Source organism: Callospermophilus lateralis, chromosome 6 (genome assembly GCF_048772815.1).
Source record: "Callospermophilus lateralis isolate mCalLat2 chromosome 6, mCalLat2.hap1, whole genome shotgun sequence".
Lineage (NCBI taxonomy): Eukaryota > Metazoa > Chordata > Mammalia > Rodentia > Sciuridae > Callospermophilus > Callospermophilus lateralis.
This window is the reverse complement of record NC_135310.1, coordinates 122,608,488-122,730,620: the sequence shown is the minus strand read 5'-3', so window position 1 is coordinate 122,730,620 and position 122,133 is coordinate 122,608,488. Positions and strand designations below refer to the sequence as shown.

General features: G+C 45.9%; 9 protein-coding genes and 1 non-coding gene across 20 annotated transcripts; 5 read left to right on the top strand and 5 right to left on the bottom strand.

Annotated features, from left to right (window-relative positions):
- The first annotated feature begins 634 nt into the window (after positions 1-634).
- Positions 635-9,925, top strand: Ppt2 (palmitoyl-protein thioesterase 2). 5 transcript variants are annotated; one of them, XM_076858894.1, is made up of 10 exons: positions 636-724; positions 1,252-1,301; positions 1,630-1,820; positions 2,072-2,225; positions 2,673-2,768; positions 2,858-2,965; positions 4,017-4,100; positions 4,218-4,302; positions 8,839-8,893; positions 9,085-9,925. In XM_076858894.1, the coding sequence occupies exons 3-10, from the start codon at positions 1,638-1,640 to the stop codon at positions 9,226-9,228; spliced, it is 909 nt and encodes a 302-aa protein (XP_076715009.1). In that variant the 5' UTR covers positions 636-724; positions 1,252-1,301; positions 1,630-1,637; the 3' UTR covers positions 9,229-9,925. The 5 variants fall into 5 exon arrangements, with proteins under 5 accessions (XP_076715008.1, XP_076715009.1, XP_076715006.1 ...); XM_076858895.1 differs by having other exon boundaries at positions 655-695; XM_076858893.1 differs by having other exon boundaries at positions 635-1,301.
- Positions 9,926-10,002: 77 nt separating this feature from the next.
- Positions 10,003-13,692, top strand: Egfl8 (EGF like domain multiple 8). 3 transcript variants are annotated; one of them, XM_076858889.1, is made up of 8 exons: positions 10,003-10,928; positions 11,526-11,654; positions 11,886-12,008; positions 12,107-12,216; positions 12,328-12,423; positions 12,529-12,699; positions 12,781-12,860; positions 12,942-13,692. In XM_076858889.1, the coding sequence occupies exons 2-8, from the start codon at positions 11,554-11,556 to the stop codon at positions 13,344-13,346; spliced, it is 1,086 nt and encodes a 361-aa protein (XP_076715004.1). In that variant the 5' UTR covers positions 10,003-10,928; positions 11,526-11,553; the 3' UTR covers positions 13,347-13,692. The 3 variants fall into 3 exon arrangements, with proteins under 3 accessions (XP_076715004.1, XP_076715003.1, XP_076715005.1); XM_076858890.1 differs by lacking the exon at positions 10,003-10,928 and having other exon boundaries at positions 10,997-11,654; positions 12,942-13,095; positions 13,351-13,692; XM_076858888.1 differs by lacking the exon at positions 10,003-10,928 and having other exon boundaries at positions 10,995-11,654.
- On the bottom strand, positions 13,641-23,232 carry Agpat1 (1-acylglycerol-3-phosphate O-acyltransferase 1). Of its 3 annotated transcripts, none has more exons than XM_076858898.1 (7): positions 23,022-23,232; positions 16,686-16,894; positions 16,324-16,457; positions 15,828-16,003; positions 15,577-15,672; positions 15,390-15,462; positions 13,641-14,879 (listed from the first exon to the last, which is right to left on the bottom strand). In XM_076858898.1, exons 2-7 carry the CDS (start codon positions 16,883-16,885, stop codon positions 14,695-14,697), a joined length of 864 nt encoding a protein of 287 aa, XP_076715013.1. In that variant the 5' UTR covers positions 16,886-16,894; positions 23,022-23,232; the 3' UTR covers positions 13,641-14,694. The 3 variants fall into 3 exon arrangements, with proteins under 3 accessions (XP_076715013.1, XP_076715011.1, XP_076715012.1); XM_076858896.1 differs by lacking the exon at positions 23,022-23,232 and adding an exon at positions 21,037-21,304 and having other exon boundaries at positions 16,686-16,930; XM_076858897.1 differs by lacking the exon at positions 23,022-23,232 and adding an exon at positions 21,037-21,304.
- Positions 23,233-23,939: 707 nt separating this feature from the next.
- Positions 23,940-26,415, top strand: Rnf5 (ring finger protein 5). Its single transcript, XM_076857745.2, has 6 exons — positions 23,940-24,125; positions 25,138-25,156; positions 25,251-25,363; positions 25,480-25,534; positions 25,611-25,728; positions 25,844-26,415. The coding sequence occupies exons 1-6, from the start codon at positions 23,986-23,988 to the stop codon at positions 25,939-25,941; spliced, it is 543 nt and encodes a 180-aa protein (XP_076713860.1). The 5' UTR covers positions 23,940-23,985; the 3' UTR covers positions 25,942-26,415.
- A 296-nt stretch (positions 26,416-26,711) lies between these two features.
- Positions 26,712-30,408, bottom strand: Ager (advanced glycosylation end-product specific receptor). The gene is made up of 11 exons (XM_076857744.1): positions 29,788-30,408; positions 29,509-29,615; positions 29,200-29,392; positions 28,954-29,018; positions 28,758-28,845; positions 28,477-28,659; positions 28,206-28,336; positions 27,876-28,017; positions 27,571-27,597; positions 26,998-27,124; positions 26,712-26,877 (listed from the first exon to the last, which is right to left on the bottom strand). The coding sequence occupies exons 1-11, from the start codon at positions 29,837-29,839 to the stop codon at positions 26,781-26,783; spliced, it is 1,212 nt and encodes a 403-aa protein (XP_076713859.1). The 5' UTR covers positions 29,840-30,408; the 3' UTR covers positions 26,712-26,780.
- A 961-nt stretch (positions 30,409-31,369) lies between these two features.
- Pbx2 (PBX homeobox 2) lies at positions 31,370-35,315 on the bottom strand. Its single transcript, XM_076858887.1, has 9 exons — positions 35,086-35,315; positions 34,133-34,206; positions 33,668-33,915; positions 33,379-33,569; positions 33,068-33,203; positions 32,815-32,968; positions 32,355-32,443; positions 32,151-32,237; positions 31,370-32,013 (listed from the first exon to the last, which is right to left on the bottom strand). The coding sequence occupies exons 1-9, from the start codon at positions 35,304-35,306 to the stop codon at positions 31,921-31,923; spliced, it is 1,293 nt and encodes a 430-aa protein (XP_076715002.1). The 5' UTR covers positions 35,307-35,315; the 3' UTR covers positions 31,370-31,920.
- Positions 35,316-36,166: 851 nt separating this feature from the next.
- Positions 36,167-37,982, bottom strand: Gpsm3 (G protein signaling modulator 3). Its single transcript, XM_076857743.1, has 4 exons — positions 37,805-37,982; positions 37,488-37,587; positions 37,093-37,292; positions 36,167-36,874 (listed from the first exon to the last, which is right to left on the bottom strand). Exons 1-4 carry the CDS (start codon positions 37,841-37,843, stop codon positions 36,737-36,739), a joined length of 477 nt encoding a protein of 158 aa, XP_076713858.1. The 5' UTR covers positions 37,844-37,982; the 3' UTR covers positions 36,167-36,736.
- A 1,701-nt stretch (positions 37,983-39,683) lies between these two features.
- Positions 39,684-61,771, bottom strand: Notch4 (notch receptor 4). Of its 3 annotated transcripts, none has more exons than XM_076858884.1 (30): positions 61,546-61,771; positions 60,681-60,762; positions 60,206-60,501; positions 58,338-58,685; positions 58,114-58,236; positions 57,767-58,003; positions 57,504-57,659; positions 56,871-57,065; positions 55,274-55,387; positions 54,336-54,449; positions 54,130-54,252; positions 53,060-53,219; positions 52,319-52,464; positions 51,894-52,046; positions 51,577-51,694; positions 51,265-51,352; positions 50,759-50,912; positions 49,449-49,633; positions 46,959-47,211; positions 46,620-46,732; positions 45,239-45,762; positions 44,344-44,727; positions 44,062-44,237; positions 43,369-43,588; positions 43,104-43,176; positions 42,869-43,007; positions 42,093-42,388; positions 41,728-41,875; positions 41,139-41,236; positions 39,684-40,952 (listed from the first exon to the last, which is right to left on the bottom strand). In XM_076858884.1, the coding sequence occupies exons 1-30, from the start codon at positions 61,616-61,618 to the stop codon at positions 40,239-40,241; spliced, it is 6,003 nt and encodes a 2,000-aa protein (XP_076714999.1). In that variant the 5' UTR covers positions 61,619-61,771; the 3' UTR covers positions 39,684-40,238. The 3 variants fall into 3 exon arrangements, with proteins under 3 accessions (XP_076714999.1, XP_076714998.1, XP_076715001.1); XM_076858883.1 differs by having other exon boundaries at positions 39,686-40,952; positions 43,095-43,176; XM_076858886.1 differs by lacking the exons at positions 60,681-60,762; positions 61,546-61,771 and having other exon boundaries at positions 39,687-40,952; positions 43,095-43,176; positions 60,312-60,398.
- Trnaa-ugc (transfer RNA alanine (anticodon UGC)) lies at positions 46,181-46,253 on the top strand. Its single transcript has one exon. It is a non-coding gene; the product is annotated as a tRNA-Ala (tRNA).
- A 32,855-nt stretch (positions 61,772-94,626) lies between the features above and the next one.
- LOC143402017 (butyrophilin-like protein 1) lies at positions 94,627-103,519 on the top strand. Its single transcript, XM_076859537.1, has 5 exons — positions 94,627-94,990; positions 101,846-102,127; positions 102,235-102,355; positions 102,809-102,835; positions 103,456-103,519. Exons 1-5 carry the CDS (start codon positions 94,627-94,629, stop codon positions 103,517-103,519), a joined length of 858 nt encoding a protein of 285 aa, XP_076715652.1.
- Positions 103,520-122,133: the final 18,614 nt, after the last annotated feature.

Sequence of the window (122,133 nt, the reverse complement as noted above, 5' to 3'; positions counted from 1 at the left end):
TAATTAAATTCCCAGCCTCCGTCTGAGGCAGTCATTTTCTGGCTGTGTACCTCCCAGTCCCTGTCCAAGAGGAGATCAGTAAAGAAGGCCTCGCCCCAGTCCCATGCCCCAGATTTAGATCTTAGCCTTACCTGGTACTTCTGGTTTTTCAGGTGTTTGCGGGAGCCCCTAATGCCTTACTCCTGAATACCTTTCTCCCACTTCGTCCTTCACTCTACACACTTCTGAGCGTACATTGGTTTTATTGGGAGAAACAAATTTAGACCCAGTAGAGACCTTGTGAAATAGGGAGAAGCTCAGACACGCTGACGAACCTTTTCTCAAGGGAAACGCTTTAATTAAGTAAACGCTCAGACAAATAAGGGGCCTAACCCAGGCTTTAGGGCATCGGGTTGGGGTCACTAATAGGTTGAGAGGTGCAGGCGCCTGGAGCTCGGAAGTCTGGATTGGGTGGTAGGGTCTGCGTCGGGAACTGCCTACAGAGTTCGGAGGGCCGGATTGTGGGGTCGCTCAAGTTCAACGACCAGGCAGCAGCATCTTCCAGGCATGAGTCAGCGCAGCCCCAGGGGCCCTCCGCCCCTTAAGGGTGGGTTGTTCCTTGGGAGGGAAGTAGATAGAGTAGGGCGGGAGAAACTGGGCCAGGCTGCACTTAGCTCGAGGGGCCTTGAGGACTCTCCGCGTCTCTGGAGACAAGGGTACTACATGCACTTCAGGATGAAGAGTTGTAAGACGCTGACCTCGGGCGGCGGGGGCGGGCGGGCATCTAGGGACGCGCATCGGCAGCCGGTCACTCCATCTGGCCATTCACCCAGCGTACCGCAAAATACTTTTTCCCAGTCCGTCCCCCACTGCCCCATGGGGACCAAGAACTTCGTGTTCGGCTGCGAAGCCAAACGCGTGGGTTGGGAAGCCGAGCGAATCAAGACAGGGGAAGTCGAACCCTTGGGTCGCTGGGAGCAGCCGGGCCTGGAGTGGCCTTCTTTCGATTCCCAGGATACATTTGCTGCTGCTGCTTCTCCCCACTGGTCTAAATGGGTTGCTCCGCCTATTTCCTCCCCACCTTCCAGAGTGCATTGGAACGTTCCATTGCCTCTCCGGTCCCCTGCCTCTGTTGCAGGGGACGCTCGCACGGTTGCCAGGGAAAGCCCGGACGTGACGGCTTTGCGCGACCCCGAGCAGCCCTCCCCCCTCCCACCCGTCATCCCCCTGGCGCTTTCTTCTCTCACGCTTTCCCTCCCCCTTGGGTTCCAGACTAGGGAGAAGTAAACATCTGGCTGAGTGAGACCTACAGACCAGGCCAGGTGGGAGTTTGCATTCTTCAGGGGGCCTACGCTGCTGTTCAGGGTCCTGTGGAACGCCGGGTTGTGCCTGGTGGTGGGGTTGCATAAAGAAGATCCTGGGCCTAGGGACCAAGTCCCTGAGCGCGGAGTTGGGGGCGGGACTTCTGGTGAGCGTTGGTGCGTCAACGCGGTGGGGGTGTGTGTTTGTCGGGGGAGATCTGGAGTAAGTTCAAAGTAGGCTAAAGGACCTGGTGTGGGAGCAGGAGGGGGAGGCTTGATGGCTGGGCATCTGTTCCGAAGGTAATGGGTGTTGTCATCTACCTCATGGGCCCTCATTCTACCTTCTTAGGCGGGAGCATGCTGGGGCTCTGGGGGCAAAGGTTCCCCTCGGTGTGGGTCCTGCTCCTGTTGCCATTCCTGCAGCTGCTGCTGCCTGCAGTCCCGGCGTCCCACAGCGCTTCCTACAAGCCGGTCATCGTGGTGCACGGGCTCTTTGACAGCTCATACAGCTTCCGCCACCTGCTGGAATACATCAATGAGGTCTGTCCGGGGACACCCAGTGGAGGACATTGGCTGAGTTTGCCTTGACTGGGGAGGAAGTGGGTAGCTGAAAGCCACCCCCGCACCCCCACGTCTCCTGCCTGCCAGTTCCTGCCCTCCTGGCATGGGGATAATTGGGGGACGGGAATCCCTGGTTCTAGCAAGCACAATAGACATGTAGATGTGGCCAGGGATAGGTATGTGGGGGCTTCATAGTCCATCCCCAGTGGTTGTATTGTCCCTTCCCACAGACACATCCTGGGACTGTGGTGACAGTGCTCGATCTCTTCGATGGCAGAGAGAGTTTACGGCCTTTGTGGGAACAGGTACAAGGGTTCCGAGAAGCTGTGATTCCCATCATGGCAAAGGCCCCTGAAGGGGTACATCTCATCTGCTACTCCCAGGGTAGGCAATTACCCATTCCCAACTCCTGATCAGTGTCTGAGGGATACTTCCTAGTTTCCTCAGCACTACATTGCTGAACCACATTGCCCTAGCCTGAGCCCTTCTTTTCTGACTTAACTCAGCACCTGGGTCTTCTCTCTCTGTGTCCTGGATGGGAGGGAGGCTCCCTGCACTGCTGCCCTTACTTTGTCCATTACCCATGATTCTTGGATTTCATGATTAATAGGGGCAGTTGAAAGTATCCTGGAGTTAAGAGTCGGGAAGCCTTGATTATAATTCTGTCACTTACATGACACATGACCTTTTGGCCCAGGGTGTGTCTGTTCTCTGAGTCTCAATCTCCTTTATGTTCAGCATGGTGGTGATGGTGGGGTGTGGGGCAAAAGACAAGAGCTGTTGACTTTGTTGTCCTTCATTTCCTGCCCAATATTGGTGTTCTGCCTATAGGGGGTCTGGTGTGCCGGGCACTGCTCTCTGTCATGGATGACCACAATGTGGATTCTTTCATCTCACTCTCATCTCCACAGATGGGACAGTATGGAGGTGAGTGGGCACTGTGGGCTGCGTAGAAGGCCCCAAGTTTTGGAGGCACAGAGGTTTGTGGTCACTTGGCACTGCCATTCTTTTGCCAGACACAGACTATTTGAAGTGGCTATTTCCTACCTCCATGCGGTCTAACCTCTACCGGATCTGCTATAGCCCTTGGGGTCAGGAATTCTCCATTTGCAACTACTGGCATGGTGAGTGGGGATACTGAATAGGGATACCAATATGGTTATTACCATAACCAATAGCAATGACAAAAATAGTGGTAACTTCTGTTCACTGAGCACTTATTATCTGAAGAGGCACTATTCAAAAATGTTTGATGTGGCTGGGTATGTGGCAGCACATACCTATAATCCCAGCAACTTGCAAGAGTGAAGTAGGAGGACTGTAAAATTTGAGGCCAACCTGGAAAACTAGCATGACCCTGTCTCAAAATAAAAAAATAAATGGGATGAGGATGTAGCTCAGTGATAGAGTGCCCTGGGGTTAAATCCCCAGAACTGGGGGGCGGGGGGGGGGACCACCACCAAAATATTTCATGTGTGTCACCTTGCCTCAGAGAGTACAAGATACAAAGATCAGCCAGACTTTTCTGTGATGTACGTTGAACAGTACCTGGTTCATAGTAGTGGCTAGATATAAGTGCTTTCTATTGTGTATACAATTATTATATTGCCATCCACCTTGAATATGAACGCAGTCACCTGACTCCACCATGCGGCCAGCGCAATGGTTTCATTAATGAGGTTCTTGGCATAAAAGTTAGCTAGCAGAGATCGAAATAAAACACACAGACTCAGTTACCTTTTTCTATGACCAGGTCCGAGACGGCTCCCCTCTCTGGTTTCCACCTCTAACCGCCTGGTAGGGCACCAAGGATTACTCAGGGCTAGCAGGAGAGAGAGAGAGCGAGCACGCCAGGGAGTAGCCTTTTATTGGGGAGCAAGAAATTCAGGGGAGAATTCCATCCAATGAAGGTTGAAGGGGGGGCCACATTCCAAGGTCAGGGTCAGTGATTGGGCCCCTGGGGTCAGTGGTCAGTCACACCCCCACACGGACGGGTTCTCTCATCAGGAGAGGGCCGGGAAAGTTCCGACACAGCCAGAAAGCCTCAGACCCAAACCCAGTCTGAGTCGCCCAGTCACGTGTGAGAATGGCACCCCACACCTGACTGGTTTTCCAGTCTTTGGTCTTGTCTCCCTTCTTTGCTTCTCTGTCTTCCTAACTGTTGTTTACTCCCAGACCCCCACCATGATGACTTGTACCTCAATGCCAGCAGCTTCTTGGCCTTGATCAATGGAGAAAGAGACCATCCCAACGCCACTGGTAAGATCCCATGTTCCTACCTATCTCTTTAGCTTCTTTGATCCCCTATATCCCTCTATCCAACCTGGCCTGACTCAGGTTGTGGCTAACTCACTCTCTCTTCTTCCCACCCTGCAGCATGGAGGAAAAACTTTCTTCGTGTGGGTCGCCTGGTGCTCATTGGGGGTCCTGATGATGGTGTCATTACTCCCTGGCAGTCCAGGTAATAAGGAATGTGTGAGCTGAACATTGGCTAAAGACACATCCAACCTTCACCAATCTCTATCTCCTGCCTAGAACTGGCTTTTCTTCTCACTGTTCAGTTAGTGCCACCCCCTATACCAATCATTCTGTTACCCAAATGTAAAACCTGGGAGTCCTATTCTAACCCCTATGTCTAGTCAGTCACTAAGTCTTGCTGAATTTACTTCCTCTACCACTCACCTCCCTTTGTAGATTTTTTCCCCCAGTGGTGAGGATTGAACCCGGACCTTTTTCCTTGCTAAGCAAGTGCTCTACCACTGAGCTATACCCCCAGTTTTTTTATTTATTTTTATTTTTTTAGTTGTAGTTGGACACAATTGGACACAGTACCTTTATTTATTTATTTATTTTTATGTGGTGCTGAAGATCGAACCCAGCATCTCATACATGATAGGCAAGCGCTCTACTGCTAAGCCACAACCCCAGCCACCCCCAGTTCTTGTAAAAAAAACTTTTAATTTTGAAATAATTATGGATTCACAGCAAGTCCCAAAGATGGTATAGAGAGGTCCTATGTACACTTGACCCAGTTTCCCAATGGTTATATCTTAGGTAAACTAAAGCACAATATCAAAACCAGGAAATAAGCTGGGCATGGTGGTACGCGCCTGTAGTTCCAGCACTCGGGAAGCTGAGGCAGGAGGATCAGCTGAGCCCAGGAGTATGAGACCAGTCTGGGCAACACAGCGAGACCCCATCTCAAACCAACCAACCAACCAACCAGGAAGTTAACATTGGTACAATGTATGTTTGTGGTTCTGTGCCATTTTATTATTTTCTACCAGCACTTTATTTACCAAGACTATTGTAACACCTCCAGCCTCATCTCTCTATGGCATTATGTGATTGTCTCTGTTGTAGGTCATCATGAGTGATCTGAAATGTCATCTGAGTTACCTTACTTAACAAATATTTATTGAATTCTATGTGCCCAGCTGCTATTCTGGGTTCTGGGAATGCAGCAGTAAATAAAAAAGAAATCACTGCTATTATGTAGCTTACATTCTAGTGGGTAGAGGAAGTAAATTAGACTAGACTTATTTAGATAATAAATGTAAATATATGTCAGGTGGCAATAAAGGAAGGCAGGGGAGGCATCAGAGGATGCTTAGGGCCTGTTTTAATGCTCAAAGAAGGCATAATGGAAGAGCTGCAACTTGAGCAGAGGCAGAAGGAAGTGAGAGAGGGAGTTGTATAACAGAGGAGGAAGAAGACCCAAGCAGCACCTGCAGAGGGCCTGGGGCAGGTGTGAGTAATGAGGCTGATATAGCACAATATCAAAACCATGAAGAGCTCATGAGAGGAAGAAAAAGAGGTAGTGAGGACCAGTTGTGTTGAGTTTTTGCAGGTTAAAGTAAGGCCTTACTTCTTTATTCTCTTTTTCTTTTTTTGTATGTGATAAAATATAGATAACAATAGGTTGGGGATACAGTTCAGGGATATAGCACTTGTCTACCATGTGTCAGGACCTGGGTTTGATCACAAGCACCAGAAAAAAAAAAAAAAATAGGTAGTAAAAATTACCATTTTAGTCCAGGCAGTACATATCTGTAATCCCAGTGACTCAGGAGGCTAAGGTAGGAGGATCACAAGTTTGAAGCCAACCTTGACAATTTAGTCTCAAAATAAAAAGGGCTGAGGGGCTGGGGATGTGGCTCAAGCGGTAGCGCGCTCGCCTGGCATGCGTTCGGCCTGGGTTCGATCCTCAACACCACATACAAACAAAGATGTTGTGTCCGCCGAAAACTAAAAAATAATATTAAAATTCTCTCTCTCTCTCTCTCTCTCTCTCAAAATAAATAAATAAATAAATAAATAAAAAGGGCGGAGAGTATGCCTCAGTGATAGAAGGCCTCTGGTACAATCTCCAGTACCACACACACAAATAAACAAACAGATGTGGTGGTGCATACCTATAATCTGAGCTACTTGAGAGACTGAGGCAGAAGGAGTGCTAGTTTGAGACCAGCTTCAGTAACTTAGCAAGACCCTGTCTCAAAATAAAAAATAAAAATGGGCTGAGAATGAAGCTCAGTGGTGAAGTGCCCCTGGGTTCAATTCTCAGTACTTTGAAAAAAAAATCCTATTATTATTATCTTCTTTTGACATTTAAGGAAACACAGGGCAAAGAGATTAAATAACTTGTCTACACTTATAGTGTTAGTAAGTGGTGAGGTCAGGCTGACTTTTTTTTTTAAATTTTTTTTGTTTAGTTGTTGATAGTCCTTTATATATTTTTTGTGGTGCTGAGAATCGAATCCAGTGCCTCACACATGCCAGGCAAGTGCGCTACCACTGAGCCCCAGCCCCAGCCCAGGCTATCTGACTTTTAATCACAATGTTTTACTTCCTCTTGATAAAGGAGGTATTCTTTATAGGACAATGAGGACAAGTAACATACTGAGACATACATATGGGGAGAGTGTGGCAGAACTGGGGTTCAAATTCAGGCCTGTGTGTGTGTCCCTACCACTTTCTCACACCTTCTACAATATAACGCCAGACCCCCAGACCTCCAGCCCAGCTTTCCCATGTGCCCAGCTGTGTCTCTGTGGCTTTGCTCTTGCTGTTTCCTTTATCTGGATACCTGTCCAGGAGCACCACAGGGAAGTTTTGTTGATGCTGTAAAAACTAAAGTAATGGTCTCTTCTCTGATCCCACAGTCCACCGAACTGAACATCATTAGCATTCGTGAAGTTATTCACAGTGAGGTTCCACTCAGTGCCCATGACAGTTAAATATTCTTTAATTTAAAAATGTGTAATTAATCCTGAGAATCACACAAAAAAACTGTTTTAAAAGACATTTTATTTTGAAATAATTTTACACCTAAGAAAAATAAAGACAGGCATGGTATCCCACATACCAAGGACATTAAGTCAGGAGGATTGCAAGTTTGAGGCCAATCTGGGCAACTTATTGAGACCTATCTCAAAATTTAAAAAAAGAAAAAAAAAAAAAAGGGTGGGCAGGATGTAGCTCAGTGGTAGAGTGGTTGCTTAGCATGTGGAAGGCCCCAAGTTTAATTCCCAGCATGGAAGAAAGGAAGCCAAGTTAGTACAAAGCATTTCTTTCTTTTTTTTTTTTTTTTAATTCTTTTGAGACAGGGTCTTTCTAAATTGCTGAGGCTAGCCTCAGACTTGTGATCCTCCTACTTTAATCTCTTTAGTCACTGGAATTATAGACCTGTGCCATTGTACCTGGCTTGTATACTCTTCACCTAAATTTCCCAAATGTTAACATTTACCATGTTTACATTAACATATTTTCTCTGTCCCCTTAAATATATCTATATTTATGCATATATGTTAATATTTAAATATATTCAACATTTACATATATATCAATTTTTTGTGTGAACCCTTTGAGAGTATTCTGTAGACATGATGTCTCTTTACATCTGTATATTTTAGTGTGTCAGGCTGTATTTCCTATAAGCAGGATGTTCTTTTATGTAACCACAGTAGTTTTCAAAAGTGGAAAATTAATAGAGACAGTAATGTAATTTTGGGGGGGGGAGGGGGATGGTTATTGGGGATTGAACTCAGAGGTACTTAACCACTGATCCATATTCCCAGCCCTTTTATATTTTATTTAGAGACAAGGTCTTGCTGAGTTGCTTAGGGCATACTAAGGTTGGCCTCAAACTTACAATCCTCCTTCCTCAGCTTCCTGAGTGGCTGAGATTACAGGCATTCACCACCATGCCTGGCTGTCCTCAGACCTTTAAAAAAAAATTAAAAATTTTTATTTTTACATATATAGATGGACACATATCTTTATTTTATTTATTTAGTTTTATGTAGTGGTGAGGATTGAATCTAGTGCCTCACATGTGCTAGGTAAGCACTCTACCACTGAGCCACAACCCCAGTCTCATCCTCAAACCTTTTTAAATTTCACTTTTGTTTTACTTTTTGTGGTGCTGTGGATTGACTCCAGGGCTTTGCACATGTTGAACAAGCACTCTACCACTGAATTATACCCCTGGCCCTCAAATTTTGAGACAGGATCTTGATAAGTTGCTCAAGCTTAACTCAAATTTGCAGTCCTCCTGTCTCAGCCTCCCACGTAGCTGAGATTGCAGGTATGCGCCACCACACCTGGCTCTAATTGTCCTTATAGGGAAAAAAAAATCAATACAAGTTCAAACTCAGGCCTGGGGGTTACATTTAGTTGTCATGTCTCTTTAGTCTCTTTTAATCTGGAATTGTTCCTCAGTCTTTGTCCATGACATTGACAGTTTTGAAGTGTATTGACCAGTTGTTTTGTGGAATGTCCTTCAGTTTGGGTTTGTTGGATATTTCCTCATGATGAGATTTAGGTTATACATTTCTAGTGAGAATTCTATAGAAATGATGCAGTACCCTCAGGGCAGAGTTTTTTGAGTGTCCTTCCTGCTGATTGTCTCCCCAACAGGCTGTAGGTTCCTAAAGGACCCTAGACCACCTTGATTATTTCCAGTTTTTGATATCCACCCTCAATCTCTTTGTAGCTTCTTTGGTTTCTATGATGCCAATGAGACAGTCTTGGAGATGGAGGAACAACTGGTGAGCCCCTTGGGATTACTCCCCCTCTCTTCATCCACTGTCCCACTCATTCTGGAGTCCTTCCTGCCACTGACTCCTGAGCTGAAGGGTTCACCCTATGGGGAGGGGGCCTAGGACACCAACAGTAACTCAATTTTGTCTCTTTTTGTGTCTTTCTTCCATGTTTCCACGCCCTTTGGCCTACCTGGAAGGTATATCTGCGGGATTCTTTTGGGTTGAAGACTCTCTTGGCTCGGGGGGCCATAGTGAGGTGTCCAATGGCTGGGATCGTCCACACGGCCTGGCATTCCAACCGCACTCTTTATGAGACTTGCATTGAACCTTGGCTCTCCTGAGGACGTCCTCAGATGTCGCCAGAACTCCCCAGCCCAGAGACCAAGTGGTGGCCTTGGAAAGCAGATGTCAGGCTCTGGCATTGGCAATGACCACCTCATTGCTCTCACACTGCCCCCACATCAACCAGGGCTCCCAGAACCCCCATCCTTTGCTCCTCCATGAATGACAAGTCCTGGTCCCCCTACCTCATGTTTTCTAGTTTGGGGGTGGCTCCATTCTCTCCCTTTCTCCCAAGACCGAGGTTGGGAAATGAGAACCAGGTTTTTAACTTGTGGCTGCTCCTGCTGCTGCTGCTGCTGCTCCTCTGTATCTGGCTGTACAGGAGGAGAACCCAGCCCCTGCCCACCACAGGGGTCTCTTTCCAGGCCACTCAGGACATTTTTAGCTTATGTTCTCCCCATGTTCCCTTTTCCTCTGAACTTCCCTGTTGTCAACCCTCCCCACCCACAAGAGGGACACTTATGAGTGGGGTTCTGAGGCTCCCCTATGGGGACAGTTCCGTTCTTGAAATGTCAGTGTTGGGGACTATCTGTGGCCTGCGAGGCCCATCTCAGGTTTTGGGATCCCCCAGTCCCTAGGATCAGTGTTGGGGTATCCCTGGGAGCCTAATTTCTTTGAGGCCCCAGCCCCTCTTTTAACTACCCTTGTATGGGTATGTCCCCTGTATTTATGGAAATAAAGTTCCATTTCCTCAGAGTGGCTTGGCTTATTTCCAGGTGAAGGGGACCTAGGCTCCTCAAGGAGGGTGGGAATGGAAACCCTGGGGCCTGGGTGCCCGGATGCTTGGGCTGGGGTGGGGACCCCCTTGGTGTTTCCGTCTTCTCAATGCCCATTCTGTATGGGTTCCTGATTCTCTGCGGGTTCTTTCCTGCTGAAGACAATTCTCTTCCTGTCCCAGCCTAGGATTAGGGGGCTGAACCCTAGGCTCCAGTGGTTTGGGCCTCAGTTTTAGGGGTGGAATGCGCCTGCCACCCCCAGGCTAGACGAGGAGGCTGAGGGTCAGGGTGGGCATTTGTTGTGCCCCTTTTTGACCTTTGTAGGCCAGAGCTGGGTGAGGGGCTATACAATGAGCCTCCTTTTCCTTGAAAGAAGGAATTTTGGCTGACACAATAGGGCCCTGTCTGCTCTGGCATGGAGGGTGGTGGCTGACTCAACTCTGTGCCCCCCAAGCCCTAACAAATGTCATCAAGAGATGGGGGCACTTTTCCCATTAGTTCCTTGGGCTGCCCCCCTGCCCTTTTGACAACTTACTTTTCTTTCTTTTCTCAGCTGATCTTGCCTCTTCTCTCGTGACTTGATCTGCTGTTTCTTGCCAGCCTGCCCTTTTCCCTGCCCCCAATTCTCCAGCAGTCTGTCTTGGGTTGAAGTAGGGCTAGGGAAAGGTCATAGGGTATTGGTGGTGTTAGAGCTAGGAGTCTCTGTTAATTTAGGAATCCAGAATTTGGGGCCCTCATAGGGTTAGGAAAATTCTTCTAGGGAGCCCTATGCTAGAGTGGGGGTGAGAGTTATAGGACTTGACCCCAGTGAGCTGATCAGGCTAGAACTAAGGAGGAGGCTTGTGGGAGGGGGTAGGAATGGGAGGCCTCTGTCTGGCCTAGCCCCTCCTCTCTTTCCCTGCCCAGAGGGCCCACCCACCAGTCTGAGCTGCTGCTGCTGAGGCTGGTCTGCCTGAAGTCTCCCTGGAGAGAGAGGAAGCCAGGTTGGAATGGAGGGAGGGGGAGGCAGATGGGGAGGGAATGTCAATGAGTAAGGAAGGGGGGGGGTTACTCAGAGCCTTAAGAGTGGATATGAATTGGGGGGCATTGTCTCATTTTCTGAGTGAAAGGTGTGTGTCCAGGATGTATTTGATGCTGTGGGTGCGTAAGGGTAGAAATATGTTTTCGGTATGGTGGTTCCAGGAGCTTGGATTTGTATGTAAGGTGTGAGGGTGTATAATTGGGGTTTTGAAAATATGAAGATTAAGTTATAAGAGAGCATGTTAAGGAGGACCATGAGGGGAGGGTTAACCATGTGTTTGTCCCTCCAGGTTGAGCAGAGTATCAGGAGAGGATGTGTCAGAGGGGTAGTGGAGGGAGTGTGCTGGGGGGAGACTGTATGATGCTGAATGGAACCGGATATGCTAAAGATGGTATCAGTTATATGTACACACAATTGTATACAGTCCTGATGGTTAGTGTGTAAAAGTGAATGTCTTAAATTCCTTAGAAGGCATCCACAGATTGTTCTTGGAAGGGCTAGGGCTGGAGAAGTTAATAGGAGAGAGGAAGGTCATCCATTAACCTCTTCTTGTCTGTAGCCCACAGAGTCTGGACTCAAAGAGAATCATGGGGTCCAAGGCTGAGCTGTGCACACTCTTTGGTGGACTTTCATTCCTCCTGCTATTGATATCAGGCGAGGGAGCCAAGGGTGTATCCCTCAAAGAGAGGTGACAACAGAAGGGGTGGGGCCTGGGTAAAGTCTGCATGTGAGCCTTCTGCTGGGAGTGGGGTTTCCTAGAAGGCAAAACAAAAGTTGAAAATTCAGAAAGGGGGTTAGAGGCTGTCACCTCAGGGGTGCAGGATCTCAGTGGCTCCTTGAGGGAGATGGTTCTCCTGGCGGCCTAGGATGAACCTGACCCGCTCAATGTCTCCCACCTCCTCCTTTGGCACGGATGCAGTCAGGGGGTCTGCTCCCAGCAGACGCTGGTGGTCCCACTACGCTACAATGAGTCCTACAGTCAACCCGTATACATGCCCTACTTGACCCTGTGCGCTGGAAGGCGCATCTGCAGCACTTACAGGTGAGGGATGGGGAGCTTGGACTCTGGGATCTCTCAGTGACCCCAAAGAATCTCTACCAGATCCCTATCTGAGGTTTGAGTCTGGTGCTGTGTTTCAGGACCACATACCGCGTGGCGTGGCGGGAGGTGAGACGGGAAGTGCAGCAGACCCATGCCATATGTTGCCAGGGCTGGAAGAAGAGACATCCAGGAGCACTCACCTGTGAAGGTGAGGTCCTGTCTTCCAGCCTTGCAGGAGGTCTGCCGACGGGAGGCAGAATATTGGGGAGCTGAGCTATAGGTTTGGACCTGAAGACCCACTCCCCCACCCCCCCTGCAGCCATTTGCGCCAAGCCTTGCTTGAACCGAGGCGTCTGTGTTGGGCCGGACAAGTGCGAGTGCGCCCCCGGCTGGGGAGGGAAGCACTGTCACGTGGGTGAGTCAGCTCCCCGCAGCGAGTGGGAGGGGCACTGGTGGCCTTCCCACCCACTCAGACGCCCGGCCCTGCCCCCACCTCAGCACTCTTCTTTCCTATAACTAGACGTGGATGAGTGTAGGACCAGTGTCACCCTCTGTTCGCACCGTTGTTTCAATACCGCCGGCAGCTTTACTTGCGGTTGCCCGCAGGGCCTGGTGCTGGGCCCCGATGGGCGTGCCTGCGCAGAGGGGTCCCCAGAGCCCCCAACCAGTGCCAGCATTCTGAGCGTGGCGGGTAAGTATGGGCCAAGTGCAGGAGAGCGCCAGGCAGCTGCTGGGGCCAAGGTAGCAGTCAAGTTCTCACTCTTTGTCCTAGTTCGGGAAGCGGAACAGGACGAGCGCGCCCTAAGGCGGGAGATTCATGAACTGCGAGGGCGCTTGGAGGGGCTGGAGCAGGTGAGTGAAGGCATCTAGCGCCAAGCCCTCGGGGCAGGAGTGACCAGTTGCCTACATCCTCAGGTATTTCTTCCTTTGCAGTGGGCTGCGCAGGCTGGAGCTTGGGTACGGGCAGTGCTGCCCATGCCACCCGAAGAGCTACAGCCAGAACAAGTGGCTGAGCTATGGGGCCGGGGTGACAGGATCGAATCTCTCAGCGACCAAGTGCTGCTGCTGGAGGAGAGGCTGGGCACCTGTGAGTCTTCTTGCCCCTCCCCATGCAGACCCCTATCCCAACTGTCCGCAGAGACCTTCCGGGTTCCGAATTCCCTCATTCCAGAAACCTCTTCTCAAAGTTCACTCTTTACTACCTTCCAGGATATCTCCATTTTTCTCCTAATCTGGGACCCTGCCTCAGTCTGGGTGAGAGAAGCAGTATGGACCCCTCAGACTGGGACAGTCCCCAGAGACTTCAGCCATGGTATCACACTATCCCCTTGTCATTAACCAGGCTCCTGTGAGGACAACAGCCTGGGCCCAGGATTGAATCCATAAGGAACTTCTAGAGCACCCAACCCCCTAATTTATAGAAACTGGACCCCACTAATCCTCTGGGATTGGCCAACTGGGAGCTGCAAATAAGACTGCCACAGAGGAGCTATGAGCCTGGAAACTTTGAAGTGCTGAAGAATGGGCAAAGGCAGGCTGTGTTAGCCTGCCCATTTCTTCTGGCTGGGGGCAGGTTGTCTGGACAAAGCCTGTGTCTTCAAATCCTTAACAAACATGGCAAGAAAGCACCCAGATCTCTCTCTCTCTTTATTTTCAGTTGCTTGCTGTTATCCAGATAATAAAAACCAACCATGAAAAACTGGGTGCCACCCTCTCCTTTTGCTCCCAGCCCACCTCCTGGGCTGAGGAAACAGGACTGGAGTAGGAGGCAGGGAGTGGCCGATGCCACCAGGAGGAAATGAAAACTGGCTCAGAGAGGGGGAAGCCTCAAAAGAAAGAAATAAATTAAACAACCTCCTCTCCCCTCTGGCCAGGGTCCAGTTCCTTTCCCCAACTCCCCAGGGTTCAGTAAGTGCAGTATCTGATATCTGCCTCTTTCCCCTGTGTCTGGTTGGGATGGTACAGGGGACAATAGGGGACTGGGTTGGGTCAGGACTACTGAAGGACTGTACCATGGGGACAGGGGGAAGCAGAAATGTGAGACCAAATTGGCATCCAGGAGTGTATGCTCAACCCTGGGCATCTTGGCAAGGGAGGGATGAGACCTCTGAGTTAGAAGAGTCCAGCCCCTACAGATAGGGGCTCCACCGGGAGGGAAGATGAAGGTGCTGAGGAAGATTCCCAGGATGAGCCTGGGAGGAGTGTTCCAGGTATCAGCTTCCAGCCAGAGTGAGGAGTTGTCCCCACAAATGGATCAGTCCACTGAACCCATGAACTTAGGCATGGGGGGATGAATTGTTCCACAGACAGGATGAGTCCACTGGCCAATATGGGATGGAGAGGGAGAGAAGACAGCAAAGGAAGAGTCCACTGGGGATGGGATGGGATGGAATATTCCCCACCCTTGTGTACAATGAGCCACTCAAGTTGAAGGGGAGGCAACTATCCCACAGACAAGATGGCAGGAGGTGAGGATCAGAATGAAGACTGCACCTAGGCAGGAGAGTCCCTGGATGGGGCCAGGAAGGGATAGGGAGTGACAACTGTATGTACTTTCACATCAGAATTTGAAGATTCTGAAGAGGAGAATGAATGGGGAGAAAGGAAATGAGGAAGAGTGCCCCTGCTTTAGGGCCAATGGGTTGGTAGGTGTGGGGCAGAAGATGGGGACAAATGGGAGAGAAGCTCACAGCCGGGCTTCGCCCACTCCCCCAGGCTTCTTCAGATAGTCACCACCACCCCGGCCATCAGTGGAGATTTCCCGGAAAATGGTGAGCATGGAGTGCCGGACTCTGTCAGCCAGAGCAGGGACATCATCTGGTGTCAGCCCTTCTGTGGGCACTGGTGGCAGCACCCGTACCTGACATCGCCCTGGTGAGATGAGGAGCACCATTATGGCTTGTTCTCCCAGGATTTTGCCCACAGGTAGTGCCCAGCTTCTGAGCAATGCTGCTACTCCCTTCCTCAATCTTGTGGGTTTCTTCCCCTAACCCTGGGCAACCGCCTCCTGATTGCCAGCTGCCACCTGTTTTTTGAGGCCCTCCTGTACAAAGCCTTCCCTGAACCTCAGTCCAGATATCTCCTATCACCCGGGTTTAGCCTTCACCGTGGAGGTTTATTGACTGCAGTTTTGCATATATAGACTATCTTTCCTGACAGATCAAAACAGCCCCTCTTAGAGACCAAGTACTGCCCACCCAACAGAGTATGGTGGGTGCTTAATAGACACTTTTGCCTGATGAGGGATCATACATGGGATATTCATGTGGGTATGTCTCATGGCTCTGTCACTGAATGATCCCCTGCTCACAGGGACATACCCTAGTCTCTCCAATGGCTGTTCTGGCCACACACTATCCCAGACCTGCTCAGAGCCCTCACCCGAGGTGAAGCGGCGCTCCTTCTTGCAGTAGAAGTCTTGATAGGAGGACATGACTATGGGGACAATGGGAACCTGGAAAATGGATAAAGTGGATCAGTCCATGGCTCCCTGAGACCAACCATTGCCCAGAAAGGAAGGAAGGATGGGGGCTAGGGACTGAGCAGAGGAAGGCGAAGTAGTAGTCACCTGGGCCTGTACTGCAAGATGGAAGGCGCCACGTTTGAAGGGCAGCATGGAGCCGTTGTGATTTCTTGTTCCCTCAGGAAAAACCCAGACTCTTACCTGGTAGAGGAAGAGGGTCAAGGAAGATATGCACATATGGAGGCATCAGAGTGGGTGCAATGCTATAATGAGGCCTGCCTGCCCTGTCTATCCATTAGTTTATAACTGTTCCATTCCCTAGTTCCCCAAGCCCCCATTTCCCCAAGATGACTCACGTCCTGGGTAAGCAGGGTCTGGGCGACCTCAGACATGACACTGATAGCATCCCCTGTGCGCTTCCGGTCAATGAAGATGACTCCTGCCAGCCAGCAGGCCAGTCCAGCAGAGCCAGCCCATAGTAGTTCACGCTTGGCAATGGGAACACAGCGGCCTGGCAGTACCTCCATCATTCCTTAAGCAGGCATGGGGATGGAGTAAGGATCAGGGCAGAGGCAGAGTGCCACAGCAGGCATCCCACTCCACCCAGGTCATCACCCACACTAGCAGGGACTGGAGATAAAGGTAGCAGACTACATTTTACCCATGTAAAAGCAAGGGTGACTAAAGGCATATGTACCCTGCTAATGAGGGCAGACGTATTCTGGAGAAAGAAAACCTGAGGAGGGAGCAAGGGAGCAACATCCTAGAAGAGAGGAGTTGAGGACCTTTAAAGGAGCAGGTTTGTGGCAAAGTGCCAGGAGGGAGGGCATGTGCCTAGGAACGGGGTCTCACCAAGCAGGTCGAGGGAGCTCTGGTGGTTGGAGACTACAACGTAGGGCTGTGAGGGAGGGAAGTGATGGGCCCCTCGCACCTCCACTCGGATCCCATACAGGTATTTGACGTGGAGCAGCATTAGACGCAAGATCCTGTGGGGTCACGGCAAAGGGGCCCAATGGGATTCACTGATGTCCACCTGCCTGTCTCAGTTCTCCCCACCCTACTGTCTTTCTGGCCATTTTTGCAATTTTCTCCCCCTTCTGTGTCCCTGGGCTTATTCAGTCTATGCTACACGTACCATGCTGCTCTCTGAATTTACCATTCACTTCTCACCCTTGGGTTCCCTCATCACCCATCCATCACCCCTCGCCCCTCACTTCATGTTCTCAACGTTGCGTCCTCGCACGGCACACACAGGGATGGCAAGCACAGCCAGGAAGAGGATCCAACCGTTGTAGAAGGCCATCTTAAAGAAATACTTGGCACTGGGGCTGCAGAACCACAGGGTGGGCAGCAGGAAGAGTAGCAGCAAGAGCAGCAGCAGCAGCACCGTCCATGCCCCGGGCCACAGCTCCATTCTGGCCACCTGCAGAGAATGGGGCAAAGGACAGTGGCCTGGTTTCTGGAGGGGAGGAGAGTGGAATGAGTAAGGCACAGAAGGAAAGGTTAGGGGGTATTATCAGGATAAGGACCAGAGATACAGAATGAGTCCTGAGCTCCTATCAAAACCTTCCTAGGAAGCCTCTCTAGGATGGGGAGCTCAAGATAGTTGTCCCCACCACCTCCAAGAGGGCTCTAGATACACTGAGACAAGAAGATCTGAGACATGGATATCCACAACTCACAGATAAATGAGAACAAAACAACAAATCTAGTGTGGTGGTGCATGCCTGTAATCCCAGTGACTCAGGAAGCTGAGGCAGGAGGATCTCAAGTTCAAGGCCAGCCTCAGCAACTTTGTGAGACCCTTAGTAACTTAGCGAGACCCAGTCTCAAAATAAAAAATAAAATAAATGGGGATGTGGCTCAGTTGTAAAGCACCCCCAGATCCAACCCTCAGCACCAAAATAAATAAATAAACTAACAAACAGAATCAACAAAAACAATGATAGCTAACACTTGTACTGAAAAGATAACAGTCTACACCTGCTTAGCCACCAGCCACATGTGGATACTGAGCACCTAAATGTGGCTAGTACAGATTCAGATATTCTAGAAATGTAAAGTATACATCAGATTTTAAAAACTTTGGGTGAAAAACGAAAGTGTAAAATACTGCCTGATAATCTTCTAATTTCTTTTGGATATATTGGGCTAATGACGTACCCCATTAAAATCAATTTCACTTTGTGTATGGTACTGGGGATGAAACCCAGGGTGCACTGCCACTGAGTTACATCTCCAGCCCTTTATTTTTTGAGACAGGGTCTCACTAAGTTGCTGAGGCTGGCCTCAAACTTGTGATTCTCCTACTTCAGCCTCCCTAGTGGCTGGGATTAAGGCCATGCACCACCATGCCTGGCTCACTGTTACCTTTAATGAGGTTATAAGAAAATTAAAAGTTACATGCGGCTCACATTATATTTCTATTGAACTGTGCTGGTCTATACGTTATATTAAACAATTACATACTATATACACTATAAAGTACTATTATTATTTACATTTTATAGAAAATAAACCCAGAGATTAAAGATCTTACCCGAGATCATATAGCTCCTAAACAACATTAGGTCATATAGCTCCTAAACAAAATTAGGCAGCCTGTGTCCTAAGCACTTTGTTATGCTGTCATCTGTATCTGTGTGGTGTATGTGTATATACCACACACACAGTACACAGCAGATACAGTGACTGTGAACAAACATCCAAAAACACTAAGTGATGAGAGATGGAAATGAACATACACATAATCATACAGAGAGACACATTTGCATACATGCACAAATTTACCACCATACCCAGTGACAGGTAAAGGAATATAAATGCATACCTAAAAAAAATCTCTCTCCCCACAGGGAGCCTCCTCTATTTTCAATAAATCCAACATACCAATCCTGTTTCCACAGATAGGTAAACAAATTTCACCACCCTTTCCCCTTCTTTCTAGCCATATGCAGGCAATATGGCTGGCCTCATCAAGTAAAACATGGAAGGTAGAGAATAAAAGGTCCAGATATCATACCACCTGCTCTGGACAGGACAGGACTCAAGTGGAAGAGGTATAGACATGCAGAGATTCTTCCTACTTCCTCCACTTTGTCTCACTGCTAAAGGGAGAGTCACAATTGACAAAAGGGGTGTTCAAGCAAATTATCTGTTATTCCCATCTAGGCCAAAGGCACTCCCTTTCTGGAACAGGAAGGGCTATACTCAAAGGTCAGAGGCAATGGAGGAAACAGGGGATCTTGCCAGCTAGGAAGGATTTCTCGCTGCTCCATCCCACTGCCTCTTCAAGTTCAGACCTTCATGGTTTCTCTCCTGACCTATATGCTGTAGACTCCTAACCCTTCCCCTCCAATCATCTTCCACGTGACAACCAGAAATGTTTCTGTACTGGATATTTCTGTCTTGCCCATAGGCCCTTCTTCACAAGTTGACTTCTGCTTATATTTTCCACCACATCCTCAAAAGCAGCTTTGTTTTTGCTCCAAACTGATTTACTTCAGTTTCTCAGATGCACCATGATCCTTCATGCTTCTGTGCCTTGAACATGAAGTTCCCTTTGGCTGGAATGCCCTTTCTGACTCTTCTCCAGCCTCACACAGTTCAGTTCCACCTTCCGGATGACTTCCCCTCAAGGCCTGTGTTTTCATTAGATATTTTCTTATCAGTGGTTCTCAAAGTATAGAATGCAAATTCTCAGAACTCAACCCAGAAATACCAGATATATTGAATCAGAAATCCTGGGCACTGGGACAAGCAATCTGTATTTTAACAAGCTCTCCAGGTGAGTCTGATATGCACTTGGGTTCTCAAAGCACTGACACTGCACCACACTAAGTTTAACAGCTCACTGGCATCCACCTCTTCCCCAAGGTTGTAAAAAACTTGAAGACGGGGATTCTGTCCTATCCCCAATGCCAGGACAGTAGGAGGTAGAGTAGGCATTCAATATTAACATTTGCTCAACAGATTATAAGGCTGTATACACACCCACACAGCTATAATTAATGTTGAGAGATGGTTTTGTTTTTGTTTTGCAGTACTGGGGGTTGAACCCAGGGTCTCATATATGCTAGGCAAGCACTCTGCCACTAAGCTAAACAACCAGTTCCAAGATGGTGGTCCAGATCACAAATCAGATAGCTACCTTTTTAAGGAATATTAACTATAAAAAGTCACCAGTAAAATATGGAACATGTCAAGCTTCACAGTAACTTATTCTGAAAATAAACGATACATGGTCACAGTGAAGGCAGAGTAAATACCATGACAATATCGTCTCATACATAAGAAAGAATGGGATCAATGTGCCACTGGGGAAGGATGCTGGTATCACCAAATATGTGCCAACAGTATGAAGAGTGGGGCATAAATAATGTCCTTAAATAAATATGGATGGGGTTTCACAACAGGGCTAAACCCTGACACACATTAAGCCCACAGACAAACTATACACAGCCAATGGAGAAATAATGTGTGAAGACACAGGCCAAGGAAGTCAGCAAGATAAGGCATGGTCCTTTGCGGATCTGGATAGTTTATAATACATGATATTAAGTAACACTCTGGTCAGAAATGTCCAAGGATTTATTAACACAATGGAGTGTCAAATGGGTTAATGAGCATACAGCTCACAAAACATATTGACAATAAGTTTATTAAATAAATGGTAGGTGTAACCAGAAGCACACACACTATGGATGTATCACATCCATGCATCATTTGAAGGGGAATGCACATTTGGTAAGAATCATAACAGTGGTAACAGGCTGATCCCATCACAGTATAAGAGTGTGTGTTATTCCATGGATCCCACAAAGGAAAACTCCTGCATATGTCGTGACCATGGACATTTGAGACCAAACAAAATAAGGTATATAAGCTTTGCATGCTAAATATGCAAAAGCATAAAACTTGTAAGTAACATGAAATCGCCTATTAATAGGTGCAACATAAAAAACAAGGCAGGACTTGAACATGTCAAAATTGGATGTGGCACAAGGACACAAGATATGAGAATGGGCAATTCTGATGGAAAATAAAAAACATTATTTCTCTATAATGTATGGACAACAGGGACAACCTAGCTGCACACAAGCTATCAAACACATTAAAGACACACAGCCAATATAGAAAACATGTCCCGCCCCCCGCCCCCCCCCCCCCCCCGCAAGGAATTTATAGTGTCAGTGTGGAAGGCCACTGAGAAATAAGGTTCTGTGCCTAGAGGGAGAGGTGCCTGAGGACATTCCTAGGAATCAAATTTTGCTGGCCTTCTTTCCTCTCCCCCCACCCCGCAAGAGTCATGTGGGGCCAAAGGGCAGGAAAAGGAATTGGGGAATGTGTAGGGAATTCCCTCTCCAGGATTCCCTGTCCACACCCCCAGTTCCAAATTCAGTTTCCATCTCTCTTCCCACCCATGTCTTTTTCATTCTTCCTCTCAGGCCCCCTCTCCTTTCCCCAGCAACCCTCTTCCCTGTCGGCCTTCCCAGCCCCATCCCCTCATCTCCGTCCCTTTCAGCACCCTCCTCCCTCTTCCTCCCATCCCTTTCCCGCCCACACCTCAGTGGGGTGGGGGGCCTGGGGGGCCGGCCCCCTCCCCAGCCAGGCTGCGGCAGCGGTGGTGGCGGCTGGCTGTGTCTCTGCCTCTGTCGGGGTGTCGGTGCCAAGGGGGCGACAGGATATGGGGGTGTCCTAGCCCCGGCCGATGGAGGGGAGGTGGGAGTGGGAGGTTGGGCCCATAGCGGTAGGAATGGTGGGGGGTTGTCCCCCCAGCACCCTCCCTCCCTCCCTCCCTTTCTGCTGTCTCTGAGGGCTGGGGCTGCTGCTGCCGCTATCCCCCCCCACCCCTCCCCAACGCCTGCTGGTTTCCGGGGCTGGCCAGGAAGTGGGGGGCGGTGATGGGCGGCCTGTTTTACCAATCTCCTCTTAGAGACCCGGCATCTCCTCTCCACCTCTACCACAGTTCTCTGGCTAACTCCGCCTCGGGAGAGCCCAGCAGGGCTCTGCTCGTCTCCAGCTGTATCTTTTTTCCTCCAACCCCCTTTCAGCACTCTCGGGCCAAGAGCCCTTGATGTATTCCTCCATCGGCACATTCCTTTCCCTCATTCTTCATAAGCTCACCCTCTTACTGCCAGTTTTCTTTTTCTTTTTTTTGTGATACTGGGGATTGAACCCAGGACCTCTTACTTGCCAGACAAGCACTGGGTTACATCCCTAACATTTAAAAAGCGTGTGTGTGTGTATTTTTAAAAAATATGCTTTAATATATATATTTTAATTTTTAAAATTCTGTGACATGGTCTCTCGCTAGGTTGCTCAGGCTGGCCTCCAACTTGCGATCCTCCAGAGTGGCTGGGGTGACAGGTGTGTGCCACTTTTACTTACTCTGATTTTTTTTTTTCTCCTTAACTCCTTTATCTGTGCTTCGTCCCTGTCCCCTCATCTCTTCTCAAAGACCGCTTCTCCTGTCCCCCATTCAATCCCAAACATTTATCATATCAAGCACCTAATATATTCCAAGCAATAAGTTCACCTCTTTTCGTTTTCTCTTCAGGACTCCATCTCTCCCCACCTCGCCCTCCAGCTCTCTGGACTGGTCTTTTTAACCTTTGTCCCTCCCTCCCCCCAACCCCATCTCTCAGCAATCAGACTCCCTCCTCCACTCTCACCCTATCTAGCCTTCTCCCGGTCCATCACTTCCATGCACATTTACCTCAGCACATCTTTCCAAGTTCCTATCAGTCTCTTTACTCAATAAGCTGAGACAATTCCCTCCCCCAACAAAGAATCTGGATGCATTTTTTTTCTTCCAATGGAATTTGGGTATTAAGATACTGCTTCCTGGCGGGGTGGGAGGGAGAGTAAGGAAGAATGGTGATTCTTCTGGGATAAGTATTCCTCTTTAAATTTTGTATCTAGCTTTCAGTCCCTGCACCTCTCTTCCTCATACTCTCATTATCAGGATCATCCATCCCATCACTCCTCCCTCCTGGGTCTCCATCTCTCCATTTCAATATCTTATTTCCTAAACTTCTTCATGTCTCCTAAATCCTCACCTCCCTAGTTCTTCCAGCTTCTCATCTTTTCTTATTGAATCACATGGAACCTTTTTTCAGGGTGTTGCTTAACTGCCCTCAGCCTCTGTCTGCCTCCCGCCCCCAGGAACACCTATGCCCTGCATGCGTTTACATGCCCTGGTGAAGAGGTTGTATAGAACACTGATAAGAGAACTGTTACCTAGTTCTGCTCCTTGGGCCACACAGTGAGGGCCACTGTAGGAAAGGCCCAAGCTCCCAGGGGTCCAGCCCAGGAAGAAGACCCCAGTTCTGCTGGGCAAACTACCAGAAGGAAGGGGCGGGCCTAACCCCATTCTGCCGCAAGTCACCTAAAATGGGGCGGGCCTTGCCCTTTCTGCACCCACTCATAAAGGGGTGGAACCAGACCTTTTCAGTTAAGGTTTAGGACAGAGCTGTGGTCGACTGTTCCGCTCCGAGTCACATGAACAAGGGGGTGGGCCTTTAACTCTATTCTGTTCTGTAGATCACCTAAAGAGGGGCGGGCTGAATCGTCCAGCTGAAGGAGTTAGGTTAACACCAGCGCCGAAGGTCGAAGTTCGCACCATCCAAACGTCGGGCTAATCCCAATTCTGTTCCCTTCTTCACGAAGAGGGAGGGGTGGACCCAAGTTCTGTCCTCTACGTCACCCAAAGAGGCCGGAGCCATTTTGAACCCCGCGATCCTAGTATTCTTGCCCTCTTTTCCGACATCTGCGCCGGCTTTTCCGGCTTCAGCCAATCACAGGCAAAGAAAACAGCCCAATCAGCCCCAAAAGGCCACAGCCGAAGGACCCGGATGAGGCCGAGCCAAAGCCTTTGAACTGCAAGACCCGCCAATTGTAGAGCAGTCACCATGGCGACAAGATAGAGATGAAGGGGTGGGACCAGAGAAGGCTCAACCCTCATAGAGTCGGTCCATCCCATCCCGCCGCGTGCTGCGCAGGCGCATTTTGCTTAACCACCATTTTCCGTGGAGTTCCAGCCAATCGCTTATACGCTCCAAAGTCCAATAGGAATCCGGACATTCTTTGAAAGAGGAAATGAAGGAAAAAAAGGGGCTTAATATAGTGGGTGAGTTCAAGTAGTCTCGAACCAATTGCTTCTGGCCTTTAGTTATGAGTGGCATCTGCTCAGACAAATAAAACCCTCCTTGGCCGGGGACAGGACCGAGTTTAGCGACTTGTTACCAATCCCTTGGTGTTGCATACTGACAGTGACTATATCAACCAATAATCATTGTTGAAGGGCAGGGCCGCCTAAACCTTTTGCCGCCCCCACTCTTTGGGCCAATCCTTTCTCTTGAATCTTAAGTGATTGGCAAGCATTCAGACCAATAGTGATTAGAAAACCTTGAAGCCTGCCCAACGATCGTGGGCAGGAGGCGGCTTCTTGTTTTTTGGGGCGTGTGAGTTTAGGGGGACTGAGGGGTACGCGGGGGCGAAACAGAACCGGCCATGGCAGCAGCAGAAGAGGAGGACGGGGGCCCCGAAGGGCCAAACCGCGAGCGGGGCGGGGCGGGCGCGACCTTCGAATGTAATATATGTTTGGAGACCGCTCGGGAAGCTGTGGTCAGTGTGTGTGGCCACCTGTACTGGTGAGAGTCTAGGATCGGGGCTGAAGGTGGTGGGGCTTACCTCTATACTGGAGAACCCGGGAGCGGGGAACCCTACAATCACATTGATAATCGGAGGGTCTGTTTCTGTGGGTGAGGCCTGAGGAGGGGAACATACGTCTTTTCTGCTATGTGTGGGAGGAGGGATCGTCTGTAGATGAGATCTGTGGAAAGGACAGTCTCAGGAACTAGGATAGGAGCTGGTGCGTATGTGGTGTGTTATAAGAAGGAGGTTGGACCGAAATGGGGACAACTACACATCTGTGCAGGTGGGACCTGAGGGCACCTTATCCCAAGGAAGTTAAGAATTTTTTAACTAAATTGGCCCAATTCTTATATTGTGTGCATGTATGAATGTGTAACCGCAGATCCCATCATTATGTACAACTATAATGCACCAATAAAAAAGGTAGAAGAAAAAAATAGTTTTTTTTAACTGAACAGGTAGAAACGGATGAGACTCAAAGGTTAGGACAGGTATGCATCAGTTGAATAGAGGAGACCCAAGGAATATGGACTCACATTCAGATGAGATCTGGAAGTGGGTAGTAGACAAACCTGGAGACATGGACTGTGGAGGGGCAGGACTGAGAAAACGTTGTGGAAAAAGGAACTTGAATAAGCTTAAACGTGAGAGTAATGGGGGGGGATGTGCTAGCAAAGGGGGTTTGGTCTGGAGGAATGGGGGCTAAAAGGGGTTGGGTCTGGAAAGGGGTGGGTTGAAAAGAATTGAAAATTAAGTTGAAAGAAAAGGGGGGGGGTAGAGGAGAGGAGAAGGTTGAGTGTATTGTGGATGGATAGAGCTTTAGGTGTTAGATCAGTGAAGCAGGAAGGCCAGGTTGGCTAGTGTGGTAGATGTTGCAGAAAGTATGAAAAGAAATAGCAGGTAATATCTGGGAAGATGGGAGAGATGGGATTCTGTTAAGTCTGGGGTCTGTGTCTCTTTTTTGTAGCTAGTTTGACCATTTTTTTTCTCCCCCTCCCCCCCATCCAGTTGGCCCTGTCTTCATCAGGTGCGTACTCAGGATATGGAAAGGAAATGGGGAGGTCTGAGGAGCTGGAAGACCCTTCTATGTAGTTGAAATCACTGCATTTATTTCTCTCCAGTGGCTGGAGACACGGCCAGAGCGGCAAGAGTGCCCAGTGTGTAAAGCTGGTATCAGCAGAGAGAAGGTTGTCCCGCTTTATGGGCGAGGGAGCCAGAAGCCCCAGGATCCCAGGTGAGAGACTAGAGGTAGTGTTGAGGCAAGAAGGATAAAGGCTTCTGTCCCAGGAAGAGGGTGTCAAAGAAGAGAGGAAAAGATCCCTCTTGACAGTCTTCTCTTCTCACCCTCAGATTGAAAACTCCACCCCGCCCCCAGGGCCAGCGACCAGCTCCAGAGAGCAGAGGGGTGAGTCTTCTTGTCCAGTTGTGTCCCTTCCTTGCCAAAGATATGCCTAGTTCCCCTAACTTTGTCTCTTCCCTAGGGATTCCAGCCATTTGGTGATACCGGGGGTTTTCACTTCTCATTTGGTGTTGGTGCTTTTCCCTTTGGCTTTTTCACCACTGTCTTCAATGCTCATGAGCCTTTCCGCAGGGGTGCAGGTAAGAGTCTTCCCTTAGCTCTTCTCAGGGAATCCCCTCAACCACCCCCCACCCCCCACCAGGTTCCCTCGTGGCCTAGGAGTATGTGCTTCTGCAGCTTTCCTTTCTCCCACAGGTGTGGATCTGGGACAGGGTCACCCGGCCTCCAGCTGGCAGGATTCCCTCTTCCTGTTTCTCGCCATTTTCTTCTTTTTCTGGCTGCTCAGTATTTGAGCTATGTCTTCTTCCTGCCCACCTCCAGCCAGAGGAGAATCAGTATTGGGGGTCCCTGCTGACCCTTCCTTACTTCTGGAACCCCATTCCCTGACCCCTCCATTTCTGTTGGCTGAGGCCACTCTCTAGGAGGGCATGGGAAGGAGCAGCAACAACTGTGCATAGGATGAGAGACCCGCCTCTGAACTCTCTCACTCCCTTGCTGGGTAGTAACTCCCAGCCCTGTGGAAAGAGGGCAGACTGAAAAGAGTGCCCTTTTTCCTCTCACCTAATGTTTTGCTTCCCCTGATTTCTTGATTTGATGTTGAAAGGTGGGCAAGGCTCCCTCTGACTTTCCTCCATTCCTCTTGTTGATTTAATTTAATTTTTCTCTCCCCAGTGCCTAATATGAGTTTTGACTTTAAACACCCACTCTCCCCCCGCTACCTCCTTTATTACAAGTTCAATAAAAAAGGTAAAATGTATTGATGGGAACTCTTCCCAAGTTCTTCCTTCTCTTCTTCCTTCCAGGAGAGAAGCCTCTTCACCCTAACTTAAATAGATGTTTGGTATAGTGAGAGCAATGTGGAAGCCTCCTTCAGGGCTCTCAAGGTGCAGGGGATAAGTCCCTCCCCCAACCCCTTCACACTCTCTCTTTCTCTGTCACACACACACATACACATAAGACACAACAGTATGGGCAAGATGTATCAGGTGTTTATTCAGCATGGTTTGTGGAGGGCTCTGGTTGTGGAAGAAAGTGTGTTGAGGTGGGGTAGAGATTGTACGGGGTTTAGGGCCAGCACAGTTCAAGGGAAAAAAGCAAGGGAACTGAAGGACAGGATCTGACTGGGGTCCCCTTAAGACCCTCCTGTTCCACTCTCGGCTGCCTCCGGCTCCTCTGACTGATTTAACTCTGCACGTTCTTCCTCTTCCTCCTGGTTTTCTGGGGCCTTCCTAAGGAGGATTGGGGAGAATTCCACATATGGCTCCTAGCTCTCCATTATTCCATCCCCCACACCCCTCACTGGCTGCCTGGAAGCCCTAAATCTGAGGCATCTGGCTTTCTTCACTCACCTCTCCTCTCCTTGGCGTCGCCTCCTTCTCCACATGATGATCCCAATGAGGAGGGCAGTTATCCCTAGGCCTCCCAGGATCCCCAGAGCTAGGGCTAGAGTTCCCAGCCCTGATCCTCCCACAGATCCTGTAAGGAGATGGAGAAAATTGAGGGCACAACCTTCACTTTTTACCATTCCTTCCTTTCTTTTTTACTTTCTTTTTTTTTTTTTTAGTTGTAGCTGAGACACAATACCTTTATTTTATTTATTTATTTATCTTTATGTGGTGCTGAGGACCTAACCCAGGGCCTCACACATGCTAGGCAAGCATTCTACCACTGAGCTACAACCCCAGCCCCACTATTCTTTTTTTTTTTTAACCATATGATTTATTTTTATTTTTTTTTTTAGTCATACATGACAGCAGAATGTATTTTGACATATAATACATACATGGAATGTACATACATCAATCATATTGTCTATTCTATTCTGCTGTCCTCCCACTATTCCTTTCTTGTTGACCATCTCCCCAGTCCATGTGGAAGGGACTGTCTGCTTTTCTCTGACTCTGTTCCAATCAATCCCTCACCTGTGGTTGGCCCCTCCTCGCCAGTTTCTGGAAGAAAAAGTTGGGGCAAGTCAGAAGGAAAGACTTCAGTTTGGGAAAGGACTGTTTGGTGGGAGCGACAGTGGAGTCTTTCCCTCTGGTTCAGAGGAGAGAGGCTGGGCTGTTCTCTTGGCAGGATTTGGGTGGGGCAGAGACCTGGGTGTGGGTGCATTGAGGGTGGGGTAGGATAGCTCTTGGGGATAATGCCAGAAGGGAATAGGGAGTTGGAGCCTACTATGTCCCTCATCCCAGGCCCAGGGTCTCATGAATTTGGGAAATGGTCTTACCTGTAATGCTGATGCTGACAGCAGGGCTTTCCTGGGACCCATGGCTGGGATGTGTAGCAACGCAACTGTAAGTCCCCTGGTCCTGAGGCCCTACCTCAGGGAGGAGCAGGATGGGGCTAGGGGGAAGGGGCAGGGGCATGCCCTGGTGGAGGAAGGGGGACACTAGGCTATTACAAAATCCCCATCTACATGTCTCCACTGCCTAAGATACCCTGTCTTCTTTTGCAGCTCCTTGCCCACCTTTCCTCCATTAGCCCTCTGCCCTTCTTCCAATTGCCAGTTACTTCTTCCAGTTGCCACTCTACCTCCCAGCTCCCCCTGGTCACTCACATCCTTCACCCAGTGAATTTGAGGAGGGGGCTGGGCAGGGGCTTCACAGGTCAGGGTCACGGTCCCACCACGAACTACTGCTCCCCCTTCTGGTTCCACCACCAATCGAACTTCCTCCAGAGGCACAGGCTCTGAGGGCAGGAAGGGGCACGAGGTTGAGTGTTAACACCTGGGAGTGGTCATGGTGAGTGTGGGCTTGACCCCTGCCTCCGGGAGGACCATACTTCCAGAACATGTTCACTTGAACTTGGGGCTCTCCCCATCTGCTCACCCCAGACACTGGGCTGGATGGGGGCTGTGTTCAAGGCCCGGCGCCTGGGAATGCCTGGGCTGAAGCTACAGGAGAAGGTGGGGTGGGCATTTCCACCCCGGGCTGGGGTCACCATCAGTTCTGACTGGAGTGTGAAGAGCCCTGTCTCAGGGTTTCTCCTGATCTGTTCCTTCACAGACACTCCTATGGGAGGGAGGACAAGAGAAGGCATCCAGGTGGGAGTTATTGATCCAAGAAGAAGGAAGCTGTGGGGCAGGGGGGTAGTGCACATGGGGACTCACCTTTTCCATCAGGTATCAGGGGTTTCCCATCTAAATGCCAGCTAAGAGTTCCCTCAGGATAACTTCCCTCGGACACACATGTCCCCACCTGAAGAAAGAGTGGTAACCTCATCATTGAAAATGTGAGATATATTCATACAGGTACATAACCACATTCATAGCACCACTTTCTGCTTCTCCAGCTTCTTTCCACTACCTTATTCGGGACACCAGCCATGAGTTCAGAAGCAGGATCTATAATTTCTGGCTTCCCAGGAATTTCTGCAGGAGGGAAAAGTCCAGTCAGAGGCTGCAGCTTTGAAGGTTCCCACTCTCCAGGTGTGATAGTGTAGGTAGTGAAGTCAGAGGTCCTCACACACCAGGGCCAAGAAGTCAAGGGCTGGGAGTGAAAGCTTTTTCTTAGATGAGAAGTGGGCCTTGGGCAAGGCCCTGGAACCCTTACGGTAGACTCGGACCCGGTAGTTGGACTTGGTCTCCTTTCCATGCCTGTTGGTTGCCCGGCACCGGAAAGTCCCCTCATCCTGGATCCCAATTGCTGGAAGGAGGAGGGAGCCATTGGGGAGGACACGAGCCACACTATCCCAGGGGCTTCCCTGGGGAGACAGGATCTTCCAAGCCTCTGTCCGGCCTGTATTCTGGAGACAGAGAAGGGCCTGAGCAATGCCAGTTCTCTGGGAAAGTCTGATCGAACAGTGATGGGGATGCAAGCTATCACAGGTCTCTATGAAAATTGGGACAGGGCCCTGCTTACCAGTTTCCATTCCAGCTGCTGGGGTGGTTTCTTGGGGGCGCCCTTACAGTTCAGCACCAATGGCTCTCCAATCCGGGCTGTGATATTTTGACCGCCTACTACTGCCCCTGGGAAACAGCACTGAGGTAGAAGGGGCAGGGAGGGAGATAGGCTAATGAAATTAGGGGAGCGTGGGTTAAGAACTTGAAAGTAAGAGTCCAAGATCTAGAAAAATTCCAGGGAAATTATGGGCAAAGTGTTTTCTCCAGGGAGAATCATTGGGGGCAGGGAATGGCTCACCCCATAGACTGAGGACCAGCATCCAGGTTCCAGCCGTTGCCCCTGCTGCCATCCTGCTTCTTTCCTAGGCTCCTGTCTGTCCCTTTCCCTTTAGTGGTCACCGCCCTGGGTGGGGCTTGCACCCTCTCCCCTGCCCCCATCTCCCAGTCTTGTCCCTTTGCAGGGAATGCTAGGAATTCATGCTTCTTGAACAAGAGTCCTTCAGGTGCTAGAAGAAGCAGTTCTTACCTCACCCTTGGGCACTGCCAACTCTGGACATAACCACTTCCCTGGGGGTGAGGAGTGTACCTCTTAAGGTCTCATTCTCTTAGAGCCCTCCACTGCATTCATATTCCATCATTCCTTTGCTGAGGGCTGCCTGGAGCCCCATTTTGACTAGGCATGGTTGCTAAGCAACAGGGTTCAGCTGTTGTCTCCAGGGATGGACTTGGGGCCTGAATGATGAGGAACAGGGTAGGGGACTGGGAAGAAATCTATTGGGACTTTGAGAGAAAAAGTTTTTCTTCTAGGGTCTTTCATTTTTTGAAAAAGAATTCTCAACTAAACCCAGGGAAAAAAGAAATTTCTTTATTTAAAACTGAATTGTTTTTCTTTTTTTCTGTGAAACTACAAGTTTACAAGTGAGGAGAGAACTGCCCCTGGCCTCCCACCCCCCACCCATCACACTCCCAACCTGTTCCCCAATCCTTCCAGGATCTTTAATGGGAGGGGTTCCCCACTCTTGACAGTCTTGTAAAATCCTGAGGATGTTTGAGGGGATTAGACAGTAGGGTTCAGGGCCAAGGATGGGACAGTGTTTTTTCTTCCCCCATACCTGGATTTTTGCAACCTCCCACCTCTCCCCACCCCCTTGATTTTGGTGAGAAAAAGATACCTCATTTTTTTTGGAAACTGAGGGAAATACATATATAAGCACCCAACCCATATTTAACATATTTGGCAAGAATCCCCTCTCTGTTCTTTATCCTCCAATCTGCAAATGACAATTAAAGAAAAAAAAAAAAGATTTAATTAAAAGATGTGTCACATGGGGAAGGTGGCAACTTCAATTGTTGAGTTTAACCCTGTCCAAGGGTTGTGGGAAGGGGGTTGGATATAGGGGGCCAGCAAGGCAAACCCCTTACTGCCTCTGCTCCAAATACAACAGAAACTGCCTGCATAAGCAAAGAACACCTAAGTGATTTTAGAGGGAAGGGCTTGGTGTTCTGTAAAATTCACTTTCTGATGAGCAGGCATAGAGCCAGGTGGGCTTCTTCACTAGTATTGTTAGTTCCCCTTTCTCTTATGGAGACCCCTTTGGCTATCACCTCTAATATGGGAAAGCAAGAAATTATATTAAAAAAAGTATGTTTATTTTAAAAAAGAAAACAAAACTACTTCCCCATACTAAAAAATTAAGAGCCACCACCACCACCACCAAAAAATAAAAAAATAAAAGACGATACAGATGGATCCCAGGGTTTCGTTTCTTTAAAAACAAAAACGAAAAACAACAACAACAAAAAATCCCAAAGCCCAGTCAACAATTCCCTAAAGTAGCAGAAACTCCCTCCGAGGTAGATATCTGAGTCAGACACTCTCGTCCACCGAGCGATTCTATTGGTTTAAGATGAGCTGCATATGAGGTAATAAAGCCGTCTGGAGGGGAAGGGGGTGGGGATGCACAGGGGGCGTGGCCCATGTCATTTGTCCAGAAGTCGAGTCCCCATTTTTGGCATCTCTGGGTCGGGCAGGGCTGACGTCTCCAGATTCCAGAGCATATTAGCAGGGTGGGGAGGGTAAGTGGGGGAGTACACAGAAACAGAATAGTTGTATGTGAGTGTGTATGTTGGGGGGGGGTGAGAAAAAGGGGTCTGAGAAATAGGTGTCTGATTTGCTGTGTAAGAGAAAAGGGGGGAAAGACAAAAAAGGAAAAAAGGAGGAGATAGACCCCACTCTCCCCTAAAGGGCCCCATTCTCCCTGCCATGTAGTCAGCACCCCCAGCACTGAGAGTCTAATTGGGGAGGGTTGACCCCATTCGCCCTTCTCTTTCTTGTGCTTCTCCTGTAAGGGGTTTGTCCTCTGGATGCCTGCGTCCTCTTCAAGAGTCGCCTTATGAGAGCCCCCACCCCCAGTGATCCTGAGGGGCAAGATCAGTTGGAGGTGTCAGAGTGAACACTCCCTGGTCCCTCTGTGGGGGATGTCACTGAAGATGGGGTCACAGCTTCCTGCCATCCGCCATTTGCCTGTAAAAAGGGAGAAAGACAGTAGGAATAGGGTCCTGGAAAATTCTGTGGAGGTGGGGTGGACAACACTGCTTGGGGAAAGGCCCTCCCATCATGGTAAGAGCGAGCGAGCGAGAGTGAGTTGAGTATCCACTCACCCTCATTTCCCGAGGGCTGTACATCTGGCCTCCTCCAAGGTTATCCCCATAGCCTCCTGGCCCCATGGAGTGTCGGAGTGATTCCACCTGCAGGCAGCAGAAGAAAGTAGAACAGTGAAAAGAAGCCTCAGAGGATGTCTTGTACCCTAAAGAGGAGAAACAAGAGTTTGGGAAAGTCCCACTCAAGGAGATAGGGCACCTGACCTGGGAAGCAGAATAGGAATCTCCGTTGAGCCCAGGCATCCCCAGAAACATGTCTCCGGATCCTGAGAGATTGAAAGAACCGCCAGAGCCTTGGAGGAGTAAAGAGGGAATTAGAGAAGAGTATAATGGAGTCTGTGGTGGCAGATAGGAGATGAACACAACTCTCAGGTTCCAGAAAGCCCTCTAAATTAGCTCTGTAGGGACATATATATAGCTGTATACAAATTATCCACAAAACAACATTCCAGCACTCAGAATAGATTCCAAAGCCTTCCCTGGCCACCCACTGGAAGAAAGGCTGAAGCAACTTCATTGGAATGGCCTATGTCCACTGATATTACCACCCCATTTCAGCTTGGTCCCTCTCAACCCCCAAAATTCTGATAGGATCATGCCTAGATAGGAAGTGGGAACAAAAGCAAGAAGTATGTAAAATAGCCAGGGTGGCAGTGAGCTCCACCTGCAGAGGAAGGGGGTGTTGGGGAGCTTGTGCGGCTGTGGCCCCCTTGGGTGACTGATACGGCAGTCTTGACAGCATAGATGTTTGCCTCTTCTTGGAATTTTCCAATATTTTTCTTATACCGAATTCGCTTATTACCAAACCAATTGGAGACCTGTGGGATGGTGGGCAAAGAGAGTCAAGTGGAAACCCCTCATTGAGTAGGATCTGAGAGCTTTTTGCCTAAAGACTCCTTCCCAAACTCCCACATTACCTGAGAGACAGTGATGCCACACTTCTTGGCAAGCTCCTCCTTAGCCTCTTCACTAGGATATGGGTTACTCAGGTGGGAGTAGAAATACTCATTTAGGACTTCAGTGGCCTGTTTGCTGAAGTTACGGCGTTTCCGTCTACAAAAGATGGAGAAGAGTAGCGAGGATGTTAGCACCCTGGCAGCCATACTGCGGGACTCTAGGGGGCATCATTGTGTGGAGTACCATGTTATGCAACATGGTGGCTCAGGGTCTTGGAGAGAAATGGGAAAGAGCCTGGTACTGGGGGCTGGTCTTAGTCCTTGGACCCCACCTGGCATCCAAGAAACGGGAACGAAGGATCATGACGGCCTCACAGGTACTCTGCTTGAGCTGCATCTGGATGGCGCTGAACTTTCGATGAATGATGCTCACCATGCGCTCCATTTCCTTGGGTGCCACGGGCCGCGTGCGGCTCTGCTCCCTCAGCAGGTTCATGACATGGGTTGTAAACTCGTTACATGCCTGTAGTGGGGAGCAGGTGGGCTGGTGAGAAGCCCTTTGGCTTTGGTATTCCCTCCAAAGAGCTGCCTCCTCCACCCACCCTAGCTTCCTCTCCTCACCTGCTCATACTTCTCCAGCTCAGAGTGGTAGATGTGGCGGATCTGGGCAAGCTTGCTGCGATAGTCCGAGTGTTCGATGGAATTGTCAGGGGACACACCACCCCCAGAGGCTGCTGCAGCTGCAGCGGCGGCAGCTGAGCCTCCCCCCTTCTCAGGCCCAGCCACACCCTCTGCCAGAAGCATGTTGTCCAAGCGCATCAGCTGTGGGTCCACTGGCTCCTCCTCTTGGGAGCTTCGAATGCTGAGGCCTAGCATGCAGGTAAGTAGACTTAGGGACACAGACACCCCTTACCCAAAGTTCAGTCTTCCTGTTGCCTCCTGTAAACCCAAGTCTACAGGCTTTGGTTCCTTCCCCAGTCTCTCTTAGCAATACCTTTCCTCGGGGTCCCAAGTTGTCAAACTCAGCCCCATAGTAAACATGGCTGTCCCCAGAGTTGAGGATTCAAGAGGGAGACCCCCACATACCAGTTTTTTCCTTGATTTCACACAGGACACTAAAGAGAGCAGGCTTCATTCTGTGGCAGTTTAGGGCGTGTTTCCTTAGGAAGAATGGGAGTAGAGAAAGAAAAGTTGAGGAGCTAAACAGCAAGGGAACCATAGCAGTGTGAGAGGGCAAGGAGAGAGAAGAGGAAATCTGCAGAGGAAGAAAGCAGAGTTGGGGGATGGTTCCTGGGTAGCAATCAGCTTCCGAACATGGGGAAGCTACTCAGCTTATTAGCAGATATTGGCAGGAGGCAAAAGGCACCATGGTGGGCTGGGGACTTTGGGAGTTGGTCACGAAAAGCTGTGAAGAAGGGATTTGGGGGTAACTGGAAAAATGAGAGTGACTAGGTAGATTTCAGAAAAAGGGATGGATGCTAAAAGGGGAGAAGGATCAGAATTTTGAGGTGGCAGAGAGGGGTTGGGGGTGCCCAGGTAAGGGAGGAGTTCAGTATAAGGTATCTAGAAAGGTCCTGGGGCTAAGGGAGGGAGAAGGGTAGGTGAGGACTCTTGGAGGCTGGGGCCATGGGTTGGAGAGAACTGTCAGGACCTCTAGGAAGGGGTGTTGAGGTCCCAGATCTGGAGAGAATGGGGCAGGCTGGGTGGAGAGTTAGGAGAGGAAACAGCATGGTCTAAGAACAGTTTGTGAGTCTGGGAGCCAGAAGGGGGCTCCGGAGATGAGAAGGGATGAGTGTGGGGGGTCAGCAAAAGGTTAGGAGGGGGAGACCACCTGGGCTTCCCTCTGGAGGTTTCAGGGCCTGGGGGTGAAAGGAGGTTTTGAAAGAGATCACTTCGCTCAGGGATCCCAGGATAAGGGAGAGAAGAGAGCTGTAGGATCCTGAGAGGGCCCTGGAGTTGGGGGGGGGGGCTCCCAGAAGACTCAGCTTGTGAATGGGATCCTGTGGGTCTGTGTGGGGTCCCGGGGTGGGGGCACTCACTTGGCCTGGGCCTCGTCCAGGCTCTGGTCGGTGATGGTCATTATCTGCTGCAGAATGTCCCCGATGTCTTGCTTCCCTCGGCCTCCCGGGACCCCCCCGCTACCCCCACCGGGGTCTCCGCCACCGGGAGGCTCGCCAGGGCCCCCAGGTTCCCCACCCACCAATCCCAGGCCCCCCCGGCCTCCGCCTGGAGGGGGCGGCCCCAGCAGCCGCTCGTCCATAGCTGGGGGGGGGCCCTGAGGCCCCCTCCCTGCTCCGCCCCTCCCCCCGCCTGGTTACTTCCCCCCCAAACTCGCTGGGGCCGCTGCTCCCTTCGCCCCAACCCCCGCCCGTCTCCCCCCCTCCTCGCTCCCCCGGGGGTTCACCCCGGCACTGAAGGGAGACCTGGGGTACCGGCTGGGCCCCCCACAGGAGACCCCGGCCCCCGGCGGCGGAGAAAATGGAGCCGGAGAGAGAGAGGAGGCCCAAGCGGGGGTGTGTGTGAGAGAGGGAGGAGGGAGGAGGGAGAAGGGGGAGCGAGGGAGGGAGGCTGGGGGAGGGGAACCCGGGAGGAAGAGGAGGGGAGAAGAGAGGAGGAACAGGGAGGAGCCGGGGGCGGAGAGAGACACAGTGAAACAGAGGAACTGAGACCGAGTGGAGGAGGGGAGAGGGAAGACGGGACGAGGGGAGGAGACTGGCACTTCGGGGCACTAAGGGAAGGCCCGGGGGCTGGACTTCCGTGGCCGGGGAGGGGGGCGTGCTGGGGGCTGGGGTGCCCACCTCCAGGGTTCTGAGTCTCCACCCTAGGTGACACAGACTCTAGCCGCTGGAATGCCTGGGTTCACAGGCAGCTCAGTTCATATTTCTTGTTCTAATGACTCCCCTCCCTGTTCTACTTAATTAAAACCAGGAGAGGGGGGCTGGGGGAGATAATTAGGGAGGTCTCCAGCCGCTGCTTAATGAGCCAGTAATTAACCAGCTAGGGAGGGGAGCTGGCCTCTGGCCAGACTGGGGAAAGAGGGCGCCTCTGGCCTCACCTTCCTATTCTCCACCCTCCCACCCCGCAGACATCAGTCTTCAGTCCAGAGGGGAATTACATTTATTTATACAATCAAAACATCAGACAAACTCAGCAGCAGTGGGGAGGGAGGGTGGACAGGCTAAAGGTCCATTCACAGCTGCTAGGCCCTCTGTATTGGGTGCTAGATGGTGCCTAAGGCAGGGATGAGAAAATACTCTTGATCTTTCTATGCTGTGCCCACCCTCCCTTTCTTCCTATGGGGAAGGAGGGTAGAGCTGTCTATCAAGTGATAACCTTAGGAGACTTGCCTTGAGAGGGAAAGGCCTGAGCCCTCACACCCTGCCTAGTAGCTGGATAGCTCAGGACAGGGACTCCCAGTTACTGCCTGAGATCGATGGCTGGGATCCTCTTACAGCCTCAAGCTCCAGAATACTTGAGGAAGTTCATTGACCATCCTACCTTGCCTATTCCCAGGATTTGAGGACTTTCACCCCCTCCAGTTCCCAGGGAAGGTGCTGAGGGTGGTGATCACTGTAATTTCTGCTGGGTCTTCCAGTCTCTGGTACCCATGCCAGGCAGGGTTGAGGGCATACAATGGCTGCCCAGCTTTGAGCCCCAGGAGGGAGGAGGGGCTAGTTGGAGACTCAAGTCTCAGCAGGTGTGTGTGGGGGGCCGGGATCTTTGCTCCTCCATTCGACCCCCACCCTGAACTCTCAGCAGCAACTCCAGGAGCTCTTGCCCCCCTGGTGGGAGGGGAGGCTCTGATCGCTGGGCTTCCATGCGCTGGCACTGGAGGAGAGGAGGGAGAAAGCATTGGTAAGGACTGGGGGGTAGGTATCCTTGAGAGGAGCCAAGGCTGGCTTGGTGGGGTCGGGGGAGCAGATCGGAAGCCTATGATGGGGATGGAGGGACTGGGGACTGGGTATGGGGCAGATGTCTAGGGACAAAGAGGAGTAGATCCAAACAGAATAGGGGCCAAGAGACTAGACCTTCTGGGGGTGTCTTACCTGGTGACTGAGGATGGTGCTGTAGAGCTGCTCTCTGTCCTCGAGAGGCTGGGGTGGGACTGGAGTTAGGCTTGAAGGATTCTGAGGGGCTCGGAAGGTGGCCCTCTGCTCCTCTAAGCGGCGGGACTGGGCCTCAGCCACCAGGTCCAGAAGGAGTTCAGTCTGCAGGGAAAGCAGGGAGGCCGAACGGGGCCCCAAGGCTGGGGAGAGGAGGGAGGAGGGCTCAGAGACCCAGAGAAGTTGGTGGATTGGAGCAGTGGGGGATGATGAGAGGGTGAAGTGACTAGGGATTTTGGGTCAGAGCCATGGTGGTGTGATGGGGAGTCTGGAGAGGTAGGGATGGAGTCAGGATGTGGGCACCAGGGTCAGGAGGTTCCCTGGGTGCGTTGGGGTACCTGTGTGGCGGGTTCCAGGAGGAGGGGATGGAGGAGCAGATCGCCAAGGCCGAATGGTGGAGTTCAGAGGAGGCCAGCCCAGCTCTTCTTCAGGGGGTCCCTGATGCCAAGAGACATACATTCCAGTCAAGCCCCGGGTGGAGGGAGTAGGGTGGGCAGAGGGATAGGTCAGTGTCCCATTTCCTGTGTTTCTGTTCCTGCCTTAGGGTGCCCAAGCCTTTTCAAGTTCTTTAGGTCCACCGTCACTAAATCTTTACTCTGGGTCCTTGCATTTCTCTCTCGACAGAGTTAGCCTCCCCACTTAGTGCCCAGCTCACCTGCTCACCATCTTCTTCCTGGGGTCTCTCAGCCTCCATCCCCTTTCGGGGAGAAACTGATGGGGGAGGGGTGACTGGGATTTGGGAGGAGGGCCGGAACCTTGGGTTCCTGAGGGGAGTGGGGGCTGGAAGGGGTGGGGGTGAGCTGGGGGATGGATGCCTGGGCACTGAGCAGGAAGCTGGGTTCCTGGTCAGCCCCCCCCACGGCCCCGCCCATCCATGTCAACTTCCTCCATTCTCTTTTCCCACCCAAACAGTTTGTTTGACCCCTCTCCCCAGGGGAGCATAAAGACTGGGAACAACTCCTCCAGCTGCAGGAGTGGAGAGGTTTCTGGGGTGGGGAGGGAGACTTTGGTCTTCTCTCCAGAGCCTCAGTAGCCTCCCAACCCCCAATTTAGCTCTCTTCACTGCCCCCCCCCCCCAGCTCTTTCTGTCAACACAGGAACTAGCTATACAGGAAGTGTGGTTTCACTCTTCAGGATCCCCCTCCCCCAAACCAGGTCCTTTTCCTCCCTAAAACAGACCTAGAATTTGGCCCTTCCCAACTCCCCTCAGACTTATTGGGACTAGGAGGCACATGGTTCCAGTGGAAAGCAGAGCACTCAGAGCAGTGTGTGTGTGTGTGTGTGTGTGTGTGTGTGTACACATGTATCCCTGGTACTGGTTCCCACATGCAATAGTTACTCAAGAATTATGGGCTGAGGGCTGGGATTGTAGCTCAGTGGTAGAGCACTTGCCTAGTATTTGTGAGGTTCGATACCCAGCACCACATAAAAAACTAAATAAAGATATTGTGTCCATCTACAACTAAAAATATTTTTTAAAAGAATTAAGGATTGAATAATTATTCCTGCCCACTAGATGTTTAGCTCTTAAGGGTTATGGGTGCAGTGGCACATGCCTATAATCCTAGCAAGGCAGGAGGATCACAAGTTTGAGGCCAGCCTCAGCAACTCAGTGAGGCCCTAAGCAACTTAGCAAGACCCTGTCTCAAATAAAAAAAAGGGTTGGGTGTATGGTTCAGTGGTTAAGTGCCCCTGGGTTCAATCCTTGGTACCTTCACCCCTTGCCCCCTCCCCCAAAAGTGCATCAAATGTGAGAAAAATAGAAACAGGTTTCATTCTGGCAATTTGCAGCTTAATGCAGATAAGGGGCAGGAGAAAATGTTAGGTCATGAATGAGGGATCTAGAAATGGAGAGAGGACAACTTTCCTGGCTTGGCCTTTGATTGATGTTGGACTGGATGATATCGAGGAGGGAACAGGGTAGACCTTTGGGATCTTTAAATGGCTACCTGGCCACAGCTGAGTGGATGGGACCATGAAATGTGATAAAGAGATCTGGATATGCCACTTAATACCTTGCAATAGTGGCTAAACAAAATCTTTTGTGCCTCAGATTTTGAGAGTAAAATGGGGCTTTCATAGCACCTACCTTATATATTGATGTGAAGATTGTGATACAGCACTTGACCCATAGTGAATGTTCAATAAATGGTAATTATTAGCTTTTAAAATTTCTCAGGCCTCCACATCTCAGGCTTATCAGTATCAATGAGGTATAATCATGTTGCTGAAAGGTGGTTGGTTCCTTTAAGATGTTCTCTCTCCATCTTCCTCTACTTGAGGCCTTAGGAATCTCCTAAGCAGCTATAACTAAATGCACTTGGTGAGGGACAGGGGGTGTACATGGCCTAGTATGTATGTATTCTCCTTGGGCTACTAGAAATTCTTGCTTTCAGATTACATCCAAAATGAACATGGGACTGTACTTACTCTTGCTCTTAAACTGTATTTAAAGTTCCGATCCAAATGTTGAGCCTGGGGCACTAAATCCCCAACACTATGCAGAAGCTCCATTATTTCCCATTCCACTCCACAACCCATCACAAAAAAATTTAATGCTTTAAATCAGCTTTATTACTAGTGAGATTTGGGGTTCACTAGAGATGGCAGTGACTAGAAGGGAGGCGCTTCATCCCTGCATGGAGTTTCTTTGATGGGGTCAGGGAGAGCAAGGAGTCATCAGCTGGACTAGCTACCTTTCAGCATCCACACAGTGCCTGGCACACAGTAGGTGCTCTATAAGTATTAACTATTTGTTGACCACAGCGTGGGGGTGGGGGAACGCGGAACATCTGCCCGCAGTTCCTAGTTCTGGTTTAGGGGTAGTTCTCTCCATGAACTTTGTCCTCTTGTAGCCTCTCATGTTTATTTTCTAGAGGATGACCTGGGCTTGCCTCATTCCAGCATCCTAAATCTTTAGTGTTTCAGCTTCTCTACGTGGAATACCATGCCTGTTGAGGTGGGCATTCACTCATTTGGGGAGGGAAACTACCCCCTCTACTTTTGGGCCTTAATTTTAAAGTCTGGCAGGCCTTCCAGACACCCAGTCATTTAATCAGTTTTAGGATTCCCCTCTCCTTACTATCCTTCTATTTCTGACCCTCTCCTTCGGAGTTTAAGGGAATGACTTGCTGAACTGGGAGACCCCAGACAACTTGAGGGGATCCCCGCTCTGGGGAAGGAGTAAGGCAAGGAGGCGGGATCGGAATGTTAGGGGAGGGGCCGCAGGTCTCCAGGGTTACCCAATCACAAGGCCATTCATCCGCTACTGTCCTGCCCCCGCGTGCGGCCACAACTCCTGATTTTCCCCGAACTTTTGCAGGGTTGGGCCGAGACCCACGCATGCCTGCAGAAAATCTACGGCCGCGGGACGGCGGGCCTCCTCCTGCTCCTCCTCCCGACAGACTTCGGCAATGAGGATAGGCCCTGGCCCCCCGCGCGGCCAAGTCTACGGACAAAGTCCGAGATTGCAGGCAAGCTCCGCCTCCACGAGGGCCCGCTCCGGCTGACAGCGTCCGGCAGCGCGGGACGGCGCCGCCCCCATGCGCAGGCACGCTTCCTGACGCGGTCCGCGCGCGCGGGAAGGCCCCAGTCTCGCGGCTCGGCGTCGCTTTGTGACGTGCCTCTGGTGGTCCCGCCCCTTCCAGTAGCGTCAGCAGATCCCAGTGGTTACGCTGGCGTGCGATGTCGCTGGGCGCTAGCCCAGCCTGGTCCCGCAGCCCTCGGGCCGCCCCCAGTCCCAGCAGAAGCTGGGCTACCTCCATCGCTCCTTCCCGGGCAGCCAGGAACAGCGGCGTCTGCTCCTGTCCGGAAGGAAACAGCCAGGGGGTGAGGTCAGGGAAGGCCACGCCCACAGAACGAGTCCTACCTGGCTCCAACGGCTTGGTTACTGGCCCCTCCCGCTTCAGGTTTTCTGGGGTTCCCGCGCTTTCCAAATCACTGGTCCTTCCCTCTTTTTAAAATATGGGCAGCCAGATACCCGTTCTGACCCTGCTGTCCTGGGCATCTTTATCGGCTCCAGCTTGTAGAAGGGAGCGGGCGGCTCGGGCGTTGTTTACAGCAGCAGCCCAGTGTAGTGCAGTTTTTCCTAGAGGATAAGGGGAGGGTGTTAACGCAGCAGCTGGGGACCAGGAGCCTGGGTTCCTGTTTCCCACGGATTCTAGCCTTGGGGGGAGGGCTTCTAAGCCCCTCAAAGGCGGGAAGCGTTGCCCTGGCGACCGCCAGCCAGCAGGAAGCGTTGCCCTGGTGACGTCACTGGCGCACTGGAGGGACAATGGGTATTGTTCTGAGGTCGGTGGGACCGGGAGACCTCCCTCTCCTCCCCACAGACATTCTTCCATATCCCAGTTTCCCGTGGGTTTGGACAGTGTGTGTGTTTGTGTGTGTTTGAGAATTATGGGAGAAATTCAGCTACTCCGTACTGTCACCGTACAGCAGCAGTTTTACCACCAGATGGAGGGGCAGGGGTATGCCCTCCAACTGCTGCAGCCCTTCTCTGCTGCCCCTATATTTTGCACCTCATCTTACGCCCCATTCTGCTTAACTCTATGGCATGACATTACCCCCGCCCTTCCACACCCCATTTATCTCTGGCCCCGACATCTGCTTGGGCTGCAATCAGTTCTTCAACTAGGTCTTCCACCGCCAGCCTGGCCGCCAGCATCAGGGGTGTGGTCCCGTCCTCTGTACGTGCGTCCACTGCAGTCTGTCTGCTGCCGAGTAGGAGCTGTAAGGACAGAACCTGTGACCTCTGGGGTACCCTGGACTGTTAACTCAGGTCCCTCAGACTTTTAACCCTTTTACCAATCCATATACAACCATCTTCCTTGTTTCAGGTCCTCAATCTCACATCAATTTCTTATGTCAAACACTAGAGGATGCTTCTACCCAGCGTAACTTGTAAGATCACCCTTTTCCCTTTGAGGACCCCAGTGTATGCTTACCTGGCAGACCTCCCGTGCATCAGCAGCTACAGCAGCATGAAGTGGAGTACGCCCTGCCCGGTCTGGCTGGTTGGGGTTGGCTCCAGCCTCAAGGAGGCGGCGGGCAGCAGTTGGTCTGGAGAAACGGGCAGCTAGGTGCAGAGGGGTCTCCCCAGTGCCCACTGTGTGAGCCTGGGGACAGGCCCCTCCATCCAGCAGAAGTTCCCAGGGCTCAGGACTTCCCAACCATGCTCCCTGAAAGGTCCTGGACTCCACTCTCCCACAGCAGACTGCAGACATCAGGGGTGTAACCCCATCTGTGGGTGAGAATGAGTAATGGGTCCATCAAAAGGACACAGGAGGAGGATCTTAGGGAGAATCACAAGAAGAGATATGAGGAAGCTAGGTTCTGGCTTTTGATTTTGTGCTTAAATGACTTTCCTACTTTGAGCTTCAGTTTCCTCACCTATAAAAATAAGAAGGCCTTAATTCTCTTAGCATTCTAGGGCAGTGATTCTCAAACTTAAGACTGATTCAGACTCCCCTAGAAGGCTTGTTAAAACACATTGCTCAATATCTCAATTTTAGAGTCAGTAGCTTTGTAGTGGATCCTGAGAATTTGCATTTCTAACAAATTCCAAGGTGATGCTGCATTTTGAGGACCATACTTTGAGAATCACTATTCTAAGGCACTCATTCCAACATTAGTTCCTCCAGTTCTGACACTAAAGGACTTTTCTGCTTTTAAAAGGATTAAAAAGCATTTTTTCATTTTCTTGGTCTGGGTTGGTTCATACCTGGTCCACAGGCATTCACATCAGAGACTTCTATCTCTGATTCCTGAGGAGGAGTCAGCATGGCCACCTGAGGGAGCTCCCCACAGCCACCACTCAGTGGCCACAGTTGGCACTTGGAGGGTGGGGCCATTTCTTCAGCCTTGGGGCAAAAGCAAGAATCAGTGAAGGCCATTGACTTGTTCTTTATTTTGTCAACTCCATACTATTTCTGCCCTAGCCCTTTCACCTGGTTCACCTCTTCTTCCTCCTCAGGGCCTGAGCACATCACCACTCCATCCTCTTCCACTTCTGCCTCTGGCTTCAGTTCCCTGGAAGGAAGTGAGTTGGGTACAGGTTACACAAGTTAGGACCAATAAGAGTCTCCAAGATTTCCAGCAGCCTTCCTGCCCCTCATCTTTCTCTGTTTTCAACTTTTGCAATAGCATTTCTTATTGCTTTGACCATAAATATCTCCACGGACAGATTCCCTTTCCTGAGCCTGAGTTCCTCCTCATTCTCACTTGAGGCCAATGCTGTCCTCGCCCAGTGGGGGCCTGCGTCTTCGGGGAGTCTGCTGAGTTCTAGGCCTTCGAGTGAAGCCAGGAGGCAGCCAGAGGGCCCCATGCTCTCGGCGTCGACGTCGGATGAGCTGAAGGACAAGAAGAGCCCCCAGGGCCAGGAGAAGCACCCCAGCAACTGGCGAGCATAGCACGGTCCAGGGAAGCTGTTTGGTGGGGGGTGCTAGCGGAGAGATACAGTGACAAGGAGGTCATTCCTGGTGGGACTAGTTCTACTCATGGGCAAGTGCAACAATCTTTCTCTGCCTCAGTTTCCTCATCTGTGAAATGGACATAATACCTGCCTCTTGGGTTTAAATGAGTTAACAGTAAAATGCTAGAGCAACACACATAGTAAGCATGATATAACAGTTATTATTCTTTCATGTACTACGAACTATTTAATACAAAGATGACTGGGTACCCACATCTAGTAAAGAAGTTAAATTAGAACCTGAGGTTTCTTGGAGGGCTATGTCAGAGGTTAAAAAGTACTTACAGAACCAATAGGCTGTGAGGAGAACCAGGTAAAGAGTTGTTAAAAGGAGGGCAAGTTCCCACAAAATATTTTTGGTTCCAGCTATCCTGTTTTGTTTTATCTCTTGCCTATTACTGACATGAGCACAAAGGTCAGGAGAAGTGGTGGGTGTCACCTACCAGAGCCTGTGTGAGGGTGGGCAGCCAGCAGGGGTGCAGGCAGCAGGGGCTCTAGGGCTCCCACTGCAGCCATTGCTGCAAGGAAGCGAAGCAGGAGTCCTGAGTCCCAGGGGCAACGGGATGCTGGGTGGTCAGGGCCACAGTGGGACAAATCTACACCCATCACCACCACAAACCTGTAGGGGAGGCATGTTAGAGACGTGTGTCAGTTAACAGGCTCCCAACCCTCTGCCCCATGGGAAAACAAACTAGTGTCTGGACTTCCCACCATCCACTTCTTACCCAGCACCGAGGGAGTCCTTCTCCTTGCCTAGGAGCTGCATATCAGGGTCCGCTTCCTCTGCATGTGAGGGGTCATGGGTTCCTCTTAGCTCTTCTTCTGCCCGGGCCCCAGGATAGGGGAACACCATGTCTCTGCCATTACTATCCTTCCTCACCCAGAGCCCCACCCTCAGAGTCAGGGACAGCACGCGGGCCAGAGCAAGCAGCTGCTGGTCCAGGGCAGTTGGGCTCAGCACCACCAGCAGGGCCAGGGAGGGCCCCCACTCCAAGTCCCCATCTTCAGGTCTGCAGTCGCCCCCATCCCAGCCACATTCTGCGGTGTTGCAGCCTTTCTCACAGTGCCCATTGTGGAAGTGGTCCTGGCAGTACTGGTCATAGGCTGGACTGTAGGGTGAGAAGAAGGGAACTGAGGACCCCCTAAAACCTGACACCCCTCTTTCCCCAGAGGAAATTCCTGACATTCCACAGCCCTTTGGTTGCTAAGTGGGGGTAGCTGTGCATCCCTGGATGGTGGCCCAAACACCCTGACATCGTCTCCTGAGACCATCCTTTCCCTGCTCTCCCAAGCTCTTTTTCCCTGAAGGAGAGCCCTTTTCCCTCAGGGATGCTGGTTGCTAGGAGAGAGATTCCATAGCAACATGAATTAAGAAGGCAAGCTTGAGGACCAAGCCCCAGAACTCTGAGAGGAGCCTAGAAAGAGGTTGTGTCCCACATAAAGTATTGATGCCATCCCATTATTCTAGGTTGGAGTCCAGAGTCTTCAAGCCCTACTTAGCAATGGTTATTAGGGTGGAAATACCCTGGAGCCTGAGACTGTGGTCACCCTGTAACTCAGACATCTATGTCTCACTCTCTCATCCCCTTATACCCCAGCCACAGTGGGCTCTAGGCTCACGTGCAGGATGGAGGGGGCTCGCAGTCGTAGCCATCAAACAGACATTCTTCTGAGTCACACTGTGGGTGGCACTGTCCATCCCGGAAGAGAAGCCAGCACCGGGAATGGGAGGGGCAACCTTTCCAGGGGTCTGGGACCCCCAGGGAGCAGTCCCCACCATCCCAGTTTCCTCCTGGGCCACTGCAGCCAGTGTCACAGGCCCCATCTCCACTTCTGCCTTCACACCCTTTTGCTCCGGGCCTCTGACATCTGGGCCCCGGAGAGTCAGGAGGGCAGGAGCATCGAAAGCCTGGGCCCCCCAACCCAGGGGTCTCTGAGCAGCTGCCATTGTGTAGGCATGGGGAGGGGGGGCCACAGCCCTGAGGAGCTGGTGGAGTCAGGCAGTCAGGACCCTCAAAGCCATTGAGGCAGGCACAACGGGGTGGGAATCCTGGCTTAGGGGAGGGCAGACACAGGCCTCCATGGTGACAGTGATAGATGCCGCAGGAAGGAACTCTGTGGCTGCAGGTGGGGCCTTCAAAACCCTGTATAGGGAGAAGACATTGGGGAAGGACCTTATATTATTATTCCCACTCCCCCAAGAAAACTCTGGGTTAGATTAGTGCAGAGAGGGTCCTAGACTCTCATCAAGTTCATCATTTTATGGATTTGGAACCATGTTGCATGATAATTTCATGCAATGACAGGACATTGTTGCAAAAAATGGATGAACTTTGCCATTATAATAAAAGTCCTGAAAGACTATAAAGTCTTAATAAATTCTTAAAGAATTGAATTCTATTATATTCTTATGTTCATCCTTTTGGAGACAGGATCATATGACTTCCTCTTTCTCCAAGGAAGGGAACATAAGTAGAAGTAAGTTATTAATATTAAACTTTTGGGGTTAGGTTCATGGATGTAATATTGTTACACTAAAATAAAAGGTCAGGTACAGGGGCTGGGAATATAGCTCAGTTGGTAGAGTGCTTGCCTTGCATGCACAAGGCCCTGGGTTCAATCCCCAGTGCCTCCGAGGGGGCGGGGGGGAAAAGGATTAGGCACAAACCAATGATGAGTGTATCATGAACCATGGCTTACTATTAATCCAATCCCATGTATCAGGGATCCACACACAGAGTTAAAGTAACTTATCCAGGAGCTTTTGATCTTAGGCAATGCTTATGGTTTCTGAACATTCCCTTCATGATCCTACCTTTTCCCTGACTCCTTTCCCCTGACTGTTTCTGAGAGCCACTTACTGCTGGGAATTTAAGATGGCTCCTTCCAGTAAGTCACACTTTGATGATCTCCTATGCTTCCCTCTAGGATTCCAGCTCAGGCATTCTCACCTTTTATCAGTATAGAAGGCAATAGAGAAGGTAGCTTTGTGGTCTTTTACCTGGGGACAGTGGCAGGTGAAACCCCGGGGTGGTCCTGCGGTGACCTCACAGGATCCTCCATGGGAGCAGGGCTGGCTCTGGCAGGGGTCTATCTCCACCTCACACCACTGGCCTGTGATGGGGACGAGACTAGATATTGCTTCAGTCACTGCCTACCTCCTCACTCCTGGAAGTTGGCCCAGCACAAAAGGATCTTGGAGCATCTTCTCTGGGATAGCACTTGGAGGCAGGGGATAGACAAGGGGACTAGGCTGTCTCATAGGTGAGGACTGTCTAGGTCTCCGTGGTCTGCTTAGATGTCTTCACCCCCCCCCACCACATACACACCAAGGCCTCACCTGTATGTCCAGGTAGACACTGGCAGTAGAAGGCATTGGCTAGAGAGTGGCAGGCCGCGGTGCCTGTCGGGTGACAAGGCTTGTCTAGACACTCATCCACATCCCCCTCACAGCGCAGACCCACAAAACCTGGAGGGCAGGCACAGTTGAAGCCTCCAAGTATGGGGGTGCAGGTTCCATGGTTGTGACAGGGTTGGGACTGACAAGCATCAATTTCCTTTGAGCAGTTCTGTCCATTGTAGCCTGGGGCACACTACAGGGATGAAGGATCAGAGATGTAACCAGCCCAGCTCAAAGCAGTTTGTTCAGCCCCCCACTTTCCAGCCCAACAGCTTCACTCAACTCATCATCCATCGCTGACACATGTAGCTTGACCATTCTGTCTCAATGCCACATGATACATTATTGTTCAGTAACACACAGCTTAACCCTCCCCTAGTCCCAAACAAACCCTTTCCCCTACCAATACACCCTCCAGATTGTCTCATACTTCATTACTTCATAAACATGTATTGGATGCCCACCTTCTGCCAGGTTCTGTTTTAGGTATTAGGAATACAGGCAAAATTAGAGTTCATTCCTGTTTCTATGAAGCTATCAGTCAATCAGAGGGGAGAGGTAACTAGTATTTATTACATGCTTTATATACATAACCTCAGAAAAACCTCCTAAAACCCTTTATATAGATTATCTCACTTGATCCTCACTTCACAGAAAAGGAAACTGAGTCCCACAAAGGTAAAGTGACTTGTGCAAGTCACATGGCTGTAGATAGCAAACCTGAAGTTCAAGTCTATTACTCCATAATCATTTTTCTGCTTGCTTCATGCCTCTCTGCTAATGAGAGAATGTCATTGATGATTCTGTACCACATGCTGGGTTCTTGCAGGAGGAAAGAGAGCATGCAAGAATGGAGTACAAGAAGCCTTTGGAGAGTTGATAAAAAATTTACAAAGAATCTGAGCAGTGGCCAGAAGGTTGGTAGAAACAAGTTAAATGTTTTGGAAACTTCTGGAAGGGGGAGTTTCAGGAAGTAGGACATGAAACAGAAATGAGTGCACAGAAGTTCACTGCTTTCAGTCAAGCACACTGAGTTTGTATATATTTGAAAATGTTCATAATAAAAAGGTTAAAACTAAAATTTAAAAATGAAGTAAAGGATCCAGGAATAGTGGTACACGCCTGTAATCCCAGCTACTTGGGAGGCCGAGGCAGGAGGATCACAAGTTTGGTGGGGATGAGAGTAGATATTGCTTCAGTCACTGCCTACCTCCCAACTCACTCCTGGAAGTTGGCCCAGCACAAAGGGATCCTGGGTCTTCTCTCTGGGATAGCACTTGGAGGCAGGGGATAGACAAGGGGACTAGGCTATCTCACAGGTGAGGACTGTCTGGGTCTCTGCAACAACTTAGGGAGGCCCTAAGCAGCTTAGTATGACCCTGTCTCAAAAGGGCTGGGGGAGTAGCTCAGGGGTAAAAGCCCCTGGATTTAGTCCCCAGTACCCCCCCCAAAAAAATGAAGTAAAGGGGATCCATCTTGTGCCTTCTGTTAAAAGTTGTGGTCTGAGCACAGAATCAGGCTGCCCAGATTTAAATCCCAGCTTTGCTTTTCCTGGTATAGTGACAAAAACCATCAAGGAGAAGCCTTCACCCATCTGAGAGAGGACTTAGAGATATCTTCCTAAGGAAGGTGCTTCCTGGTCCCCATCCAGTGGAAGAGGGGTGGGGAAGGCCATTCCAGGCAGAGGCAATGGCAGGGAAAAAAACTGAGACCGATATTCTCCTGTAATACTAGCAACTTGGGGAAGCCCAATGAGAAGGATTGCAAGTTTAAAGCCAGCCTCATCAGGTTAGCAGGACCCTGTCTCAAAAAAAAAAAAAAAAATACTGTGGATGTAGCTCAATGGTAGAGTGCTCCTGGGTTCAATCCCTAGTACAGATTAAAAAAAAAAAAAAAGCTGAGAAGCAAGAATCAGCATGGGGTGTGTTAGGTTTACATTGCTAGAATGAAGTAGGGAAGTGGAGAGTGGAGAAGGTGACAAATGAGGACTGAGGGGCAGGCAGTGCTGTATCAGGCAGAGCCTTGAACTTTATAAAGATGTGGGCAGCCCCCTGAAGGATGTTCAACAGGGGAGTGACAAGTCAACTTAACATCTGCAGTGATCCCCTGGTTGTGGGGTAAAGACTGAACCAGTGGAAGGATAGATATGGAGGCTGACATGGGTATTCAGGCGTAATGCAACAAACGCCTGTACTAAAGCAGTGGGATGAAGGGTGAAGGGGAAAGGATAGAGTGGAGAAATATTTAGGAGGTAGAATGGCCTGACCTGGTGGTTAACTGGATGTGTGGGGTAAAGGAAAGGGAGGAGAATTGGGTACACCATGTTATCCTTCCCATTATTACTGTTTTCCATATCTCCAGCCATGTCCTGTTTCCCATCTCCAGAAAGGAGAGTTATCTTCTCTCCCTTCTTTTCTCTACACCTCTTACCTGGCAGAGATAGCCATTGGGCTGGGCCACACAGGTGGCCCCATTCTGACAAGGCCGGGATTCACAGGGGTTCATGTTATCCTGGCATAAACTGCCTTGGAATCCAGGGGGGCAGTGGCAGAAATAGGAGGGGCCTCTGTCAATGCAAAGGCCTCCATTCTGGCACAGGGCAGAGACTTCTATGCCTGAGGGAGAAAGACAAACAGGGAGAAGTGAAGCTAAGTGGGCTGGAAGGGTTTTCAGGATCCCAGATCTCTAGCAGAGAGGCCTTTAATTTGGGAGCCACTAATGTTCTTGGGTGGAAACCTCCGTGGGCACAAGGAAAAAGTAACTCCTGACACTGAAGAGGGTAGAACATCAGGTTTCTCTGACTATCTTTTCTGCCAGAATATGGGAAAGATTTCTTAAGCTTATCAGTGTTGTAAGGTGACTATTGTCTTGAGCCATAAGCAAGAGAGAGCTCAAGGGAAGGCTGGACTTACAGCTCAGTGGTAGAGCACTTGCTTAGCATGTACAAGGTCTTGGTTCAATTTCTCAGCACCACAAATAAAATGAAGTTTTTAAAAAAATGAACTCAAGAGAAACTTCAGGCTGGGGACATGGGGCTTTACTACTGTCCCAAGTTTGTCCCCTGGATTTTGCATCAATTTTGATGTTTTCTCACCGTGATTCCCATCAACCTAAGCCCTAAACTCTTCCCTGAGCTCTTCTCATGTTGAACTTATTTGAAGGTAGAGTATTCTTTTACAAGAGGGTTGGTGTAACCTCACAGGGGTGGGGTGAAGTGTGTTGATGTAGCTGGGTTAAATGTAGTCCACTCAAGGTGAGTTACATCCGTAACAATGTTGAGTTGCTCCACCAGGAGTTATGTCCCTGGTGGTTGTGTTAAGGTGGAGTCTACTTTACTGGGCTGATTGGTGTTGTGCTGAATGTGGTGACAGGAGTTGGGTTGTTTTAGGCTTCCTGGGTGTTAAACTGTAGAATCAATAACTATAGTTGGGGGCTGGGGTTGTGGCTCAAAAGTAGAGCACTTGCCTAGCATGTGCGAGGCACTGAGTTCAATCCTCAGCACTACAAAAATAAATAAATAAATAAATAAATAAATAAATAAATAAATAAATAAATAAATGAAGGTATTGTGTCCATCTACAACTACAAATATTTAAAAAAAATAACTATAGTTGGTTTATGTTGTTTTGACTCTCAGATGTTTGTTTTGCCCAAAAGTTGTGTCACTGCTCTTAGGAAAGGGGTGAAGAAGGACACTTGTTTTTCTTCATCTGCTCCCCAGTTGGGCCTTGTGTTGGTACCTTGGCTCAGCGCAGCCTTCTGGCAGGAGGACTGTGGAATGTTGCAGAGAGGCCCGGTCCATCCCTGGAGGCACAGGCACTGGAAGGAGGGCCCACTCTGGAGGCAGTGGGCATTGTGTGGACAGGGCTTCTGGGCACATAAGTCCATCAGAGTCTGAGGGTTGGGAGGGATCATGAGACATCAGGTTCCCAGGCCTGGAGATGGGCCTCTGCCGATTCCAGCTCCTCAGAATCCCTCCCTCTAAGACTCTCTTATGAGTGGCCTGGACCAGGTAACCCTCCCTGGTTTCCCTTCTATACCCATATTCCAGAATGGCCCCTGAGGGTCATAACTCCATTCGATCTTTTCTCCCTTCTTCAGGCTACACAAATCTCAAATGAGACTTCAACTCCTAGACCTTTCTTCATGAGCTTCCCTGCTGCCCACCTTTTAGTTCTTGAGACCATTCTTACTAGAGCTCTCCAGGCCCCTCCCTCCTCTGCACACCTGGCTCACTGCACCTCACCTGGCAGCTTTCTCCTGTGTATCCAGGAGGGCAGAGGCAGCGGGGGCCCTGAGGGCCATCTTGGCAGGTTGCCCTGTTCCTACAGGGGCTGTACAAGACAGAGATAGGGCAAGGTAGGAAGGAGGTCTGGGAAAAAGGGGGAGGGAGTGTGTGATGGGGAGGCAACTACTGGGGTGATGGCTGACCAGAAGGGGAGGCAGAAGGAAGAGTGTGCAGCAGAGATAGCCTGGAGTTCCAGGGGGAGGGAAGGGAAAGGGTGGGAAGGCTGAGGGTCTCCTTCCCTTCCTCTGGGGGCCTTAGTGCTCTGCTCACCTGTCTGCACAGCTGGAGTGGATCCTTCCCTCACAGTGTGGACCCTGGAAGCCCACTGCACAGAGGCAGGAGAAGGTGCCAGTCCTGTTCACACAGGTACCCCCATTGAGGCACGGGGCTGAAGAGAGGAGGCTGTGAGGGATTGGGTTCCTTGCCTGTAACCTGGCCTGTGACCTCAGTCACACCGCTCACAGGACATACCTTTCCCCCACTAAAACAACAGCTTCCAGTTAATTTCTTTTCTTCTAAATATGGAAGAACCCTGCCCGATTCTTTCATCCCCCTGTGCTTTAGTGCCGGACATGGTGGGCACTTACCAGACACGCAGTGGTCAATGATGGTTTGGCAATGGGGCCCTGTGTGGCTTGGAAGGCAGATGCAAGAGTAACCTCCAGGGCTGGGACTACAGGAGCCACCATTGAGACAGGGCTCTGAGTGACAAGCTGTCACCTCCTCACTACAGGTGGGCCCTGAGGGAAAGAGGTGGGATCTGAGAGTGGGAATCCTTTCTCTCTCTCCATCCTCCTCTTCTTCCTTTTGCCCTCCCTTCCTTACCTCAACTCTATTATTCCCCCCTGTCCAGCCCCTTTTCTTATCACCTCCCACACATCATCTGTGTCTCCTGCAACCCATGACCAGTTTTCCTTGGTGGTAACTAATACACAGAGCCTTTGGCCACATACATTTCCCTTGACTTAGGGTGTGACTAGCCCAGGTGTATATGGTTTAGAGACAGTCTCACCTGTGTAGCCTGTGGGGCAGGTGCAGTTGTAGCCAGAGGGCTGGGGATAGCAGGTCCCTCCATGGGCACAGGGTGTGGAGATGCAGGCCCCCAGCTCTGCCTCACACTCTGGCCCTGTCCAGCCCACATCACACACACATGAAGATCTGGCCATAAAGAGAAAGGGGAGTATTTTTCTTTTCTTCTGGTGTATCCTTTTCCTTTTCTTGTGGGCCAGGCCCTTATGACCTCCTCTTTTTTTGTCCCTGAGACTCTGGCCTTTTTCTTCAGTGACTTTCCTCTTAACATTGCCCTTTCACCTTCCTGATCCCGCATCACACATTTTATTTCTCTATCTTTATTTCTTCTATAACTTGTTCATTGTCTTTCTGCCAGACAGAAATGAAAGTTCCATGATAGTCATCACTTTGTCTCTTTGGCTCTGTGCTATTTCCCAGTGTCTGGAACGGTGTCCACACAGTAGATATTCAATAGATACTTGTCTAGTGAATGATGAACTGATGCTGGGCATTATGCTCCCTTTTCTGCTCTGATGCCTTAATCCTCTGTTTCCCTCATCATATACGAGCTCTCCCCTCCTTGGATAACGAGTCCTCCTATCGACTTGCCCTAAGAACTTGGTCATCTCCTTCATAGTTGCTGTTGGTCATTTCCCACAGACATGTTCCTCACTTGCTTTTTCTCCTACCATACCTAAGGAGGACCAGAAAAGGGGCAAATGGAGGGCCTGGAAGATGTTACCTCTGGCAATGCCCATGGTGGCAGGTGCAGTTGTCCTCAGCAGGGGCACAGCCAAGGCTTCCACTGGGGCAGAGGCAGTGGATCTTATTTTCCTGACCCTGGCATTTCTGCTCAGGCTGGCACAGGTTGGGGGCACACAGGGGAACCTCACAGAGCTGGCCTGGGGTGGGGATATGAGTCAGATAGAAAACAAAACCCTTTTATGCCCTTGAGGGGACCAAAGGCTACTTATGTATGACTAACTCACTCCCCATAGACCTGTCCTTCAATGACTTCCTGTTACCTTCAGGATACTAACTTCCTGTCACATGGGATCTGGTGTGACATGACCTTCCTACAACTGCTGTGTTTCTCATCTTTGCCCTGGTGCACTCTAAGCTCTGGATGTCATGCAGTTCCTTAAATGAAAGGTGCTTTTCTTTCCCTGTGCTTTTACAAACACAGTGATTTCCAGCTAAAACACATTATCTGGCATTCTATTTTGACAAACTCCTGCTCATTTCTCAAAATTCAGCCTAGCCATCATCTCCTCCATGCAGGCTCTTTTCTGCTCTGAACTCCATGAAGAGTTCTCATCTTTAGTCTGGGTTAGTGGGTTCTCCTCTCTCAGGGCCATTGGGCCATACCAACAGGAGACTTGTTGGTCTATGCATTAGACTTAAAACCACTTGAGGATAGTAACTTCTTACTTAAACTTGCTTCTACGACTGGCATAGTAAGCATTTATTTATTTATTTATTTGTATGGTGCTGGGGATTGAACCCAGGGACTCATTCATGCCAGTACTTTACCACTGAGTCACATCCCCAGTGTTAATAAAGACTTGCTATATAAAAAAGTGAATGGCTCCCCTTTGAGCCCAATCTCTGCTCCTGAGCCCTAATTATACCCATTCATGTTGGGATAAATGTGGCTCTTTAATAACATCCACAGTTGTGAAGGTTTTGCCCTGAGTTACTTTAAGGGGTGCCATTCTTATCTGTTTTACATCCTGACTCTCAAACACCCACCAATGACTACTGTCCCACGCCAAATGGACTCAATTATTCTCTAACAACTTCCCTGCTGACCTGTGAAGCCAGAGGGGCACAGGCAAAAGAAGGCTCCTGGCAGATCAAGGCAGCTGGCTCCACTGGGGCATGGGCTACTCAGACACTCGTCCACCTCTGTGTCACACTGTGGCCCTTCAAAGCCTATGGCAGAGGAGGAGAATCAGGGACTGCAGAGACTTCTGCCCCCTGCCACTCTTTCTTCCTGTGTTTGGGCCCCAGTTTACCTGGGAGACACTTGCAATGGAAGGCTCCAGGTTGGTCCTGGCACTGCCCACCATTGGCACAGGGAGAGCTTCTGCATTCATCGATGTCTTCCTCACACTGGGTGCCAGTGAATCCTAGTGGGGAAGGGAGTAGATGGGGAGAGAAGGCCAAGGTCATTGAAGAAGACACAGCTTAGCTCTTTCTTGCCAGGAAAGGTGAACCTGTAGGTCTTCCCAAAGAAGACACCTGGGTAGTTGGGCATGGATCAACAGAAGGGTGGTGCAGAAAACGTGAAGCTCAGCCACCTACCAGCTGTGTGACTTTGGGCAAGCTACTTAAACTTTCTAAGCTCCCAGTTTCCTCCTCTGTAAAAGGAGAAAAAAATGGAACCTAGACTCGGGGTGTAGCTTCATTGGCACAGTGCTTGCCTAGCATGTGTGAGTGCGTGAGGCACTGGCTTTGATCCCCAGCACTGGAAAAATAAATAAAGAGGAGCCTACCTTATGTAGCCATTGAAAGGATTAAATGACATAATGCCCCCAAAGCACAAAGTCAAGTGCCTGTCCTGGAGTAAATAGTCAATAAATGTAATTATTTTCATAGCAGGGTACCAGAGGGATGTTCCAAGAAGCTGGAAAAGAAAGACCTGGGGCAGCTTTCCCTATGTCCAGGGCAGGCAATGCCAAGACCAGCCTGGGACCCCTGACATGCAGAGTCCATAGAGGACTATGCAGGAGGACTGAAAAGGAGGGATATATGGGTGATTTGGAAGGTCAGAGATGGGGGTGGGTGTGTAAGTAAGGAAAGATCTGGGATGTAGCAGAAGAGAGTTTGAGGAGCAGAGGAGTTGGAGAAATGGGGAACTCTTTGACGAGGCTAGAGAGAACTTCCAGAGGACAGAACTCTGGTGGTTCCAACATTGCAGGGTGAGGATGGCTGGATTGGAATCTGCACGCACCAGGCTGGCAGACACACAGGAAGCCGTTGCGCAGGTCATGACAGTCAGCTTGGTTCAGGCAAGGAGCCGAGGCACACTCATTGGTCTCCACCTCACAGAGTAGCCCTTCTAAACCTGAGGACAGAGGAGCATGGTGAGGGTGGGGCTCTGCCCGGCTGGCCCTGCCCCCTTCTCCCTGGGAGACCTGGGTTCTAGAGCCAGCACACACGCAACTTGCTGTGTGTCCCCATCAGGCCTCCCCTCTCTCTGCTGTCTGCCGATGGGTTGGGTAGATGAACCCTGAGCCCTGTTGTGGTGTGCAGTGCTGCCTCCTTCAGGTGTGAAAGCTCAGGAAGCAAGAGGGCTCCTGTTGAGAGCTGTAAGAGGGCATCCTGGAAGTGCCTTTTGGGGCCATCTCCGGGAAAGACAGCGTGGGGCCCACCCAGGCAGGCTGCTTAACCTGGAGGTCTTTGATGTACAAATTAGGCAAGCGGGTGTCTGCCTGGAGCACGATTTACTCCTCTTGTTCATGGCAGGTCTTCATGCTAAAGTGAACAGGAATCCCAATGTGGGGGAATGTGAAGGGCATTTGGGAAGCTGTGTTACTCTCTTATTTATCCCATTGCTTTGGGGTCATCCTCATGTCCATGGTCTCATCTTGAACAAGGACCTCATTACCTTCCTTTTCTTGCTTAGGGAGCCTGCCTCCAACCCTCCTTCACGTCTACAACCTTGTCCACACATAGATAAGTATACAAGAGTAAAGAAAGCTGGATAGTTTTCTTTACTCTTGTATACTTATCTATGTGTGGTCTGAGCCATAAACCTTGGACATTGCTCACCTTAGAATGGTAGTGTAGTGTAGTGGTTAATGTTGAAACTCTGGGTTTGAATCTTGGCTCTGCCACTTACTAACTGCATGACCTTGGACAAACCACTTGAACGTTTTATATGTCTTGGTTTCTTCATTTATAAAATGGATATAGTAACAATGCCAACTGCATAGGATTAGTGTAAAGAGTAGATAAGATAATACATGTAAGACAGACAGTCAGCTATTATTTTTCTGGTTTCATCCAGCTCTCTGTATTGGCTCTGTAGTTCTCTTTCTTCAAATGACTTTTCCCTGGTAAAACTAGCCTGGAAGTGCCTGTACCCTTGCCGTGTTTCTTTCCTACTGCATCAAATTCAAGCACACAGATCTTTTTGGAATTTTAAGGATTTACTCTTTATCTCTGCATGGGAGAGTTGGAGTGATTAGGGGGAGCATTGTAGGTAAGTATGAGCAGAGGCTGCAGTATGGAAAGTTTATTAACTATCCTCCCTTATTTGGCCACAGTGTACAGTGGGCCATGTGTTGTGCTGTCTCTGATTACCATGAAGGAATGGCAGCCCCTCTCCCCCAGAGTTGAGCAGTGTACAACCTCACTACTATCTGTGGCAGCTCTTTTCCTAGGGTCCATAGGTGTCTCTGTTTTCACTTGGGGGGAGGGAGAGGAGAAACATCCTGTAGTAAGTGATGCCTGTTGGACTGATGCTATCCTTGTTCTCTACGGGCAATTCCCAGTGGGTTCAGCTTAGTTGTTTCTCCACCACCCAAGTCCCCATTAAGCCATACCTGGTGGGCAGAGGCAGTGGAAGGTGGCAAGGAGGTCCAGGCAGGTGCTGCCTGGGTGGCAGGGCTGGGACAGGCACTCATTATGATCAGCCTCACAGCGGGAGCCCGTGTAGCCAGGTGGACAGAGGCAGTTGAAGGAGCCAGGGGTGTTGAGGCAGGAACCACCATGTTCACAGGGACTGGGACCTTGCTGGGCTGGGAGGAGAGAAGAGCTGAGAGTTCACAGGGGCCAGGGATGGGGAGGGCAAAGAGGCCAGACTGTCAGGAGAGGTGTGGGGGCCCATTTGAGGCTGCAAGACCAAATGGGGAAAGGACTTGTATTTTTAGGATAGAGAAGGACCAAGAGGACAATTTATGAGGCCTGGAGGGCTAAGCATTGGGGAGAGGGCCATGTAGGGAAGAGATGTCACATCAGGACCAACCCAAAGAAAAAGAGATATTTCCTTTTTTCTTTCTATATTTTCTTTTCTTTTCTTTTCTTTTCTTTTCTTTTCTTTTCTTTCTTTCTTTCTTTCTTTCTTTCTTTCTTTCTTTCTTTCTTTTTTTTTTAATTTAAGAAACAACTTCCCCTTTTTTCTGTTCAGTGCAGAGGCCTGTCTGGGCTCAGAGAGGCTCTGCTGTGGGGTGCCTCACCCATCTGACACTCATCCAGGTCTTGGTGGCAGGTGGGCCCTGAGTAGCCAGGTTGGCACACGCAGAGTGTGGAGCCCGTCAGGGGGTTGGTGCTGCATTGGGCTTCCCCATGGCATGGCTGGCTCAGACACATATCTTCCAGGTGGCATAGGAGGCCTGGAGGGGCCAGATGGGGGCAAGGTTGATTGACCTCCCAAGAGACCCCCAGTTCTTCTCAGTCTCCACCTTTACCTCACTCTTCCCTGACCCCTCAGTCCCCATACCTGTGCGCCCAGGTGGGCAGAGGCAGGAAAAGAAGCCCACGTGGTCAATGCAGGTGGATCCAGGAGCACAGGTAGCAGCAACACAGTCATCCAGGTTCTCTTCACAGCCTGTGCCTCCCCAGCCACTCACACATACACAGTGAAAGCTGCCAGGCAAGTTCTGGCAGGTACCCCCATTTTTGCAGTGAGGGGGACCATGAACCTCACATTCATCCACATCTTCAGAGCAATCCCAGCCTGTAGGGAGGTAGGAAAGGAACAAGGTCTAGAGCTGGGAGCCTTGTGAGGAAGGGAAGCCACAGGCTGACTGGGCCACTGGTGTCATTAACTTGGCTTAAACAACTCACCTGTCCAAGTCTCTGGGCAGAGGCAGGTGTAGGTGCCCAGTCCATCCTGGCAAATGCCCCCATTCTGACAGTGGTGCTCAATACAGTCATCTGGATTCACCTCGCAGTCTAGGCCTGTGAAGCCTGATAGAGTCATGGGATTAGCCAGGTGAAGGAACCCAAAAGAGGCAACCCTCCCCCCAGAAAGGGGAGGAGGCTACAGAAAAGCACCTATGAGGACACACCTGGGGGGCAGAGGCAGAAGTGAAAGGTGGTGTCTCCCCCTGGCACCAGCTGGCAGGTGCCCCCATTTGAACAGCCTGCCAGCGGGCAGGGTCCTGTTCGGAGCTCACAGTGTGGACCTTCCCGCCCTGCAGGGCAGAGACATTGGTAGGAGCCCAGGGTATTATGGCAGGAGGTGCCTTTAGGGCAGAGTCCAGGGTCCTGGAAGCACTCATTGACATCATGTTGGCAGGCATGACCCTCAAAGCCAGGTGGGCAGCGGCACTGGATCTGGGGGTATGTGGCCAGACATACGCCTCCATTGATGCAGGGGTTGGCTGAACAGAAGTCCCGAAGCTGGCACTGCTCGCCTGCAATAGAGGGTAGAGGGAGCTGTTTCTAGCACTGCACAAATTCCAGCCCATCTGAGATGACTCTGTTCTCCCTGCAGATAACCTGTGGATTGAATATTTGAATTTTCCTCCCTTTATTTCTGTGCTCACTTTACCCTGTTCCATCACCCCTGCCTTAGTTTTGCCATGCCTTGGTAGGATTATATCTGGAGCAACCTTATTTTCTAAACTGAAAATGGATATTGCAAATTGGCCTTACCTGGGAAAAACTGGGACCTGGGGTCCTATAACACCTGATCTTAGCCAAAAGGCCAAGTAGCAATGATGGGGTCCCTACAGTGATGACCTTCTTGGAGGAGGTGAAAAGCACCCAGCTTCTACAGGTAAGAGATTCAGATTGGTATCTTTTTGTGCCACAAAACTGGTTGTATGCTCTTGGGTGAGTTGCTTTGCCTCTCTGATCTGATTTCCTAATCTGGACCTGGCAACTCTGACCTGGATAATGACAAGGAAACTCACTTTACAGCATGTGCAACAGTGGTGATGGTGGCAGCAGTGGCGGCAGCAGCAGCAGCAGCTTTAGCTCACACTGCATACATACCATATGCCAGGTTTGAGCTAAGTAAGCACTTATTGAGTATCATCCCTTTTAATTCACTCAACAACCTTAGGAAATACGGACATTAGTCTCCTTGTTTGTTTGTTGACAACCTAGGACCCAGACCACTTTAAATATCTTATTCATGTTCATGTAGTTAGTGGCAAAGCTGACATTTGCATCTATTCTAAAGTAGTAAACTTGCCCAGGGTTAGACCCCTCTTCTTGAGGTGCACTTCCATTTCTATCTCTAGATCAGGTCCCTCCAGTCTCATCACACCTTACCCCACTGTATTCTTTCCAGGATTATTATGAACACCCACCATTTAGAATAGGGGCTGTTCCGATGCTCAGAATGCAGAGCATGGAGAACTCCTGGTGAGCAGCTAACAACCTCTAGTTTCTAGGTTCAGCAAGTTTAAGGAATTTAGAAATATTTCAGATAGTTTGGAAATCTTTCAATTTTTAGCAATCGCATGCTGATGAATTTCAGTCTTGAGTAATGGTTGCCTGTCATGGATTGGCTTATTGATTCTCATGGCCTCTGTCTTCAAAAGGCTCACAGTCTATCATCTACCTGGGACCTGGGGTCCTATAACACTTGATCTTAGCTAAAAGGCCAAATAGCAATGATGGGGTCCCTACAGTAATGACCTTCTTGGAGGAGATGAAAAGCACCCAGCTTCTACAGGTAAGAGATTCAGATTGGTATCTTTTTGTGCCACAAAACTGTTGTATGCTCTTGGGTGAGTTGCTTTGCCTCTCTGATTTGATTTCCTAATCTGGACCTGGCAACTCTGACCTGGATAATGACAAGGAAACTCACTTTACAGCATATGCAACAGTGGTGATGGTGTCCAGTTCCATCTTTCCCAGCCCACATCTTTCCTAGCCCACTGCTGTTGCCTGTCCTCTCCACTCCACTCCCACCAGAGCTTACCTGTCCATCCAGGCATGCAGGTGCACTGTGGGCGGCCTGAAGCCTGGATGTGACAGCGGCCCCTTTTGGAACAGAAGGAGGGAAGACAGGGGTCTTGGAGGCGGACCTGGCATCTTTTACCAGTGAAGCCAGTGGGGCAGTTGCAGAAGAAACTGGGGGGCAGTGGAGACGGGGAGCTAGAGGAGCCTGGTGAGGTGGGAAGCAGGGTTTGGCAGCTGCCCCCATTCTGGCAGAGCTGAGCATCTTGGCAGGGGTCAGGAAACTTGCATGTCTTGCCCAGGAAGCCAGGGGCACACCTGGGTGGGAGGGAGAGAGGAAAACTCACATCACTGGCCCCTCCTTCCCTTCTCTCCCACCCTTCTCCCTTGCCTTATTTGTTTCCCTTCATCTCCTTCACTTCCCCTCATTCTCCTTTCTTCCCTCACTCTCCCTCCCCATTTCTTTCTAGTCTTCTAGTCCCACAAGGTACACTCACAGGCAGGTCTCTTGCCCCTGAGGCAGGGTCAGGCAGGTGCCTCCATTGGCACAGGGTTCTGGAAAACTTCCGCAGAGCAGCCCTATGGATGGAAAGGGAGAATGAGATGGAGCCATGGAGCTTGTGTCTCACTTCCTCCTCCAGGTGCTCCTAAGAGACCTGTTCAAAGCAAGCCCCCATGCATCCTCTAAACTACCATGTCCTTCATACCCTGTTCCAGTCCACGTGTGGTCCCATGCCTCAGTTCCTTCCATCCCAGGCCTCTCAGTTACTACTCCCTAACACCCCCCTTTCCTGTTTACTCTCTAGCCTTCCAAGTCCAGCCCTGGACTCCATCCCTAGGAAGCAAGACAACAGGGAACAGAAGGGGGGCAAGGGGGGCCCAGGAGGTGAATGGCTGAGACATTGAAGGGATTTCCTCCAGGAAGGCCAGGAAGGGCCCAGAATCAAGCCTTCCGGGGGGTGGGGACAGCTGAACAGGAAAGGACATGGTGGACCCATGACCTTCCACATCTCCACCTCCTGATCTCCTCTCATCTTCCCCCCTAGCAGGTGGTCGATTGCCCTTCTCAACGTGGTTATGAGAGTACACTTAACTCAGCTCCAGGGATAACTGGGTTTCCCTGGGGATGGGCGCCCTCTCACCCATCCCCCCAACAGTCCCTACTGGCACCCAGCCCAAAGCCTGGGTTGGAGCAGCTTCTGTGGCGGTCGGCTCTCCCTTCAGGCTGTCTGCATTTTTTGGGAAAATCTCTTCTATCTAGTGCCCCTTCAAAACCTGGGGGCCAGCTCTATTTCTCCCACCCCACTGGACATCCTCTTAAGGGAGAGTGTACTCCCCCTCCTCTCCCACCCCATAACTCACCTCTGGCCATGACAACTAGGAAACACGGTGGTGGCGGCAGCAGCAGAAGCAGCAGCAGGGAAGGGGGCTGCATTCCAGAGCATCCCCAAGCCCAGATCTCCTCTCCCTTTTCAGGCAGGGACCTTCAGAGCCCTCACTGTGGCAGGGCCACCTCCTTGGCTCACACTGCCCTTTCCTTGTCCTCTTCAGCCTGCTGCAAGCCTAATGTCTGAGCTGTTTCCTGAGTCACACAATGTCCTGGACACCCTAGTGAATGGTGATGTGGGGGGGTTGGAGGAACATTGAGGGGGATGAAGGAGGGGCCTTCTGTCCCTGACAACCCCTGGGGAAGTGGGAGAAGTAGGACGGTATGAATGAATGGCAGGTGAAGATAGGAGGGGAGAACTGGCTTGGTTTCTGAGGCCCCTGGTGGGGGGTAGTCTCAGTTCTTCTGTTTGTGAATCTGGTTTCTCCTTTCTAGAGAAGATAATTGCAAGGTGGCTACCCCTGAGCCTCCAGAGGGGAAGGATCTGGAAGCAGAGTTGTGGGGTAGTGAGGGATCTCCCTATTCCTCTTCCCAAGAGACGATGCTTAACTTGCCTCATGAGTACAGATGCTTCTCAGAGGACCTGCAACTTGTCATGATTTGAAACCATTTACCTTGCAGAAAAGACCCAGGGACCTCTGGACCTCACCTTGGCCCTTGTGAGGACTTTTTTTTTTTTTTTCCTCCTTCTGGGGAATGGGCAAGATACTCGGCTGGTTTTAGGAGGAAATCTTGGCCTTCATATTTGTCATCATCAATGATAAATGAACATAGTGTTTCCTAAATTCTAGTATATTCTATCATCTATTCTAAATTTAAAATTCTAACTTTTTCATTTTGAATTATTTGTAGCAAATACTGAATTTGGGTAGCTTTTACTCCTTCCATCTCTGCTTCCCTCTACTGTGGAGATCTCTGGGATGTATAATATAAAATTGGAGTAAATAAAGCCCACAAAAGGAAATTTGTTGCCTTGAAGTCTCATTCCATCTTCTTAAGTCAGCCCAGGAGAGCTTTGGGGTCAACCGCATGCTCAGTTCCTCTAGTAGCACAGAGAGCAAGAGTTCAGGGTTGTGGAGGTGTCTCGGCAGCCGCACACACCCAGTGTTGACCTGGGCTGCATCCTGGAGTGTTCTGAACACCTCTCCTGCCAAGGAATATACATCATCGGTGCCATTTGTCTCTCCCTCTCCCTTTCTCCTTTTCTCCTTCCCTCCCTCCTTCCCTTCCTTCTTTTCTTCCTCCTTCCCTCCCTTTCTTTTTTTCTTTTTAAACTTTTTATTTTGAAATAACTTAAAGCTTATATAAAAGCAGCAAAAACACTAAAAAGAATTCCTGGATACCCTACACTTGGATTCACCAATGGATATCATTTGACCACATATGCTTTATCATTATTTCTCTATAAATGCACATTAGTAGCATTTTTTTCTTGAATTCTTTGAGAGTTAAGTCACACACAAGGCCAGTACCTCTAAACCCATCAGCATGAATTTCTTAAGGACAAGAACATCTTTTTATATAATACAGTATAATTATCAAAATAAGGAAATTTAGCCAGGCTGGGTCGTATATGCCCATAATTCCAGCTAGTCAGGAGACTGAGGCAAGAGGATTTCAAGTTGGAGGCCAGCCTCAGAAACTTAGCAAGATCCTGTCTCAAAATAAAAAATAAAAAGAGCTTGAGATATAGCTCAGTGATAGAGTGTACCTGGGTTCATTCACTAATACTCGTGGGAAAAAGATTAAGTGACCTTACGAAACTTATATTGATATAATACAGTGTTCTAATCTGCAATCCATATTCAAATTTTGCTAATTGCCCAATAACACCCTTTATAAAAATTTTATTTCTAGGTCCAGGATCTAATGTAGAATCACTCATTATATTGTATTTAGTATTTAAGTCTTTTTGTTTTGGGTACCTGGGATTGAATTCAGGGGCACTCAACCATTCGCAATCTTCCGGAGTCATTGGCATTATAGGAGGGACCACCGCGCCCGGCTAGTATTTGTCTTTTTACATTCCTTTAATATAGGTGTGTTTCTTTAGACTCACTTTGCCTTTCATGATGTTGACATTTAAAAGAATACAGGTCAGAAAGGAGACCAACAGGGTAGAGAAAAGAGATCAAGGGTCGGGGGAGGGACTGGGGAAGCACTAGGGAATGAAATCTATCAAATTATTATATGTTCATTTATGAATATGCTATAATGAATCCCACTTATAATTATAATGTAATAATAATAATATTAATAAGAGATGGAAGATTGATCAGTAAAGTAGAGCAAGCAGATCAATGGGAAGGAAGAGAGGAGAGAGAGGGAAAGTAATGGGAATGAGATTGATCAAATTATGTGATGTGCATGTACAAATATACCATCAAAAATTCTATTATATAGAACTATAATGTATCAATTTAAAAAAGAATATAGGTCAGTTATTTTGTAGATAGTTTGAGTAAGTCTGAATTTTATTATTTTTTCATTTTTTGATGCTTGGTATTGAACCCAGAGCCTCAGGCATGGTGAGCATGTGCACTACTAATGAACTATATCTCCAGCCCGCCATCATTCTTAATAGTTGCCTAGTATACCACTATTTGGTGAACCCCCTCATTCATTTAAACCAATTTCCTATTGTAACACATTCAGGTGGGTGTCAATTTTTAAAAATATATAAACTATTTTGCAGTAAGTATTCTTGAATCTACATAATTTGTGTGAGTGTCTGTTTCCTGGGTCAAAACTCTTGGACTTAAGTGTGGCCAATGTCATTCTCCAAAGATCAGTGCAGGACTTTATATTCCAGTCAGCAAGGTCTATATATATGTCCTTACTCTTTTCAACCCTAGGTATTAGGCAAAATGGCATATCATTGTTGCTTTAAATTTATATCTTGTTGCTGGGCATGATAGTACATGCCCAGAATCTCAGCTACTTGAGGGGCTGAGGCAGGAGGATCCCAAGTTCAAACCCTGCCTGAGCAGCTGAGTGAGACTCTGTCTTAAATAAAAAATAAAAAAGGTTTGGAATGTAGCTCAGTGATAGAGTGTCCCTGGATTCAATTCCTAGTACCAAAAAAAAAAAAAAAAGAAGTATTTTGTTGTTAGGGTTAACATTATTTTCATCTATGTAATGATGATTCATGATTCTTCTTTTGTGAGTTTCCTGTCTGTGCTTTAGGCCCATTGTGTTATTGGTAAAGCCATTTTTGTATCACCTCCTTAGTTGAGGCAGCAGCTGAGGAGCCAAGGGTATAGGGATCTGGGAAGGGGAAACCTGGTGTGAAAAGCCCCTCCTTTTGCCCTCTTTGATTTTCTGATTGGGGGATTTGGTGTTGGTGAGTAGCAAAAGGAAAATAGGAAGAAACATTAGGCTTCTCATGGAATCACAAAGAAAAAACCTGGGTGGAAAGAACTGAACTTGCCATTTCTGCTGTGTTGCTGACCTCATAGCATTTTAGAGAAGGAGGCTGGGGCACTAGGCTAGAGCTTGGGAAAAAGAAGAATTGGCAATGGAGACAGAGACATTGTTAGGAGGAAGGGGAACCAGGAGTGGTGTAAGGCAGAAACTGTTTAAGGATAGTGTCAGGAAGGTGCTTGGTTCATTCCTTGCTTATCCTGCCTGAGGTCAGGCAGTATGAACCTGCACAGGCTATCTAAGCTGTTCCTGGGTCCCAGACACACTCACTATCTTCTAGGACCTTACATCCCCAAAGAATATGGAGACTTGCCTAAGATCTTGCTTTTCCTTCATAAAGGCTTCCCAGAGGTTGATGCTAACCATGATGGTATGGTCATTAAAGTGATCTACAGCATGGCAGGGGCACAAAGTTCTCTCTGGTGAAAATGACCCCTTTCCTTACAATATCCCATCAAAGAGAGGTTCATTTTGCTCAACTGACTTCTCTTTCAGTGTATATTTCCTGAGTGGGATAACCTGTCAATCATGCATACTTCAGGTTCTGACCTTCAGAGGATCAGTCTTTGAGCTGGGCCCTGATAATGTGACTAAACACAAAGAAGACAACAGCCCACCATAGATATAAAAATAAGCAAAATTGACCCCATGCTGATAAATCAATCTATCCTTCTTTCCTCCCTTCTTCCTTCCTTCCTCTGTCTCTCTCTGTCCTTCTTTCATACTGAGGATCAAACCCAGGGACATTCTACCACTGAGCTATATCCCCAGTCCTTTTTAATTTTTATTTTGAGACAGGATTTCACAAAGTTGCCAAGGCTGGCCTCAAAATCAAGATCTTCCTGCTTTAGCCTCCTGAATATTTTACATGTACCACCACTCTGGCCTCCTCTCCCTGACTTCTTCTTCTTCTTTTTTTTTTTTGGTGTGTGTGTGGGGGTGAGAAACTGATGTGACTCCATTTTTTTTAAAACAGCTTCTACCTCAAAGCCTGTCCAACGATGGGGGTGTGACCCTTGTCCTTGGAAAAACCCACAGAGAGCTCCTAGGCACATATCCACCCTGATGAGTTGTTTGTCTGAAAATAACAGGAGAGATCTGCGGAGCCAGGTGTCCCTGATTCAGTTAGGCTAGGTGAGGACCCATAGCAACCCTCTAGCAGCCACCAATCAGCATGAGACAGGGAAAATACCTGGGATGCCAGATGACCCCCCAGTAGTTTATGGTGGTTGATAACATGTTGGGAAACCATGTGCACAAACACCCCTCATGGCTTAAACCAATCAGTTCAAAGGAATCCCCCTCTTGTACTAACCAATCACTTCTACTCAACTTGTTCCCGCCAGTGAATGTGCTAATCAATGTCAATTGTTGTTTGACTTTCCCACGGTATGAAATGATTTTCTATATGATGTTGTGGAACATAGAGTATCCCCCCAAACCTATAAAATCTCATTGAACAAAGGACCAGGACTCACTCCTCAGGACCGCTGTGTCGGGAACGGTTGTTGAGTCCAGGCTCAAGCTTGCAATAGAGACTCTTGTGTGATTGCATCGAATTTGGCTCCTGGAGGTCTATTGGGGTCCCATGAATCTGGCATTACAGGGACAGTACCAGAGATTGAACTCAGGGGCACTCAACCACTGAGCCACATCCCAAGCCTTATTTTTGTATTTTATTTAGAGTTGCTTAGCGCCTTGCTTTTGTTGAGGCTGGCTTTGAAATCGTGATTCTCCTGCCTCAGCCTCCTGAGCTGCTGGGTCTCCCAGACTTCTTACGCGGTAGTGTTCATGCCTCAATTCCTGAATCTTTTCTATCTTTTTCTGTCCCTAGGTGATCTCATACAGTTTCATGGTTCCCCACCAGATTTAAATAGTTTCTTCAAAGACCATGTTTGTGTTGACAACTTCAAATTACTATTTCTAGATCAGACCACTCCCTGGAATTCCAGACTTGTACTTCCAATGTCTGGTGAGTACTTTAAACCCAATTTGCCCAAAATTGATCTGATTTTCCACTATAAACCTTCTCCTTCCTACTGATAGAAATGGTTCTTGAGATTTTTTTTTTTTTTTTTTTTGGTACTGGGATTGAATGCAGGGGGCACATAACCACTGAGCCATATCCCCAGCCCTTTTTATTGAGAAATAGAGTCTCACTAAGTTTCTTAGAACCTCACTAAGTTACCCAGGCTTGCTTTGAACTCGTGATCCTCCTGCCTCAGCCTTTCAAGTTGCTGGAATTAAAGGCATGTGCCATTGCATCTGGCTTCCAATCTGTCTTAAATCCCATTGTTTCTACCTTCAAAATGTATCCAGATTCATCTCTTGCATCTCCTTTTCCCCTACTGCTCCCCTTGCTTTTCTTGGCCATTTATCTACACCGCAGCCAGAATGAATCTGTTAAAATGTGAGTTAGATCACGTAACTTCTCTGCTCAAAATTCTTTAATTACTCTGAGTAAAGCTAACTTCTCAAGGCCCTACACATCCACCCTATCACTCCTTGCCCCATTTACTTTTCTGCGCTAACTGCAGTTATTCCTCTTATTCATTGTGCCACACTGGCCTCCTCACTGTTCTTTAAACAGGTTCCATGCACACACACCCCAGGGCTTTTACATTTGCTCTTCCTGCTGCCTGGATCTTCTCCTCCCCCACCTATCTGCATTACTCCTTCCTCCACAAAAGACACTTTTTCTTGGAGGTCTTCCTTGTCTATCCTATTCCCAAATTGGAAGTTCTCTCCCATGTTTCCCATCCCTTTGGTTCTTCTTTTTATTGCTACTTTTTTTTTAACCATCTAACTAGCATGTTATAAATTTCATTTATTTTTCTTATTTAATGACTGGCAGTTCCCCAAAGGCAGAGATATTTTTATGTTTTATTTACTTATTTTAGGCTTGTGTGAAGCAGAACCTCAACTGACCATGTACTATCTCATTTAAAATACCCCCAGAAGCGCAAGATCCTGGGTTCAATCATTAATACTGCAAATAAAAACCCAAAAACCTTCAGGAGCAGAATATTATTACTTCCATTTATAGTGATATGTGGAACTCGAAGCAGTTGAGTCACTTGCCCAAGGCCATGTAGCTACTGTTTCAGACAGAGGGTATTTACTTCCAAACCCATGTTCTTTCTACCTGGAAGCACCATCTATCTTAGTGGGAATTATATTTTTTGTCATTTAAAAAATAATGTGAGAATGACTAGAAAATAAGTTTCTACTTGGGATTGCACCAGAAACCACACATCCAGACATTCCTGTATGCCTTTACTCACCACATTCAAAGCCACTTTCAAGAAGTACTGTTGCATGTGATTTGCTCATTTATTCATCCAAAAATTCTCTGTTGAACAGTTGCTGTATGCCAGGCACTGTTTTATGCTCTGAATTTTCAGTAGTGAACAAAACGACAGACAGCAAGTAAATGTAAAATATAGTATCAGGTAGTTATAAGGAGTATGAGGTAATATAAAGAAGGGTAAGAGAGAATGACTTTGGAGTTATTTTAAATTGGGAGGTCAATAAGAGACGTCCACTTTAGTTTCAAAATAAATTCTAAATCAGACAGCTACTCACCACACCACCACTAAATCCTATTGGTATATTGCAATAGTATCCCACCTGGTTTCCTTGCTTCCATGTTTCCCCCAACCCCTAGCCCAAGCCATTCCCTATATGGTGATCTATGAAAAATGATGGTGGCAAGGTGAGAAGAGGTCTGATACAAAAAATGTTTTGAAACCGGGGTTGTGATGGTTTGACTGAGTTAGGGATATGCAATTTGGGTCTCCAGGAAGCAGACATTGAGATTTAATCTGGAGTTGGGATGAAGTAGCCAGGCCTTTACATCCACACATTATTCAGCCGTGAGGTGGTTTGACTCTGAAAAGAGTGTGACTTTGGGGAGGCAGTTATCTTCAGTCTACAAAGAGGGCTGAGAGCTAAGGACTGGACAACACTCAATTAAATTCTCTAATGGAGAACTCTGAAACACTCTACCAAAAAAGAGCAGAGTATAACATTTTTTTTTTTTTTTAGGTGCACCTGGAACATTCTCCAAGCTAGACCATATGCTAAGTCATAAAACAAGTCTCAATGATTTTAAAGGGATTGAAATCACGCAAAATATGTACTCTGATCACAATAGAATTAGAAATCAACAATGAAAACAAATTTGGGAAAATTCTAATATGCAAAAATTACACACACACTTCTAAACAACCAACAAATCAAAGAAGCAATCACAGGCAAATTAGAAAATATTTTGAGCTTAATTAAAAAAAACACACCAGAATTTTCAAGATGCAGATAAAACTGTTTATAGAAACTTTTTATGGTTGATAATACCTATGTTAGAAAAAAAATAAAGAATAAAGATTATGGGGCTGGGGATGTGGCTCCAGTGGTAGCGCGCTCGCCTGGCATGCGTGCGGCCTGGGTTTGATTCTCAGCACCACGTACAAACAAAGATGTTGTCTCCGCCGATAACTAAAAAATAAATATTAAAAAAAAAAGAATAAAGATTATAATAATATAAACTTCTACCTTAAGAAACTAGAAAAAGGGCTAAGGTTGTAGCTCAGTGGTAGAGCATTTGTCTAGCACGTGTGTGGCCCTGTGTTCGATCCTCAGTACCACATAAAAATAAATAAATAAAATAAAGGTATATATATATATATATATATATATATATATATATATATATATATATCTATATATATATATCTACACACACACACAACTGGAAAAAGAACACATAGTAAACCCAAAGCAAGCCATAGGAAGGAAATAATAAGTATTGAAGTAAAAATAAATAAAAGAGAAAATAAAAAATAATAGAGAAAATTAATGAGTCCCAAAGCTGTCTTTTTGTCAAGGTTAACAATTTTGATAATTCCTTAGTTAGCTTGATGAATAAAAAGAGAAGACATAAATTACTAAAATCAGGAATGAAAGGGGGGACATCAATACTGATGTAACATGAGAAAATCATCAACTATTATTTGTTAACATATTAGAAGTGATGTAATGGACTATTTCCTAGAATAACACATGTTGCTAACATTGACTCAAGGGGAAAAAATAAAATCTGAATAGACCTATAAGAAGTAAATATATTGTAGGGGAGGGGAGGGGAAAGGGGGATAGGAAGGGCAGCAGAATAAAATAGACACTAGTATTGCTGTATGTATATACGTGGCTGTATAACCAATGTGATTCTGCAACCTGTACACTTAGAAAAATGAGAAATTATACCCCATTTGATTCAAATGTATAATATGTCAAGATCATTGTATTATCATGAACAACTAATAAAAAAGAAGTAAATATATTGAATTAGTAATTAACATCCAATAATCAAATAATATACCATATTGTTAGAATAAAGGACAAAAATAACATAATCATCTCAGTAAGTACAGAAAAAGCATTTGATAAAACCCAATGCCTGTTCATGATAAAAACTTGACAAATTACAAATAGAAGGGAACTTACTCAACTTGGGAAAGTGTGTTTATGAAAATATTAATATCACATACCTGAAGGTGAAAGACCAAATGTTTTACCCCTGTACTTGGGAACAAAGATCTCTTTAATATTGCAGGGGAGTGTACACAAGACAATGTAAGCATTCAGATTGGAATGGAGAAAATGAAAAGGAAGGCTATGGAAGAAGTAAAACTATATTTCTTTGCACATGACATGATATTACATGCAGAAAATTCTAACAAACCTCTCCAAATACTCTTAGTACTAATGAAAAAGTCTAGCAAGTTCTCAGGATACAATATCAATACTCAAAGTCCAAGTATATTTCCATGTTCTAGCAATTTAACAATGAAATTAAGGCCAGACATGGTGGCTTACACCTATAATCCAAGGGACTTGAAAGGATGAGGCAGGATTGCAAGTTTGAGGCCAGCCTCAGTAATTTAGTGAGACCCTAATCAACTTAGTGAGACCCTGTCTCAAAATAAAAAATATAAAGGGCTGGGAATGTAGCTTAGTGGTAAAGTGTTCAGTACAAAAAACAGCAGTAAAAACCAAGAAATTAAGAAAACAATTCCATTCCAATATTATCAAAAGAATACATTTCTCTGGAATAAATTTAATAGAAGATGGCAGGATTCATTCACTGAATACTATACAACATTGCTGAAAATAATTTAAAATACTGAAATAATGAGCATTCTATTTTCCTAGATAAGAAGACTTACTATTATTAGTATTATTAATACTAAACAAATTGATCTAAAGATTCAATGTGTTTCCTATCAAAAGTCTAGCTGATTTAATTTTTTTTTTCAGAAATTGGCAAGTTGATAACAAAGTTCATATGAAAATGTTAAGGATCTAGAATAGCCAAACAGTTTTAAAAAGAACAACAGAGAACTTGTACTTCTCAATTTTGAAAGTTACTATAAGACTATGGAAATCAGCATGATATTGGTAGGTTAGACACATAGATCAATGCAATAGAATTGATTTATGACTAATTTTTAAAAAGGTACCCAGGTATCTCAAGGTGGTGAAGTCTTTTCAACAAATAGTACTGGAACCGTTGTGTCTCCACATGCAAAAGAATGAATTTGGACTCTAACCTCATACCATATATAAAAATTAACTCAAAGTTGACCATAAACCTAAATGAAGGAGCTAAAACTATAAAACTATTAGAAGAAAGTCTGAGAGTAAATATTCATGATCTTGGGTTATTACAAAAATGATTTCTTGCACATGATAGAAAATGTACAGCAATCAAATAGAATATTGATAATTGGGTTTCACTGAACTTAGAAACTTTGGGCTCAGTGGCATACACTTATAATCCCAGTGGCTCTGGAGGCTAAGGCAGGAGGATCACAAGTTCAAGGTCACCTTGGGCAATTTAGTGAGACTCTGTCTCAAAATAAAAAATAAAAACAATTGGGGATCTAATTCAGTGTCCCTGGGTTTAATCTCCAGTAAAAATAAATAAACAAGCAAACAAATAAATAAAATTTTAAAAATACATTTTTTTTAATATTGAAAACTTTGGTGCTCTGAAAGGCACTATAAAGAAAATGAAAAGATAAACAACAAAATGGGGAACAAATATTTGTAAATCATATATTGGCTAAGGGACTTTTATCCAGAATATAAAAATAACTCAATAATAATCATTTAAAAATGGGCAAGAAGCTAGGTGCAGTGGCAAAAACCTGTTTCCAGTGGTTCTGGAGGCTGAGGCAGGAGGATTGTAAATTCAAAGCCAGCCTCAGCAACTTAGCAAGGCCCTGTCTCAAAAAAAAAAAAAAAAAAAAAAAAAAAAAAAAAAGGCATGAGATTTGAATAGGCATTTTCCCCAAAAGATATACAAATGACCGATAAACACATAAAATTTAGCTTGTCAGGGTCCCCACCACTTGAATCCATAGGTTTATATCTTTTGCCTAATTTGGTTTGGTTTTGGTTTTCAGAAGGGGGATTGAACTCAGGGCCTCATTTGTGCTAGACAAGGTATTCTGCCACTGAGCTGTATCCCCAACTCTTACCTTTTATCTAATCTTGGAGCTTTTCAGCATTATTTATTTTTATTTTCTTCTCCTTCAGTGATTTTTTTTTTTTTTTTTTCCGTACTGGGAGTTGAACCCTGCACCTTCCAAATGCTAAGCAAGCACTTTACCACTGAGCACCCCCCACTTTTTAAAAAAAAAAAATTGTTTTGAGATGAGTTCTTACTAAGTTGTCTAAGTTGGCTTCAACTTTGAACCCTCCTGCCGCAGACTCCAGAATAGCTGAGATTACAGGTATCTAACCACTGTGCCAGCTTCTTCTGAGATTCTTATGATGTGAATGTTTACTTTTTTGTTAGTCCGACAAATCTCTGAACCTGTTTATTTTTTCAGTCTATTTTCTCTCTTTCAGTCCAGATTAATTTATATCTTCCATTTTAAAAATAGGTTTATTTTATTTATTTATTTTTATGTGGTGCTGAGAATAGAACCCTCACAGGTGCCAGGCAAGCGCTCTACCACTGAGCCACAACCCCAGCCCTGTATGCCTTCCATCTGTAAATTCACTTTATTTTTCCTTTATACTTTCCATTCTGCTGAGTTTTTAATTTTGATTACTGAATTTTTAAGTTCTAAAATTTCTATTTAGTTATCCTTTATATCTTATTTGTGTGCCAATACAATTTATGTTTTTCATTTAAAGAGAGTTTATAAGTACTTGTTGAGGCATTTTATTTTATTTTTTCTTTCTGGTACTGGGGATTGAACCCAGGGGTGTTCTATTACTGAGTTACAGCCACAGCCCTTTTTGTTTTTTATTTTGAGACAGGGCCTCTAAATTGTGGAGACTAGCTTGGAACTTATGATCCTCCTGCCTCAGCCTCCTGAGTATCTGGGATTATAGGCATGGACCACTGAACCTGGCTTTATTGAAGTATTTTTCTTTTCTCTCTTTCCTTCCTTCCTTTCTTTCTTTACTGGGGCTTGAATCCAGGGGCACTTCACCGCAGAGCTACATCCTCAGCCCTTTTTTATTTTTTATTTTGAGATAGGATCTTGCTAAATTGCCCAGGTTGGGTTTGAACTTGCAATTTTCCTGCCTTAGCCTCAAGAGAAGCAGGGATTACAGGCATATGCCACCATTCTTGGAGAAGCATTTTTAATACTTGCTTTAAAATACTAGTCTGTGCCGAGCCTGGATGTGAATGCCTGTAGTCCCAGCAGCTGGAGGCTAGAGCAGGAGGATCATGAGTTCAAAGACAGTCTCAGCAATGTAGAGAGACCCTGTCTCAAAATAAAAAATTAAAAAAGGGCTGGGGATGTGACTCAGTGGTTAAGTGACCCTGAGTTCAATCTCCTGTCTCTCCTCAAAGTACCTTTAAATGTATCAGATAATTTCATCTTTTAGGTCATCTTGAATATTGGTGTCAATTGTTGTTTCCTATTTTGTTTGAGATCTTCCTTATTCTTGGTATGATAAATGAGTTTCACTTGTATCCTGGACATTTTGGATATTATGAGACTCTGGATCTACTTAAATCTGTTTTAGCAGGCATCTTGCCAGTGTAGGAAAGAGGGTGCTGGCACATTGCGGTCAGGAGGGGTAGGCTTCTGCTGACATACATTGACTGAGAAAGTGTGAGGTCCCTTATTTCTGTTCCCCAATTAGTCCCTAGTAACATGATGGAGAGAAGTCTGGTGCCATCAGGCAGGGCTGATAATCCTGGCTTTCCACTTGGTCTTCTCTGATGCCATGCCAGCAGTGGGGAGGGGTACTTCAGCTGGGTGAGGGCCAACATCTAAATTGTCATGTCTGAACTTCCCATTCAGCCTTCCTGGTAGGTGAGGTGAAGATCCCCCCGACCACTATGGTGTTTACCTCGGGTAGACAGCAATTTTCTACAAGTTTTCTATATTGTCAGGATGTCCCTTTCTTGATTCTTTGCTTAAAGTTTTTTTTTTTTTTTCTTTCTTTTTCTGTGCCTGTTGAAATTTCCTGGTTGCTGGCTTTTCCAGTACCCAGTTCCATATATGTGAGGCAAAAACAAAACTCAGAAAACTCACTATCATATTCTTTGGAGCTTGAGATTCTTAGCAAGTCGGTTTTCTCATCTCAGTTTTATTTTATTTGTTTTATATATAAAATTCAGGATTGTAGTTGCATTTATTAGGAAGAATCTACCCCATCTTGTCCTGGAACTGAAAGCCAGCTTCGCAAATCCTTAAAATGTTCATTGTAGATTTACCACATGGCCCACAAATTCCATGTTGTCCAAGAAAAATGAAAGTATATGTCCACACAGGTACATGTATAATAATGTTCATCGCAGTATTATTTACAACATCCATAAAATGGAAACAGCCCAAATATCCATCAGTTGGTGAACTGGTGAACAGCATATGGTACATCCAAACAATGAAACTAGCAATAAAAAAGAATGAAGTACTGATATGTAAATGTGCCTCAAAAACATGCCAAGTGAAAGAGTTCTGAGTAAAAAGATCACATATTGTATGATTCCATTTACACCAAATGTTCATAATAGACAAAACTACAGAGACAGAAAGATTGACTGTTGCCCAGTCATGGGGGTTGGAATGGGGCATGAGTGCAAATGATTATAAGGTATTTCCTTCTTCTTCAGTGCAGGGTATGGAATATGGAATTCAGGGCCTCATGCATCTTAGACAAGTGTTCTATCACTGAGCTATACTCCCTGCTCCAATATAAGGTTTCTTTTGGGGGTGATGTAACGTAAAATTAGGTTATGGTGATAGTTTCACAACACTATGAATATACTAAATTAATTGAATTGTGTAATTAAAATGGGTAAATTTTGTGAGATATAAATTTTGTCTCAATAAATCTGTAAGAGGAGAGGTGGAACAGACATTTTATGTTTTGAAATATCTTCAAGAATTTTGTTATGGAGAGTTGAGGAAAGATATATAGCAGGAGAGCATATGAGGCTTTTAAAAAAATTATCACAGAAAACTCAAACATACACATAAACTGAGACAACTAAACAAAGAACTCTCACATACCCATCATCCAGATATAATAAATCATTAATAAATCATTAATGGTTCCATCTCTACCCCCACACTTCATCCTAAATTATTAGAACAAATTCTAGATATTTCATTTCTTTTTTATTTTTTCTGTTTTTGGTACTGGAAATTGAACTGAGGGGCACTCAACCACTGAGCCACAACCCCAGCCCTATTTTGTATTTTATTTAGAGACAGAGTCTCACTGAGTTGCTTACTGCCTCACCATTGCTGAGGCTGCCTTTTTGAACTTGAGATCCTCCTGCCTCAGCTTCCTGAGCTGCTGGGATTACAGGCCTGTGCCACCGTGCCCAGCCTCTAGACCTATCATTTCTAATGAAAGCATTTCAGTATCTCTAAAAGATAAGGAGTCAGAGGGGTGTGGTCGCATATGCCTGTAATCCCAGTGGCTCATGAAACTGAGACAGAGGCTGACCAGTTCAAAGCCAGGCTCAGCAAAAAGTGAGGTGCTAAGCAACTCAGTGAGACCCTGTCTCTAAATTAGACATAGGGGTTGGGATGTGGCCCAGTGGTCATGTGCCCCTGAGTTCAATCCCCAGTACCAAAAACAAAACAAAACAAAACAACAACAACAAAGTAAGAACTCTTTATAAATACAACCACAATATTATTATTGCTCCTAGAATTTGCAATAATTCCTTCTTATCTCAAAATAAACAAAGTTCAAATTTCCCAAGTTGTCCGATGGACATACATATACACATACACCACAGTTTGTTTGAATCAGGACCAAAGAAAGAATCATACATTGTATTAAGCTGATATGTCTCTTGAGTCTCTGTTCTTTTTTTCTTTTGGTACTGGGGATTGAATCCAGGGACGCTTTAACACTGAGCTATATCCCCAGTCTTTTTTAAAATATTTACTTTTTAAAAAATTTTGATACAGGGTCTCATAGGTTGCTGGGGCTGGCCTCAAACTTAAGATCTCCTGCCTTAGCTTTTTGAGTCGCTGAGCTCTGTCTCTCTTCTTTTAAATATATTTTATTTTTTAGAATAGTTTTCAATTTGTAGAAAAAATGAGAAGATAATACAGTGTTTCTGTGTACCCTGCATCCAGTGTCCCCTGTTACTAACATCTCACATGAATTTGGTATATTTGCTATACTTAATAAATCAATGTTGATAATTATCATTAAAGTCAATATTTTATTTGAATTGTCTTAGTCTTTACCTAATGTCCTTTATCTGTTCCAGGATTCATCCAAGGTACCATATTATGTATATTTGTCCAGTGTCTTTGGACTCTTCTTGCCTGTGACAGTTTTACAAAGTTTCCTTGATTTTTCTGACCTTGATAATTTAGAGGAGTACTGGTCAAACACTTTGTAGGATGTCTTCTTTTGGAATTTGGTGTTTTCCTAGTGATTAGCAATCTGTGGGCTGTGTGTGGACTATGTTGCTAGTAGCCTGCTGAGGAGATAAGTCTGGAACTGGGACCTTCCTGGAGCAACCCCCATAGAGACTGACTGCCTGAAGCAGGTGAACTTCCCCTTCAAGCTCCACCTAAGATTCCACAAACACCTTAGATGAGTGTGACTTGCCGAGATGTCAATCAACCTGCTGACTGCAAGACATTACTGAAGCAAGACTCACCCTTGAAAACTTACCCTTGTATTTAGTGTACTCCCTTAAATAAACCACCAGAGCCATTTTCTCTTTGTCTACTTCAAGAACTCATGTGGACTAGATCTATCAGGGACTTAACTGTTTGAAAATATATTTCTGAGTGTTTGTGTTTTATTATTTGTTAATTACTTGACATATTAAGATTTAGGGTGGCTTGGAATCCTCTGGGCAGAAGAACCCCCCCCCCCCCCCCGCAATGAGATGCTGGCCATTTCCCCCTGGAAAATTAGAGCTTGGAGCTTAAGTCTCTCTTAATCCCCCCACATATATTTGTTGAAGAAATGTCGTATTTCTTATAGGATTTTCCACATTCTAAATTTTGCTAATTGCGTCCATTATCATTTATCATGTTCCTCTGCCTCCCCTGTTCTTTCTGTTAGATTTTAAAGACTTGAAATGACTCAGGGTCTATTTTATTACAGGATATGTCATAAGTAGTGTTATGTTGTGTTTTTTCATCAGGAAGTGTATAATTCTAGTTGACAGTTGTTGATGAGCATTGCCCAGCTCCGTTTTTCTATTAGGGGTTGTAAAATGGTGTCAGCTACTGTCCTAGGAGACCATGTGCTGGGGAGCTTTCTGGGCCATCTCTTTCCCAGGAAGACTGGCAAATAATCCTGAAAATAGACTTTAAAATAAAATTTTTACTGGATACACAGGATCATAGATTATGACAATCCTCCATTTTAAATTTAGAAACAATCACATGAATAGAAAAAAAATTAAAGACTTCACAAATGAATTATCTGCCTTTTTTTTAAACAGAAGAACAATCATGGGCTGGGGGTCTTGAATTAAGGAAACAATCAAAATGTATAAAAATTTTATAAGCATAAGAAATTCATTGGATTGACAGACAAATAAAATTAGTGAAACAACTTCTTGGCCTTTAGTAATTGTCCCCAAGCTCCAAGCCCCAGAGATTCAAAGGGCATGTGAATCTGCACCGTTTCTCTGTTTTCCTGCCTCTCTTGCCAAATTTTACCAAATACATACTGAAGATAGAGGCCTGTTGGATGTGTTTTCGGTGAAATCATAATGTTTTCTCCTGATCAGGAAGAAGCCCTTAGGCAGGTGCAGCTGGGACTCAAGGGCCTGGTGGGCATGGGGACTGGGAGGACTAGAAGATGGGAGGGTGGGAGGTAGAGAGGTAATAGGGACAAGGTGTGACACTGTGGTGGGGCAGCAGGTGGTTGTCTGGGGCTTCAGAACCTGCCCAGGAGCTGATGTCCAGGGGTAGCTGATGGAGCAGACTCTGAGGGGTTAGAGGATCCTGAGATGAATGGTTTGGGTGTGGGATCAGGGTATGGTGTGCCATGGTGGCAGTCTGAGATGGTGCAATGTTCAGTGGTCACCTGACTGGGTTTCTGTGATCTACTCATAGTCCATTCTCCCCCAATGTTTGGTTATCACCAGAGGAGGTCAGATCTCCAACCCCTGGCCTGTATTAGTGATGAGTCTGGGAGCACCTCTCATGGCCCCAGGTCTCCAGCCAGGCACAGTTGTGGATCCAGAGCTTCCCTCCCCTGGCCTGTCTTCCTCATGGGGTCTCTGAACTTGGCCCAGCTTCAAGTATAAGGAAAATCTGTCTTCTAGGAAGGATATTTTGCCTCCAAGCCCCTTCCCTCAGAAGTTCCTAATAAAGGTGGGAAAGACAGACAGATACAAATGGGGTGTGAAGGGAAGTTTTGTGAACACCCCTCTGGAAGCTCTGGGAAAAAGCTATAGCTACACAATGTAGGTCTTTAGCTCAGACCTCTCCTTAGACCTCAGACCCATATGTTTGCTCTTCTTAACTCCCCAGCGGGGTGTTCCCAGAAATGCATCCAAATTTAAACTCTGATTCCCTGCTCCAACATCTCCTCCCTCTTCTTACCTCCCCTCAGCAAAGTCATTATCCTATTACTTAGGCTGGAAACCTAGGTCATGCTCCATTTGCCAGCTAATCTGGTTACCTCTGCCTTCATCATAATCCCCAAGCTGACTCCTCATCCTAGTATGAACATCTAGATTTAAGCCATGGGGCCCAGACAGGACTGGGCTCCATCTGAGACAGTCAGGGACCTCCCCCCGCATACCCCCAAGCACTGTTCTCTTAAGATTAAGGGAATAAAAACTCTGAGCAAAGAATAGGACAGTCAGTCTGTCCCTCCACCCCCACCGGAAAAGGGAGAATGCACTCCAGGGACCTCAATTCATAGCTTGTTAGCTGTTAAAATTATGGAATGTACTTTTCCTTGATGTCCCATCTTAACTCAGGGCTTGCTAGTTATTAAGAGCCTTTCTCTATCTTCTCACTCGCTGCACTCTTAAACAGTCTTATTGACCTCAGAAACCAGGTGTATCATTAAAGTTAGGATACCCTCACTCTGACTCTCTAAGGACAAACAGTTTTGGATAAAGCTGTTGAGGTGTCATGGAAACTGCAAATTCCCAGGACCCTTAACTTGTTACATGATTTGTGTTCTCTTCCACTTCAGAAGCATTTGTTCTCTTAACAGCTGCAGCAGCTTATCCTTATCACAGGGCACAGATGTTTATGCAGGATGCAACATCAATATGGGAGATGGAATATTTGGTGCTAGGCTGACCAATAGACTGCTCCTCCCTCAAGGTTGAAGTGCGCACACAGGACCCACAAAGAAAATTCCTTAGAAAATGTGCCCAAAGCCAATTAAAATTTCTAGACTCCAGTCCACCCTTGTAAGCCTTACATGGAAATAAAAACTAGCTCTCTTGTTTGTTCAAGCAACCAGCTTGACACTCTCTTGGCCAGTGCTGTGTCTCCCTTCTGGTTCAAGCAGAAGTCCCAATAGAGTCTCATTCTCCTTGCAGTTGTGTCTTTATCTGATTCTTCTGATGCAGGACATAAGAAGTCACCAAGATGGTAATGCATCCCTTCCAGGCTTTGCCTGAGTCTCTTCTGCAATGCCCCCTACTCCGTAGGTCTCTGTTCTCTCTAGCCCATCTTTCAGGGCTTATATTATTCAGCTTTTCTTTACTGTGCTGAAATACCTGAGATCATAAACTTTATATAGAGGGAAGTTTTATTTTGTTGCATGGGTTTGAAGCGAGGGTTTGTTTCATGGGTTTCAGTTCATGATTGATTGACTCCATTGGTCTGGGCCTGTGGCAGAAGTATAATGCAGAAGAAAATTACTTACTTCCTCAGCTAGGAGGCAAAAAGAAACAGGAAGAGACTCAGATCTCACAATCTCCTTCCAAAGATATGCCTGTAGTGACCTGGGAACCACCCGCTAGGCCCTACCTCCTAATACTGCCATGCTGGGGACAAACCCTTTAACATATGAACCTTTTTGGGGACAATTACCCAGGCCATGGCAGGCCTGAGATTCTTTCTTCCTTCTCATCTCTGGCCCTTCCACAGTTCTTCCTCTCCTAAATGTTTCCCAGATGTTGTCTCCCAGCTTATGCCAGCATGTCTTTTTTCTTTTCCTCTGTTTAATTAAAAAAAATCTCCTCCTTAGTAATGGGGATCATCCCAGGGTCTGGTACATTCTAGGAAAGTGCTCTACCACTTGAGCTACCATCTCCTTCCTCTCTTCCCCTCTCCTCTCCTCCCCTCCCTTCCTTCCTTCCCTAGGGATTGAACCCAGGGACAGTCTACCACTGAGAAGCCTTCCTGACCACTGGGATTTCAGGTGTGCACTATACCTGTACTGTATTCTCCAACAGGTGACTATAGTTGAGAGCTTGCTGAGAACACCATCTTCTGTGCGTTTATGTAGAACCAAGTAAGTTACTGGGTTGGTGGCAAAACTGAGTTTAAAAATAAAGTCCAAACTGAGTGTAGTGGTACATGCCTGTAATCCCAGCAACTCAGGAGGCTGAGGCAGGGTGTTCACAAATTCAAGGCCAGCCTTAGCAACTTAATGAGAACCTGTTTCAAAAAATAAAAAGGGCTGGGTGCCGTGGCACTCACCTATAAGCCCAGTGGCTCAGGAGGCTGAGACTGGAGGCTCGCTAGTTGCTCTTTGTTTTAGATGAATAAGCCTTTGCCACAGAGACCACTTCTGTCTGGGGTACTGACCCTTCCTTAGAGGATGTAGGGGTGTCAGAGAGACCCTACCCCTTCTTCCCCAAAGGCATGCTTTGGAATGGGCAGAGGTTGTCAAGATGATGTCACTTTTAGCACAGCTGCCCCTGGGCCACTTGAGGGCTACCTCACATACCATCCCCTTTCCTCTGTGCTCCGTCCACCCCACCCACCCCACCCACCTCATTCTTTCTTTTTGTGTACTAGCTATGGACTAGAGGTTTTGGGGATCTCTTTGGGTTCCCTATTTGACACCCAATGGCAGTGAGCAGAGCAGGAAGGACTGAGCAGAACTGAGCAAGATCACTAGGGGTGGGGTAGTGCTGGTCAAAGGGAAACAGCATGCTTCTTGTCCACAGAGGCTAGCTTCTGTGGGTGGCAGTGAGCTATCCAGGAACCCCCCATGAAAAGCAGCACCCCTTACGATTAGGAGAGTAAAGGCTTTAGGGGGAAAGAAACAGTCAGCCCCTGTCCCCTGAAAAGGATCAATGCACTTGAGGAACTTGAACTCACGGCACGTTAGCTCTGTTTTCCTCTGGCCCCTCACTTGCTCCCTCTCAATCTATTGGCCTCAGAAACTGGGTGCCATTAAAGCCAGGATGCCTGGGCTATGGGTCTCTAAGGACAAAAAGCCATGTAGGATAAAACTGCTGAGAAGTCACTGAAGCGACATATTTCCAGGACCCGTAGCTTGTTACTGTCATGGTTGGTGTTTCCTTCCACTCTCCGTCTGTGAGTTCTCTTAACAGCAGCAGCAACTCATCCTCATCCTGGGCAAAGATGTTTATGCAGGACTCAGCATCACTATGGGAGATGGCTACCACTTCCTCAAGGTCGAAGCACTGGCCCAGGAGAAGAAAAACATCTTTAAAAATCTACTTAAAGCCAATTATTTCTAATTTCGAGGCCACCCCGTCACCTTTTCACAGGAATAAAACTAGCTCTCTCTTTTTGTCCTGGGAGCCAGCTTGACACTCACTTGGTCAGTGCTGTGTCTCCCTTATGCTCCAGTCCCAATAAAGGGTCTTGCTCTTGTTGCCTGTGCCTTTATCTGATTCTTCTGACAGCAGAAGAACCCCCCTAACCAGTAAGAGTAGTGAGGGGCGGGAGCAATGCATGGGAATGCACAGGTGGGGGCAGGTCAGGGCAGACAGGTAAGGGGAGAGCTGGAGACAGGGGTGAGGCCTGACCTTCCCTGAGCCGGCGGGTGGGGTGGGAAGTTCACAGGGAGAAGGGGGCAACTGCAGAATGAAGGGCTGCAGGATTTGGAGCCATGGGAGGCCCTAAGTTCACCACAGTGAAAGATTTGGAAAAGGAGGAGTGGGTCCAGTGGCTTGAGGCCAATCCCAGACACCATAGTGCTGGACAGCCAGGCCACTGGCTTTCAGATGCAGGCCAGAGAGCTCAGAGCCCTGTGCACTGAAAACTCTTAGGAGTTCTTGTTGCATTTTTTTCCCTTTTATTTTTTGTATAGAATTTCTCTAAAAAGAAAATCTACCTCTATTGTTCACAGAACGCCTATAGTTAATAATACTGCATTGTACACTTAAAAGTTGCCAAGAGGCACACTATGGCAAAAGTCAGTTTTTGACACATACACACACACACACACACACTAAACAAGGGGCTGGAGGCATTAAACTAAAACTCTTGAGACTGAGAGTTCTTTGAAATAAAAAGGCTTATTGAACTGGCAAGTGCTAGCAAGAGCCAGGTGTGGTTGCACACAACTGGAATTCCAAATTGGGAATCTGAGGCAGGAGGGTCACAAGTTTGAGGCCAGCCTGGGCAATGTAGTGAGACTGTCTCGAAATAAAAAATAAATAAAGTTAAAGGGATGTAGGGATAGGAGTGTAGCTCAGTGGTAGAGTACCCCTAGGTTCAATTCCCAGTACTACAAAACAAAACAAAATAAAACAAACAAATGAACAAATAACCCAACAGGTGCCAGTAAGAAAAGAAACAAGTCCTGGGACAATTTCTACAATTCCCGGTAGCAAGGCTAGAAAGCACTTGGAAAATGTTCTTGGGACCTGAGAGTAAAGAACATTTTTTTTTTTTTATTGGTTGTTCAAAACATTACAAAGCTCTTGACATACCATATTTCATACATTAGATTCAAGTGGGTTATGAACTCCCATTTTTACCCCAAATACAGATTGCAGAATCACATCGGTTACACATCCACATTTTTACATAATGCCATATTAGTAACTATTGTATTCTGCTACCTTTCCTATCCTCTACTATCCCCCCTCCCCTCCCCTCCCCTCCCATCTTCTCTCTCTACCCCATCTACTGTAATTCATTTCTCTCCTTGTTTTTTTTTTTTTCCCATTCTCCTCACAACCTCTTATATGTAATTTTGTATAACAATGAGGGTCTCCTTCCATTTCCATGCAATTTCCCTTTTCTCTCCCTTTCCCTCCCACCTCATGTCTCTGTTTAATGTTAATCTTTTCCTCCTGCTCTTCCTCCCTGCTCTGTTCTTAGTTGCTCTCATTATATCAAAGAAGACATTTGGCATTTGTTTTTTAGGGATTGGCTAGCTTCACTTAGCATAATCTGCTCTAATGCCATCCATTTCCCTGCAAATTCCATGATTTTGTCATTTTTTAGTGCTGTGTAATACTCCATTGTGTATAAATGCCACATTTTTTTTTTTTTATCCATTCATCTATTGAAGGGCATCTGGGTTGGTTCCACAGTCTAGCTATTGTGAATTGTGCTGCTGTGAACATCGATGTGGCAGTATCCCTGTAGTATGCTCTTTTAAGGTCTTCAGGGAATAGTCCGAGAAGGGCAATAGCTGGGTCAAATGGTGGTTCCATTCCCAGCTTTCCCAGGAATCTCCATACTGCTTTCCAAATTGGCCGCACCAATTTGCAGTCCCACCAGCAATGTAGAAGAGTACCCTTTTCCCCACATCCTTGCCAGCACTTGTTGTTGTTTGACTTCATAATGGCTGCCAATCTTACTGGAGTGAGATGGTATCTTAGGGTGGTTTTAATTTACAGTGAAGAACATTTTTATAATGAAAATTTGGAGAAGGAAAGCATAAATTATTCACACTGAACCTATACTGCGTATAGGTGAAAGAAAAGGAAAATGTGAAGGGAAGGTTTTGGAACAGGAGGACAAAGCAGGAGAAGTTATTTTTTGCTTCTGGATTGGTCGGGGTTGATAGCTTTTAGGAAGGGTTAAACTTTTTTTTTTTTTTTAATTGGTGCATTATAATTGTATATAATAGTGGGATTCATTGTTACATATTTGTTCATACACACAATAGAACAATATCATTCAGTCATTTTCATTCCCCAAGGGAGGCTTATACTTAAGCAGGAGGTGTTGGCACCTAATGGTCAGTCTCCAGGGGTTTTAAGTGAGTTCTAACATATATTTAGGAATGTGGAACAGTCTTTTGTTGGTTTCAGTCTTAGCTTCACTGATTAACTCCCCCCCCCCATTTCCTTCCTTGTATTAGCTTTTTATTGCTGTGACAAATATCTGATAAAAACAACTTAGAGAAGGAAAGATTTATTTTGGGCTCAAGGTTTCAAAGATTTTAGTCCATGGTTGGCTGCTTCCATTGCTCCAGGACTGGGGCGAGGAAGAATGTCATGGTGGAAGGTCACGGCAGGAAAGCTGTCAGCTCATGGTACCTAGGAAGCTGCCGGGAGAGAAATAGAGAAAGAGTCTGGGGACAAGATGTAGTACCCAAGAGTATGCCCCCCAAGGACCCACTCCTTCAACTAGGTCCCACTACCTATAGACTCCACCACCTCTCAGTAGTCCATTCAGCTATTAATGGATTAATCCACTGATGAGGTCAGAGCCTTATGATTTAATCACTTCCCCCAAAAGCCCCTCTGAACATTGCTGCATTAGGGACCAAGCCTTCAACATTGGTGGACACTTCGTATCCAAACCAGAACAGGGTTTGACCTTTGTAATTAAGTTTAGGATACCTTAGAATTTTTCTTTTATCATAGGAAAGTTTTGAAGATGATAATTTATGACATAGATTGTGGTGATGGTTCCTGGGATATATACTTGTCTCCAAACTCATCTAGTTGTATACATGAAGTATGTGCAGCTTTTTGCTGGTCAAAAAGCAGGAGAAGTTATTTGTTTTAAAGTGGTTTAAAACAAACACCAAAAGCTAAACTGAGTGGACACAGGGAGCCATTTTTCCTGCAATCCTGGGGGATGGTAGAGGTGGTTGGAGGCTCCCAGGGGTGAGTATGTCTAGAATCCACACCTCAGGGCTGTTTTAGCTCCTGTTGGGAGGCTACTACCCTTCCATCCAAGGAACTGCCCCTGTTCCTTGGAGGTTCAGCCAGCAGCAGAGGCAGGAGGAAGAGGGGAGGAACAAAAGTGTCAGGATGGGCTGGGTTGTGACTTTGGGTCTGCAAACATCAAGGGCTCTGCTCTGTGGACAGAACCCAGTGCTTCCCTTCATCCTGTCCTACCCCTGAGCCACCTGGACTGATGTTCTACCTCTTCCACCTCCATGTGCACCTGGATTCTCCTTGTCAGTGAGTTGGTTATTGGTGTTTTCTTCTCTATGGAGGGAGAGTCATTATCTGGCAGTAACCTGGGGAGGTGTCTGAGGTGAAGAGGGATCAGGATGAGGATTCTCATATCAACCCATCTACCTGCTGCCCCATGGCCTGGACTTTGTCCTTCATGTTTTCCATAATCTCTGTCTGTTCCCTCCCCCCATCCATCCTCCATCCTTCCCCTCTCTGCTTTGTGACCCTGGAGACTGACTCCATATTCACATTTGAAGGACAGATCACTTTGGGGCCCCCTTGCGGGCAGTTTCTTATGGGTTTTGTTCAATAGGAAGCTCTAGGGGGAGCCCTGCGTGGAAGGAGAGGGGGTGGGCATTTCACCCATACTGCTGTCAGTGTCAGGCTTCCTTCTCCGCCCCTCACCCCTTCATGCCTGGGGGTGTGTGTATGAGGGTAATGGCTCCTTGCTGTCCCCTTCACTGGCCCTTGGTCAGTGTACAGCCCTTTCATTACAGTTGTGTAGCTGAACTTCTCAGTGGCACTCGCTTCCCACTGGCCCCCTCCATCTTTCCTTTCCTTCTCACCCTGGCGCCCAGCCCACGGGGGTGAGGGCTGAAGTTCCCGTGAGGGGGAAGCTCTCACTCACTGGGGACAGTGTTCTCAGCAGAAACTGCAGGGCAGAGTCCTCAGCCCTCCTTACACTCAGCCTTTGAATCTCGGATTCCAATTTTCAGAGTCAGTGTCTCTGTAGAGAGGAAGATGGTCTCTCAGAGAGGGCAGGAGCTGAGCAGCCATTTTTTCCAATTTCTGACCCACACTGGGTCCTTTCTCCCTCTCTGAGCTATGAAACCAATAACAAAACTGAGAGCTGACTATACATGAAGGAAAGTTTATTCTTTGTCTGGAGAATAAAGAGAAGCCTAGAGATGATAACTCTCCGATGAGCTTCCCACCCAAACAAAAGATAAGGGAGTCCTTTTAAGAATAAGGAGGGAAAGTGGGGATTTAAGGAGAAGGAGGATTATCATGACTTCTGGGGAGAGGGTCAGGTTCATTCTGGAGATAAGGACCTTCCTTCTTTCTTTCCTTCCTTCCTTCCTTCCTTCCTTCCTTCCTTCCTTCCTTCCTTCCTTCCTTCCTTCCTTCCTTCCTTCCTTCCTTCCTTCCTTTCTTTCCTTCTTTCTTTCGTACTGGGGATCACACCTAGAGCTTTCAGCATGCTAGGCAAGTGCTCTAACACTGAGCTACATCTCCAGCCCTTTTGTTTTATTTTCTTTAAGTCGCCCATGCTGGCTTGAACCTGCCATCCTCCTGTCTCAACCTCCCGAGTAGCTGGGATTATACAGGCTCAAGGCACCATGTCTGACCTGGGCTGCTTTCATTTGATCTTTTCTTTTTGAGCCGATTTCAATCTGGGTCAGAAGGGGACCAGACCAAGCAAGATAATTACAATGAAGTGGAAATGAGTCTGGGGGTATATAACAGAATCCACATGGCATCCTTTAGGCTTAAAACCAGTTTTGTCCAGTTCCAGTCTGTATCTAGTTTCACAGTAGCAGCCAAGGAGGTCCCAGATGTCAGCATGGTTGGCTAGGTGGATAATTTGGTTTGGAAGAGAGGACCAGTTATTAAAAAGGGTTGTTTCTCAGGTTCAAAAGGGTGTTTTCCTGGTGACATTTTCAGTTTTGTTCCCATTCCCAGAGAATTCAATTTCCCCAGAGTCAGAGCCAGAAAACTGAGGGTGTTTCTCCAGGTCCTCTGACCTGGGCTTTCCTTAGGTGTACCTTATATTAGGTGTACCTTATCTTAGGTGTACCTTATCTTAGGTGTCTCTGGGAGCCTGCATTTCTTATCTATGTTGCTGTGTGATTTTCTCCACTTTACCAAGGGTCCTGTTAGTTAACTAGATCATAACTGCTCAAGGCAAAGGACTTTTTTTCCCCCCTGTTGTTTCCTTGCTGCTGGCTGTTAATAAATGCTCACTGAGCAAGTTTGTGTACAGATTGTGTCCTACAGCCTATCAGTAGGGGAATGTGAGGACCAAAGGGGAGGGGAGAAGAGGAAAAGCTTTTGGTTTGGGGAAAGGGCAGAACCAGGTCTGGCTGGGGCCTTTTGCAGTTGTGTGTTGGGGGCTATCCAGGAAGAGGGGAGATCTTCATCCTCCCTGTTCTCAGGGGAGCAGTGGGAGTGGGGTCATGTGGGTAGACTAATTTGAGGGTAGACTTGGTTTGGGCAGAAATGCTGACCTTGTTCCCTGTATTGTCCTCTGTGGTGAGTCTATTCTCTTGTGTAATGAATCTGAATCTGAGCTAGTACTTCAGAAAAGTGAATAATTTCATGCATTAAGCCGTGTAATCTATACATATAAAATAACCATAAGAGATTGACACTAAGATTACTTGTATTTCACAGGTAGGACCAGAGGCCTACAGCAGCCAGAATGTGCCAGGTCTATCAAGTGAGAAGCAGGATTATGCCCAGTTCTTTTCACCTCTAGCCTGATGACTTTGTTTTTCTTTCTCTCTGTCTCTCTGTCTCTCTCTCTGTCTCTCTCTCTCTCTCTCTTTCTTTCTTTCTTTTTTATGGTGCTGGGGATTGAACCCAGGGCCTTGTGCTTGCAAGGCAAGCACTTTACCAACTGAGCTATATCCCTAGCCCTATCCTGTTGACTTTAATTTTTTTTCTTTTTTTTTGTACCAGGAATTGAACTCACAGAAAATTTACCACTGAGTCACACCCCCAGCCCCAGACATTTTTAAGATTTCTTGTCTGACTTCATACCCTTTCTTTCTGACTTCCTTCTGGGAACTGCCCTTTCTCTCTGCCACATTTTAGCCACAAGGGGGCAGCAGAGGCCAAGGAAACTGGCTGAGGCTGCCTGGGTGGCTTTTCCATTGGCCCAAGAATGATCTGGCATCCATGGAGCACCCTCTGGCTGGGTGCATGTTGTTCCTTCCTCTCTGAGAGGGAGTTCCAAACAGTTCCGGGCATGCCCTCCTTTTAAAGTTATGAATTTTGAACATGCAGCTAACAAATATGTACAAGAGTTATTTGGCTTATAAAAACAAATATCACACCAGGAGAAGTAAGATTAAAGATTTTATAATAGAAGTTCTAATGTCTTTTTGCCTCCCCTTTTGCCCCCCAGGTCCCTGGAGCACCATAAGTGCTGGTGCCCCCAACTCTTTTAGATATAGGCTGTGCCTTGGGGGCACACTTGTTTGTCCACGTGACCCTATGACCTTGGATAGCTTCCACATTTTGTAGAGGCTCCCTCCCTCAGCTCTAGAAAGAGGACAGTGAGAACCACCTCATGGTATTGTACTAAATCATCATGGGAATGAGGTATAAAATGTTCCAGGTAAAAAGACCCTCAGTGAATGGTGTGCCTAAGTATTTCTTGGTGGTTATTAGAGAGCAGAGGCACTGGCTATGCCTGGGGGGAGGAGTCTCTGTGACAGGAGAGGAACAGGATGTGCAGCATCCTATGAACTCTTAGAATATGTCTCTTGGAGCTGCACAGGGCCTCTCCTGCCCTGGGCCCCCCTCTACTTCTCTGAAGGACAGAAGTCAACCTTTGAGACCTTTAGGCCTTTTTCTACGACCCAGTTCTGAAATCCCTTCCACTGGGACTCACCTGGTTCACCCTTGTCCATACATGGGCCTGACCTACCTGAGATTGGGAGGGTCAGTAAATTCTTCTTGGGTCACTGATGGGTCACACATATGGTCAGTGCCTGTGCTGGCTCTCTGCAACTGATCTGACATTGCAGCAACTGGGGAACATGTTTCAGATACTCTGGGCCAATGTGTCCATTCTGGTGTCTCATCTCCTGATAGGTAGGACCAAATGCCAGGCCCTTCCAGCCTCTCTTTTTTTTTTAAAAAAAAAAACATTTTTAGTTGTAGATGGACACAATACCTTTATTTTATTTATTTTTATGTGATGCAGAGGATCGAACCCAGTGCCTCATATGCACTGGGCAAGAGCTCCACAAAAGCCACACCCCCAGCCCTGCTCCTTCCTTTTTTTATGCCAGCTTTCTCTGCTGTCTTTCCTTTTAAATTTTTATTTATTTTTTTGTTTTTTATTAGTTTAACAGAATTCACTAAATTTTTTATAGGTATGTACAATTTTTATTTCTCTGGCTTCACTCCCTTACCCTTTTCTGTCTCAGGGCTTGAGTGAGAGGGATACTTTACCTCCCTGGAATCTCAGATGAGGATGGGGGTGAATTGTTCATGCAGAGGGTGGTGGGGCAGGTGCTCAGCCAGGAGGGCTCAGCTGCTGAATTCAGAGTGGGGCTGGGCCAGGCCCTGGCTCCACTAAGAATGGGAGGCATAAGCCAGGAGGGTCTCAGCCACTTCTGGTTGGATATTTCAGTTTTAGAGGTGACAACCTCACCTGGGAGGGGTCTCCCCACCAGAGAGGCAGATGGGCAGACTCAGAAGTTGATTGCACAGCCATACCACTGGGACTCTGCTCAGTGGGCTACCAGGTCACAGGGCAGCCCATCAGCCAGGTTCATGTTGGATAAAGAGTGGAGGGACACTTTGAAACTGAAACAAAATTCACCAACTTGTGTGTCTTTTTCCTTTTCATTTTTTTTTTCTAGAAATAAGTAGCCAGAAAACAGTTCTTTAAACCTTTTCCTGCAGTAGAAGGTAACCCAGTGAACTCATCTGAGCAATGTCAAGATAAAGAGATGATCCTGTATTCTAAGAAAAGGGGCTAAAGGGCTAGGGATGTGGTTCAATGGCAGGGGGTTTCCCTAGCATGAGTTCAATCCCCAGTATGAACATAATGGGGTGGGGGGTTGGGTGAGTGAAGTATTTTATATCAACTCTCACATTTTCAGAATTCCAATGCTTTAGGCATTTATCTGAAGCTATTTAGAAAGTACTTGATACAGGTAAAAGATAAGACTAATTTTGGTTATAAAAGACAGTACATATTAACCTCATTAGTATTAGGATAATTTAAGTTTATAAAAGAAAAATTATTTGTGGTTCAGTGAATGGTGTTTCTTGTCGAAGCAGCTGAATGGTGATCCTGATGAGCTGGGAGAGGACAGTGGTGAGGTTCTGTGTCCCCTGCCAGTGCTGGTCAAGGATTCTGCCAGTGTTCTTTAAGGAGACCTGACCTGCACTTTGTCACTGCTTCCGCCCCCTCCTCCCCAAATGGAGGACAAAGGGCAACCCTGGGAGGGAGAATGCTCAGGTCAGGGGGAGATAAGCTTTCTGGCCATGTAACTGAGGCAACTGAGAGTCCAAGGTCCCTTTCAGGATCTTGCTCACTTGAGTTACCTGGGGCAGGGGCTGGGCTGGGCTGGAGATGTGGTGGTGGGAGGCAGTCTCCTGGCACATCTAGCCTCTTCCTCCTCTAGGAAGTTACTAGATTGATGTTACCAGATGGCAGGGCTCATGGCTTTATCTCTGCAACTGTGATAATGAGATGGCATTAGTAAAATTTATGTAGCACAGTTCTTGATAGGGGTTCAGTATAATTTTGTTTTCTTCTTTTTGTAACATGTCCCTAACATCTCTAGGCTTTAGGGAGTCTGCCCTTTGGGCAGGGATTGGTGGTGGCATTGTGGGCTTGTTCTGCAGTGTTCCAGGAAAATGGTGGGCACTCTCTTTTTGCTGCTCTGCTCTGCTGCCTTCTTCCTGGTAAAAGGAGCAATGTCCAGAGGGCAGGGCACATTCTGCCCAGGCTCCTTTTGCAAGCTTTCACTTTAGATGGTGGAAAGGAGTGAGTGAATGGTTGCTCCTCTGACTGGGAGGGCTTAGTGGGGCCCTAGTGTCAGAGACTCTGTAGAGATCACTGCAACTTATGTCCAGCTCTGCTTTGTCCTTGTTTCCTGGGAACCAACTGCCTCTTGGAGATGAGGAATTTGTGGCCCCAGCAGAGGACTGGGTTATGTGAGCAGCTTGGGGCAGGTGTAAATTCTGAGGGCATTATTTGTGGTCTTCTGGGGTCCTTGTGACTCTGAAATTTCTCCAGCTGTGTGTTTAGAGATGCTGCAGGAAGTCTCAGCCTTTCATAGGTGGGAGAACAGAGAAGCAGGTAAGTTGGCTTTGAAGACACCTGTGACCTAAGAGGAAGAATCTAGGGAGAAGCTGGTGGCAGGAAGGAGCAGAGGATGAGGTGGTGTGAGAGGCAGTGGGAGCGGGCAGGTGGGATAATCTTGTTCTAGGAAAACCCAGGAAAAGCTTAATGAGGGTCGTTCCTTTGTTCATTTGTTATAATGACATTTCTTTAATATTTTCTGGGACCAGGCCCTGTTCTAATTACATGTCGTGACTATAAATCACGTCATTTTCATTACAAACTTGGGAGGTAGATGTTGTGACTATGTCCATCAGACAGACAAGGAAACTGAGGCCAAGAAGGTCACAGCGAGAGTGGCTGAGCCTGGAGGGCAGCCTTGAAGTCGGCTCCCAGAATTTATTCTTCCCAATACCACATACTGCCTTCTCCCTGGTCCTTCCAAATTGTAGGTGGCTTGGGGGTCTTTTCTCTGACTCATTATCTCTATGCTCTGTGTCCAGGAAAGGTCCCTTACCCCTCAGATAGAAATCTTACTCAAAGAAAAAGAAGGTGAGGATAAACGTGTTGTGGGGAAGTGCTTGGCACCTGCCAAATGAAGCGCATGTCCTGAGCCCACAGTGGAAGGGACTGGGCTGAGATTCAGGTTTAGGTGACGCCACATCTAAAAAGGCAAAATAGGGTTCAGGGCTCCTGTGATGGGACCACAGCCTCCTTGAGGATGTGTCTGTCAATGACACTGCCCAGGCCAAACTGGGCATAATTATGGGGCAGAAGAAGAGGCAAGCAGGAGTTTGCATGTTCTTCATAATGGGGACCCTGGGTCTGGGCCCTCCTTTCTGGGGGTTCATGATTGGTGTGTGAATAACAGAGAGATAGAGGAATGCCTTTTACCACAGAGCTCCAGGTATGGGAAGAGAAAGAGCCTGGTGTTCTGGGTCAAGTAGAGCTGTGGTTGGGGTGGGAAAGAAAGGAACAGTTTCTAACCAGGTAACTCTAATGGTTTCCTGATACCACAGTCTTCCCAGAAGAGCTGGAAGGAGCCCAGGCTCAGCTGTTTGTCAGTGTCAGGGTTTTGGGGGGCCCAGCACCCTGTTAGTATGATGAACCATAAGGAAATGCTTTGCTCCAGCAGGGGACTGCTGTCCAGCCCTGAGCCCTGCTCTCTATGCTGAGGTGCTGGAGCTCTGAGCTGGACCTGCCTCCTGCCTGCAGGTCCTGGCCCTCATCCCCATCTCTCTCCCCAGCTCTAAAGATATGGAAGGGTCCTGCAGTCGCTCCTTGCTCTGCTGTCTCACTTCCCTGCTTCTCCTTGTCCAGCTGTCCACAGGTGAGTGTCCCCATCTGTCTTCCTTTGTGGTTTTAAAAATCAAGATATAAAAACATTTCAAAATACATTTTCCTCTTTTTTTTTTGTTTTCTTGCCTTTTTTTGGTGCTGCAAGCATTCATTCATTCATTTTATTCCTGAAATATTAATGAAATGTTGATTGTTAGGTGCTATTCTATGAAAGAATCAGACAGAAATTCTGTCATAAAGTTTACCTTCTAGCAGGAGAGAGTGAGTAATAACTGCAACTAGGCAGAGATGACCGTGATGGGAAATGCAGCAGGGCAGGGTGTGGACAGTCAGGGGCATGGGAGGCAGGTGTGGGCAGGCAGCAGTGTTCAGTGAGGTGGTGTGTAGATGGGAACAAAATCCTGGAGGAGTGGGACTGAGCTCTGAGGCCCATTTGGAAGGAGGGTTCCTGCAGGGGGAGGAGCCTGTGCAGAGCTGGCAGTGTGCTGAGGTGTGAGGAAGCACAGAGGCCAGGGTTGGGTGGACTAGAGCCCATGGGGAGAGAAGCAGTAGGTGAGTTCAGAGGGGTCTTAGGAAAGGGGGTCCACTTTGTCAGGCCTGAGGAGAAGTGGGGAGCCCTGAGGAGGCTTTGAGCAGAGCAGCAACATGGATTAGCTCATGTGTTAAAAGGATCACTGAGGTCAGGAATCCTAGTCATCCTCCAGTTGAGATTTAATGGTGGCTGAGACCAGAGTGGAGCGGCACAGAGTAGCTCTTTGGAGGCCCATTGCAGCGTGTCCTGCAGAGGAGTCATGTGGTAGCCTCAGAAGCCCAAGAGTATCAAGGGTGGAGAGTGAGGTGAACTGCTTCTTGAACATGCAGTGATGGGGGTTTCTGTGAATGATAAGAGCAGGATTTTCACAGCAGGAAGTAGCATTTGATTCTATATTTTAAAGTGCATATGTATTTCTCTCCTCCCTCAGTGGAGGACAAAAATATAGACTGAAGTTACAAATTTAGAACAGGAAAGGGGGAATGACCAGAGTGTGACCCAGGCCGCATGTGTGCTGTTTGTCAGTTTTCAGGTTTGTCCTGAGACAGGGTTAGTTAGACCTGGGGTTCCCAAATGGTTCCCAGGTCCCAATGTGTGCTCCCCAGACCACCCTTGGAACTCCTTGCAAATGCACATTCATTGTCCCCCCTCCCAGATCTAGTGAATGAGACACTCTGGAGTGGGTCCAGTGATGTGTGCTCTATAAGGCAGCCTTGTGGTTCTGGTGCATGAAAGTTTGAGAACCACTGAATTAGAGACTTCTTCATGGGAGGGCCTAGGGCCAGGAACAGAAGACAACGAGGGAGTGTCTTTGGCATCATTTCTGGCCACATCATAATGATCAGAAGATCTCTTCAAATCCATCAGACTTCTGGGTCGTCTCATGTGGCCCCTGCCCCAGCTTTCCTGGCCTTCCCACCTGATGTTGTATGTTCTCATTTTTTGGTCTGTGTCTCTCTAGTTTTCTCCCCACTATGTCTGTGCCCACAGAGCAATTCCAGGTCATTGGCCCTCGACACTCCATTGTGGCAGTGCTGGGTGAGGATGCCATACTGCCCTGCTCCCTAGTCCCAGCCATGAATGCAGAGAACATGGAACTGAGGTGGTTCCGCACCACATTCTCACAGGCAGTGTTCATCTACTGGAACCAACGGGAACAGACTGAGGAGCAGATGGCTGAGTACACAGGACAGACCTCACTGGTGAGGGGCTGCCTTACTGAGGGGCATGCTGCCATGCACCTCCGCCAGGTCCGGGTTTCTGACAATGGAATGTACACCTGCTTCTTCAGACATGGAGGCTTCTATGAAGAGGCTGATTTGGAAGTGAAGGTGGCAGGTTAGTTACTTGATGTCTATTCTGGAGACCTTGGGAATATTGGGTTTGATGGGAATATCAAGGATCATCTAATTTAACCTCACATTTTATAGGTGAAATGGAGAAAAAAGTGGCTCATCTTTTATTAATTGATTCAATATAAACACTGTATAGGGAGCATCTAAAATATTTTGGGACTTGTGCTGTGCACCAGAGATATATCAGTGTAATAGAGATCCCAGCCACGAGGAGTTTACATTCTAGAGACAAAGGAAGAAAAATTATAAGAAATAATTCAGTACAAGATGGCATAAGATGATAAGTACTTAAGACAAAAGACCAAGTAGATTTAAGAAAGGGGCTCAGGATGTGGGCTGGGAAGTTAGGACAATCCATAGTGTTACATAGGGAATTGGGCAGAGTCTTATTGACAGTCTAAACAAGGCTCAAAGGAAGTAGGTATTTAGCCAGGTGGATATCTGGGGGGCCTGATATCCTATTCATGCAGAGGGAGCACCTGGTATGAAACCTTTGAAGTAGGAGTTTGGTTGATTGTTCTGAGTATAATGACTCCATCATGGTTGGTAGGAGGAGTGAGGGGAGGATGGTAAGAAGTGGCAATACTGGAATAAAGAGATGGTCCTGTATTAACACCACTCACAGGTGTCAGGATGAGGTCATTAGGAGTGGACACCTGGGCTGGCACAAGAGCTCTGGATGTTGACGGGCTGGAAGGTAAAAAGGCAGAGGGCATATTACATGGTGATTGTGGCTACTTGCATTTGACCAGGTAGTTCTTGGGGTTGAGTGTGAGGGCCCTGAGGGTCTCAGATGGTGGAGTTTGGGGACAAGTGTTTGGAGAGGAAGGCAGTTACCAGATCAGTAAAGGCTTTGTGTGCTGTGTTATGGAGTTTGGATGCAGAGTATGGGGAATCCTAAACAGAGCCTTGCTGGGAATGCTCATGTTGGCAGCTGTGAATGGATGAATGGGAGGTGAGCAGGAAGGAGGCCTGTGCTGGGAGCCATCAGCCAAGTAGGTATGACAATTTCCTTGCCAGCGTACCCCCATGTTTCTTTAGTGGAAGGACTCATGGAAATAGGACATTTTGCAGGACATTGCATGTAAGGTGACCTTGCTCAAGGACCAGGGCAGGATCCGTGTTTAGGGTGTTCCCCTTTTAGAATAGGGCGGTTTAGCATAATAGGAGATTAGGGTGTTCCCCCTTTAGAATAGGGCAGTTTAGCATAATAGGAGATTAGGGTGTTCCCCCTTTAGAATAGGGCGTATCCTGCTGCTGAGTTCCTCTTGAGTTCTTAGGGTCAGACAGTATATTTTGGGAGACAGAAGCCCAGGAGTGTGGATTTGGGCAGAGTGTGGATTTGGGCAGAGTGTGGATTTGGGCAGAGAACGTGGATTCCCCCAGAACGTGTTTGTAGATGGCCAGTGTGAGTTCGGGAATAAAGAATTGCTGTTTGAATCTACAAGCTGTGTGGAGACTCGTGATTTGTGCCCAGCCAGAGACTGCGGCATTTGGCGGTCCATACGGGGAACATCTGAAGAAAAGGTAACTGAAATTGTTCGTCCCTGAAGAAGAGCGAAAGAATGGGTGAGCATTTCAAAAAACAATGTGTTCTTGTTTTGATTTATTTTGTTTTTATTTCAAGTTGCCTGTTCCTAGAACTTTCTCAGGCAAACTGGGGAAAATGGTTGACTCAAGGTTTTAAGTTGTTCGCCTCCGAGGAAGAGAAATTGTTAGAGAAAAAAGGCACCTCAGTAAGACCAAGAACAGCTAGGGCATATGTTGATACAATACAAAAATGTAGCCCATGGCTTTTTAAAGATGAGTTATTAAGTATTTCAATGGGACCATCATGGTATCCTGTAGAAGGGTTTTTCTTCAACAAGAAAGAGATGGCTAGTTCTGTTTACTACAATTGTCTAAGATCTTGGTTTTTACAGATATCTGATTAATTTACAAAGCTAAAGTGTTAAAATATCAACCACTAAATATGAAATCAAGTACTCTTTACTTATTAAGTTCCATAAGGTAATATATTTAATCATTATGTGTGTTTTCATAAATTGGTGAATGGAAAAATGTTTAATATTGCTTTGGTCTATGTCTTTGTTGAAACAAGGTTACTAAGTGTTAAGATTCTATCAGGTGTAATTTATATACAAAGAGTATAAGAAGTTTCAGTTGGGTTTCAATTAACAGTATTATAGTACTATAAAAAACATGAAAGTATTTCATCTTATTAAAGTGGAGTAATTTGTCTAAATCAGAAATTTTATAAGGGTTATTTCAGAATATGAATTTATAAAAAGGGTTAATGGTTAAAAAAGAGATAAAAAGATTCAAGATGTGAAAATATATTTTAATATAAAGGTTAAAAAAAAAGAAATGTTTCTAGATAAGATAATCTCTGTTTTAAAGTAAAAAGTTGTAAAATGCCATTTAAAAAGATTTTGAGGAAACTAGACTTACCTTAAAAGCTTGAGAAAGGAAGTAAGAAGAAAAAGGTATTTGTACATGGCAGATTGAGACAAAGCTTCTTAATGGAGTAAAAAAGGCCTTTGGTTGAAGGGCAGCCATGTAAACTAACATGAAAGCGATTTAAACAGAATCTAAGCCTCGTTTAAAAGAGTGAAGCTGTAGGTGGTGAAAAAGTACATTTAAAAGTACAGTATAGATGATAATTGTAAGACTTTAAAAGGTTAATTTGAAGGTGGTTAAGATGCCTTCATGACGAAGGAAAGATTGCGTCATTCGAAGCCTAGTTAATCCTAAAAATTGGAAAGGGGTATATATCCCCCAAAGATAAACTTAAAATAACGCTTTTTACTCTAAACTTTTTAAATTTGGATTCATCAGGACTTAGTGCTGCGGAAAGGCATATGTATCCAAAAAATGTGCATAAGCCTAAAGTTCTTTGGAAAGATATTCTAACAGGACAATGGAAAGGTCCTGACCCAGTGATTGTCTGGAGTCGGGGCTCTGTTTGCGTGTTTCCACAGGGAGAACAGCAGCCGATTTGGATTCCAGAATGACTAACCAAAAGGATTTCTACAGATCGAAAAGAAGATGATTTGACTCAAATCCATAACAGCTGATATCCAGAACTCCAGCTTGGCCATTCTTACATCTGCAACAGTGATTAACCAGGATGCTTTTTTCAATATATATTTTATTATTGCATTTTTCCACATCATAAGGCTCTATTTTTATTTTTTGAGCTCATACAAACCTAGGTTAATGTTTTTCTGAACAGTTTTATTTTTTGACTACGGAGTTTTTAAACATTGCAATGGAGATTTCACCTAGGTAAAGCTATAAGGCCTTTATTATTATCTTATGTGTTGTACGTTTGTTTGCACATTTGTGTTTTGTGTTGTATGTCTGTGTGTGCGTATGTCCATATTTCATATATGAGGAGTGCTCATGAGAAAATGGATCCAAATTATTATTTTTTTTATTCATGTGATTTAAATGGCTTAATTTAAATTAGGTAAACAGCTGTTAAGGATTCTTTTTAAAGGTGGTTAACAGATCTGCTTGTTTACTAATTTAAATCAGGTAAACAGCTGTTAAAGATTGTTTTTTAAGGAGGTTAACAGATCTGTTTGTTTACTTTCACCTTTCCTTTTCATTATATTTAAAAATTCTTTTCAGGATAATGTCTTTTTAGCATCATTGCCAGAATTCCTATCTTCATCCCAATGAATATAACTCAACAAGTATGCTCAATCAAGGAGCCAACTTACTTTGGGAGGCAACGGACTTTGGGAGGAAATGGACATATTGATAGATTCCTCCACTTTGAACTGCTTACAAAACTTGCCTGGACTATGTAACTATCGTTTAGTGCAGCTAATTGTGGTAATGCTGGCATATATTTGCTGATGGTGTCACCAGTGATGCAATTTTTATTTCCTTGCCAGCGCACCACATGTTAATTGTGGTAATGCTGGCATATCTTTGCTGAAGGTGTCACCAGTGATGCAATTTTTCCAAAGGAACTGTCAATTGGCTTGGTGTCGTGGCATTTCTGTATCCTCCTCCCTTCTGCTAGTGATGGTCTAAATTTGGGGGCCAATGGCTATATGCTGGACCGGTAGTCAGTGACAAGTATGATCCAATTGCAGTGGTATCAACCTAAGACAGGAGGCTGACGCCTAAAGGTCAGTTGCCTAAAGGTCAGTTTTCCGATGACGGGTAAGAACCATATGTTGAATTGGACAACCTACCAGGCACGGTCCTTAAGCCACATTAACCTCACTCCCCCACTGGCACCAAGGCCAAATTTGGGGGCCAACAGAGGTGAGGCAAAGAACCTCACCCCCACACTTGTGCATAGACCTATCCACAAGTATGGCTGTATGCTGGACCGGTAGTCAGTGACGGGTATGATCCAGTTGCAGTGGTATCAACCTAAGACAGGAGGCTGACGCCTAAAGGTCAGTTTTCCAATGACGGGTAAGAACCATATGTTGAACTGGACAACCTACCAGGCATGGTCCTTAAGCCACATTACTTGTTTTAATTAATCAGAAGGGGGGAGATGCTGGGAGCCATCAGCCAAGTAGGTATGACAATTTCCTTGCCAGCGTACCCCCATGTTTCTTTAGTGGAAGGACTCATGGAAATAGGACATTTTGCAGGACATTGCATGTAAGGTGACCTTGCTCAAGGACCAGGGCAGGATCCGTGTTTAGGGTGTTCCCCCTTTAGAATAGGGCGGTTTAGCATAATAGGAGATTAGGGTGTTCCCCCTTTAGAATAGGGCAGTTTAGCATAATAGGAGATTAGGGTGTTCCCCCTTTAGAATAGGGCGTATCCTGCTGCTGAGTTCCTCTTGAGTTCTTAGGGTCAGACAGTATATTTTGGGAGACAGAAGCCCAGGAGTGTGGATTTGGGCAGAGTGTGGATTTGGGCAGAGAACGTGGATTCCCCCAGAACGTGTTTGTAGATGGCCGGTGTGAGTTCGGGAATAAAGAATTGCTGTTTGAATCTACAAGCTGTGTGGAGACTCGTGATTTGTGCCCAGCCAGAGACTGCGGCAGGCCTGGAGTGCAGTTATGGTGTTCAGAGAATGAGTGCCTGACCTGAGGCATGGCAGTGGGGTGGGGGAGGAGGGGTCAGACAGGTTTAGAAACTAGAGTCAACTGAATAGATTTGTGGGTACAACGTTTGGAAGGTAAGGAGAAGACTTCAGAGACTTCCAGTGTTATATTTGAACTATTTGTTGTTTAGTGGCAGGACTATTGATAATTATGTGTCAGTTGTACTGCTGTAATAATGCTGTGTAACAAACAGTTACAATCTTAGGTGCATCTGGCAATAAAAATGTCTTTAATTTAGGCACTGAGGGAGTTCAACTAATTGGGCTGAACTTGGCTAATCTCACCTGGGTTTATTCATACATCTTTGGTCATGTTTCAGAAATATAATTAAAAACAAAATCTCCCATGCTAGAAAAAAACACTTTTATTAGTGAATAAGCATCAAACCAGAGTGTGAAACATATTATGGTGATCTGTGAACAGATCATACAACCAGAAAGGAATTTCATCTTTTTTTTTATATAGAGCCAAGCATATATAATCTTCTGTATACTTGTTTCAAAGATGAAGAATAACAAATCCTCAATAGGGCTCAAAGCACTATTATTCCATATAACTCATCCTAAATTTACCTGATAGTTTGGGAGACCATCTGTGTCATCTAATAGGCTTTATCTGGAAGCAAAATAAACTCCTCCAGTTTTATGACGGGAAGTAGTTTTACAACCTTTAGCAAGATGTCCACGTAAGTCAGGCTTCTACTTTTCCACAGAAAAGGGGGCAAAGGGTTGCTATTTTCCCTGATGTTTACATTTCAAAGAAATGGTTCCCATGTTCTTGAGAAAGGTATTCCTGAGTTACAAAGCTGGCAGAAAACCTAACCAGTTTTCAAAATCATATATAAACATTTCAAAAGAGGAGAAAGTGCAGATTTGTAATTGAAAATTCCTAAAGCAAATGGTATAAGAAAAAGCAATAGAATCTTCTTTTATTCAACAGGGAGAATTAAGCTTTTTACTTGTAATTTTAATTTGTTCTTAAGTCAGCTGAAAAGTTCACCAGGTGCACCTTGGTTGGGTGTGCTCACTTTTCAGGTGGTCATGTGGCTGAACTAGGGCAGCTGTAGCAGGTTGACCAGGCAATGTTACATGAGCCCATCCTCCACTGGGCAGCCCAGGATTGTCTTCCTGTGGAAATGGCAGAGAGTAAAACCAAGGTGCAAGTGCTTTTCAAACCTCTGCACTAGTCACATTAGCTAATTTCTCATTGGCTAAATCAAATCCCGGGACGGGGCCAGAGGCAGAATGTAAAGGTAGTAAAAAGTTTGTGGAAGTGAGAGAACTGGCTTTGAAGAAGGGTGAGGAATTGGGATACTTTAATCATTTTATCACAAGTGGTGCAAATTTATGAATTCAGTTGTGGAGTTTTGAGTTTCAAGTGTATGTGGGGAAACCTGGTAAAGATAACTCATGGGAACATCAGTGTAGGGGAACAGAATTCAGGAAGAATTTTGGAAGTGATACACACAGAGAGGCAGATGTCCTAGGAGAGTGTGTGAGGTGAGAAGACTGGAGAGCCAAGGAGGGAGCCCTGAGACCAAATTCTTCCTGTTTCCTTTGGGCCTCATGGTTGGGAAGAAGAGCCCACTGCCCTGTGGGGGTCCCTGTGCTCCTTCCTTTTCTTCTCTCTTCCCATAGAACTCCCAGAATTCAACATGAAAATCTCCCCCTCAAGTTGTGTAACTTGTAGGCAACTCTGGAGTCTCAGGGCCCAAGGAGGCCTCCTGGGACTCCACAGCTTCCTTCCCACAGGGCTGGGCTCTGACCCCCAAGTGCACATAGAAGGGCCAGAAGAGGATGGAGTGCGTGTGGTGTGCAAAGCCTCAGGATGGTTCCCAAAGCCCCAGGCGCAGTGGAGAGACCTCAGTGGAAACAAGTTCGCAGCACTTTCTGAGGCCCACACCCAAGACACTGAGGAGCTGTTTAGTGTGGAGGCCACTCTGGTGGTGAGAGACCGTTCTGTGGGGAATGTGACCTGCTCTGTCCTTAACCCTGTCCTGGGCCAGGAGAAGGCCATGGCTATTTACATCCCAGGTCAGTGCTGCTTCCCACTCCCAGCAGAGCTGTGGGGAGGGGCTGGCCTCTCTGAGTGTGCTGGCTCTCCTGGGTGTGCCCTGACCTGCTGTCTGCCTGGGCCACAGAGCCCTTCTTCCCTCAGGCTTCTCCCTGGAAGCCAGCATTTGCGGTGATCCTGACCATGCTGGGGCTCCTACTCTCGGGGCTACCTATTTTAGCACCAAAGAACATTCCAGAAGGATGCAGGTGAGGCAGGAAAAGGAGCATCTGTGGTGGCTTAAGGAGGAGGAACAGCAGGCAAAGGAAGAGGCACTGAAGGCCATTGGTAAGACCCCACAGGGCAAGTGCAGACCTGGTGGTGAGGGACAGCTGACAGGGGCCAGAGTCTGAAGTCTAGCTCTCTAGGGAGTTCCAGGGTCCTGGGCCCAGAGGAGGTGACTGAGGAGATCAGAGAGAACAGACTGATGGGGTTGGGTGGGTGTGTAGGTAGAAATTTTAGCATCAAAGTTTTTTCTTGGGTTTTCCAGGCACACAGACTTTTCTTTTCTTGGGGATGGGTGTTCACACTGTTTTTCATTTCCTTTCAGATGAGCTCCAGGCAGATCTCAGTAAGTTCTGCTTTCCTGCTGAATTTTGTATGATTCGATGGGAGTAGACTTTCTAGTTCCTACCTCTCTTAATTCCTGTGTTGTTTTTCAGATCAGAGGAAAGCTGCTTATCTGTCTGGTAAGTGACTCTCTTGGTATCCTTGGTTTTCTTATCCTGCCTGTGACCTGGTGTCCCCTTTTCTTGTTTCTATCTAGGCACAGACATGTGGGTCCCCTCCCTGGGAGGCTAATTGGAAGCTAGTGGAAGCCAGAACACTGCTCCCTGGGCATTCCTAGATCTGGGCTGCTGTTTCCTACCTAGATCTTGGAAACCTGGGTGTGATGGTGACCCCTGGTCTGTAATGTATTCTGCATTTTATTTCAACCCTAGCTTGCCCATTATATTGTGCAGAAAGCCATCCATGATTTACTTGAGGTCTTCTGTAGGTATGGCAGCCAGGGAGATTTTAGGTTTAACCTTGGGAACTATCCTTGGCTCTTCCAGGCAACTGATTGCCCAAGACACATGACCTTTATCTCAGCCCTACTAGGAAGATTCCTCATAGTAGCTCTGGTGCTCAATATTGAACCCAGTGCCTCTCGCATGCTAGGCAAGCTCTCTACAATTGAGCCAGAACTAAACCCTCAATCATTCTTCATTTTTGGTAATTTCCCTAATGTCTTTTTAAATTATAATTTTGTTTTCTCATGTTGTGGTGCTGAGGAGTGATCCTGTTCTAGGCCCATCCTCCCCTGCAGGTTAGTGTTAGCTGTACCCCCTGAAAACATCGTGTTTGACTGGTATTTGTTGTTGGTACAGTGACATTGAAGAGTTCAGTTGTGAGCAGAGCCTGCATGGAGCAGGGTTGGAACTATGTAAATAGAAATTGCTGGTCTCCATGAAATTTCAGAAATTATATTTTACAGCTTGGGACTTATATCTTCCTAATGTGGGTCCTTGGTTCTGTATTCCCTTTACTCCAGATTCCTACCCTTTGGGTCCAGGTTTGGTTTTTTTATTTCTTTCTGGTCCTCAGGATATAGTTCTTCTCTCAGCCACTTTCTACTCTGACTCGCTGTCCTAGCTGGATTTCTTATAAGCACTTTGGTTGCTGAAAAATGAGTTTCTGGTGTTCTGAATTTGGGATCCAGGATGTTTAGGGAGGTTTGTAAACTACTTAAAATGATATGCAACATTCCGTGTTTGTGTTACAGGAACAAAATGCAAGTTAATGTTCACAACAATTTTCTCTGCTTTTAAGAGAATTTTGCTTTGCTTGTTGGGCTTGGTCTTTGATTTTTTTAATGTGTGAAGATCATAAAAGGAGGAAGCTGGAGAATTTAAAATTGTTTACCTAAGAAAGGGCTGGGAACAAATCAGAGAAGAAAGGATGAGGTGGGATGAGAGAGGAGATGAGAAGGAAAGTAGAATGCCTAAGATTCATAATGAAATTTTGGGTGTGCTGAAGCAGTGGGAGCTGGAAAATCACATCCGAGGTGGTTTGAGTTGAGTGTGAAGAGGATTTGCAGGTTATTTGTGTGCATGTAATGTGACCAACTCCTTGATATATCTTTGAGAGGGTTCAATGAATACTTGTGTGTATGAATTCTATTAAGCCAGTTCTGAGTAATTATCTTATTGACTTTGCCTGTGATAATGAGACCTCCTCCCCCTTCCAGCAGCAGTTAGGGCAGGCATATACTAAGGCAGTTTCCAATGCAATTAAAGATTATCCAGAGGACTCTTTAACTCTGGGGGTGAGTTTAGGATCTGTGCCATCTGAATTTGTATAATATTCCCTTTTCCTGCTCTTGTTATTTCTTTTTGATATCAGGGATATAGACTGTGAGAGTTAGAGAAGGGTGAGCCATGGAATCAAGGAGGTTTTGGATTCAGATGTTTGAGGAACACTCTTTGAGAATCCTAATGATTTTCTTGCAAACATGTTTATTAAAAAAGAAGGACAAATAGTTTTTTTTTTTTACCATTCCCCATTCTCTGCTGAATTAATGTCTACATGTTTTCATGTATAACTTGCATACTCTTTTATTTTGTAAGGATAAACATCATTACTATAGTAGAATCAACACTTTCATATTGAGAGTCCATAGTGTGAGGTGGACAAATGTCTGATCTCATCTTGTTCATGAAATTGTAACAATGAGTTATATATTTAAATTTTCGTGGGAATTATGTGAAGAGTACATTAAGGCACATAGCACAGTACTTTTGACACACTGGAAATTCTCAAAAGTTTTTTTCTTTCACTCCTTTTCCTTTTCTCCCCTGTCTGCTTCCTTCTCTTCTTTGATAATATCAGTCAGTTATTATATATAAAAATTATAATAGGATATCAACTAATGTCTTGGTGAAAAATGAGCAAAATTTACTTTTCTCCAAGGGTCATCTGGGTCTGCTCAGCCATTTTATATTATTTAGTTTCTATGAAGAAGCTCAACAAAGATGGAAATACCACTGTATGTGATTGAACTTGTATTAGTGGTTATGGGGGGCACAAATTTAAACACAAATCTTTAAGAAAGAAAAAAATGTTGTTTAGATATTATTTTAATTATTCTAATCTTGTTCCTGAGGCTCAGCCCTGTTGGAGGCAAAAGCTTTCCAGTTGAAGACATTTTGGAGTGTATGGCATATTTAGGTTTTGCTTTGGTCAATGACCTTTCTATCTCCTTCCCAAAAGGGAGTATGGAGGTTGGAGGAGACTTATGTGGCCTTGGGACAGTAGGCGAAGATGGACCATGTGTTTTCTTTTAGTTATTTCAGGTCCTCACCATCAGGAGGCTAGTGTGAACTGGTTCATAAGACACTTGGGTTGGTGTCTCCTGAGAAAAGGCAGGTCTCATCTCATTGCTTGGTCTCCCTTCCCCTGACCCTGAGGTAAAGTCCAAGGTCTGTGTCACTTATTCCTGGTCGCCATTGGGCTTTTCCCTCTGAACTTCAGACCTTCTCTGTTTCACTGACTCACTGGGCACCCATATGTCTCTTCACCATCTAGCAGAGCATGTGGTATTTTCTGGGTCCTCAGCATCCTGTGTGCAGGAGACAGGGAGGTTCATGCTTTCTGCAAGCACATTTCTCTGCCAGTGCTTTGTTCCATGTTGGGTGAGACACCTATGTAGGCATATTAGTTTTCTATTTGCTGCCAAACTACTACAGACTTTAACCAACACAAATATATTATTTTACATGTTTATAGACCAGAAGTTCAAGGAAGTATGAACAAGGTTGTGTTCCTTTCTGGAGGCTGTTGTCTTGCTCAGTTTCTAGAGGCCATCTGTAATTTTTCATTTTGACTTGTTTCTGTGATTCTATCTGCTTCTCTGACCACAGCCAAGAAAGGTCTCTGTTTTCAAGGTTCATGTGATTAGTTTGGACTGATCCAGAGAATCCAGAATAATCTCCCCTACTCGAGAACCTGAACCTTAATCACATTGGTAATGTTGCCTAGTCATGTATTTAACATTCACACACTCTGGAGTTTAGGACTATGGGTTCTATTATAGGTGGAAGTTTTCAATCTCTTCAGGGAGTTCTTGTGTGAGGCAAATTACTAGGTTCAAAATTTTTGGGTTCTCCCATATCTGTAAGGATGTTTGCTCCTATTGGCCTAGTATTGACCTCTCACTGGATGTATTTGTTTCCTGCTTTGAACTTCTTTCTCTCCCTTCCTAAAACCCTCTTCATTGCCACCTAACTGGGTTAGATTTCTCTGAGTTCCCTGCACTCATGATTTCTAGTCATCCTCCAAGTTCAGCTAAGCTAGATGTAATTCTCAACTCATGGCTTAGAGGAAACCTTACAAGTTCAGCACAGTCAGTTCTTTATAAGTAAAAGGAGATCTTGGAAATTTTGATAACCTCAATTGTATCACAAGATAACTTAGTTTTCAGGATGGTTGTGTGTTTGTGTCTTGAGGAAGCCTTATTTGGTAGTTAAATCTGAACAGTGACCTTTCAGATTGATATCCAGCCTTTTGATTCCAGGGTGATAAGCTTTTTGGCTTAGTCTTCATGGGAAGGCTGCAGTGGCCCCTCCATACTTCATGTTTATGTATTAGTGGTGTGTGTGTGTGTGTGTGTGTGTGTGTGTGTGATTAAGAAATAAATATAGCAGCTTAATTTGCTGTATTTTTCCCTTCTTCCTCCTACATTGCTGTGTTTCAGAAGACTGAGTGCTGTCCCTGATATGTACAGACTCTGCAAATCCCTGATATGGGATGTGTATTCTCTCGTAGATTGGTGGAAGGAACAGTTCCAAGCCTGTGAGTGATTGTGTGCTTCTAGATGTTCCTCCATTGCCCTCATGGCTTCTGGATTCTCCTTAAGTTATCTGTGGTGATTGAGATACTGGCATCACCAATGGTGTTACCCTGGCAGAAGTGATGGTTACAGAACTGGTATTAGTGAGCCCAGACCAGAGGAGGAAGCCTGCGCCAGATCAGCCCAGCCCAGCCCAGAAGAGGAAGCCCGGAGCCAGCCCAGCCCAGACCGGAGGAGGAAGTAGGATAGAGGGAGCCAAGCCAGTCCGGAGGAGGAAGCCCAGCCCCGCCCAGCATGCTAGTCCGGAGGAAGCCCATCAAACCTTAAAACCCATCAAAAGGGGTGTGGCTACCAGCACCTTTCTGCGGCTGATCCGGGTACCCGGTTTCAACTCCCCCACCCTTAGCTGCAATAACTCAAAATATTTCCCACAAGCTTTTGGGGATTGTAGCTATCAACGCAAAACAACAACTGTACAGGCACCTGGATTCCACCTCAGAGACTAGAGTAGGGAAGATACAGGTGGAAGCTCAGGTCCTTTCACACTGGCTGTACCCACCACCCTGAATACAGAGGCTCAAGCTAGGAATAGACAACGCCACCTACTGGAAGCAAGGAAAACAGAGTTCTGAGAGATTTTTTTTTTCTTTTCTCTTTCTCTCTTTTCTTCTCTCTTTCACAACCCCAACATATGTGAAATCAAGAACTGTGCATGAGGGGAACCCAACATGGCTGCCGGCAAGGAGGCAGCACTTTCAATGCCTCCGCAGGAACGGGAGCAGAGAGGACCATTAATTCACCTGCATACGGCCTGCTGAGGGACTTCTAGCAAAATTCCGCAGAAAGGAGACCTGCCGGGAATTAGTAAGTCTATTAGAGTGGTCACTTTGTCCCAGACGAGTGAATCTCAGCGAGTGAAACTCAGCAGGAACTCACGGCCAACGCCGAACTCCCGCTGCTGCCCACACTTTGCAGCGTACTTACAAACGGCCACAGCCTGCTTGGGCCCCAGCCGGCCTAGCGCAGAGGCGGCTCGGCGCTGCAAACGACCACCCCCTCCGATCACCCCCTCCCCCCCGCCGGCTCGGCGCTGTGAACAACGACCCCCACCCTCCACCCCTGCCCCGCCGCGCTCGTGTAAACAGCTCCTACTGGGGCGCAGTCCCGCCGGCCCAGCCGAAAAACCGCTGCTCACACATTGCAGCGAGCATACGGAAGGCTGGGTCCTGCCTTCCCAGCTCTGTGAGCCGCCTTTGGCGGTTCGGCACTGGAAACAACCACCCCAACCCCCAACCCCGCGCTCGTGTGGACAGTCCCCGCCTGCCGGGCGCTGCTAAAAGCCCCGCCCACCCGGCTCTTGCACGGGGGAATCAGGAGTGGCGCGGGACCCGCGGTGCGGAATTCCGGCTACTGCTATCACCAGTGCTGACAACTGAGGTCTCTTGCACCAGCTTCCAGGGGCGTGGCTACCAGAGGGTGAGCAAATTCGCTGGGGGTTCTCAGCCCCAAGCTCTACAAACTTAGGGTCCAAGGGAATGGCAAACAGGGAGAATGTGCCCAGGCGTTCTTGAAAACAGGGCTCACAGGAACAGCAGACTTGGTGTGTAGCCAATATTGTGGTGAGCATCACCGGTGCACTCAGGATTAGAGACCCGCCCAGTCCAGGAGGAAGAGCTGCTGCACAGCGATTGGCTCCCGCCTACTGAGAGGAGAAGCGTGGCCCGGTGGGCACAGCTTCACCTACTGGAAGAATAGTGAATCGAACTCTAAGACTGCATGTATTTTTTTTTTTTTCTTTTCTCTGGTCTCCTGTTTTATTCACACTATGGATGATCTCTCTCATACCAGAATTGTAGTTAACAATCTGAATTGATGAGTCTAAAAGACTGCATGTATTAAAAATTTTTTTTTTATTGGTTTTGTTTTGTTTTTGTTGTTGTTTTCCCCAAATTTTTTTAAATTCATTTTATCTTATTTTTTAATACTAATTTTCATTTTTATTACTGCAATTATGATTTCTTTTTAATTCTTTTTAATTTTCTGTTTCCTTTCTCTCTCTCTTCTTTTCTTCTGTCTTTGCATTTATTTTCAATTCTCATATTCCCCCTTCCTTGAATTCTGCCTGCTTACTCTCATTCTCTTTGGTGACTTATTCCCTCCCCCTATAATACCTTTCCTCCCAAGCAGCAAATAAATTTATAGGAGTAATCAACAACTCAGTAGTCAAACAGAACAAGAAGCAATATGAAAAAGCAAGGAAGGAAAGGAGTACAAACAATGCAGGAAGGCCTAAATATCCAGGAGAATATAGATTCATCAGAAAAATGGTCATATAAAGACCTCAAGGAATACCTTAGACAGATGGAATGGAACCTTAAAGAGGATACGAGACAGCAAATTCAAGCAGCAAAAGAACACATTGAGAACGAATTACAAAAACAGATAAAAGAAGAAGTTAAGCATCTTTATCAGGAGATAGAGATTATAAAAAAGAATCAGACAATAATCTTAGAAATGAAGGAACTTATAAACCAAATTAAAAACTCAAATGAGAGTATCACTAACAGAGTGGAGCAAGTAGAAGCCAGAACGTCAGATAATGAAGACAAAATATTTCATCTTGAAAAGAGTCTAGCCAACTCTGATAGGCTGGTTAAAAATCATGAGAGAAGCATCCAAGAGATATGTGATAACATTAAAAAACCAAATTTAAGAGTGATCGGGATAGAGGAAGGCACAGAGATTCAAACCAAGGGAATGTGTAATCTACTACATGAAATAATTACAGAAAACTTTCCAGAAATAAAAAAGGAAACAGATATACAAATTGTAGATGCATACAGAACACCGAGCATACAAAATCAAAGTAGACCAACGCCAAGACACATTGTTATGAAGATATCCAATATACAGAACAAAGAGAAAATATTAAAAGCTACAAGAGAAAGGAGGCAGATTACATTCAGGGGTAAACCAATAAGGTTAACAGCGGATTTTTCATCTCAGACACTGAAAGCGAGAAGATCCTGGAACAACGTATTTCAAACACTGAAAGACAATGGATGCCAACCAAGAATTCTGTATCCAGCAAAATTAAGCTTCAGGTACGACAATGAAATAAAAATCTTTCATGATAAACAAAAGCTAAAAGAATTTGCAGCCAGAAAACCAGCATTGCAGAATATCTTGAGCAAAACACTGCACGAGGAAGAAATGAGAAACAATAACCAAAGCCAACAGTGGGAAGTGCCCCAGTAAAGACTGACGGAGGGGGGAAAGCTAATCATGGAGAAATAAACTAAATTTAAAAAAAAAAAAAAGAGAGAGACAAATAATCAAACATGGATGGAAGTACAAACCATATAGCAATAGTAACTCTATACATTAATGGTTTAAACTCTCCAATAAAGCGACATAGACTGGTAACATGGATTAAAAAAACAAATCCAACAATATGCTGCCTCCAGGAGACACATCTGACAGGAAAAGACATACACAGGCTGAAGGTGAAAGGTTGGGAAAAAATATACCATGCACACGGTCCTCGCAAACAAGCAGGTGTGGCCATCCTCATATCGAACAAAATCGACTTCAAGACTAAGTTAATCCAAAGGGATAAGGAAGGCCATTATATACTGTTAAAAGGAACCATTCACCAACAAGACATAACAATTATCAATATTTATGCACCAAATAATGGTGCTGCGACGTTCATAAAACAAATTCTCCTCAAGTTCAAGAATCAAATAGACCACAATACAATAATTATGGGTGACTTCAACACACCTCTCTCACCATTGGACAGATCCTCCAAACAAAAGTTGAATAAAGAAACTATAGATCTAAATAACACAATCAATAACCTAGACTTAACTGACGTATATAGAATATATCAACCATCATCAAGTGGATATACTTTTTTCTCAGCAGCACATGGATCCTTCTCAAAAATAGACCATATATTATGCCATAGGGCAAACCTCAGTAAATATAAAGGGGTGGAGATAATACCATGCATTTTATCTGATCATAATGGAATGAAACTGGAAATCAATGATAAAAGAAGGATGGGAAAATCCTATATCACATGGAAAATGAACAATATGTTACTGAATGATCAATGGGTTGCAGAAGACATAAAGGAGGAAATCAAAAAATTCTTAGAGATAAATGAAAATACAGACACAACTTATCGGAATCTATGGGACACAATGAAAGCAGTTTTAAGAGGGAAATTCATCGCCTGGAGGTCATTCCTCAAAAAAAAGAAAAACCAACAAATAAATGAGCTCACACTTCATCTCAAAGCCCTGGAAAAGGAAGAACAAAACAACAGCAAATGAAGCAGAAGGCAAGAAATAATTAAAATCAGAGCGGAAATCAACGAAATTGAAACAAAAGAAACTATTGAAAAAATCAACAAAACTAAAAGTTGGTTCTTCGAAAAAATAAACAAGATTGACAGACCCTTAGCCATGCTAACGAAGAGAAGAAGAGAGAGAACTCAAATTACTAACATACGGGATGAAAAAGGCAATATCACAACAGATGCTACAGAAATACAGAAGACAATTAGAAATTATTTTGAAAACCTATATTCCAATAAAATAGAAGATAGTGAAGACATCGATAAATTTCTTAAGACATATGATTTGCCCAGACTGAGTCAGGAGGATACACACAATTTGAACAGACCAATATCAATGGAGGAAATTGAAGAAGCAATCAAGAGACTACCCACCAAGAAAAGCCCAGGACCGGATGGGTATACAGCGGAGTTTTACAAAACTTTTAAAGAAGAATTAATACCAATACTTTTCAAGTTATTTCAGGAAATAGAAAAAGAGGGAGCTCTTCCAAATTCATTCTATGAGGCCAACATCACGTTGATTCCGAAACCAGACAAAGACACCTCAAAGAAAGAAAATTACAGACCAATATCCCTGATGAACCTAGATGCAAAAATCCTCAATAAAATTCTGGCGAATCGGATACAAAGGCACATCAAAAAAATTGTGCACCATGATCAAGTAGGATTCATCCCTGGGATGCAAGGATGGTTCAATATACGGAAATCAATAAATGTTATTCACCACATCAATAGACTTAAAGATAAGAACCATATGATCATCTCGATAGACGCAGAAAAAGCATTCGACAAAATACAGCATCCCTTTATGTTCAAAATATTAGAAAAACTAGGGATAACAGGAAATTACCTTGACATTGTAAAAGCTATCTATGCTAAGCCTCAGGCTAGCATCATTCTGAATGGAGAAAAATTGAAGGCATTCCCTCTAAAATCTGGAACAAGACAGGGATGCCCTCTATCACCACTTCTATTCAATATAGTTCTCGAAACACTGGCCAGAGCAATTAGACAGACAAAAGAAATTAAAGGCATAAAAATTGGAAAAGAAGAACTTAAATTATCATTATTTGCGGATGACATGATTTTATACCTAGAAGACCCAAAAGGGTCTACAAAAAAACTACTAGAACTAATAAATGAATTCAGCAAAGTAGCAGGATATAAAATCAACACGCATAAATCAAAGGCATTCCTGTATATCAGCAACAAAACTTCTGAAATGGAAATGAGGAAAACCACTCCATTCACAATATCCTCAAAAAAAATAAAATACTTGGGAATCAACCTAACAAAAGAGGTGAAAGATTTATACAATGAAAACTACAGAACCCTAAAGAGAGAAGTAGAAGAAGATCTTAGAAGATGGAAAAATATACCCTGTTCATGGATAGGCAGAACTAACATCATCAAAATGGCGATATTACCAAAAGTTCTATATAGGTTTAATGCAATGCCAATCAAAATCCCAAAGGCATTGCTTGTAGAAATAGATAAAGCAATCATGAAATTCATATGGAAAAATAAAAGACCCAGAATAGCAAAAGCAATTCTAAGTAGGAAGTGCGAATCAGGCGGTATAGCGATACCAGATTTCAAACTATATTACAGAGCAATAGTAACAAAGACAGCATGGTACTGGTACCAAAACAGGCGGGTGGACCAATGGTACAGAATAGAGGACACAGAGACCAATCCACAAAGTTACAACTATCTTATATTTGATAAAGGGGCTAAAAACATGCAATGGAGGAAGGATAGCATCTTCAACAAATGGTGTTGGGAAAACTGGAAATCCATATGCAACAAAATGAAACTGAACCCCCTCCTCTCACCATGCACAAAAGTTAACTCAAAATGGATCAAAGACCTTGATATCAAATCAGAGACTCTGCGTCTGATAGAAGAAAGAGTTGGCTACGATCTACATATAGTGGGGTCGGGCTCCAAATTCCTTAATAGGACACCCATAGCACAAGAGTTAATAGCAAGAATCAACAAATGGGACTTACTCAAACTAAAAAGTTTTTTCACAGCAAGAGAAACCATAAGAGAAGTAAATAGGGAGCCTACATCATGGGAACAAATATTTACTCCTCACACATCAGATAGAGCCCTAATATCCAGAATATACAAAGAACTCAAAAAATTAGACAATAAGATAATAACCCAATCAACAAATGGGCCAAGGACCTGAACAGAAACTTCTCAGAGGAGGACATACAATCAATCAACAAGTACATGAAAAAATGCTCATCATCTCTAGCAGTCAGAGAAATGCAAATCAAAACCACCCTAAGATACCATCTCACTCCAGTAAGATTGGCAGCCATTATGAAATCAAACAACAACAAGTGCTGGCGAGGATGTGGGGAAAAGGGTTCTCTTGTACATTGCTGGTGGGGCTGCAAATTGGTGCGGCCAATTTGGAAAGCAGTATGGAGATTCCTGGGAAAGCTGGGAATGGAACCACCATTTGACCCAGCTATTGCCCTTCTCGGACTATTCCCTGAAGACCTTAAAAGAGCGTATTACAGGGATACTGCCACATCGATGTTCATAGCAGCACAATTTACAATAGCTAGATTGTGGAACCAACCCAGATGCCCTTCAATGGATGAATGGATTAAAAAAATGTGGCATCTATACACCATGGAGTATTACGCAGCACTAAAAAATGACAAAATCTTGGAATTTGCAGGGAAATGGATGGCACTAGAGCAGATTATGCTTAGTGAAGCTAGCCAATCCCTAAAAAACAAATACCAAATGTCATCTTTGATATAATGAGAGCAACTAAGAATAAAGCAGGGAGGAAGAGCAGGAAGAAAAGATTAACATTAAACAGAGACATGAGGTGGGAGGGAAAGGGAGAGAAAAGGGGAATTGCATGGAAACGGAGGGAGACCCTCATTGTTATACTAAATTACATATAAGAGGTTGTAAGTGGAATGGGAAAATAAACAAGGTGAGAAATGAATTACAGTAGAAGGGGTAGAGAGAGAAGATGGGAGGGGAGGGGAGGGGGGATAGTAGAGGATAGGAAAGGTAGCAGAATACAACAGTTACTATTATGGTATTATGTAAAAATGTGGATGTGTAACCCATGTGATTCTGCAATCTGTACTTGGGGTAAAAAAGGGAGTTCATAACTCACTTGAAGCTAATGTATGCTAATGTATGAAATATGATATGTCAAGAGCTTTGTAGGGTTTTGAACAACCAATAAAAAAAATAAGGTAAGGAGTCAATGAAAAAGACTAGAAATGGTAAATAATAAGAGAATAAACCTAACAGACACTACAAAAAAAAAAAAAAAGAACTGTGCATGAGCAACTAAATCACCAAAATAATATAATATAGAGGAATTGCATATACCCCACCTTCCCCCCATTTTTTCTTTATTTCTATCTTACCTTCTTTTTCCTTTTCTCTTATTTCTCTTTTCTTCCTTGTTATTTTTTTCTTTTCTTCATTCATATTCCCTCTATCCCACTTTCAACCTCCTAACTTTTACTATCTATACATAGGGTAACTATCTAAATACAGATAGGAGGTTGAGTCTATACATTCTTCCATAAATTACCAGTCTATTGGTTAGAGTTCTCCAAAGTTGCTAAGTTAGTTTAACCACAAACCCTCACTCCTTTCCCTCTAAGTATAACATCCTTCATCTGAAATTAAGTTTTCTATATGCCACCAGATATGGTATGCCTTTTATGAAACTAATGACTATATTCTTAAGTAATAATTAAAACCAATATCTATAGACTTAGAATCTATCTATAAATGTATTAATAATGAAAACTTGTGCTTAGATGATGTACTGTTGATATTGGGAACTGTTAACATTGTCTTTATCCACAAAAGAGGAATTTTGGAGCTATACAAAAACAATATAAATATATAAGGGGAAAACCATTAACACAACAGTTTCACAAAGCTAGAAAGAAACATGAGCAGTATGAAAAGACAAGGAAAGAAAGGACCACAAATAATGCAGGTCAATTCAACATTAGATGAGGTAATATCTGCAGCTGATGGAATGTCAGATAAGGAGTTCAGGATATACATGCTTCAGATCATCTGGAATCTCAAGGAAGACATTATACAGCGAATTCAGACAATGAAAGATCACTTTGACAATGAATTACATAAACAAATCCAAGAAGCCAAAGATCAACTCTGTAGGGAGATAGAGGATATAAAAAACCCAAACAAACAGAAATCCTGGAAATGCAGGAAACAATAAACCAAATTAAAAACTCAAATGAGAGTATTACCGGCAGAGTAGAACACTTAGAAGATAGAACTTCAGACAGCAAAGATAAAGTTTTTCAACTTGAAAAGAACATAAAAAGCTCAGCGAGAATGTTAAGAAATCATGAGCAGAACATCCAAGAATTATAGGATAACATAAAGAAACCAAACTTAAGAGTTATTGGGATACAAGAGGGCATAGAGGTCCAAACCAAAGGAATGAGCAATCTGTTCAATGAAATAATACTGGAAAACTTCCCAGACTTAAAGAATGAAAAAGAAATCAAAATACTAGAAGCCTACAGGACACCGAATGTACAAAATCATAAGAGATCCACGCCGAGACACATAATAATGAAGATGCCCAACATACAGAATAAGGAGAGAATCTTAAAAGCCTCAAGAGAGAGGAAGCAGATTACATTTAGGGGTAAACCAATCAGGATAATGGCTGATCTTTCAACACAGACTCTTAAAGCTAGAAGATCCTGGAACAACATATTTCAAATGCTGAAAGAAAAAGGGTTCCAACCAAGAATCATGTATCCAGTGAAATTAAGCTTCAGGATTGAAGATGAAATAAAAATCTTCCACGATAAACAAAAGTTAAAAGAATTTGCAGCTAGAAAACCAGCTCTTCAAAACATCCTTTGCAAAACATTACAGGAAGAGGAAATGAAAAATAACAATGAAAACCAACAGCAGGAGATAATACAGTAAAGGAAAAACTAATCATAGAGGAAAAACAAATCATGTTAAGTATCATACATAACCAAATATGGCTGGAAATACAAACCATATCTCAATAGTAACCCTAAATGTTAATGGCTTAAATGCACCAATCAAAAGACATAGGCTAGTAGAATGGATTAAAAAAAATCCAACAATATGCTGCCTACAGGAGACTCATCTGATAGGAAAAGACATACACAGACTGAAGGTGAAAGGTTGGGAAAAATCATACCACTCATATGGACCCGGAAGCAAGCAGGGTTGTCCATACTTGTATCAAATAAAATAGACTTCAAGCCAAAGTTAATCAAAAGGGATAAACAAAGACACTACATACTTCTCAAGGGAACCATACACCAACAAGACTTGACGATCATTAATATATATGCCCCAAACAATGGTGCAGCTATGTTCATCAAACAAACTCTTCTCAAGTTCAAGAGTCAAATAGACCACAACAAAATAATCATGGGAGATTTTAACACACTTCTCTCACCACTGGACAGATCTTCCAAACAAAAGTTGAATAAAGAAACTATAGAGCTCAATAATACAATTAATAACTTAGACTTAATTGATCTATACAGAATATACCACCCAACATCAAGCGGATACACTTTCTTCTCAGCAGCACATGGATCCTTCTCAAAAATAGACCATATATTATGTCACAGGGCAAATCTTAGCAATTACAAAGGAGTAGAGATACTACCATGCATTTTATCTGATCATAATGGAATGAAATTGGAAATCAATAATAAAATGAGAAAGGAAAAATCCTACATCACATGGAGATTAAACAATATGTTACTGAATGAACAAAGGGTTACAGAAGACATCAAAGAGAAAATTAAAAAATTCTTAGAGGTAAACAAAAACTCAGACACAACGTATCAAAATCTCTGGGACACTATGAAAGCAGTACTAAGAGGAAAATTCATTTCATGGAGTTCATTCCTTAAAAGGATGAAAAGACTACAAATAAATGACCTCACACTACACCTCGAAGCCTTAGAAAAAGAAGAACAAATCAGCAGCAAATACAGTAGAAGTCAAGAAATAATTAAAATTAGAGCTGAAATCAATGAAATCGAAATGAAAGAAACAATTGAAAAAATTGACAAAACCAAAAGTTGGTTCTTTGAAAAAATAAATAAGATTGATAGACCACTAGCCACGCTAACAAAGAGAAGAAGAGAGAGAACCCAAATTACTAGCATACGGGATGAAAAAGGCAACATCACAACAGACAATTCAGAAATACAGAAGATAATTAGAAATTATTTTGAAACCCTATACTCTAATAAAATAGAGGATAGTGAAGGCATCGATAAATTCCTTAAGGCATATGAGCTACCCAGATTGAGTCAGGAAGATATAAACAACCTAAACAGACCAATATCAAGTGAGGAAATAGAAGAAGCCATCAAAAGACTACCCACCAAGAAAAGCCCAGGACCGGATGGATATACAGCAGAGTTTTACAAGAACTTTAAAGAAGAACTAATACCAATACTCTACAGTCTATTTCAGGAGATAGAAAAAGAGGAAGTACTTTCAAATCCATTCTATGAGGCCAATATCACCCTGATTCCCAAACCAGATAAAGACACTTCAAAGAAAGAAAACTACAGACCAATATCCCTAATGAATTTAGATGAAAAATCCTCAATAAAATTCTGGCAAATCAGTTACAAAAACATATCAAAAAGATCATGCACCATGACCAAGTGGGATTCATCCCTGGGATGCAAGGATGGTTCAATATACGGAAATCAATAAATGTAATTCACCACATCAATAGACTTAAAGATAAGAACCATATGATCATCTTGATAGATGCTGAAAAAGCATTCGACAAAATACAGCATCCCTTTATGTTCAAAACTCTAGAAAAATAGGGATAATATGAAATTACCTCAAAATGGTAAAAGCTATATATGATAAGCCTCAGGCCAGCATCATTCTAAATGGAGAAAAATTGAAGGCATTCCCTTTAAAATCTGGAACAAGACAGGGATGTCCTCTCTTACTACTCCTATTCAGCATAGTTCTGGAAACACTAGCCAGAGCAATTAGACGAAATAAATTAAAGGCATAAATATAGGAGAAGAAGAACTTAAATTAGCACTATTTGCTGATGATATGATCCTATACCTAGAAGACCCAAAAAATTCAACCAAGAAACTTCTAGAACTAGTAAATTAATTCAACAAAGTGGCAGGATATAAAACCAATACCAATAAATCAAAGGCATTCATGTATATCAGTGACAAATTCTCTGAAATGGAAATGAGGACTATTCCATCCACAATATCCTCAAAAAAAAAAAATACCTGGGAATCAACTTAACAAAAGAGGTGAAAGAGCCATACAATGAAAACTACAGAACCCTGAAGAAAGAAATAGAAGAAGACCTTAGAAGATGGAAGGATTTACCCTGCTCATGGATTGGTAGAATTAATATTATTAAGATGGCCATACTACCAAAAGCACTTTACAGATTCAATGCAATTCCCATCAAAATCCCAATGGCATTCCTTGCAGAAATAGAAAAAGCAATCATGAAATTCATCTGGAAAAACAAGAGACCCAGAATAGCTAAAGTAATTCTAAGCAGGAAGAGTGAAATTGGTGGTATTGCGATTCCAGATTTTAAACTATACTACAGAGCAATAGTAATAAAAACAGCATGGTACTGGCACCAAAACAGGCTGGTAGACCAATGGTACAAAATAGAGGACACAGAGACAAATCCACAAAATTGCAACTACCTTATATTAGACAAAGGTGCTAAAACCATGCATTGGAGAAAGGATAGCATCTTCAACAAATGGTGCTGGGAGAACTGAAAATCCATATGCAACAAAATAAAATTAAATCCCTTTCTCTCACCATGCACAAAAGTCAACTCAAAATGGATCAAGGAGCTAGGAATCAGACCAGAGACTCTGCATCTAATAGAAGATAAAGTTGACCCTTGTCTTCATCACGTGGGGGCAGTCCCCAAATTTCTAAATAAGACACCTATAGCACAAGAGTTAAAACCAAGAATCAACAAATGGGATGAATTCAAACTAAAAAGTTTTTTCTCAGCAAGAGAAATAATATGCAAGGTGAATAGGGATCCTACATCCTGGGAACAAATTTTTACCCCTCAAACATCAGATAGAGCTTTAATCTCTAGAGTATACAAAGAACTCAAAAACTTAAACAACAAAAAAGCAAATAACCCAATCAACAAATGGGCCAAGGACTTGAACAAAAACTTTTCAGAAGAGAATATATAATCAATCAACAAATACACGAGAAAATGCTCACCATCTCTAGCAATCAGAGAAATGCAAATTAAAACTACCCTAAGATACCATCTCACTTCAATAAGAATGGCAGCCATTATGAAGTCAAACAACAATAAGTGCTGGCGAGGATGCAGGAAAAAAGGTACACTCATACATTGCTGGTGGGACTGCAAAATGGTGCAGCCAATTTGGAAAGCAGTATGGAGATTCCTTGGAAAGCTGGGAATGGAATCACCATTTGACCCAGCTTATTCCCCTTCTCGGACTATACCCAAAGACCTAAGAAGAGCATACTACAGGGACACAGCCACATCAATGTTTATAGCAGCACAATTCACAATAGCTAGAATGTGGAACCAACCTAGATGCCCTTCAATATGAATGGATTAAAAAATGTGACATTTATATACAATGGAATATTACTCAGCACTAAAAAATAATAAAATCATGGCATTTGCAGGCAAATGGATAGCATTAGAGCAGATTATGCTAAGTGAAGCTATCCAATCCCTAAAAAACAAATGCCAAATGTTTTCTCTGATATAAGGGGGGTGACTAAAAATGGGATAGGGAGGAAGAGCATGAGAAGAAGACTACCACTAAATAGGGAAGAGAGGTGGGAGGGAAAAAGAGGGAGAAGGACAGTTGCATGGAAGATGGATGGAGAACCTCATTGTTATATGGAATACATGTATGATGTTGTAATGAGAAACAGAAAAAAAAATCTGTCACATTAGATTGGATAGAGAGAAAGGATGGGAGAGGAGGGGAGGAGTAGGGAGGATAGGAAGGGCAGCAGAATAGAACAGACAATATGATTGATGTATGTACATTCCATGTAAGTATTATATGTCAAATTACATTCTACTGTCATGTATGACTAAAAAATAAATAAATAAAAATTAAAAATAAAATAAAACAAAACAAAACAAAAAACCCTGGTATTAATTCTCAAGCGTCATGTCACATGTCTACCCCCAATTCAGCCTCTAGCTCTTTCTCCTGGTTGAGGACATGGGCTTGAGTTACAGGACTCATATCTCAGGAGTCTTATGCCCTCCTCAGCTCAGGCAGCTATGTGGCTCTGAGGTGGTGGGTGCCTATGTGCTTTGTCTTGGGGCCGGTGAGGACCTTGCATGATTGATAACTCTCTCAACAGGGCCTGTCACTTTGGGTCCAGTCTCTTCTCACTATAGCCTTTCTGTCTCTCATGAAAGGACACGTCTGACCTGGAAATATCCCTGGAAAAATCTTCAACCACATTTATCTACTTCCATCCTGTTCCCTAGTGAAAAATGCAGTGTGTTTGGTCTTGACGGCATCACACCAGGAAGATGTTACTGGGAAGTGGAGATAGAGAATGGATTCTTCAGCAAGTGGACTCTGGGAGTCTGTAGGAAAAATTAAAAAATACCAGGCTTATAATGGAATTACCAGATTGGGGGTTTGGGTCATGGGGAAAAGGAACAATTCACAGGAACTGATCCTGTGACTTGGTTATCTCCTTGGCAGGATACCTACAGGGTGGGGGTTTTCCTGGACTACAGTGAAGGGGAGGTCTCCTTCTATAACATGATTGATGGGTCCCACATTTTCTCTCTCTCCTTCCTTCTCTGGAACTCTCCTTCCATACTTCATGTTCATGTATGGAGATGTGTCCATGACCATCCGCTCCATGGCAAGTGGTTCTGAGGGGCTCCCTATATCCCTTAAGTATTCACCTCCATTGGAGGAGACCCTGAGCACCCCACGGGAGGGGTTCAGCTCAGGTTGTGGTGTTGATGGTGCTCCCCCAGCGGCTGAATCTCCATTATTTCCCTGACACTGCAAGGTTTTGTCTTCATAGTGTCCCTTGCTGGCTGTGATCCTTTACTGTGGCTGTTCCTGGGGCTAGAGATTCCCTGTGGCAAAGTCCCCTGAGATGAGACTTGGAAGGCTCAGTGGGCTTGTCCTCCTGCTCTTTGTTCATACTTCAGATGTGTGGTTATGAGAATTTAGTTCAGGTTTTATATTCAGATAGCAGAAGATAAAAGTTGACTGTTTTGGAACTGGTTTAGGGAATGTGGAGCCATATTTTTGACATTAAAAATATTTTAAATAGATGTGACAGCATATACCTTTCGTCCCAGCTACAGGGGAAGCTAAGGCAGGAGCGTCACTTTAGCCCGTATATCTGAGACCATCCTGGGTACCTTAGTGGTACCCTGTCTGAAAAAATTCAAACAAAGGGGAGATCACATTATGGACTTGAATATTTGTAGAGGACTCTTGAGGTTGAGAAGGGTTCCCAGTTCTATTTTTGCAGATTTGGAGTATCAGATGCCAGAGTTTATCATCCAAAAATTTCCAGGGAAATGGATAGTTGTTAGTCACCTTTTTGTCTCTGTGACAAAATACTGAGAAATCTAAATCTAAATCTAAACTAAAGGAGGAGAGATTTATTTTTTTCTCACAGTTACAGAGGTTTCAGTCCCTAATCGCCTGGCTTCATTG

Coding starts and splice junctions, on each gene's coding strand:
- Rnf5 (XM_076857745.2), top strand. CDS start 23,986: ATGGCAGCAGCAGAAGAGGAGGACGGGGGCCCCGAAGGGCCAAACCGC. Junction 25,364..25,479: donor CAGAAGCCCCAGGATCCCAG/GTGAGAGACTAG, acceptor TCTCACCCTCAG/ATTGAAAACTCCACCCCGCC. Junction 25,535..25,610: donor CAGCTCCAGAGAGCAGAGGG/GTGAGTCTTCTT, acceptor TCTCTTCCCTAG/GGATTCCAGCCATTTGGTGA.
- Egfl8 (XM_076858889.1), top strand. CDS start 11,554: ATGGGGTCCAAGGCTGAGCTGTGCACACTCTTTGGTGGACTTTCATTC. Junction 11,655..11,885: donor GGTGTATCCCTCAAAGAGAG/GTGACAACAGAA, acceptor GCACGGATGCAG/TCAGGGGGTCTGCTCCCAGC. Junction 12,861..12,941: donor GCTTGGAGGGGCTGGAGCAG/GTGAGTGAAGGC, acceptor CTTCCTTTGCAG/TGGGCTGCGCAGGCTGGAGC.
- Gpsm3 (XM_076857743.1), bottom strand. CDS start 37,843: ATGGAGGCTGAGAGACCCCAGGAAGAAGATGGTGAGCAG. Junction 37,588..37,804: donor AGGAAGAAGATGGTGAGCAG/GTGAGCTGGGCA, acceptor TCTTGGCATCAG/GGACCCCCTGAAGAAGAGCT. Junction 36,875..37,092: donor GCACCATCCTCAGTCACCAG/GTAAGACACCCC, acceptor CCTCTCCTCCAG/TGCCAGCGCATGGAAGCCCA.
- Agpat1 (XM_076858898.1), bottom strand. CDS start 16,885: ATGGAGCTGTGGCCCGGGGCATGGACGGTGCTGCTGCTGCTGCTCTTG. Junction 16,004..16,323: donor GAGCTCCCTCGACCTGCTTG/GTGAGACCCCGT, acceptor TGCCTGCTTAAG/GAATGATGGAGGTACTGCCA. Junction 14,880..15,389: donor GGAGCGCCGCTTCACCTCGG/GTGAGGGCTCTG, acceptor TCATCTCACCAG/GGCGATGTCAGGTACGGGTG.
- Ppt2 (XM_076858891.1), top strand. CDS start 1,584: ATGGGTGTTGTCATCTACCTCATGGGCCCTCATTCTACCTTCTTAGGC. Junction 2,226..2,672: donor TCTCATCTGCTACTCCCAGG/GTAGGCAATTAC, acceptor TTCTGCCTATAG/GGGGTCTGGTGTGCCGGGCA. Junction 8,894..9,084: donor TGGAGATGGAGGAACAACTG/GTGAGCCCCTTG, acceptor CCTACCTGGAAG/GTATATCTGCGGGATTCTTT.
- Pbx2 (XM_076858887.1), bottom strand. CDS start 35,306: ATGGACGAGCGGCTGCTGGGGCCGCCCCCTCCAGGCGGAGGCCGGGGG. Junction 32,238..32,354: donor ATTCCTATTCTGCTTCCCAG/GTCAGGTGCCCT, acceptor TGCTGCCTGCAG/GTGGAATCACTCCGACACTC. Junction 32,014..32,150: donor ACAGCCCTCGGGAAATGAGG/GTGAGTGGATAC, acceptor CCCTTTTTACAG/GCAAATGGCGGATGGCAGGA.
- LOC143402017 (XM_076859537.1), top strand. CDS start 94,627: ATGTCTGTGCCCACAGAGCAATTCCAGGTCATTGGCCCTCGACACTCC. Junction 102,128..102,234: donor CATGGCTATTTACATCCCAG/GTCAGTGCTGCT, acceptor CCTGGGCCACAG/AGCCCTTCTTCCCTCAGGCT. Junction 102,836..103,455: donor GAAAGCTGCTTATCTGTCTG/GTAAGTGACTCT, acceptor CCTCCCCTGCAG/GTTAGTGTTAGCTGTACCCC.
- Notch4 (XM_076858883.1), bottom strand. CDS start 61,618: ATGCAGCCCCCTTCCCTGCTGCTGCTTCTGCTGCTGCCGCCACCACCG. Junction 57,066..57,503: donor CCTGGATGAGTGTCAGATGG/GTGAGGCACCCC, acceptor CTCTCCTCCCAG/CCCAGCAAGGTCCCAGTCCC. Junction 51,353..51,576: donor CACTCCAGCTGTGCAGACAG/GTGAGCAGAGCA, acceptor TGTCTTGTACAG/CCCCTGTAGGAACAGGGCAA.
- Ager (XM_076857744.1), bottom strand. CDS start 29,839: ATGGCAGCAGGGGCAACGGCTGGAACCTGGATGCTGGTCCTCAGTCTA. Junction 29,616..29,787: donor GCTGGTCCTCAGTCTATGGG/GTGAGCCATTCC, acceptor GCTGTTTCCCAG/GGGCAGTAGTAGGCGGTCAA. Junction 28,660..28,757: donor CCTGATACCTGATGGAAAAG/GTGAGTCCCCAT, acceptor TCCCTCCCATAG/GAGTGTCTGTGAAGGAACAG.